Below are 144,179 nucleotides of genomic sequence, written 5' to 3'. Positions count from 1 at the left end.
CAAGGCAACTATAATAAAATGAAAAAGGTTAAAAAGAAACTAGAAGGATCGGCTGCTAAAGTTAGGACACTAACCAGCTTATTTTTGAAGGAGATCGCTGGCCATCTTCCGACACAAATTGGGAGATGGCCGACGATCTCCTGAACCCGGCCAAATCGGTATAATCGAAAGACGATTTTGGCCGGCGCCAACTGCTTTCCGTTGTAGAACCGGCCAAAGTTGAAGGGGGCGTGTCAGTAGGGTAGCGAAGGCGGGACGGGGGCGGGATGAGGATGTGGTCACGAGATGGATGGCTTCACCCGATAATGGAAAAAAGAAAGCCGGCCCTGACAAGCATTTCGCCGGCTTCACTTGGTCCCTTTTTTTTCAGGACCAAGCTTCAAAAAGGTGCCCAACTGACCAAATGAATCGGGGATGACCTCCCCTTACTCCCCCAGTGGTCACCAACCCCCTCCCACCCAAAAAAAATATATATATATTTTTTTGCCAGCTTCTATGCCAGCCTCAAATGTCATACCCAGCTCCCTGACAGCAATATGCAGGTCCCTGGAGCAGTGTTTAATGGGTGCAGTGCACTTCAGGCAGGTGGACCTAGGACCATCCCCCCTACCTGTTACACTTGTGGTGGTAAATGTTAAGTCCTCCAAACCCCCCCCAAACCCACTGTACCCACATGTAGGTGCCCCCCTTCATCCATAAGGGCTATGATAGTGGTGTACAGTTGTGGGGAATGGGTTTTGAGGGGGATTTGGCGGGCTCAGCACCCAAGATAAGCTATGCACCTGGGAGCTATTTTTGAAGTCCACTGCAGTGCCCCCTAGGGTGCCCAGTTGGTGTCCTGGCATGCCAGGGGGACCAGTGCACTACAAATGCTGGCTCCTCCCATGACCAAATGCCTTGGATTTGGCCGGGTTTGAGATCACCGCCATTAGTTTCCATTATCGGCGAAAACCAATGCCGGCCATCTCAAACCCGGCTATCTCTGACATTTGCCCGGCCCCAACCGTATTATCAAAACGAAAGATGGACGGCCATCTTTTTCGATAATACGGTTCAGGACTGCTCTTTGCGGCACTGGCCATATAGATGGCCGGCGTCATTTGATTATGCCTCTCTAAATCAGGCATGCACGTTCTTCAAAAATACCATCTCTGAAGCTCAGACCAGATGCATTCCACATATTTGCAAAGGTGAAAAGAAGAGAAAACAACAGCCAGCATGGTTAAAAGGTAAAGTAAAAGAGGCTATTACATCCAAAAGATTGTCCTTCAAAGAATGAAAAAAGGACCAAAATGAAGAAAATAAGAAGCAACATAAGCATTGGCAAGTCAGATCCATGGGGCCGTTAGATCATGAAGGAGCAAAAGGGGAACTCAGGGAGGACAAGGTCATAGTGGAGAAACTGAATGAATTCTTTGCTTCTTTATTGAAGAAGATGTAAGAGAGCTGCCTGTACCGGAAGTGGTTTTCAAGAGTGATGATACGGAGGAACTGAAAAACTCTCAGAGAATCTGGAAGATGTACTGAGCCAATTTGACAAATTAAAGAGTAATAAATCACCTGGACTGGATAGCATACATCCAAGGGTACTCAAAGAACTCAAGCATGAAACTGCTGATCTGCTGTTAGTGATCTGCTGTTAGTGATATGTAACCTGCCGTTAAAATTGTCCGTAGTACCTGGAGGGTGGCCAATATGACACTGATTTTTTAAAAGGATTCTAGGGGTGATCCAGGAAATTACAGACTGGTATGCCTAGAATCAGTTCTGGGCAAAATAATAGAAAATATTTTAAAAATTACAGAACACATATACAAACATGGTTTAATGGGACAGAGTCAATATAGGTAAAGCTGAGGGAAGTATTGCCTCACCAATTTGCTTCATTTCTTTGAATATGTGGATAAAGGTGAGCTGGTTGATGCAGTATGTCTTGATTTTCAAAAAGCTTTTGATTACGTTCCTCATGAGAGACTCCTGAAAAAATTAAAGAGTCATGGAATAGGAGGTAAGGTTCTAGTATGGATTAGGAACTGGTTATTGGACTGAAAACAGAGGGTAGGTTTAAATGGTAATTTCTCTCAGTGGAAGAGGGTCAACAGTGGAGTGCCACAGGGATAATAATGGGATCGGTGCTGTTTAAAGTATTTATAAATGATATGGCAATAGGAACAATGAGTGAGGTGATTAAATTTACAGATGACATGTTTTGCAGGAAGACCTTAGGAAACTGAAAGACTGGGCATCCAAATGGCAGATTAAATTTAATATGGACAAATGCAAGGTGATGCACATTGGAAAGAATAATCTAAATCATAGTTACCTGAAGCTAGAGTCCACCTTGGTGGTCAGAAATCAAGAAAAAAATCTAGGTGTCGTTGTAGATAATACGCTAAAATCTTCTGCTAAGTGTATGGTGGCGGCCACAAAAGCAAACAGGATGCTAGGAATTATTAGAAAAGAGATGGTGAATAAGACTGAAAATACTATAATGCTTCTGTATCTCTCCATGGTGCTAACAAACCTTGAGTATTGTGTTTAGTTTGGGTTGCCGCATCTCAAAAAGATAAAGCAGAAAAGGTTCAAAGAAGAGCAACCAAAATGATAAAGGGGATGGAACTCCTCTCATATGAGGAAAGGCTAAAGAGGTTTGGGCTCTTCAGCTCAGAAAAGAGAACGATGAGGGAAGATACGATTGAGGTCTACAAAATCCCGAGTGCTGTAGAATGAGTAAAGTAAATTGATTTTTTACTCATTCCAAAAGTACAAAGACTAGGAGACACTCAAGGAAGCTACGTGGAAATACTTTTAAAATAAATAGGAGGAAATATTTTTTCACTCAACAAATACTTGAGCTCTGAAACTCTTTGCCGGAGGATGTAGTAACAGTGGTTAGCATAACTGGGTTTAAAAAAGGTTTGGACAAGTTTCTGGAGGAAAAGGTCCATAATCTGCTATTGAGACAGACATGGGGAAGCAGCTTCTTGCCCTGTGATTTGTAGCATGGAATGTTGCCACAATTTGGGTTTCTGCCAAGTACTTGAAACCTTGCTTGGCCACTGTTTGGAAAGAGGAGACTGGGCTAGATGGATTGGTCTGACCCAGTATGGCAACTCTTATGTTCTTATGGCAAGTGGCCTGCATTTTTGATTTGAATTACTATTTTCTTGTTGTTTGAGATGATTGTGTGCAAGACCTCCACAAGTGGAGGTGAGGCCTTGTCAACACCGCAGGTCTCACCGGAACACATATGATGAATAACTAAATATATTTGATGAAATTTGGGCAGCTAGTTTCCACTGACTAGCAACAAAGATGGTAAGGTCATTTGAAGTTTGCTTGTTAACTAACAGTTTGTTATTATTTTATGATTGCTTGATATTAAAATAAAAGTGCAGCAAAATTTTCTTCCATGAAAGATGGTAGCTGTGTGGTTTAATTTGCAAGTGAGTATGGAAGAGGATGCGAGCACCAATGTAAAAAAGAATAATATGATCAAACTTTCTTACTTTACCTAACACCCTCAGTATGACATTTTGCATAATCTGTAATCATCTATTATTACCTTTTGATGAGCCTCCATAGGGTATATTACAGTAATCTAATCAAGAGACAAAAATCAGATGAATGAAAGCTTGAAAAGTTTTTCCAATGTATTTTTGATGGATCATATTTGCCTCAGAGAATAGAATCCTTTCTGAATAACTGCAGAGATTTGCTCATCAAACTCCAAGTGAGAATTAGTTACCACCCTCAAATATTTAAAATTGTCATTGTAAGAACTGGCTTATCCCAATAAGTGAGAACCAATACAGGTTGAGCAATATAACCTGTTATCCAACAAGTCAATGTTTTACCAATATTTAATACTAAATGATGTTCCTCTAACCAACTGGAAATCTTTAATAAACAAGCTCTGTTCAAATTCAATCCCTAAGTATGGGCTATATGTGTGTAGTGTAAACGTAGGTACTTTCTTATCACTGAATGTAGTTTTAAACGTGTAACCCCTGAGATAATTTTATAGAAGCCCTTTTAGAAGTGTAAAATGGCTGTTATGCATTAAAAGTCCATTATAAAATTACCTCCTATCTATCTATCTATCTATCTATCTATCTATCTATCTATCTATCTATCTATCTATCTATCTATCTATCTATCTATTAAGAAAAATCTGGTGAGAAACTAAAACATGGATTTGAATTGTGGTCATGATGTCAGTACCTAATCCGTTTAAGAGAAGCATGACTGAAGTGAAAGAAAAATAGTTGTCTATAAGCTTTCTTTTTTCTGAAATATGTCCTCTGAATAGCCAACTTGAAAACTCAAATCTAGCTGCCTTTCTTATTTCCTTTCGCTTCTTTTTTTGTTCAAAAACAGATTTATTTATCCTTGTAATGAATAGAAAAATAAGGTGGTATTCGCAGTGACTGATCAGTAGAGTAATAATAATCTTTCTTGCTCTCTGTCACTCCCACAGAGGTGTTCTGCTAAAACTCTGTGACTTCATTCTGACAACCTTGTGAGAATCTAATGCCATGTTCTATATTTTGTGACTGACATTTCAAATGTTACTTTTGTTATTAGCAGAAAAGCAGATGAACAAACTTAAATTTTCTGATTTCTATTTGCAAACTTCTTCTTTACATTATTTTTGACCTGTTTCTAGTAAAAAGTAAAACTGCATGGAACATCCTAGTTAAAAATTATGCACTTACCCCCTCACTCTATAATACTGCACATTTTCATGCTGAGTGGTCAAAATTGCATGCACAAGTAATAGAATAGTGCCAGTTACATACATAAGTTAATTGGTAAATTAGCTACTAATTGGCATTAATAACCAATAATCACTGATAAATGGAGTAAAATGGCACAAATTAGTCCTGATTTGCATTTGAAAAATGTAAATGCACTTAGGTGCTATTCTATAATATTAGCACTTAAATTCTATAGTTCGTAACTACAAGAGGGGCATGGATTTGGAAAGAGCATGTGTGGAGTATGAGGGGCCCTTTTACTAAGCCACATAGGCACCTATGTGCATCCTATCCATTAATTTTGAACTACTGCCCAGCTACCATGTGGCTCGGGTGGTAATTTTGTTTTTTATGCGCAGCCACTAAGAGCCAGAAATCTTCCAGGCGTTAATCGGCATTGTATGCACATAGACCATTACCACCCAGTTAACGCGTGAGACCTTATCATTTGGTCAATGGGTGGCGGTAAGGTCTCAGCCCCAAAATGGATGCACGTCAATTTTTATTTTGCCGCACATCCATTTTCAGCCAAAAAGGCCTTTTTTTGCAGGTGTGCTGAAAAATGGACCTACGCGCATCCAATATATGCTTCTATACAAGTGCAGGCCATTTTTCGGTGCACCTTAGTAAAAGGACCCCTTAATGCACTAAGGGTTCATTTTACTAAGCTGTGGTAGGGCTAACGCACAGTTAGTGCACACCAAATCAACACTACAGCCATAGTAGCATGGCCATCCAGTGATAATTTCAAACTTGGCGCACGCTGTTTCCCACAGTATAAATATTTTTCTGTTTTCTACCACAAGGGGCATTCCCAGTGGTAATCGGCAGTGCAGCCACATTAGCGTGTGATGCATGATTACCGCATGAGCAGCGCGTGAGCCCTCACTACTAGGTCAGTGGGTGGTGGTAAGGGCTCAGACAGTAAATAGCTGCACACTACTTTTAATTTCAGAGCATGGCCATTTAATGCCCCAATAAAAAAAGCTTTTTTCCTCAGCCGCAGTAAAACAAAATGGCCCAGTGTGTGCCAATTTCATGCATCCCCTAACCTTTTAGAATATTGTCAGTTATGCATGTAGCTGCTGCATTTAAGCGTGAGCAATTACGTCTGCTATAGAGCTAGCATGTTGTTTGAGATGATTCCATCTACTGTTACACACATAACTGTAGCCTTTTGATAGTATTCTATAAAAGCAATTACCCCCATAAGCTTTACATACAGTTTATATATATGCTGGTAATATTCAGTAGATATGTTCTCTGGGAGGGTGACAAGAGTGGCGTGTAGATTAAACTACAGTCTTGATTTTTAACAATATCTTTTTTTTAAATACAATTTCAAAGCAAACTTTGAAAAGAAACATGCAGAACATCAAAGAAATAGAACATTATTTATTAGGGGAAAATTCCCAACACAAATTACATATGCAGTAGTCCATAAAATGGAGGACAGGGGGGCTGATACATATTCCTTAGCAGAGGATAAGGTTAAGCCAGAGATTAAATCATAGATAGGATGGCATCGAATAAATTACATATTAAACATAAGGTCCAAATAACTAAAGCCAGAAAATTCCCTATGGTTAGTTCGGAGTCCTTGCGTTAAGAAATGAACGAAGTTGTATTGGATCAAAAAAATGATGTCTGATTTGTAAAGTAAATCACACATTTACAAGGAAATCTTAACTGAAATTTAGCCCCAAGGTTCAAAGTCTCTTGTCTCATAAGTAGAAACTTTTTCCTTCTCTCCTGAGTTGTTCTGGAGACATCTGGAAATATTTGAATTCTTTCTCCCATAAAAGAAACTGGAGTAGTTTGCCTCAAATAGAGTCTTATTAATGCCTCTTTATCCGAAAGAAAAACAAATGAGACCAATAAGGTGGATCTAAAGTCTATTTCTTCTCTAGATTGTTCAAGAAGTGCAGATACATTCAAACTTTCAGAAGGTGCAGGCAAAAGCAATTTTTCTCTTGTTCTTACATCTCGGACTGGCAAATAATAAAGTTTTTGGACTGGAGGAAAATTGTTTTCCGGATATTGGAAATTTTCTTTTAAAAATCTATGGAATAAGTCTCTCACAGGAATATATTTAGTTGAGGGAAAATTTAAAATTCTCAAATTCAAAGACTTAGCCCCGTTCTCCAAATTTTCCAATTTATGGTGTACCATATCAGCATTTGAAAGTAATTTACTCTCCAGTTCTTTAGTTTGCCTTAATGATGACTCATATTACATTTAGTCTCTTGAAACATAACTTGAGCTTGAAGAGACTCAATCTTGGTAGTATTAGAGTTTGTAGCAGTCATAAAAGTCAGACATACCTTATGTAAAGACTCCATTGCGCCCCAGAGGGAGTCTAGCGTACCTTAGATGGTTTCTCTAAAGGCAATAAAGGCGGTTCTGGGACTGACCACGTTTCTGTTTCCAGCTGCATAGTAGATCTTTGCTCCAGAAAAACATCCCCGCTTCTACCGTTGATAGGAGTTGATGTCACGTTCTGATTTTCCTGGGTTTCCCCCGATTGAGGCGTCGCCATGTCCTGGAAGGATTTCTCCTTCTCTCCACTCTCCGCCGCTTCTTCTGACAGATGAGTGGGACTACCTCCCAGTCTGTTTTCCACCTCAAGAACGTGGTGATTTGGACTTTGCGGACTGAGTGAAAGTTCACTCTCCAGGCCAGGACTTCTCTCAAATCCCGGCAGCAGAACGTCTGACTGTGTAATCGGCGTCGCATAAGCTGTTATCGGTATTTGCCGCGAGGTAGGGCTAGTGGAGGGTAAGGAGATACCTCCTCTCACTTTTCCCTTCCTCTTTGGCATAGTGATAATAAGAAACAAGAACTAAGGAAAAAAAATCTCTCCAGAGCACAGCTTAGAACGTCTGGTCCGACTCCATCTTGGTCAGCCTGACTTGTTCAAAATCACAAGGAGCATCAGTGAGAAGCAGTATTTAAATCGTATCAGCTTTGATTTTCTGCAAGCTGTCCTAACCACTAGACTATTGCTCTGCATAAATATTGTATTCCTTTTAGTTCATCCTTTCCAACACTCCCAAAGTCTCTCTCTTTTTTTTTAGCACTTAAAGGTGCCACATTTTTGAAAATGTGGACCTAGCTCTTCACCTGTATTTAAGCAGTTGAGGGGTCCTTTTACTAAGCTATGGTAAAATGTGGTTTATGATAGTGTAGGCACATGTTTTGGGTGTGCGCCGGGCCGGTTTTTTACCGTGTGTGCTAAAAAGGGCTGTTTTTAATGGGATAAGCAAAGGGCATGTGGTAAAACTGGAACCAGGGCATGCCTAAAACCATCCTGAGCCTGTAATACCACCCACTGATCTTGCCGTAAGGGCTCATGCGCTACACGTGAGGTGACTGGTCAGCGCATGCCAACTGCTGATTACTGCCAGAAACACCATGCATAGAAGGAAATAAATAAATAAATCATTCAGGTGTTAAGGGTGCATGACAAATCTGAAATTACTGCCGGGGGTGCGGTAGCCTGGCGGTAGTCTCATTTTGGCGTGCACTGCATGTGCATAGAACCTAACGCGCCTTTGTAAAAGGGTCTCTGAATTCCTTTGAAAATTGACCTTCCCCACACCTGATTTAGGTTCAGAGTTTAATAACATTTGGATTACTTGCAAAATAATATTACATGACTGCATTTTGAATATTAGTTGCTTAACAATAAGATGCATGCTTCATCTGCTGACAAAATTATTTTAATCATGCAATCAATACTTAAAGGCTAATCTGACATTTTGTTTGATAAAGCCAGCAATAAAGAAAATAATCTATTATATGAATGCATGAGAAATGACAATTAAAAATAATGGGCTCTGTATTTAAAAGCATTTATACAGTTAGCAGTAGATGCCAACCACATAAATGCTTTATTCCAAAAATGCTAGCATGGAAAACACTTAAATTGTGATGATAGAAGTTGTTATAGGGTGAAAATATAACTATTTAAACAAGGATATACCATTTAACTTCAACCACAGAATTAACATGGATAAAGTTATACGGATAAACTACTCCATGTATTTCCAGTGATTTGATTTAAATGGATTGGATAATTGAAAATCCATATAAACCTTATGCATTTTGCACTTGGTAAAACATTGACCCCCCATTCAGGGCATATCAATACAAAGTATGTCTGTTGTATACACACCTTCTCTCCCCTCAGTATAGATGCCACTGTATGGCTTGGAATGCACTGTAAGCACTAGAATGAGGTTTGGAATACACCAATAAAGGCTATTGGAACACCAGAATGAGATCTGAAGTTCCCTGAGAGAGGCTATTGGAGCACCAGAATGAGGCTTGCAATGCACAGAGAGGAAGCCGACGGTCTCGTGGATAGAATATCTCATTGTCTCACCCCTCTGACAAAACTTCCTGCCTATGCCACTGACCACATTATTTGTAGAGGAATAGGCAGACATATAATCTAGACCATGGGTTCTCAACCCAGTCCTCGGGACACACCTAGCCAGTTGGATTTTCAGGATACCCTCAATGAATATGCATGAGCTAAATTTGCATACAATGGAGGTAATGTTATTTGGAAGAATTGGGACATTATTCATTCCCACCCTTTGTTTGAGAAGTAGAATTTAAGGGTGGCTTTTTCAAGGGGAAAAAACGTGAAAGAGATTGTAAGTCCGTCATATCCATTTCTTAAACAAATAGGAATGTCATCTTCTGATTTACTGTAGGTCATTGGAAGTGTGGTTCATGTAACATTTGTGATATAATGAGAGAATGCCAACAGTTTGAAAATCTCCTTAATGGTGAATGTTTCCAACTTAGACAACATACGGATTGCCAATCCAATTTTGTTATATACGCTTTGCAATGCCCATTAGGAAATTATACATTGGCAAAGCTGTCAGAAAATTAAGTACAAGATTGAGTGAGCTTCGCTCCTGGATTTTCAATCAGCATACAACAGCCCCGATGGTAACACACTGTATACATTTTAAACACACTTTTGAGGATTTTCAGTGTTGGGTGATTGAGCAGATGTTACCATCAATATGTGGGGGTGATAGAGGGCAGCCCTTAAAATGGAGCAAACAAAGCTGGATCCATAGACTGAGATCAGTGGAAACCTTGGGTTTGAATTCTACAATAGAATGGGATATTTTTCTTTGATTTATTTTCTGTTTTTTCATCCCATGAGCCGATTCAGTGAAATATTTAGCATAAAGTGACATCATGTCTTGTGCAGATATATGGTGCCACCAGAGACGTGCTGAGGTCGGCAGGGAATGAAAATGGCGACAGTCAGTTAAAGGTCCATAAGGAGCTTGCCGGTATTTGATATCAAACCATAATCAAGTTTAGAATAAAGAAATAGGACTATATAAGTTGTACTTGTCTTTTTGTAGCACTGCAACCCTGAAGAAGTCTGAGGGTGAAACAGGTCCCATTGGGAATAGATAAGTGTGCTACAAGCTACACACAGAGTTTATGTTGATTATTTTGTTGTATGTTTATAAAAATAAATAATAAAAGTTTTTGAAAGGGTTTTTGGCTGATGATCAACTGTGTTCAGTGTGGTGGCAATTAACACAGATTCACTCACCACCTCCTAGTTAAGTGCATCAATGCTACTGAATACGCTCAAATATAAACATAGTAACATAGTAAATGATGGCAGAAAAAGACCTGCATGGTCCATCCAGTCTGCCCAACAAGACAAACTCATATGTGCTACTTTTTGTGTATACCCTACTTTGATTTGTATCTGTCCTCTTCAGGGCACAGACCGTATAAGTCTGTCCAGCACTATCCCCGCCTCCTACCACTGGCTCTGGCACAGACTGTATAAGTCTGCCCAGCACTATCCTCGCCTCCCACCACCGGCTGGCTCTGCCACCCAATCTCGGCTAAGCTCCTTAGGATCCATTCCTTCTGAATAGGATTCCTTTATGTTTATCCCACTGTGTTTGAATTCTGTTACCGTTTTGATTTCCACCACCTCCCGTGGGAGGGCATTCCAAGCATCCACTACTCTCTCCGTGAAAAAATAGTTCCTGACATTTTTCTTGAGTCTGCCCCCCTTCAATCTCATTTCATGTCCTCTCGTTCTACCGCCTTCGCACTTCCGGAAAAGGTTCGTTTGCGGATTAATACTTTTCAAATATTTGAACGTCTTTATCATATCACCCCTGTTTCTCCTTTCTTCCAGAGTATACATGTTCAGGTCATCAAGTCTCTCCTCAAGTCTCTTAATATAAACCAAGATAACATTCTCTCCCCCCTCTTTTCTTAGGGGAAGAATGTTAACTTAAATATAAACCAAGGGTTTATATTCAAATATTTCTCTCCTTTCTCCCTCCTTTCCATCCTTCTTCTTGCTCTCCCTCCTACCCCTCTCCGACAGACAAACAAACCCACTTGTATGATTCCCCTCCCTTATGATTCCCCTCCCTTGCCTACCATACTATCCCGGTGTCATGGAAGGATTTTAAAGATTGCTTTTCCACTCTATTTAAGTGACCGGCAGTGCACTCGCTTATTAAAATGATTGTTTAACTTTGATTGTGTGAAATGTGGAAGAAGATAAGACACAGCTCTAATTAATTTGGTATGTGAAGTGAAAGGTGGAGCCTGTTTCGAGTTCAGACTGGCCACCTGGACCGAGAAACATGTGACCACCTTCCTACAGTATGGCTTGTTTACCAAAACAGAGAAATTCTCAAGCATTCTGTAATTTTCCTTTGCATTGAGTTCTAAGCCTAATAAAAAAGGGGAGCCTCTTACAGTGAAATCAGAAGCTCATCTATGGATGGACGCATTGCATAGAACCAGATTCCTGGTCATGAGACTCCGGCTTCGATGAAAAAGGGGCTTCTCTCAGCTGATGTAAAAAGCCTGGATGATGTAAGGACCAGTGGTGTATGTGTAGGTATTATTTATGTACAATGTATTATTGCTTCTTTTCCTGGTCTAGAAACTCCTAGCATTACTTGGATGTAGGGACCAGTGATGTAATGATTGTTTCTTTTTAACTATAGATAGGCATTATTGTTTCTTTTCAGTTATATAGCTTAATCATTGTGTATATAGCTTAATCATTGTATATCTTAGAACCTCTAATAAAAGTCTCATTTACCTAATATGAATCCAAAAGAATCCACAGTAATTATTGAGTAGTCTGTGCCAGTGAGGCAGGCTGTAAAACCAGGTCAGAACACCCGGTGGTCCACTGGTGATCTGGGGCAGGAGCAATCCCCACACGCTCCTGCCCATGCTGGATGTTTTTAAATGTATGCAGAGAAGCTATTGATGCCATCAATACTTTAAGCCAAAAGAAATATCATTGTAATCAAACCAGCAGGTAAAGTAGGTGCTATAGTGAAAAGGGTCATTTTACTAAACTGCAATAAAAATCGGCCTTAGCGCAACCTTATACCAGTCTTTTTCCCTGCGCTAAGGCCATTTTTACTGCAGCCATTTTCTACTTGTTTAATGTTGCCACTTTTTAAAATTACTGTAGGAACACTTACCACCACCTATTTTGTAGGCAGTAAGGGCTTCTGCATTATCCATATACTTACCAGTTAATGCACCATAATGTAGATGCAATAACTGGTTAGTCCAGGAATGTCCTCTCTCAGCCCTTGACACGCTTCCTCATAAAAATTAAAAAATGTATATTTAGCAGATGCATACTTCAAAACTAACACAGAACACATTACCACATTCTGTGTTAGGCTTTTCTTGGTCAGCATAGAGTGATTTATATTTCATGGATACAATTTGGCTCATAAAATATAAATGAAGAAGGTATAGTGAAGTAAAATTCACAATAGAGATGTCTGTCAAAAAAACTTCACTTCTACTATAAGATCCTATCAACTAATCAAAAATGAAAGGAAAAAGATCCTCAGAAAAACTTATTCCAGCACTCAGTAGCATTTTTTGTCATGGGCTCATAAAAACTTTCACTTTCAAATCTCTGCTGTTTCATGTAATCTTAAAAAAGGGAAAGCAATAGGTTCTGTAAAATCACACAACACCCTCAATATCACACATAAATAAATAAATATGTATGTGTGTGTGTGTAATGAGAAAGTGAGGGGCTCTCAGACTTTTAAGGTTGACCATCCTATTATGCAAATTCTTTAAAATACCATGGGGCCCTTTTACTAAGCTGCATAAGCATCTAAGTGTGCCCAACATGCACTAAAATGGAGTTACCGCACAGCTACCGCGTGGCCCTTGTGGTAATTTCATTTTTGGCTTTCGTCAGCTATGCGCGCCAGAAAACTGTTTTTATTTTTTGGCGCATGTAGGTCATTACCACCTGGTTACTGCATGAGACTTTACTGCTAGGTCAATAGCTGGCGGTAAGGTCTCAGATCCAAAATGGACGCATGGCAATTTTCGGGAAAAATTTTAAAAAGGCATTTTTTGAAGGTGCGCTGAAAAATGATCCTGCATGCACCAAAAACACACGTCCACACTACCACAGGCCATTTTTCAGTGCATCTTAGTATAAGGACCCCCATGTAATGTCGCTTTATTGAGCTAACATTTGGAATCATGCAGTCCTCCACAACAATAAATGTGTTCAAAGCAGGAAAAAATATGCATGCATATAATAAAACATACCTTTCACTGTCAATAAAATTGTCCACAAAATAATGCAACAGCTGTCTTAAGAAAGGTAATCAAGAAAAGCTTTTAAATTTACTTTCAGAACTATCACTGCTCTTATAGGAACCTTTTACTAAGCTGGGAAATCGGCCATTTTACTGCTATGGTAAAAGGGACATGGGACATGGATGTGCTAAGGACACTTCTCCTGCACCTTTGTAAAAGGATCCCATAACCTACCACTGCTATTTCACCATTGAAGCAGCATACCAGTGTACTACATCAGGGGCAATGTTACTTTAAAGCTCCAAGTGGCATATCAGGCAAAGGTGGCTTAACCTTTTAACTGATAATAATTTTGACAGAGTGTTATTCTTCCCCCTTTTTTGCCTTATACATGGATTATAGCCAGGAATAGTGATCTCCCATTCATAAGATTCATTAAACTGTGTCTCTGTAATAGCCAGTATGTCCAAATAAATTTCTACCATCATGGCTTCCAGATCGGGAATTTTGTTGCCTAGACTGTGACCATCTGTGCTCATAGCCTTTCAGTAATTTTTGGATGGCTTGTTTGTGTTTTATGTTCAAATATATAGGGTTCATCTTGTGCTATCTCATACCTTGCATGTGCAATAGACAAAACACTAATATTTAAGAATACATGGTGAGAGTTTTTCCTCTCTGTCCATCTAGGTAATGATGCTTATAGCTCTGTATGAATGTTCTCTACTGCTCTTGTGAGCTGGTAGCAGATGTGAGAATCTGGCAGGATTAAATCTTTTGACAAACTGCCCACTGAATTTGACATTTCCAGAGATATGTTCATAATGTCCTGTGGTTTTAGTCTAGTTTAGCTTGCAGTCATCAATTGAATTTGCTTTTAAGGTCTCTTAACATCCACTGAGAAACTGCTAAGTATGCAAAGTCCAACCCCTAGATGAATTACCCTACTGTACAGGAATTTAATCAGCTGCAATGATTCCTGTTCTGAATCAGATAAACTTATTTCAAAATGACATGAGGATTTGTAAACTCGGACGACAGTGACAGACTTAGGATTCATATGCAGGCACACACAAACTTTATTTGTCACGTTCCCTTACCAGGTGGGTGAAGAGAGCAAGGGTCCATTCCTGCCTGCGTCAGGATGCTGCTTCCCGTGCTTCCTTCCTGTATTGGGACAATACAGGATCCACTAGAATGTGCACCAACCCTCTCCAATTTGCTCTTGATGCTCCGAGTGATGCTGGGGCAGGGATCTGACATCAGAGCACAGCTCCATATATCTTCTGGGTACGTGCATTCCTCAGAGTCATAGCAACTTGTTTGGTCGTGCTTCTTCTTGGAAGCTGTCACTCTATTTCTTGCTTCCTGCTTTGCACCTGTTGCCTATACCTATGCCTGGATTTTGATACTGACCTGACTGCCACCTGCCTGGATTTAGTCTTCGACCTGATCGCTGCCTGCCTCAACCTGTGCCTGGAATCTGACACTAACCTGACCACTGCCCAACTTGACCTGAACCTGAATTTTGACACCATTCTGAACACTGCCAGTCCTGATCATTGTCTAGGCTCCTGACATGACCTTCTTGTGGAATATTCAGACCTTGCTGGAGGTCTGACATAGCCACCTCTGTGCTTGACTGCCTTGTCTCCTTATTCTCCATCCCTAGAACTAGGGGGCACACAATGAAGCTGCAAAATAGTAAATGTAAAACAAATCCAAGAAAATATTTCTTCACTCAACGTGTAATTAAATTCTGGAATTTGTTGCCAAAGAATGTGGAAAAAGCAGTTAGCTTAGTGGGATTTTAAAAAGATTTGGATAGCTTCCTAAAGGAAAAGTACATAAGCCATTAATAAGATGGACTTAGGGAAAATCTGCTGCTTATTTCTAGGCTAAGCAGCATTAAATGCATTGTACTGTTTGAGGATCTTGCCAGATACTTGTGACCTGCATTGACAACTGTTAGAAACAGGATAATGGGCTTGATGAACTTTCAGTTTGTCTCAGTATGGCAATTCTTATGTTCTTAGTGAATGCTAATCTAATTTTTTTTCAAGGAAACTAGAAGTAAAGAAAAATGTTTACCTTGCCCTGCATATTCTTTTAGTTTGGATGATTGTTTAATGGAAATCAATAGATAGATTTGAAAACACAGTCCACACATTATTTTACTTCCCTGACCCAAGTATACCTGCAGGAAGAATGTATTTTAATGTACATACAATGCAGAGATGGGCTTGTTACTTTTTAAAAGTACTTAAATAAAAAGTAAAAGTACTGACTTCAAAAGTAGTGAAAGTAAAAGTAGAAAGTTTTATATAAAAAATATTCAAGTAAAAGTAATAAAGTACAGATCTTAAAACTACTTTTTTTTACTACAAAGTAAAACGTATTTTTAACAAGTTGGACCACAGAATCTAGTGTGTTTATAAGCTAACTTCCAGGGAGTTACACAAGGCTCTTCTTTGAAAAAAAAAAATAAAACACCACCCTGGGCAGTGCAGTGGGCAGAAGAACATTAATACATCTATTGGAAAACAAAACAAGCTGAATTAGTACAGACACTTGATGCTAACAGAATACCCAGGCTTTTTCACACATGAGCAGAGGTATCCCATCATGAAATATAGAATAAAGTAACCACAAACTAAAAATAAAAATATGTAGACAAAAATTAAACTGATTTCTAAGAAGCCATACTCTGCATACAGTACAAAAAAAAAAAAACAGAAACAATGATAGATGTAAAATTTAAAAACGTACATATTCCAATTGCTTTAGCACCCCCAATATTGAGCAAACTCTTTGACTGTGTCAGACATGTCCTGCCATGGCTGGTTATGCCCCCAGCCCTCCCCCAACTAGAAACTTCAACTCACTCACTCACTCACTCACACTTGTTGGAACAGAAATGCATTTTCTTCCATATTCCCCTCCATGGACAATATGTCCCTGTTACCAATCTTTTTTTCCAGTCCCATCCAGCCACCTTTTTTGGAGCCCCCCTATCTGAATTCACAGCCATGATCCACTTTTTTTACAGCCCTCCCTTCATCCTTCCTCACCTCCACAGCCATGATTCACATAAGTACATAAGTATTGCCATACTGGGACAGACTGAAGGTCCATTAAGCCCAGCATCTTGTTTCCAACAGTGGCCAATCCAGTTCACAAGTACCTGGCAAGATCCCAAAACAGTATATTTTATGCTGCTTATCCTAGAAATACGCAGTGGATTTTTCCTAAGTTATTTTAGTAATGACTTATGGTTTGTCAAACTTGGGAGTCATTTTGGACCACCTTGACACCAGTAGCATGTAGTTGAATACTGAATTTTTGACCCTTCTATTACTAGGATCAACACGGTGACTATGAGTGGCTGAGCAGTTAGTCTAGTATTATTATTTTTCTTAATTTCTAGGGGGGTAGGGTTTAAGTAACTGGAATAGAACATGTAGGAGAGTCACAGAGAAATGTATACCATACCTTGGGCAATAACTGCTGTGGTATCTTCCTAGAATGTATTGTTCATTTGCATTTGCATTTTGGTGAAATTTAATCAAAAGAATTAAAAAAAAATAATGGGTTATGGACTTTTCTTTTAGAAAGCTAGCCAAACCTTTTTTAAACCCCGGTAAGCTAACTGCTTTTACCACATTCTCTGACAATACATTGAAGGAAATCATTTTCTATGATTTGTTTTAAATTTACTACTTTGTAGCTTCATTCGGTGCCCCCTAGTCCTAGTTTTTTTGGAAAGAGTAAACATTTGATTCACATTTACCCGTTCCACTCAATTGATTATTTTATAGTCCTCTATCATATCTCTCCTCAGCCATCTTTTCTCCAAGCTGAAGAGCCCTAGCCACTTTAGCCTTTCCTCATACATAAGGAAGTTGTCCCATCCCCTTTATCATTTTCGTCGCCCTTCTCTGCACCTTTTCTAATTCCACTATATCTTTTTTCAGATGTAGTGACCAGAATTGCACACAATATTTGAGGTGCGGATGCACCATGCAGCGATACAAAGGCATTATAATGTCCTCATTTTTGTTTTCCATTCCTTTCCTAATAATACCTAACTTTCTATTTGTGTTCTTAGCTGCCACCGCACACTGAGCAAAGGGTTTCAAAGTATCATCAACAATGACTCCTAGATCCTTTTCCTGGTTGGTGACTCCTAATACAGAACCTCTTTGCACTTTGCTCCTAATACATCACTTTGCACTTTCTCACATTAAATGTCATCTACCATTTTAATGCCCAATCTCCCAGTCTCTTTAAGTCCTCTTGTAATTTTTCACAATCTTCTTGTGATTTAACAACTTTGAATACCTTTGTGTCATCAGCAAATTTAATTACCTCACTAGTTACTCCCATCTCTAGATAATTTATGTTGAAAAACAATGGTCCCAGCACAGATCCGTGGGGAAACCCCACTATCTACATTTCTCTATTGAGAATACTGACAATTTAACCCAACTCTGTTTTCTTTTAACCAGTTTTTAATCCATAATAGTACACTACCAACCAGTTTTTAATCCACAATAGTACCCTACCTCATTTAATCCCTCTGCTATGGTTTTGTCTTCCCTGATTGCAGAGGCATAGCCAGGTTTTGATCCCAGGGGGAGCAGACTTTTATAAAATAGGCACCGGTTGGGGTCAGCTAGACAGCAGTGTCTGTGTTGTTGCTCAAGGGCTGTTACGGGCACTGATTAATACAGGCTGTCTCTGTTGCGTCCTGCCTACAAGGAAACAGTAAGTTACATCAGGAGGCAGGATGCAGAAGAGGTCCCTGGACTGTCCAGAGCAGGCAACCTGTCTTCTTAACTACCTAGCACACACATTTATTCCACTGCTAGACACCTTGTTAACATTAGAGTAGCCATACTGGGTCAGACCAATAGCCCATTATCCTGTTTCCAAAAATGGCCAACCCAGGTCACAAGCACCTAGCAGAAACCCAAATGGTGACAACATTCCACGATAACAATCTAATACAAAATATGGAGCCACAAAAGAAAAAAAACAACAAAAATTGAAATACAGACCCCCCCCCCCCCCTCCTCCTCTCTGCCCAAGGAAGCCAGACTCTATAAATAGTGCAATACTGGTAAAAAAAAGAAACAGAAATGCATTTTCTCCTGTACTTTGCAAAATAAAAATTGAAAAAAATGTACCTTTTACAAAACAGGTATTTGTATTTTCAAATGTAAGCCACATTTAATCCGACTTTGCTTGGGATAATGTGTGATATAAATGTGTAAAAAAAATATTTTCTCCTCCACTTTTTAAGACACTGCCTATCCTGCTGGATAGTGATGGCGCAACGAAAGCAAGTTTGGTCCAGTGAAGACTAACTCAAAATAACCTGCTCCTTAGATGGGCCCTAGTATTACCATTATTAAAAACGCAACCATATCATGCCTCTGTGGCAATGTTCCACTAATGTTAAATGATTAACTGGATTTCTTGAAAGGATTATATAAACATAGGATGCAAGGCTAGGGACACAAATATACATTTATTTATTCAATATCACAATTCCTTATGCACAGCCACAAAACAACTTTTTAGGGTGGATAGTGCTCCTTTTATTATCGACCAGATAGAGATAAGAGTTTTCAGTTTTGTCACAGTCATCACAAGCAAAAAATGTAAGAAAACCAATGGACAGCATTAGGGGTTTATAGCCCATTTATGTTTAAACAAAAGAGATCTGTTGAAACAAAATATTTCTTTTTATTTTGCTTATAAAACCACTTGCCCCTGAAACACATTCAAAACAGAATAATCCATTTGTGTATCTAAAAGAAAGTTCTACAAAATAGATGATGTGATTCCATGTGCCCCAATAAAAGGAGAGTTTAATTCTACTTCCATTTAATTTCAATATATTCTATCACCTTTAAAACACCAGGCTTCCCAAGGCAGATTACAACAACAGTTTGAACCCATCAGGAAACAGGATATCCTCACTGAAATCTGGACATCTGTATTGTATAGAAGAAGAACAGTGAAGAAAAATGAGCTCAACCTATAGAGTTTATAATTGCGGTTTCTACCAGCTACAATATTTTTGAAGCTGTTTTATTGATATTCAATTGTTATTTCTTTTCTCCTCCCACTTTTAAGGCACTGCCTATCTAACTGAAACAGCTTTAGACTTGCTACAGATGGACCAACAATAAAGAAAATGACAAGGTGGAGGCAGCAGCTCATAAGTGTGCTTGCTTTGTTTCGAGTGAACGGGAATGACGGCTGCATGGGGTAGTGGAAACAGATTAACCAAATCGGTTTCCTTGCTTACAATGGACTAGATAGGCTCACTTCCACTCCTATTAAAACCACTTTGGGCAGCTCTTTCTCCCCCCCCCCCCCCCCCCCCCCCCCCCCCCGAGTCTTACATCTTTCGCGTTTCACCCGCAGCCTCTCTACAGTCCGTGTGGTCCTTTTCAGTGCCCTAAAGCGTTCTCCGTCCAGTACCAGCGATTCAGATAGTCAGCCTTGTTGCCAGCATCATGGCCTCTCAGGCGCGTCCAGCCTACTCTAATGCAACTTCCTGTTTTCCACAGAGGTGGGACATGCCTGAGGAGAGGCCCCAACGCTGTGCTTTTGCCTCCAATGCAATCTCTTTTTCAGTGTGCCTCTTTGCCTTCCTTATCAGCGTTTTGCATTTGACTTGCCACTCCTGATGCTGTTTCTTATTATTTTCAGTCAAATCTTTCTTCCATTTTTTGAAGGATCTTCTTTCAACTCTAATAGCTTCCTTCACCTTACTTTTTAACCATGCCGGCTGTCATTTGGTCTTCCTTCCTCCATTTTTTAATACATGGAATATATTTGACCTGGGTTTCCAGGATGGTATTCTTGAACAGCATCCACATCTTTTTTTGAACAGCATTCACACCTGATGTAAATTTTTGACCTTCACAGCTGCTTCTCTAAGGTTTTTTTTCACTGTTCCTCTCATTTTATCACATTCTCCTTTTTGAAAGTTAAATGCTAACATATTGGATTTCCTGTGTGTATTTACTCCAAAGCTGATATCAAATCTGATCATATTATGATCACTGTTATCAAGCAGCCCCATCACCATTACCTCCTATACCAGGTCATGCACTCCACTAAGGATTAGGTCTAGAATTTTTCTTTCTTTTGTTGGTTCCTGTACCAGCTGCTCCATAAAACAATCCTTGATTTCCTCAAGGAATTTTACTTCCCTCACATGCCCCTTTTTTATAGTCCTCCCTCCTTGTATCCATGGCCATGATCCACCTTTTTTACAGCCCTCCCTCCCTCCACAGCCAGAATCCAACTTTTTTACAGCCCTCCCTCCCTGCATCCACAATCATGATCCACCTTTTTTACAGCCCTTCCTCCACCCCTCCACAGCTATGATCCATCTCTTTTTACAGCTCTCCCTCCCTCTACAGTTACAATCCACCTCTTTTACAGTCCTCCACAGTCAAGATCCACCTTTTGTACAGCCCTCCTTCCACAGCCACAGTCCACTTGTTTTTACAGCCCTCCCTCCCTCCACAGCCACAATTCACCTTAATTAGAGCCCTCCCTCTAATAACAGCTGCTAACAGGTAAACACGCTGTGATTGGCTGAGAGAGACCTGGAGGGAAGGACGTCCAAAAAGTTGTGATTTGTGTCCTCGCACGTCCCGATCCGGGGGGGGGGGGGGGGCGCAAGCTGAAAACAGCCTTAAGCTCCATGTCACTCTCCTGCTTCTCGCTGCTCAGCCAAAGGGATTCCCGGGAAGTTAGTGAAGGACGTCCATAAAGGATGTCCTTGGCTGCTCGTCAAAGACATCTTTTTTTTTTAATAGTGAAGGACATCCATAAAGGACGTCCTTGGCATGCGCAGAGCAGCCAGCTTAACGCTTGGCTGCTTTGCGCATGCTCGACCGGCCGACTGGCCGACTGGTTTCCGATGGAATAGAGAATGCAAGTGAGCTACAATGAGCAGCTCATTTGCATTCCCTTTCCTTGATGCATGCCCGTTCCTTACCGATTCGCTAAGGGAATCGGTAAGGGAAGGGCTTTAACAATTTTTTAGTGCCCTTCAGTTTCTAAATTTCAATGACTAAAGCCTGGATGCACTTTGGGGGGAATCACTACACCTATTACAGTCCAAACTTATTATTCACATTTTCAGCATTCCCTATTTCACTTATTTGCAGAGGTGCAAATAGTAGCAGTCATTTACCATTCATGGTACTGTGTTCACGTATTCATGGACATATACCTTTTACATTCACTTTTGCATTCTTGGCGTTTGCTTGTTTGCTTCTGAAAACTGCCACCTTGCAAGTATCCTAGAGCAGCCAAGAGGGATACATATGGCTTTTAATCATTGCTTCCAAAAACTACAGGTACTTGCAAAATAGAATAAATCTGATGATCAGATTAAGACAAGAACTATTTCCATCTGAATGATACAGTACACTTTGCTTCTGGAAATGGCCACCAACAGGCTTATTTTCGAAAGAGAAGGGCGCCCATCTTCCGACACAAATCGGGAGATGGGCGTCCTTCTCTCAGGGTCACCCAAATCGGCATAATCGAAAGCCGATTTTGGGCATTCTCAACTGCTTCCCATTGCAGGGGCGATCAAAGTTCACAGGGGCGTATCGGCACCATAGCGAAGGTGGGACTGGGGTGTGATTAAGAGATGGGTGTCATCGGCAGATAATGGAAAAAAGAAGGGTGTCCCTGACGAGCATTTTGCCGACTTTACTTGGTCCATTTCTTCTTGCGACCAAGCCATGAAAAGGTGCCCGAACTGACCAGATGACCTCCGGAGGGAATCGGGGATGACCTCCCCTTACTCCCCCAGTGGTCACCAACCCCTTCCCACCCTAAAATAAAAATTTTTGTGCCAGCCTCTATGCCAGCCTCAAATGTCATACCCAGCTCCATGACAACAGTATGCAGGTCCCTGGAGCAGTTTTATTGGGTGCAGTGCACTTCAGCCAGGCGGACCCAGGCCCATCCCCCCACTACAGGTTAAACTTGTGGTGATAAATGTGAGCCCTCCAAAACCCACCCGAAACCACATGTAGGTGCCCCCCTTCACCCCTTAGGGCTATGGCAGTGGTGTACAGTTGTGTGGAGTGGGTTTGGGGGGGCTCAGCACCCAAGGTAAGGGAGCTATGTACCTGGGAGCAATTTGTAAAGTCCACTGCAGTGCCCCCTAGGGTGCCCAGTTGGTGACCTGGCATATCAGGGGGACCAGTGCACTACAAAATCTGGCTCCTCCCATGACCAAAGGGCTTGGATTTGGTCGTTTTTGAGATGGGCGTCCTTAGTTTCCATTATGGCCGAAAACCGGGAACAACCATCTCTAAGGTCGACCATCTCAACATTTAGGTCGACCATCTCTAAGGTTGACCTAAATGTTGAGATTTGGGCATCCCCAACCGTATTTTCGAAACGAAAGATGGACGCCCATCTTGTTTCGATAATACGGGTTTCCCCGCCCCTTTACAGGGGCCATCCTAAGAGGACGCCCTTATAAAAACTTGGGTGCCCCATTTGATTATGCCCCTCCATGTGTCCAGGAGGAAAGTTACAATCTACATGTACCAATTGTAAGAGAAAGAAACATGTGATGTGTCTTAGTCACAAAATAGGTGTGTTAGATAGGTTTTGGTCTGGCATGTCTGTTTCTACTGTTGGCTGTGAGTTAAAGGTTAATGAAATCAACAATCTGATTCAGCCGGTAAAAAGAGGAAGAGATTTGACAGTCTGTTCAAGAAACAGCACCAGAAAGTTCCAAAACAATATCTGTGGTTCATAATGAATCAGTGAAAAAGATGGAAAAGTGGTTAAATTTGTGAATGAAAAAAATAAACATTGTGAACAGAATTGCATGTCACCCAGGGTCAGGAATATATGAAACCCTTTTTGATAGTTCTGGCTGGCTTGCACATTTCAAAAGATGATATGCAAGGCAGGCTCAACTGACAACAAAGCTGCAGAAGAATTTAAAACATTTTTGCCAGAGCAGGTCTTCAGTGTTAATGAGACTGGCTTGTTTTACAAACAGGCTGGCAAACGGACATATACAATGAAAATGGCAGCCAAAGCCCCTGGTTTTAAGCCATTTAAAGATCATGCCACCCTGTTGTTGTGCACCAATGCCAAGAGTGATTTCAAATGCAAGTCTCCTATGGTGTACAGAGCCCAAAATCCTTGTGCTCTTAAAGGAAAGAACCTGAACTGTATGCCAGTCCATTGGAGATGGAACCATAAAGCTTGGATGACATCCAAATTATTCTAGGATTGGTTCAACAACTGTTCCAGTCCAGAAGTTGAATGATATTGTCACCATAAGAACCTTGCCTTTAATGTACTTCTGATTTTGGATAATGCACCAGTACACTGTTGTGCAGATCTAGAAAATGCACACCCCAATTTTGAGGTTCTGTTCATTCCGCCAACACATAATATCTATCATCTAACCACTTGATCAGAGAACAATAAAGGCTATCAAGTGCCATTACATGTGGGAGCTTTACAGCAAGGCCTATGAAGCTCTAGATATCAACAAGGAAACCACCACTTGAAGACAGTGACAATACGCAGTATAATCGACTATGTTGGGATAGCCTGGGATGGTGTCACACAGGCTACTACAAACAAAAAAAACTTGTCCAGACTGTGCAATGAACACATGAGTAGAAATGTGGAAAACAAAATGCGCTTTGCATGAAACATCCTTGGAGAAGGCTTTGAGGATATTACACAAGAAGATATTAAGGAAATGTTGGCAGAGTTTGCAATAGAGCCCAGCAATGAAGACTTGGACAAGATGGCACAACAAAATCTCAGGGGCAGTGATAATGAAGAAGAGATGGCTGAAACTCCAAAACTCATGCCTCTCATGTCTGCTAATATAGCAGAGTGGATGTCAACACTGGAAAAAATGTTCAGTGACACGGAGGAATGTGATCCTGTGCTGGAGTGCAGTCTAAAATTCAAGCATCTCGCAGGCTCTGCATTTGACTCTTACAATGAAATACTTAAGGATTTGAGAAAGAAAGCCAAGCAGACAAGGCTGACACAGTTTTTTCAGTCAACGAGACATAAGACCCAGGAACCTGAGGTAGACCAGGCAGAAGCTGACCTCTCAGGGTTGCTGTCTTCATCATCTACTATCATTCTGCAAGGCTGTCATTCTCCAGAGTTCGACCTGCCTGATTTGACACCCTCATCATCTCTTTCTGTGCAAGAGGAGCAAACTTCTGTCCCTGCCCCACTTGCAAGCAGATCTGTAGTTTTCAAATACTGTTTTCATACTGTTGGTGGTATAATGTTGACAAAACCAGTGCAGTATAGCACTTTATTAATGTTGTGTAAAGCTGTTTTTCTTTTCAAACAATGTTTTCACATGGTACAGTACCATTTCTGTAGCCTTCTGGATGTACAGCAATGTTTCATATGGTACAGTACAGTACCATTTCTATAGCCTTCTGGTTACAGTATGCAGCAATGATTATCAAGCACTTTTTTTCTTAAAGTGTTACCAATTGCAAGAACTGTAAAATATGGTGGCAAAAACCTTGGTACAGTGTGTGTTTTCCAGTACTGTTATTCAATACTGTACAGTATTTAGGAGTCCTTTTACTAAGGTGCGCCGAAAAATGGCCAGCGCTGGTATAGACACATATATTAGACATGTGCAGGTCCATTTTTCAGCGCACCTGCAAAAAAGGGCCTTTTTTTGGTCGAAAATGGACGTGAGGCAAAATAAAAATGGGTGCACGTCCATTTTGGGCCTGAGACTTTTACCGCCACCCATTGACCTAGCAGTAAGGTCTCAGACATTAACCGGATGGTAATAGTCTACGTGCATAACATGCCGATTACAGCCCGGTTAGTGCCACGCACCGGAAAATTTCTGGTGAGTCTAGTGGGCACGTGTAAAAAATGAAATTACTGACCGGGCCAGTAGTTCAAAATTGATGTGCATAGGACACACGTGGAGGGGCATAATTGAAAAGGACGCCCAAGTTTTCCTGAGGATGTCCTAGCAAAACGTCCAGTGAAGGGGTGGGGAAACCCATAATATCGAAACAAGATGGGCATCCATCTTTCGTTTCAATAATACGGTTGGGGACACCCAAATCTTGGCATTTAGGTCATCCCTAGAGATGGTCGTCCCTAGACTTGGTCATTTCTGATTTTCGGTGATAATGAAAACTAAGGAAGCCCATCTCAGAAATGACCAAATGCAAGCCCTTTGGTCATGGGAGAAGCCATTCGTAGTGTACTGGTCCCCCTGACATGCCAGGACACCAACCGGGCACCCTAGTGGTACATAGCTCCTTTACCGTGTGTGCTGAGCCCCCCAAACCCCACTACCCACAACTGTACACCACTACTATAGCCCTTACAGGTGAAGGTGGCACCAAGATGTGGGTACAGTGGGTTTCTGGTGGGTTTTGGAGGGCTCACATTTACCACCACAAGTGTAACAGGTAGGGGGGGATGGGCCTGGGTCCGCCTGGCTGAAGTGCACTGCACCCACTAAAACTGCTCCAGGGACCTGCATACTGCTGCAATGGACCTGAGTATGACATTTGAGGCTGGCATAGAGGCTGGCACAAAATATTTTTAAAGTTGTTTTTTTGAGGGTGGGAGGGGTTTAGTGACCACTGGGGGAGTAAAGGGAGGTGACCCCCGATTCTCTCTGGTGGTCATCTGGTCAGTTTGGGCACCTTTTTGTGCCTTTGTCGTAAGAAAAACAGGACCAAGTCGTCCAAATGCTCCTCAGTGATGCCCTTTTTTTTTTTGCAATATGGGTTGAAGACGCCCATGTGTTAAGCATGCCCAAGTCCCACCTTCGCTATGCCTCCGACACCTCCCCATGAACTTTGGTCATCCCTGCGACGGAAAGCAAGTTAGGGACACCCATAATCAGCTTTCGATTATTCCGATTTGGGCAACCCTATGAGAAGGATGCCCATCTTCCGATTTGTGTCAAAAGATGGGCGTCCTTCTCTTTCGAAAATAAGCCTGATAGTCATCTATGCAGCTTAGTAAAAGGGCCCCTCATTTTCTTCAAGGTTTACTAGAGTACTGTTAGTGGTTCAGTAAATAAAAATATATATTTGTTGCAACACACTATGTGTTTCTGGTTTTTGTTATGTGTTGTCCAATGCAGGAGCCAAACTCTGTATTTCCTATAGGAATACATATTCACTATTTGCAGTTTTGAGAAAAAATTGGTATAGCTGGAACCTTGCCCCTATTTCCCATTAGTACATTTTTTAGTATCTGCGAACTCATGGTTTGCGATGTTTTTGAGGAATCATACCATCGTGAATAACAAGAACGGACTAAATATATATTATAAACTAAGCATTTTTGCCATTGAGATAGAATGGGAATAAACATGTAATAAATAGGCCCTTGAGTGTGTAAATTGATGCTGTGCTTATGTGTTCTGAGTTAAAGGAGAGAGAATGTGTGTGATGAATCCTTTTCTTGTGGTTGAGGAATGAATGAAAAGTGTAGTATTACTAGCATTGTGGTTAGTGGTGATTCTACTTTAGCTGAAGTGGCATATTTACAGCTTTTAGGGATAAAGGTCATGAGTTTAGTCTGAGATAGGGTACCACTTACTCATGAATGTAAAAATGTGACATTAGGTAGAATGTTAAGAATTGTTTATTCAGAACAGGTAGGAGTTGTGGGCTTTATTCACCTATGGAAGAAAGACCATGGCAAACAGCAATTTGAGAGGATTGACTAAATTGTGAAATACGTTTATAGGTTTAAAAATTTCAGCTTCAGAAGGGCACTTTGCAGCAAATAGGCTTATGATAAGCATATAGGATCTGATTTTTTTTTAAAGATGTCTGTAAAGGTGCCTATTTTAAAGAGGCCTCAACAGAATGCAAATTCAAAAACAAACATTTAATCCTGCTCCAACAGGTACATATGTGGAGGAGTAGTCTAATGGTTAATGCAATGGACTTTTGACCCTGGTGACCTGGGTTCAATTCCCACTGTAGCTCCTTGTGACCTTGGGCAAGTCACTTAACCCTCCATTGCCCCAGGTACAAAAGCTTAGATTGTGAGGCCTCTAGGGACAGAGAAAAGTATCTGCATATAATATACAGCACTGCATACATCTAGTAGTGCTATAGAAATGATTATTAGTGGTAATGTTTACATATGATTTACAAAGTACGATGACTGTATGTTCCAGCTGGAGTCAGGCAAATGATGCATGGCTAAATTGTGTGCACAACTTAATTGATTAACAAGCCAATCAGTGCCAATAATTGGTACTTAACAACAACTAGAGGCACTAATTGACTTTAATCAGAATTTACATACTTTCTAGGAGTATTTAAATAATGCAGTGTGTGTAAATTCTCATGTGTGCAGTCAAAAAGGGGGTGTGGAATATACTTTTATATGATTTGTGGGTGTTTCAAAAAACTATGCGCACTGTTATGGAGTACACCCCATCTGATCCTAACTTAGTGTAACATGGGGTTAGGGAAAGAAGAAAAAAACAAAGTGGTAAAATGGGGCTTTACTTGTGCTGGTGAACATTCCACCAGTCAGCAATGTAGCTTAGAATTTTGAGAAGGGTTTTGGAATGGGAAGCTAAGGAGGGGTTACCTGGGAGATGGGGCTGGCTGGCAGTTGCTGAGAGGTTCTGGCAACTGAAGAGAGTGGATGTGCTGTTTGATGTGGGACAGGCAGTGTGGAATTGAAGGAAATTAAAAGTTTTAGGAAGTGAGTTTGGCTGGTAGTGAAAGTCTTGAGGTGAGAGTGATAGTAAAAGTGAGATTGAGAAAGTGAGATTTGGGAATTTTATGTAAATGTGGAGTGAATGGTGAAGGGAGTGAGTTGGACAGCCAGAGAGAGAGGAAGTGCTGGGATGTGGCAGAGTGTTTTTGATTGCCAAGGTGAGAGTAGCTGCTGTGCTGTGTGTGAGCAGGTAAAGGGTGATTTTGATGAAAGAGAGGGGAAAGCAAGATTTTAAAGGAATTTTGGTGATTGAAGGTACTAAAGCAGCTGTAAGACAAGGGTGTTTGTTTGTAGAGGAGAGCGTCTGACAGTGAAAGCGTGAGGCGGTGCTGCTGTGAGTGGGAAAGTCAGAGGGGAAATTTGTGGAAAAGAAAAGTGTTGGAGAGAGTTTGGGTGGTAATAATAGTGTTGTGGTGAAAGTGGAAGTGAAAGTGTGATTGGGGTAGAGTTTGAAATTAATTTTCTCTTATTTGAAGAATTTTGAGAAATGTTTGGATGAATTGCAATGAGACAAGAGCTGTAGTGATTGAATGAAAGCTAATTGATAGCAGGGTGAATGGGATAGGTGGAAACAAGGAAGAAAAATAGGAAGGGTGTGGATGATTTAGGTATCTGTTTGAGATGTAAAGGGGATATGCATGGAATGTTGAGTGTGATACATAGTGGCTGTCTGTCACTCTTGCACAGTATAGGGAAATAAAAAAAAAAAAAACAAATTAGCTAGGCTTGGAAATGTTAGGGATTGTTATAGTTAATTTTATTTTGTTAGATTGTAACTGGCCACAGTATTTGTTAATATGCCCCACCAGTGAAAAGGATGTTCCAGAAAGTAGGAAAGACAGGGTTTTGCCCACTTTGAGTTGCTTAAGTGTGAGGTTTAGGTGGAACGTTCAACCAGACGGGACCGGCTGGTGATCAGAAGACGACAAGGGCCCCGACGCAAGAAAGACTTCTGTGAACTGCGGCAATACCTGACAGCTAAGTGAACTGGGTTAAATAGTGCAAGAAAAAAAAATACAAACTTACCTGAAAAGTCTCCCGGGAGTGAAAACTCTAGATGAACCTGTAAGAGGAAAACACAAAGAATCAAATTCTTTATAATAATAGCCACACACACATAGAAATGAGAGAAAGAGAATAGAGGGGGAAAAACTGGTTATTTTGAAGTCATTGGGTGAAAAACATTAAGCATTTGGACTCCTGTGGTTATTTAAAGGGTTATTTTAAAAAGTAAGGGATAATTGAACATATGTACTATCTGAATTTCTTTCATTGTGTTGACATTGGAAGAGAGTTCTGAAACAGAAAGAATGACAAAATGTTAAAAGGATATTTATTTGTGGAAACGTTTAAAAAGTGAAGGGAATTATTCCAAAGGATGAAAGTTTAATTGTCAATCTTATTTGATAACCTTTGTTTTAATATATTCTTATAGACAAATAAATTCAAACTTTATTAATTTCATCAGTAAGTTTGGTTATTTCCCTAACCAGGGTAAATCCAATTTTAGTTTTTTTCCCCTTTCATTTCACGGGAGTGGAAGGCGAGGTTAGTGACCTGTAAGTCCCTCAAGTTTCAGCGGGGTGAGTTTAGATGTTGGTCATGACTACTAACAACAGATATTCTGAGCACACCCATGTTTGCTGAAATTCAGGGGGTCCATTACAGTTTTGGCGTAGTCATGGACTCCGCCCCCCAGAAGCAGACCACGCCCACTTCCCAAATAAGATTTCTCTCGAACTGTAGTCGGTGGCCTGTATCCGGGCTGTCTGACTCCCAAAGGACGGTGTCCACACCAAAATATAGGAAAGGTTATAGGAAAGGAGGTAATTTAGGGAAATAAGGATAGAACAAGGGAAAATATAAGGTACAACAATTTCTAAACCAAATAATCAATCCTCAATAAACTTTAAAATTTAACAATTTATTTGTCAGATAAACAAGCATATATATATATACTCCTAAAATAACTACTTTAATTTCTATTTTCTAGGTTATCGTCTCTTCTATTCGTTAACAAAACATCATTTTATAAACATCAGATAAGTATTCAAACGTTTGTTTCTCCTTTGTCTCTTATCTATTTGCAATTCTATTTCACTTTCTCTTTTCTCAAAGAATTGATACTTTTCTTCACTTTTGTTTTTCAGGTCCTGGACTCCACTCTATACAACCTAACGGTAAGTATGTTTAAGTTTATTTTCTTTTTATCTCTTTTCCTTTAATTTCTTTACCACACTCTGTTGTCTTCTTTGTTCTTGGCTGGCTCTTTGACTTTTCTTGAAACGTTGGGGCCCTTAATATGATCAGTATTCTTATGGTTAAGTATTTTCTTGTAGGATTTTCTTCTTTCACCTACACCTGTTCTTAACAAAATAACTGAAGAGAAAACCCTTACTCCTTAACTTTTTCTCTGGATGCCTAATAGAAGGGTTTAAGTTATACACTGGACATTCTAGATAATAAAAATAAATTAATCAAATACCCTAGACTAAATTTCCTATGCTAATTGACTTTTTCTCTATTCTCACAGAGAGCTCCACTCTTCTTTACAGCTTTTCTCACTTTCCCATATACACTCTACAGTCACTCAAGACTTAACCCCTATCTCAACTTTCATTAAATTTTTCATACATAAAATATTTATTGTTTTCCTCTCAATCACTTTCATTTCACCATACAACTCACTTTTTCACTAAACTTTGTCATTTAAACAATTTCCATACTTTGTAGGCCTTCACTTCGCACAGCTATTTCACACACACCCTTCTCCCTCTGTGTTCAGAAGCTCTCTCCCCAACTGCCCACTCGGCCGTTGCCTAGACAACGGAGCTTCCCTGGACATTCCGCCGTCCAAGCAACCAATCAGGTGCTCTACTTGATTTGGAATTCCTCCACCTGTCCATCATGGAACCCCTAACCAAAATTCCATTCTCCATTTTAATCAACTGTTTACCCATTAAAAATCATTAAAAACATATATTTTCCCCAATTTTTACCCCTAAACTCTTCCCAATTAACTTCAAAATTTCCATGCCGCCTAATATAAATTTCCCCATTATCCCTATATTTTTAGAATTCAAATTAACCCTTTCCTTACCCCACAATCAAACATTACCCCATAACACTCCTCCGAAAACCCAAAACTCCCCAAAAACCTATCCAAAAATTAGAAGACCCCTTCCCGGACATAATACGTCGAAATTATTAAAATCGGACCATTTAAACCCCCCAAAGCACCCCAAAATGTCCCCCTATTAAATTAACCCCTTAAACCTCAATTTTGAAATTACACTCCCCCCTAATTTACCTAAACTAACCCCCCTGAACACAAATCTGCAAACAGAATTTAAATCCGTTAAACCGTTCAGAATCTACGCCCCTCTACACCTATTACCACAATTTAAACAATATAAAAAATAAAATTTGGGGCTAAATACCCCCTTACCTGTATCCTTAAGTCCCCCACACATGACGACCACCAAAATTCCAGGTCCCGGTGATCTCTCCTCAAAAACGGAGGAAAAACAAAAAAACCTCCGTGGCCGGGCCCAAAATTTAGGCCCCGGCTTCGGCCTACACGGGAAGACGCGATCCCAATTCGCATGTAGCGCGCCCCCACCGGGAGCGCGCCAGCACGTTTCTTTTCTTCCCCTGCCGCTCCTCTTCACTTTCGCGCCTAGCGCCAAAGCCAACACCGGCCCCATTCGGCCCCGAAACGGGGCGAAGCATTCCTTTCACACCGGGGACGTGCCCAACCGTCCCCCGGTTACAAACCACCGGAAGCATCTTCACTCCCGGGGACTTGCCGAATCGTCCCCGGGAGTCAGGAAATGAAAATGCTGCCTCAAGCAGCGTTCCCCTCGGCCCCAAATCCAAGGATAAAAAAACAACCGCCGCTCCTGGCAGCCCCACCGTGGCCCCAAAGCTGCCACAGTTCACTCACCCTGGAGCAGCTCCCGGACCCTCCAGAGCCTCCCAGGTAAGTATTTAATTTATATTTTATTTAACCCCTAACCCCCTGTTACATTAGGCACAGGTATTTAGACCTGGTTTTAGATAGCCTAAATAGGTGCACCTAAATTTTATTCTCAAGAACGGCACAAGTACATATTCTATAAACTACGCATAACTTTAGGTGTACTTTATAGAATCAACCTATCCACGTGTTTTTGGCGCTGATTTTTAAGGCGCCATTTATAGAATTTGACTTTTAATGCATAGTAAAGAGTTTTTCTGTGTGGTGATTATATGGGAACATGCTGGGAATTCTTCCAACAGTTAACACACAGACTTTGCAGTTACAATGCAATGTTATTATCAGGCTTAATATACCACCAAGTACATACATAAATGACCAAAATATTGGCATTTATACAAATATGTGCACATATACATTTGTAAATGCCAATATTCCAGCTACCTGCAATTCTCTAAAATGGCGCCTAAATATGATGGCGTATACTTTGGAGGTAGGTGCTCACATGGGCAGAGTTTTGGGCAGAACATGAGCAGGATGTATATTTATACATACAAATTACAAAATTCTATAATCTATGCATGTTCTTTGCCAATCTAGGCATGAGCACTTTCAGTAGCTCTATGGCTCGTGTAAGTGGTCATGCCTAAATTATAGACCTGTCTATTACCAGTTACGCTGGTATTCTATGAAGGAAAGTAGGCACATACTTTTTCTTATAGAATATGTTCAAAATATTAATCTTCTTGGTGTCTAACTATAGTCACCCTTTATTGAATTACCCTCTTACAGTGCAATAAATGTAATACTTTACAGTACTTTAGTAAAAAGGTTCAATTTAACTTGTAAATTAATTCACATAAAGTTGATCTACATGTGTTAAAAACTTTGAAAGTGTGTTATAAGTTTTATTAACACAAATGTGTGAAATGAATAGAAAAATACCCGCTTTACTTGTATCGCCTTTAATTGCTTTTTTAAAATTATTATTATTATTTCCTCTTTTATGATGTGGAATGGTTTTAATGGACTATTTATGACATTTAGGGGTATGTTTACTAAGGTGCGTTAGCATTTTTAACACACCTGTAAATTTAAGGCACGTTAAACACTAACACGCCTATACATTTCTATGGGCACGTTAGCGTTTAACATGCATAAACCATTTACATGCGTTAAAAACGCTAATGCGCCAATAGCACCACTTAGTAAACACAGGCGTTATTGTGTTATTAATTTTATGTTACTTTGAACCCTTCTTAGTCACCTCTGATGTCAGGTCCTCGAGGCAGAACCGGAATACGTGAGCCCTTGGGCCACTGCCAAGGAGCGGCAGCGGCAGGCAAAACCACCCCGGAACTGGATACATAGAAGAGCAGGACTGGAACTCTGGACTGGAGTAGTACTGAGGCAGGCTAACAGAGTCTTTGGGCAGGCAGCAGACAATAGAATAAACTAGGAGCAAACAGAGTCTTTGGGCAGGCAGCGGGCAGAGGAAAATAACAGGAGCTAACAGAGTCAGGGCTGAAGCTTCAGCAGCTCCAACCACAGACAGAGAGAAAATGGCTGAAGCTTCAGACTCCAAACGCAGAGCAAGGCAAAGGAAGGACTAGCAGTCTACAGACACAAAACAGAAGAGCAAAAGCCCACACGGAAGGACTAGCAGTCCACAGACACAAAGCAGAAGGGTAGCGCCCACACAGAAGGACTGGCAGTCCACAGACACAAATAGCAGATGGGCAAGAGCCCCAGAGAAAGGCTAAGTAGCAGCTCAACAGTGCTCTCACTGACCTCACGGCCTATGGCATAACACTCTTACTAACTATGCAAAGGCCCTGAATGCAAGCACAGCACTTCCTTATGAAGGCTCTCACTGATGATGTCACCTACTACAGGACAGGAGCAGGGAACACACTCACACCAAGGAGAGGCTTGGAACACATAGGAAGAACAGGCAGAAGCCATCTTGGAAGCTGGCACAAAACAAGTGGGAGCCATTTTAGATGCTGGCTCCTCAGAGATGCATAGCCCACACAGGTGAGGTCTAGTGAAGCAATCAGCACACAGAGACAGAGACAAGACTAACACAGAAACAGACAAAAGCCAGCATAGATGCTGACCCCCAGAAATAAGGTAAGTCTGAGGGTGGTCACGACCACAGACGTGACATCTGACATGCATATTTATGTTATTAAATAATTTGGAATAATATCCAGCTTATAATCGAAAGTGATCGCCGGCCATTTCCTGACATAAATCAGGAGATGGCCGGCGATCTCAGGAAATCGGCGAAATCGGTATAATTGAAAGCTGCGTTTTTGACAGCATCGCTGCTTTCCCATTGCCTCGCCAGCGAAAGTTCAAAGGGGCGTGTCGCCGGCAAAGCGAAGGTGGGACATGGGTGGGTATGGGCGTGGCTACCAGATAGCTGGCTTTCGCTGATAATGGAAATCAAAATACGGCGTTAAGCAGTATTTCGCCGGGTTTACTTGGTCCTTTTATTTTTACGACCAAGCCTCAAAAAGGTGCCCAAACTGACCACATGACCACCGGAAGGAAGCGGAGATGACCTCCCTGTACTCCCCCAGTGGTCACTAACCCCCTCCCACCAAAAAAACCCCCACTTTAAACACTTTTTTTCCAGCCTGTATGCCAGCCTTAAATGCCGTACCCACCTCTATGACAGCAGAATGTGTTCTGTCCTCCGACAGCCTTTTCCTCCTTGTGATGTGGCTCTGGGGTGAGTGTGACACCTTTTCTGTTATTTGCACTGCAGAGTCAAATCAGCAATGCATTGTGGTGGGTGTAGGTATTGGTAGTTGGTAGGCTCTACTCCCCTGGTGCTTTCCCCCTGCTTACTGGGTCAGAGTGTGCCCTGATTTGTTTCCTGTTGTAGTCCATGCGGTAGTGGCCATTTTTGTAAGCCAGTTTTAGTTCCCTTTCCTGTGTTACCCACGTTAGAGAACGTAGTTCTTACCTTGAATGGTGCTAAAAGAGGGCATTGTACACCATTGTGCCAGCTCTGACCTACTGCTAATCTTAGTATCAGGGGACTCTTTGCCAGTGGGGCCCAACCTCTGATCTGCAGTTAACTGTGAGTAAACGTGCTTATTCAAATAAAGGACTTTTTCAAAGAGATTAGTCTTCAGGTGTCAACTGGTGTGCCAAAGTTATACAGCAGCAATAAGTCCTAGAGGCTGTATGCGGGTCCCTGGAGCAGTTTTAGTGGGTGCAGTACATTTGTGGGTAGTGGGTTTTGGGGGGGGGGGGGGGGGGGGGGGCTCAGCTCCCAAAGTAAGGGAGCTATGCACGTGGGAGCTTCTCTGAAGTCCACCGCACTGACCCCTAGGGAGCCTGGTTGGTGTCCTGCCATGTCAGGGGGGCCAGTGCACTAAAAATGCTGGCTCCTCCCACGGCCAAATGCCTTGGATTTGGTCAGGGTTTGAGATGGCCGACATAACTTTCCATTATCGCTAAAAAATGAAGCCGCCCATCTCAAACCCCGGCCAAATCCAAGGCATTTGGCTGGCCGGAACCGTATTATCGAAACAAAAGATGGCCGGACATCTTTTCTGAAAATACGGGTCTGGCCAGGTGTTTGCGGCACCGCCAAAATACATCGCCGGCCATGTATTTTGCCAATGCCGTTCGATTATTCCCCGCCACATGATGTTTTTAATTGATTATTTAATATGTTCAATCGGTTTTATGGAATTCTGAGCTTTCCTTAGCAATCTCTGTCTCTTTCCTATGGTTAGAATGCAAATGGCATCATTGGAACACATAGAATAGAACACATATGAGCTGATATTCAGACCACAGGAGGTAGCTGGGCTGCCCCCTGTGGTCAGCACTAAGCCTGGATATTCAATGCCAGACCATTTCCGGTGACCAGCACTGAATAGCTCCTTTATTTTTGGCCAGTTTCAGCCTCACTGACTAAGCTGATATTCAACGCAGGCCAGTTAAGTTGGAACTGGCCAAAGATATACCCGCTATAGACACAGCCACATTTGGCAATCTTAGTAGGTAATGTGTTGAAAATCAGCAGATATCCAGTTACATTGCACGATATAACTGGCTATCTGCTAAGTGCTAATTGGCAATATTCAGCGGGAGACAGCCAGCTATCTCCCAATGAATATCACTGGATAGCCGGCTAAGTGCCATTTAACGTTCTTGGCTGGTTAAATGGTTTTGAATATTGGGTGGAAAGTATTTTTAGTGGGTATTTTAATCAATTTGGGGATTTGTTTTTACAAAAGCTTAGCTCAAGTTATCTGCAGCAGGGCCCATAGGAATAAAATGGGCCCTGCTGCAGGTAACTCGAGCTAAGCTTTAGTAAACAGGGGTGTTACGGAGTTAAAATTGTAAAAATTATGTGATTCATCTAACTGAGTATTCCTCTGCTAATTCTATTAATTAGCTCCTCTATTCTATTCATTAATCAATTTTAGTAAATTTTGAGACTCTTGAAGCTTTTCAGCATTCCAATTAACCACGGATCGTTTTTAAGTTGTTATTTTCTTAATTTGAAGTCAGCAATGGCTTTATTTTTGTTTTATATGGTATATGGCTTGAGCATTTTGGTTTTTATGCCTCTAAAAAGATTTGTAAAGTGTTTTCTTAGTGGAGAATTGCTGCTGACCTTTGAACCTCTTAGTGAAGAAAGGTTTATATTGCTCAAACTCACTGCACATGCTCTTTATGCAGTGCATTGTCAGAGTAGGCAAATACTCACTTGGAAGTTGGTAATTTGTTTCTTATTATATTTAAAATCTGGTTCATGGAGAATTTCAGGCTTTGAGATATGTGTAAATTTCAATCAAGTTGCTGCCTTCCCGGGCCCGCTGCCTCTCCAACTTATAGAAACCATGTGTGGGGCCATAATCCACTGTGCATTGCAACCTGCTCCACTTGACCTGCCCCCTATGTTGTAACTTCTTCTTTCAGAGACAGGCCATGTAGAGCTGGCAATGACACACAGAGGATTATGGCCCCATACCTGGTTTTTGTAAGTCAGGTAGGCAGTAGGTCCAGGAAGGTGGCCTGTTTGAGGTTCTGGGGAGAGAGGAAGGGAATAAATAACTGGGGGCAGGAAAGAGAGAGAGAGATGGGTGATACAGGATGTTGGTGGGAGGAAAAAGAGAGATGGGAAGGTGGTGGGAAACAAGGAGGTTTAATAGACAGGAGATGAAGTGACATCAAAATGCTGAAACCAATTAGGTCAGTCTGAGTTTTCCCTTCCTCGCATAGCCGTCATCCCTGTGTACTCAAAACAAAGCAAGCAAACCTATGACCTGCTGCATCTACATTGTCGTTCTTTATTGTTGGTAGCGTTTTTATTTAATCTCACTTATATTTTCAAACATGGCAGCTTGTGCATCATACGGATGTACACAGAGGAAGCATAAGAACGGGATAACTTTTCATAGGTAGAGTAGTAATTTGTTATAAATCTTAATCAGTGGTCAGTTGGAGGGGCTGCTTACAGAGATACCCTAGCATGTGTTATATTCGTGCAGAGATTTTGTTTTCTCCCAGCAATGGGCCACTAAAACAGACATCATGTTATGAAAATCAGGTGCTTAACATTCAGAGTTTCTATTTATTTATTTATTTATTTATGACATTCATATCTCACATTTAACATGTATTAGGTTGAAACCTAGGAGCATTTGAAAGCTTTTTTTTACCTGTGCCTAGATGGTTTCTGGGAACTTGCTCCTTCTGTTTTGAATAATTCAGTGGTATATTATAAAAATGCACTTAATATTGTTTATTGCTATTATTTACTACTGGTTGATATATAGCAGAAGTTAACCAAGTCAACTTCATGCTTTGTAATATAATTTTTAACAGCATTTTTCTCAGTCATTACCCAAATACAAATCAAATTATAATGTTAATTATACGACCATCTCTGCCTCTTATGGTAGCTTTTGTTAATAAAAGCTGTGTCAGAAGATATTTACAAGTGCGATTTTATTATGCAGGCAGACAATACACCACTAAAATACAAAATAGCAAGCAGCACAATATTAGTCACCAAGTTTATACAAAGTTGATTATTTTAAGTGGAAAATAAATCTGTTGGCTGCCTGCTATGTGAATATTCCATCACTGTTTAATTATTGCTACCAAGTATTACATATTTAGGGCATGTGCCTTAAACATAGATTGTTTACATTTGTTTATCTAGACCTTACATGCACATGGTATTGCTTATTAAACCCAAAGGCAAAACCAAAGTGTGGTTAAACAATTTGGTATAAACTGTGTTGTTTATGACTTTACTTGTTATGAAATGCTTTGAGTTCTACTGATTTGTACATCTGTTGTGTTATTTTGGCGGGTGAAAACAGTCAGGTGGGCTTATAGGGAGGGCGGGGAGTACGGGAAGGGAAGGGTTCTTGGAGTAAAAGTAAAAGTTTTTATTGCGCCATGTTGGATGGTTTACTGTTTTTTTCTTGTTCTGTATGAAGCTTAAATTTTTGGATGTTACTGAATTCTATTATTCTGTCTCACTGTATTTCCAGTTTTGGCACAGTATGAGCCATCACAAGAACAAAATATAAGAAAACCAATGGGCTACATTAGGGGCTTATAGCCCATTTAATTATTGTAGATAATAAACACAGTCATGCACCCTGGAGTAGAGTCAAAGGGCAAAGGCCATAAATCGTGAGGCCCAGGAACTTATGATATGATATGATATCCTTACGGGCAAACAGGCCTGGGAAAGGAGGAAACATAAACAAACATGGGAATGTGGTTTAGCAGGTGAGAAAAACCAGATGACTTTGAAAGAAGGCAGGATGATCCTGGGTAAGATAGCTTGTTGAGGCATTGTAAATCATTGTTAAACACAAGTGTATAAAAATAGCTGTTTCAGTCCAGTATGTTGGAACGATAGATACAGCCAGCATATTTATGCAGTAGTTCTATTCTCCCATGAGAAAATTAATTGTATCAATACTTGGTAAGTGAATAAAATTACCTTTCTCATAGACGCGCAACCTTGGTCTTTTATCTCTGCAAATTGTGGGTAACTGATATATGAAGATTTGTAGAGGTGGTAAAAAGACCTAAACATTTTAGAGGGGTGAAATTCATTATGTTTCCACAAATGAGAGATCTGTTTAACAGAAAATATTTTGATTATTTTGACTTATAAACCACTTCTCCCTGAAACATGCTCAAACAATAGAATAATCCATTTATGTATCTAAAAGGTAAAGTTCTACAAAACAGATGAAGATGTGATTACATGTGCCCCAATGAAAGGAGAGTTTAATTCTACTTTCATTTAATTTCAATATATTCCATGATCTTTATAACACCATGCTTCCCAAGGCAGATTACAACAACATTTAAGATGAACCCATCAGGAAACAGGATATCCTCACTGACATTTGGCTATCTGTATTGTATACAGTGTATTTATTTAGTTTTTAGTGTAGAAAAATGAGCACAAAAATACAGAGTTTAAATTTGCTGTTTCTAGCAGCTATGATAAATTTTAAGCCATTTTAGTGATAATTCAATAGTTATTTCATGATATTTATATCTACATATGGGAAGCTTTTAAATAAATTACAAAGCTGTCCAATAAGTAAAAAAAAAAAAAATTTTGTCCCCCACATTTTAAGGCATTGCCTATCCAATTGAAACAGCTTTAGACTTGTTACAGATGGACCAACAATAAAAATAAAAAAAAACCTGACAATGTGAAGCTCATAGGTTTGCTTGCTTTGTTTTAAGTAAACAGGGATTACGGCTGCACTGGGAAGGGGAAACTCAGACTGTCCTAATTGGCTTCCTTGCTTACAATGGACTAGATAGGCTCACTTCCACACCTGTCTATTAAACCTCCTTGGTGGGAAAGGAACAGGAGAACAGCAGGGGGTGGAAGTGGCCAAAAATACAGGATGTTCCAAGATGACAAACACACTTTTATTCACAATTTTATATGTACAAAGTCCAAAGTACAAATGAATCCAGATGAAGAGTGCCAAACAAATCTAGACTCAATACAGGCCGTATTTCGGCTTTTAAGCCTTCCTCAAGAGTCCTGACATGTGGACCATGAACCAAAAACATAAAACATGAGATACAAACAATTGAGCAGTTCAAAGTGTACTACCATCCAAGTGCAAGGGTGACATCTGCGGTGAGTGGGAAAGAAAAATGCTGTGGTGCTCTAATGGCATCTATAATAATAAAGTATGAAAGGAACAGCAAGAGAAATGGGACAATGCTGGGTGGTGAGGATGGAACAGAGGGGAGAGAGAGAGAGAGAGAGAGAGAGATGGGCAATGTTGGATAGTAGGGGATGGGAGGAAAGAGAAAAATGAGACAATGGTGAGAAGAGAGAGGCAGAGCGGTGATGATAAATGGTGTGAGGAGGAAAGATAAAGAGGCAATATTGGATGATGGGGTAAAGAGAGACACAGGAGCAATGTTAGTTGAGGGAAGGAAGAGAAAGAGAAATAGTCGGAGTCAGGCTGGAGTTGGGTCAGGTCGGGGGTGGGGGATGAGAGAGAAAGAAAAGAGATGCTGCATGGCAGGGAAGAGGGAAAGAGAGGCAGAGGTGATTTTTGATGGTGAGGACAAGGGAGGGAGGAGACAGAGAGGAGATGCTGCATGGCAGAGGAAGGAGGGAGGGAGGGAGAGAGAGAGAGAGGAGATCCTGGATGACTGGGTGGGGGGGGGGGGGGGGGAGATACATACCTGAACACAGATACACAAAATGCTGCATGGCTGGTAGAATCAGAAACAGAAGATCCTGGATGGGAGTGGGAGAAACTCACACACACACAGGATATACTGTATGGCAGTGGGGACAAAGAAACAAGAGAGGAGATGCTGCATGGCAGGGAGCAAGAGGGAAGTGTTAGTGAAAGATGGGAATAAGAGAAGCAAAATGGGAGGACCTAAGTGAAAGAAAGAAATGAAAAAGCATAGGTAGATGCAATAAAAAAATAAAAGGAGAAACTGGATAATAAGAATGCATAAAATATGAATGGACAGCAATAGAAAAATGGAAGAAAGAAGAAAAAAAGAAATACCAAAGAAATGAAATATCAATGTCAGAAATGGATGTACTAGAAGAAATGAAGCAGATATGAGGAAACAGAAAAATGTCAAATGGACAGGAGTCCCTGGAAAGAGTAAGATAGGAAAGCAGTAACTGGAGACTGTGACCTACATGATTAACGAAATTAAATGGGAAGACAACAAAAGTAGAAAAAAGATTTGTATTTTTAATTGAGCGTGAAGTAGTGTGGTAGCAGTGCTAGTCTAGCTTAAAGGTTAATGAATACAAATAAAACAACAAAAAAAGGAAACTATCCTAACTTGAAGAATGAGGTTTTGGCCTCTGAAAACTAGTCAAAAAATTTATTAAGGGGCCCTTTTACTAAAGTGTGCCTAAAAGTGGCCTGCACTTGAGTAGGCACATGTTTTGGACCTGTGCTGTCATTTCCTCAGTGTGCCTGGAAAAAAGCCATTTTATGCCAGAAAATGGACAATCAGCAAAATTAAAACCAGAACGTCCATTTTTGGCCTGAGACCTTACCGCCACCCATTGACTTAGAGGTAAGGTCTCATGCTCTGTGTGGTAAGCATTCAATGTGCATCAACTGTTGATTACCGCTGGGTAAGCACCACACTGTAGAAAAGAGAAAATATTTTCTACCGTGTGTTTTGGATGCGCACCAAAAATGAAATTACCACCCGGGGCACGTGGTAGCTGAGCGGTAGTGCCAATTTGATGCACATTGGACGCATGTAGGCATGTTCATAAAAGGGCCCCAAAATTAGTCCAATAAAAAAAAGCATCAGAATATTTTCTATTTTTGTTTTATTTTTATTTATTAACTTAATTTGGGGCTTCTTTTACTGAACCAAGGACCTTGTTTACTAAGCCGCACTGTAGGTGCACAAACATTTTAGCGCATGCTAAAAATTAGTGTGTGCTAACTCTAGAGACACCCATATGAATATAATGGTTGTCTCTATCGTCAGCTTGCACTAAAACGTTAGCGTGCCTACAGTGTGACAGTAAACAGGTCCCCAAGCTTGCAATTCCTGGCGCAGCAAATGTGCCACAGCCCATTAAATTTGAATGAACTGTGTTGCATTTGCCGCATGAGAATCGCTAGCATGGTTTAGTAAAAAAGGCCCTTAGTGAATGGAATTTACATATGCTATCTCACTACATTTTGCACAGTACAGAGGGCATTAATGTTTTTCTCTGGTATTGTACTCTATGCAGAGTCAAACTTCTTGGAGGTTCAGTTAAATTTTGACTATAGATTTCTATTTTTTGTTTATGGTTTCTTATTCTGTACTTAGTGAGGGTCTGTGTATTTGTATTTGGAAAGAAAACAGGTATTCTATTAGCATTAAGGACTAGATTCTATATATGATGCCTAAAAAAGTAGAGTATGCTCCTAATTTAGATTTAGGAGTGTAAATTATGCTCATAAATTAGGAGTATAAATTTTAGGAGCATAAATTTAGGAGCATAACCTTAATAGAATAAGACCCTAAAGGGCTTATAATCAAAGTATAGACCTCAACAATGAAGGGTTAAGGGGCCCTTTTAAAAAGGCATGCTGAAAAATGGCCTGTGGTAGTATAGACGCATGCTTTAGTTGCACAAAGAATCATTTTTTAGCACACCTGTAAAAAATGCCTTTTTAAAATTTTTGTTGAAAGTGGACGTGCAGCACAATGAAAATTATCACACATCCATTTTGGGTCTGAGACCTTACCACCAGCCATTGACCTAGCGGTAAGGTCTCACACGGTAACCAGGCGGTAATGGCCTACGCATGTAAAATGCCAATTACCACCCACATGCCAGAAAATAAAAATATTTTTCACCGCGCGTAACGGACACGTGCCAAAAATGAAATTACTGCAAGGGAAATTGACATGCTTTGGGTGTGCATAGGTGCCTACACGGCTTAGTAAAAGGGTCCCTAAGTGACTTGTCCAAGATCTCAAGAAGCAGCATTTGGATTTGAACTCTAGCTTCCTTGGTTCTCAGTCCACTGTTCTTTTAGGTACAGCTAATATAGATAATATATAATCCAAACATGTTGTTTGGTAACTCAACCATAGGAGCCAACTTTTCAAAATTATTGGGGGTGCTAAGCCCAATGGAAATAACCCCTCCCTGGACACATACAGACAATTTTCTCAATATTGGGGGTGCTCAAGCACCCAGAGCACCCACAGAGTCGGCTCCTATGAACTCAACAATAAACTAAAGGACATCAGATTTGAAACCAAAAGCACTGATTGATAGGTAATCCATTTTTACGGTAGCCTGTAACTACAGGATTTCTGTCACAGCACTGCGAACATCACTAGTCACATGGCCAAGTGGATTATGCTAGAATGGGAAGCTAGGGCTGACTGGAAGCCAAGTGTTAAAAGTACCTGCATATATTTACAGAAAGCTGCAAATATTGTTCAGTTTAATATGATTTATTATTTTGATTTAGATTCTGTTTTTTGCAAATAATTCCCTTGAATGTGTTTAGTGTGCATATTAACATCAGTAATAGAGGTACTAGGGGGGAAGTAATGGGTGCAGCTGCACCAGAGGAACACACAGAAGGTATCCATCTTTGCTATGTTCAAAAGTACCCTCACTGTCCCTTTAATGCTGACACAGTTGTCACCACCCCAAGGATTTAAACTTGCTCCACCTTAGCTCCACCCACCCACCCTAGCTCCACCCTGGCCCCACCCACTTCAGCCTCCCCAAATATCCGAGTCACCGACTGCCTATAAGCGCAATCCCCTGCAAAACTCAGTGGTAGCAGAAGCAGAATCAATGTGTGACTTTCTATGGCTAATTTACTTCTAACATCATGTAACATATTCAGACCCTCTCATGCCAGATAAATAGTCTCAACTACTTATTTTATTATAACTCACAGCAGCAACAGGAAACAATGTATTCAACCCAAATGCACCCTGCACTTCCTATAGAGACCATAGAGACTTACACAACAGCCATAATTCTCTAAAATGGTACATAAATCAAGGTGGTACATGAGTATTGTAGGATACAGAGGTGTAGATAAAACTGGGTTGTCCATTGGGGATATAACTTCATCAGAAACATCATGGAAAGGGCAATGCAAGGGGACGGATTGGGATGTAGGCTGTGATTCCTTTGTGTTAGTGTTTTGGAAAGGTGACGTTTCAGAAATGGCATATTTGTATGTTAGAAGATGGACTCCATGGACAAATTAGGAAGTGTGAAAGCACAGTCAGTAGTCTTGACAGTGGGTAGAGATGTTGGCATACTTATCTGGAAACAATTCCTTACTTTGAAATCTCTTTCTTTTATCTATTGAGCCAGGTCATAAGTACTAGCTCTGTGGGTGCTGTGGGTGTTAGTACACCCAGCATTAAGTAGATGACTTCATTTTATCCAGGGGAGGGTAATTTGTGTTAGGTTTAGCACCCCCAGTGATTCTCAAAAGTTATCTCTTATGATCCAAGTTAAGTACATAAGTAATGCCATACTGGGAAAAGACCAAAGGTCCATCGAGCCCAGCATCCTGTCCCCGACAGCGGCCAATCCAGGTCAAGGGCACCTGGCAAGCTACCCAAACGTACAAACATTTTATACAACTTATTCCCGAAATTGTGGATTTTTCCCGTCCATTTAGTAGCAGTCTATGGACTTGTCCTTTAGGAAACCGTCCAACCACTTTTTAAACTCTGCCAAGCTAACCGCCTTCACTACGTTATCCAGCAACAAATTCCAGAGTTTAATTACGCGTTGGGTGAAGAAAAGTTTTCTCCTATTTGTTTTAAATTTACTACACTGTAGTTTCAGCACATGCCCCCTAGTCCTAGTATTTTTGGAAAGCGTGAACAAACGCTTCACATCCACCTGTTCCACTCCACTCATTATTTTATATACCTCTATCATGTCTCCCCTCAGCCGTCTCTTCTCCAAGCTGAAAAGCCCTAGCCTCCTTAATCTTTCTTCATAGGGAAGTTGTCCCATCCCCGCTATCATTTTAGTCGCCTTTTGCTGCACCTTTTCGCTGCACCTTTTCGCTGCGACCAGAATTGAACATAATACTCAAGGTGCGGTCGCACCATGGAGTGATACAACATCATTATAACATCCTCACACCTGTTTTCTATACCTTTCCTAATAATACCCAACATTCTATTCGCTTTCCTCCTTAGTTTAGAAATGGGCCCTTTTGTTTCATGTTATATATCTATATCTATATACAGTAGAACTCTGGTTATTCAGATTATCCTCTACAGGAAGTGGTCCGAATAATCATAAATCTGGATAATTAGATGTTCCTTTTTGAAAAGAGAATATACTGTGAGAATTACATGTTGACTATTATTTTTTGTTTTCAGTTATACATGGGAGACATATCAAGCTATTTGTGATGTTATAACATGTTTTACTGTATATCAGGCATAAAATGTGATAACTATGATACAGAGATTATGATTAAAAAATGGAAAAGATAAGGAGCAGAAGCAATCCAGATAATTGGACATCTGGATAATCGGTGTGTGAGAGAGAGAGAGCTAAGTAATGATTTTTTAAATAAAAAAAGCACACACACACACACACACATATATATATATATATATATATATATACTAGCAGTACAGGACTTTTGTTAGTAATAAAAAAAAACAGACATAAATAGCAACCAGTGGATGATAGAGCTTTAGATTTTACCAATATTGTTTTGGGAACACATCATTTAGCACTAGAAATGATGTACAAAATTCATTAGCTGTCTGCAGAAAGAAAAAAAAAAGAAATCTCATACTTTGCAATGTTAGCACAATCCTCAAAATCATTTAGCAATACACTGCATAGTCTGTCTTTTTTTTCAAACTTATTTTTGGTATTTCAGGGCTATGTTTCAGGGCTGTATCGATTTCCATTCTGACTGTGGTTGATTAATGTTGCAGGAAGGCGTCAGGTGAATTAGTTCAGAGCTCAATAGAAATATCTGTGTATTTTCTCAATACAAAACAACCCCTCTGATTTTATCTTGTTATATACTTACACAGTAGACTACACCACTAAAAAATAACTGTTATTGAGCAATAAAACTATGCTTTTCTTCATAAGACAATTAATAGCCTCTTATTTTTTAAAAGATTACATCTCCAGGTTAAGTGTTTTCACCTTGTAAATTTGCCTTCACAGAATGTGCATTCTGTAGTAATTGGTTTTTAGTTGATGGGAATTCCTCAGTCATTATGTGTAACCTGAGAACTTAGCAGTTATTTGGGAGATGGTTTCACAAGCATGTCATTTTTCATTCTGACCCTATTCCCAAGGTTGAGAGAAAGCCAGACAGTTGAATACTTGCTAGTCAGTCCCTTAGCAGCTGTGTTTTTCTATTTTAATAGCTCATTTTCTACTTGTTCCTATTTCCCTCCCCCATATGGCCTTCTGGCTTACTACTTCTGTAAGTAACATGGTACTTACTGAAGGAACTGAAAGTTCCACATGCCTAGTGATTTTATATACAGAAATCAACTCTAACATGTCATAAATCCAAACGCATGAAATATTTTATATAAAGAAACTTCTTTAGCAGCCTTTTAAATTGACAATAATCATCTGTTCATCTAAAAAAACAGAGAAAGAGAATGCTAGCATAATGTTGCCTGATATGAAAGGGAGGTTTGGAATATTTACATTGCTTTAACTTTTCAAACTGAGGGTTAACTAGTAGATCTAAAAAATACTCTTATTTAAAAAAGAGAAGTGGATAATTAGGTGAGCAAGGATTTGACCATACATTGCCATAAAGGCTAAAACAGCCTTCTTAAATTGGAATCTTGCTTCTAAAGGTAACCAATATAAACGTGATAGAATATTAACCGGTCGATTGATTGTCTGAATATAAGTTCTATTGAGTTGCTCTATAGCAGAGAATTTGGGGTCAATATTCAGTGGCAACATCCAGGTAGCTGCTACTCACTGGGGCTAATCAATAATTTTCACTGACATTATCCAGATAATGCCACTGAAATTTATCACTGACTGTCCCACCACTATCTGGATAATGCTGGGGTGGTCTGGGGGCACAGCTAAGGAGGAACTGAGAATTACTCAATTAGCAACAATATTCAGGGGTCTTTTTACTAAGGTGCGCTGAAAAATGGCCTGCACTGTTGTAGGTGCGTGTATTGGACGCGCACAGGTCCATTTTTCAGCATGCCTTTTTTGGGGGCCGAAAATGGATGTGATAGGACAAAAGTGATAGGTTTACCTTCTAAACCTTTGGCAATGTTACTCACAAATATATTGAACAGAATTGGCACAAGGATCAATGCTGGGGCTGATTGATGTGGTATTGTAGTGTATGTTTTGTGCATCAGACAGCTGTTTCTGTGGTATGTGTATATTAGTTTGTGAAACTGAGTCAAGAAGCAATTAAAAAAGAAATTCTCAGAGCTATTTGATTATATTTTAGAAGTTATTTTTAAGGGGAAATAGATTAATGCAGTGGTTCCAAAACCTGGTCCTAGAGGCAGCCCAGCCAGTCAGGTTTTCAGGATATCCACAATGAATATTCATAAGAGAGGTTGCCTCCACTGCATGCAATCTCTCTCCTGTATATTCATTGTGAATATCCTGACAACCTGATTGGCTGGGCTACCTCCAGATCCAGGTTTGCGAACCACTGGGTTAATGGATTCATTCATCCTTTTTCTAATTTTATCTCTTGTATAGTGTAGTACATAAGTGCGTGAGATAATGATAGGTGAGGTGAAAGTCATGATTAAAGCCATATAACTGTGAAATCAGACATGAGTTGGCTGTGAATTAGATGGTTCTATTTGACTTACATTATGAGGCTGAAGTACTAAAGTGCAATAATTTTTGTATAGTACCAAAAGCAACTTACACCTGTTATCATGTAATACAATTTATTTTGTATTTCACTATGCACTAATTGAACACAAAAATATTCTGCAGAGCTTTTTTATGTATTAATCTGTCATATTTCACTTATGAAATGAAAAGACTGTTTTGTCATTTTAAAAAAAACATGCAGTAATATGAGTGAAAAAGGTAAGATAACCAGAAATACATCCATCTTCAAGGTCTGGCCATTAAAGTCAATTGTAGACAGTGCTGATAGAAACATATTGTAGAACACAGCGCTTCGTATAGGTCTTTGATGAGATCTTATTTGGAATACTGTGTACAATTTTGGCGGCAGCCCCTTCAAAAGTAGAGTGGAGTGGAGGAGTCGGCTAATAAGTACATAAGTACATAAGTAGTGCCATACTGGGAAAGACCAAAGGTCCATCTAGCCCAGCATCCTGTCACCGACAGTGGCCAATCCAGGTCAAGGGCACCTGGCACGCTCCCCAAACGTAAAAACATTCCAGACAAGTTATACCTAAAAATGAGGAATTTTTCCAGTCCATTTAATAGCGGTCTATGGACTTGTCCTTTAGGAATCTATCTAACCCCTTTTTAAACTCCGTCAAGCTAACCGCCCGTACCACGTTCTCCGGCAATGAATTCCAGAGTCTAATTACACGTTGGGTGAAGAAAAATTTTCTCCGATTCGTTTTAAATTTACCACACTGTAGCTTCAACTCATGCCCTCTAGTCCTAGTATTTTTGGATAGCGTGAACAGTCGCTTCACATCCACCCGATCCATTCCACTCATTATTTTATACACTTCTATCATATCTCCCCTCAGCCGTCTCTTCTCCAAGCTGAAAAGCCCTAGCCTTCTCAGCCTCTCTTCATAGGAAAGTCGTCCCATCCCCACTATCATTTTCGTCGCCCTTCGCTGTACCTTTTCCAATTCTACTATATCTTTTTTGAGATACGGAGACCAGTACTGAACACAATACTCCAGGTGCGGTCGCACCATGGAGCGATACAACGGCATTATAACATCCGCACACCTGGACTCCATACCCTTCTTAATAACACCCAACATTCTATTCGCTTTCCTAGCCGCAGCAGCACACTGAGCAGAAGGTTTCAGCGTATCATCGACGACGACACCCAGATCCCTTTCTTGATCCGTAACTCCTAACGCGGAACCTTGCAAGACGTAGCTATAATTCGGGTTCCTCTTACCCACATGCATCACTTTGCACTTGTCAACATTGAACTTCATCTGCCACTTGCACGCCCATTCTCCCAGTCTCGCAAGGTCCTCCTGTAATCGTTCACATTCCTCCTGCGACTTGACGACCCTGAATAATTTTGTGTCATCGGCGAATTTAATTACCTCACTAGTTATTCCCATCTCTAGGTCATTTATAAATACATTAAAAAGCAACGGACCCAGCACAGACCCCTGCGGGACCCCACTAACTACCCTCCTCCACTGAGAATACTGGCCACGCAATCCTACTCTCTGCTTCCTATCTTTCAACCAGTTCTTAATCCATAATAATACCCTACCTCCGATTCCATGACTCTGCAATTTCTTCAGGAGTCTTTCGTGCGGCACTTTGTCAAACGCCTTCTGAAAATCCAGATATACAATATCAACCGGCTCCCCATTGTCCACATGTTTGCTTACCCCCTCAAAAAAAATGCATTAGATTGGTGAGGCAAGACTTCCCTTCACTAAATCCGTGCTGACTTTGTCTCATCAGTCCATGTTTTTGTATATGCTCTGCAATTTTATTCTTAATAATAGCCTCCACCATCTTGCCCGGCACCGACGTCAGACTCACCGGTCTATAATTTCCCGGATCTCCTCTGGAACCTTTCTTAAAAATCGGAGTAACATTGGCTACCCTCCAGTCTTCCGGTATTACACTCGATTTTAGGGACAGATTGTATATTTCTAACAGTAGCTCCGCAAGTTCATTTTTTAGTTCTATTAATACTCTGGGATGAATACCATCAGGTCCCGGTGATTTACTACTCTTCAGCTTGCTGAACTGACCCATTACATCCTCCAAGGTTACAGAGAATTTGTTTAGTTTCTCCGACTCCCCCGCTTCAAATATTCTTTCCGGCACCGGTGTCCCCCCCAAATCCTCCTCGGTGAAGACCGAAGCAAAGAATTCATTTAATTTCTCCGCTACGGCTTTGTCCTCCTTGATCGCCCCTTTAACACCATTTTCGTCCAGCGGCCCAACCGACTCTTTGGCCGGTTTCCTGCTTTTAATGTATCTAAAAAAGTTTTTACTATGTATTTTGCTTCCAACGCTAATTTCTTCTCAAAGTCCTTTTTTGCCCTCCTTATCTCCGCTTTGCATTTGGCTTGGCATTCCTTATGATCTATCCTGTTACTTTCAGTTGGTTCTCTTCTCCACTTTCTGAAGGATTGTTTTTTGGCTCTAATGATTTCCTTTATCTTACTGTTTAGCCACGCCGGCTGACGTTTAGTCTTTTTTCCCTTTTTCTAATACGTGGAATATATTTGTCCTGAACCTCCAGGATGGTGTTTTTAAACAGCATCCACGCCTGATGCAAGTTTTTTACTCTGCGAGCTGCTCCTTTCAGTCTTTTTTTCACCATTTTTCTCATTTTGTCGTAATCACCCTTTCTATAGTTAAACGCTAGCGTACTTGATTTCCTAGTTTCACTTCCTTCAATGCCAATATCAAAACCGATCATATTATGATCACTGTTATCAAGCGGCTCTCGTATCGTTACCCCCTGCACTAGATCATGAGCACCACTAAGGACTAAGTCTAGTATTTTTCCTTCTCTTGTCGGCTCCTGAACTAGCTGTTCCATGAAGCTGTCCTTGATTTCATCAAGAAATCTTATGTCCCTTGCGTGTACAGATGTTACATTACCCCAGTCTATATGCGGGTAATTGAAATCCCCCATTATTATTGTGTTGCCCAGTTTGTTTGCGTCCCTGATTTCCTTTAACATTTCCGCATCCGTCTGTTCGTCTTGGCCAGGCGGACGGTAGTACACTCCTATCACTATCCTTTCCCCTTTGCACATGGAATTTCAATCCACAGTGATTCCAAGGAGTGTTTTGCTTCCTGCAGAATTTTCAATCTATTTGATTCAAGGCTCTCGTTAATATACAATGCTACCCCTCCACCAATCCGATTCACCCTATCACTACGATATAATTTGTACCCCGGTATGACAGTGTCCCACTGGTTATCCTCCTTCCACCAGGTCTCAGAGATGCCTATTATATCTAATTTTTCATTTAGTGCAATATATTCTAACTCCCCCATCTTATTTCTTAGGCTCCTGGCATTCGCATATAGACATTTCAAACTATGTTTGTTGTTCCTAAGTACATCATGCTTAGTACTTGACAGTATTAATTGGCAATCTTTTGTCTGATTTTTATTGTTATTTAAAGATACCCGATCTACTACAATCTCTTTTGCAACCTCACTATCAGGATACTCTATCTTCCCTGTTATGGTGATATCTTTGAAAGATACCTTATCCCGAACCATGCTCTTTTGAGCGACTGTCGGCCTTCCCCCCATTTCTAGTTTAAAAGCTGCTCTATCTCCTTCTTAAACGCCGATGCCAGCAGCCTGGTCCCACTCTGGTTAAGATGGAGCCCATCCTTTCGGAATAGGCTCCCCCTTCCCCAGAATGTTGCCCAGTGACCTGGGGACCTGGGGACCTTGGATTCAATTCCCACTGTAGCTCCTTGTGACCCTGAGCCAGACCTGACATTTTGGCTGGGCCCAGAGCTAATATGGGTGGGCACTATATACATATATATATATATATATATATATATATATATATAGGCATGAGTAGTAGAGACGTACAGTTGTCCTAAAATAAAATTCCATATTTTCACTGCCATGCACGTGCGGCTGGATATTAAACCTGATCAAAAGATCGAATCCCATTGTCCAAGAATACCCAGGAAACAGAAACCATTCTTGAGCAGGAACAGGAAAAACTCACCCCTCCCCCCCCCCCGCTTTTATTCCTCGGGATCACTGCGCTCTCGTTGGCCACAAGAAATCTTAAATCCTTGCTCATTTTTCGTTACTTACACGACTAAACGCATTCATGTCTCTTCTCTATTCAAACCATCTCCTTAGTCCATGATATCCGTTCATGGATTTAACTTCTGATAGAACCGCATCCAAATGCATCTCAGCATAGAAAAGGGACAGGACAAATTAGCTTAGCAAATTTTAAATTAGGAGGACAAGAAATGTTAGATCGGAAGAAAAAAAAATCACCTTTTTGCCCCAAGCTTACCTCTCTTGCGGTTAATGGGCTCAGCAGACAAGTGTTTTCACTCCGGAATATGGCGCTGTCTTCGCACTGCTCCGGAAGCCTTCTCTTAAGACGCCCGCCCGCGAGGTCCAGCATCACGCGATTCCATCTACCCCTCTCTTCCTCCCTCCCTCCAGTGCTGCAGTAATCTACCTGGGATCCCGGAAGCATTAGCGATGAATCCACGCTGCCTTCGCACTGCCCTGGAAGCCTTCCGGGGCAGTGTCAAGGCAGCATGGATACATCACTAATGCTGCCGGGATCCCAGGTAGATTAAAGACTGCAGCGCCAGAGGAAGGAAGGAAGAGAGGGGGGTAGACGGAATCGCGATCGGCGGTGGCAAGCTGTTTGGGGGGGGCTGGGCTGCTGTCGGGGTCGGGAGGCGGAAGCTGACGGACTCTGCTTCTGGGTGGGGTGGGCCTGAGGCTAAACTGGGTGGGCCTGGGCCCATCCAGGCCCACCCGTAGCTACGCCCCTGCCCTGAGCAAGTCACTTAACCCGTCATTGCCCCCAGGTACCAAATAAGTATTTGTATATAAAATGCAAACTGCTTCAATTGTAACTATATATATATATATATATATATATATATATATATATATATTGTGAGGAATGGGTTGATAAGCAGAAGCGGAAGGGGAGAAAAGGGGCCCTGCTTCCATGTAGAGGGGAAGAGGGGAAAGAGGGTGACTACAGAAACTACCGATCCCAGAAGGCCGCGCAAAGTAAAGGGGGGGAAGAGAGGGGAAACTACAAGTCCCAGAAGCCTGAGTTGAGCAGGAAACAGGAGGTGGAGGACTTGCCTTCTCAGAGAAGCAAGGGGGAGGAGGCTGGTTGGGAAATGAAGTCTGAGGAAGGGAATGAGGAACACCTGCTGGGGGAGGGAGGGGCTGAGCATATGGACTGGCAAGAGGGAGAAGGAGGGGGGGAACAAGAGGAGATGGATATCTCAGCTTTTGCTCGGGGCCAGGAGGGGACCAAAGGAAAGTAAGTCCTGGAAAACAGACTGTATGAGTGCTAACCCTGTGTGGGTGGTTGTCAGGAGTGAGTGCTGACAAATGAGGGAGGTGGGTCTCTAGGTTTAGCTGACAAGGAACTGCTAGAACCTAGGGGAACTCATACAGCAGCGGGAAAGTTTGCAACAAGATAGCATTTGAACTTGAGAACTGAACTTTGGATTAGAACCAGGGGTGTGCTGGTAAATTTTTAACAACAGGCTCTTTCTCCGGACATAGCCAGCTCTGCAGTTGGAAGGGCCAGGGGTAGCCGGGGGGGGGGGGGGGGGGGGGGGGGGGGGGGGGGGGGGGGTGACACAACACTTGCCTCTCTCTCCTCCCTCCCTTTGTGCGGGCACGCTAGGCATACCTTTGCTGGCAGCCAATAAATGGACTGCCACCACTCCCAACGTCTTGCTCTGAGCAGCATGCTGGAACTTCTCTCACATGCTCGAGAAGTCCCAGCCTGCTGCCCAGAGCTGGAAACAAGGAGCGGGGAGCAGCAGTAGTCTATTTACTTGGCTGGAAGGGCTCAGCATCCCCACCAGCAAAGTAAAAGAGAATTCAGCAGGGGGCCCAAGCCCACATTTTGGGAGCCAGTTGTTAAAGTAGCCATGGAGGGCCCTACTTTAACAACCGGCTCCCAAAATTCTTAAAAACTTAACAACCGGCTCTTGCGAGCCTGTGAGAGCCTGCTCCAGCACACCACTGATTAGAACTCTATAAGGGGGAGAGAAATGAACTGAAGGGGCCTGTGCCAGGAACAGGACCCGTATAGAAGCATTGTTCACTTGGGAGCCTGGCTGGAGAGAAGCTAGGGAGCCGATAGACCTGGTTGCTGGCCTAAAACAACTTTGCAGGCGTGATCTGCTAAAAGTAGATGACGGCCTCCACCTGAGGAAAAGAACTACTGTCCCGCAGGACAAAGGGGGAGGAAGGGGAGAACGGACACAGGGGGTCCCAGTAGACGGAACTGTTTTCTTTTGGCTACCCAAAGAGGAGTATCTTTTTCAGTAGCCCGCCAGTCCTGGAACTGATTGACGGACTTCAGGCGGGAGTGAACTCAGCAGAGGAAGCATGATCTGTGTTTGAATACCAGCAAGGAGGATTACTAGCAGTGCGGAGGTGATTCCCGGATCAGGGCAAGGAGGAGGCAACACCTCGAGCGGTGAACCAGTGCGAGGTGACAAGTGGTGGCAGTGGTGGGATCGATCGAGCCCAGGTTCCAGTGAGCCGAAAGCGGACGCGGAGGAGGGATTCGAGCAGGAGAGCTGGGGAGCTTAAACCCGAAAGCGGACAAACCTCCAGCTTCTGGTGAGCATATCGGGAGCTGGGAGGGGTTGGAGTGAAAAGTTGGAGTATTGTGAAAAGGCCACACTTGGTGTTTTTCTGTTGTTTTTTTTTGTAGGTGGAGGGTCAAGGTGGTCAGGATGGATCCGAAGGAGATGTTTGCCTTTATGACGCACCAATTCCAAAAACAACAGGAGATGGCACATAAACTTATGGAGGAGTCGTTGGCGGCTTCCAGAGCTCAGCAGCAACCCCTTTTGGACCTATTTCAGGAATTCCTCCGAGGCGGAGGAAGAGGGCCGCTGCTGGGTGAGAGTGGTGCAACTTTACGGGGCGAAGGGCCAGCTGGACTGGTAGGGCATACGGGGGTGAACTGGCTACCGTGGGGAAAGTTGACTGATGCTGATAATATTAAAGATTATCTGGGGGCTTTTGAGAGGGTGGCGGTGGCAGCGGGATGGCCACAGGAGCAGTGGACAATAAGGCTAGCTCCTGCGCTGTCGGGGGAGGCTTTAGCGGCTTTTCGGGCCCTACCTACTGGACATATAACAGATTACCCCAGTCTGAAAGCAGCTATTTTGGACAGGTTTGGGCTAAGCAAACATGCGTACAGGAGGAGGTTTCGGGAATTCAAGTGGGTGGAAGGGGAGACTCCAAGGGTGCTGGCTCAGAAATTAAGAGATTTGGCGGGGAAATGGTTAGAGCCAGAACGACGGTCAATGCAGCAAATAATGGAAGAGCTAGTTCTGGAACAGTTCTTGGAGTCCTTGCCCAGAGGTCTGCAAGTAGATTTAATAAAAAGGGGCTGCGGGACCCTGGAGGAAGCCATTCAGAGTATGGAGTGCTTCCTCGAGTCGCAGCATTGTGCTTGCAAAGGGCCCCAGCAAGGGGGGGGGGGGTGGGTAGTCCTAAGGGTAGCAAGGTTCCTGAAGTAAAGGCCATGAGGAGTTGGGAGGGAAGTAAGGTGGACGAGAGAATGTGTTATCGTTGTGGGAGGAAGGGCCATGTGAAGAGAGACTGTTTTGTTAAATTGCAATTGGTGACCGGAGGGAGGAGGGGTGGCAGGCCGGAATTCTGCCAGCAGGTGGAAGTGATGGGGGTGGAGGTGGAAGGACTGTTGGACTCCGGAGCAGATCAAACTATGCTGGCTCAGTCCTTGTGGGAACAGATCATGGTGAAAGGAGCAGGGAGAGTTGGGAGGAAGGGACAGGAGGTCACGATACAGTGTGTGCATGGGGCCGCTAGTAGATACCCGCTGCGGCATGTTAGGATAGTGGGTCCTTTGGGAGTGCATTGGGTCTGGGTGGCGGTTCTGCCTAGGTTGCCGCGAGCCCTTATTCTGTGAAGGGATTGGCCCCCATTTTCGCAGTATTTAAGAGAGAAAGAAGGTTTAGTGGTTACCCGGGCCCAGCAGAGGGGGGAGGGGGAGCAGGAGCAGGCTTTATCTCGAATATTTCCGTTTCAGATGGAGATACTGGGTACCCCGGGGAAAACCAGAGATACGGGGGGGCATAAGAAGACAGTTCAACGTCAAAGAGCTCTTTCTATGAAAGAACTGGAGCAGGAGACTGATTTCCCTGAGGCGGCAGGGGAGTTAAAAGAGCAATTCCCTTCTTTTGAGAGGGAGCAGCGGGCAGACCCCACTCTGCAATATGCCTGGGAGCGAGTAAGGGAGGGGGGCAGAAGGGCTCAGGGCCCTGGTTTTGTGGGGGATCAGGGACTTCTTTTCCGGGAAATTTCGGGAGAGGGGTTGGGGGAGGTACGGAGACAGTTAGTAGTGCCGCAGGGGTTTCGGAACCTACTGTTACGGTTGGCTCACGATCACCCTTTGGGGGGGCATAAAGGAGCCCAGAATACTGTCTCCCAGTTGTTAAGACGCTTTTATTGGCCAGGTATATATAAAGAGGTTGAAAGATATTGTGAGTCTTGTCCTTTATGTCAGAAGGTATCAGAACAGGGTCCGGGGAGGGTACCTTTACATCCCTTGCCCCGAATAGGGGTCCCTCTGGGGCGGATTGCGATGGATATAATTGGTCCTATTCAAAAATCTACATGGGGGTTCTCTTATATTTTAGTGATTATGGATATGGCCACGCGTTTCCCTTGGGCAATTCCTTTACGTAGCATTTCTGCCAAAATCATTGCTGCGGAACTGATTCGCATTTTTTGCGAAGTAGGGTTTCCGCGGGAGGTGCTCACTGATAGGGGGTCCAATTTTAGATCACAGACACTGGCCCAGGTATGGGAGGCCTTCGGTATTGTCCACATTTGTACGGCTGCCTATTATCCGCAGACCAATGGACTTGTAGAAAGATTTAATAAGACCTTGAAGACACTGCTTAGGAAGGGATTGGGCTCTCGTTTGGAGCAATGGGATCAGTTACTACCGTTTGTCCTGTATGTAACGAGGGAGTGTGTCCAGGCCTCCCTAGGGGTGTCCCCATTCGAGTTGTTCTTTGGTCGAGCTCCAAGGGGAGTCTTGGATATAGTGAAGGAGCGTTGGGTACCCCCGGAGCTAGAGGATAATACAGTGGTATCTTACCTGCATGATTTAAAGGGGCGCTTGAGGCGGTTGGGGGTCTACTCTAGAGACAAATTGCAGGCTGCCCAGCAATATCAGAAGGCTTCATATGATAAAAAAGCCCGGGAAAGGGAAGTTGGGATAGGGGATAAAGTGCTGATTATGGTCTCGGATAATCCGCACAAATTTAGTGGTAACTGGAGAGGACCTATGACGGTAACCAGGCGGTTGGGGCCCGTCACTTATGAGGTGAAGAATGAGCGGGGAAGAAAGCAGACGTATCATGTCAATTTGATCAAACCTTGGCATGCCAGAGAGGTATGTTGGGCCACTGCAGAGGACTTAGCAGAGGAGGATCTAGGTCCCCAGATATCTGAGATGGATTCCCAGGGGGAGTGGCAGGTAGGGGAGGCGTTAGAGGGGCACCAAAAGAAGCAAATAAGGGCTCTTTTGGGGGAATTTGAGGATGTGCTGACACACAGCCCCTGGGCAAGCCCTGTCATGCTAGTGCCCAAGTCTGACGGAACATGGCATTTTTGTATTGATTTCCGTCAAGTAAATGCCCTCTCTACTCCGGATGCGTATCCGATGCCGAGGATAGAGGAATTACTGGATAGGCTAGGGTCAGCCCGGTTTTTGTCAACGTTGGACTTGACAAAGGGCTATTGGCAGATTCCGCTCTCTGCTGAAGCCAGGCCGAAAACAGCATTTTGTACTCCTCTCGGCCTGTTTCAGTTCAAGCGGATGTCATTTGGCTTGAATTCCGCTGCGGCGTCCTGCCAACGCCTGTTGGATCAGGTATTGAGACCGCATCAAGCTTATGCAGCAGCATATCTAGATGATGTCATTATTCATAGCCAGGGCTGGAGGTCCCATCTACTTCAGGTGGGGAAGGTATTGATGGCTTTTAGGGAAGCAGGGCTTACTCTTAACCCCCAGAAATGTTATTTTGCTCAGAGGGAGGTGAAATATTTGGGCTATAAAGTGGGGAATGGACAGATAAGGCCATTACAGGGCAAGGTCGAAAGTATTCAACTGTTCCCCCGCCCTGAGTCCAAGAAACAAATGAGGGGATTTTTGGGGCTAGTGGGGTATTATCGAAGGTTCATTCCTCACTTTGCTACTTTGGCAGCTCCCCTGACTGAAATGTTAAAGAAAGATAAGCCCAATCGGTTAAGGTGGGGAGAAGCAGAGCAGGGGGCATTTGTGGCCCTTCGGCAAGCACTGTGTGAGGAACCAGTACTTAGGGCTGTAGATTTTGACAGGGAATTTATCCTGCACACGGATGCTTCTGGCACCGGGTTGGGGGCAGTGCTATCGCAGGTCTACGGGGAGGAGGAACACCCGGTGTTGTATTTGAGCAGAAAGTTGCTTCCTCATGAAACTAAGTATGCTACCATTGAGAGGGAATGTCTGGCAGTAAAATGGGCCATACAGAAATGCCAGTTTTATCTGGAGGGGCGGCCATTCAAGCTGTTTACAGATCATGCCCCTTTAAAGTGGTTAGCGCAGATGAAGGATAGCAATGCTAGGCTGACGAGGTGGTATCTGGCATTGCAACCCTTCCAATATCACATTGAACATAGGGCAGGAAAGTTGCTACCACATGTGGATGTTTTGAGTAGGGTTGCTAGCCCTGAAGGAGAAGGTAGGAGGAAGATGCGGGCTAGCAATCACTTAAGGGGGGGGGGTATGTGAGGAATGGGTTGATAAGCAGAAGCGGAAGGGGAGAAAAGGGGCCCTGCTTCCATGTAGAGGGGAAGAGGGGAAAGAGGGTGACTACAGAAACTACCGATCCCAGAAGGCCGCGCAAAGTAAAGGGGGGGAAGAGAGGGGAAACTACAAGTCCCAGAAGCCTGAGTTGAGCAGGAAACAGGAGGTGGAGGACTTGCCTTCTCAGAGAAGCAAGGGGGAGGAGGCTGATTGGGAAATGAAGTCTGAGGAAGGGAATGAGGAACACCTGCTGGGGGAGGGAGGGGCTGAGCATATGGACTGGCAAGAGGGAGAAGGAGGGGGGGAACAAGAGGAGATGGATATCTCAGCTTTTGCTCGGGGCCAGGAGGGGACCAAAGGAAAGTAAGTCCTGGAAAACAGACTGTATGAGTGCTAACCCTGTGTGGGTGGTTGTCAGGAGTGAGTGCTGACAAATGAGGGAGGTGGGTCTCTAGGTTTAGCTGACAAGGAACTGCTAGAACCTAGGGGAACTCATACAGCAGCGGGAAAGTTTGCAACAAGATAGCATTTGAACTTGAGAACTGAACTTTGGATTAGAACTCTATAAGGGGGAGAGAAATGAACTGAAGGGGGCCTGTGCCAGGAACAGGACCCGTATAGAAGCATTGTTCACTTGGGAGCCTGGCTGGAGAGAAGCCAGGGAGCCGATAGACCTGGTTGCTGGCCTAAAACAACTTTGCAGGCGTGATCTGCTAAAAGTAGATGACGGCCTCCACCTGAGGAAAAGAACTACTGTCCCGCAGGACAAAGGGGGAGGAAGGGGAGAACGGACACAGGGGGTCCCAGTAGACGGAACTGTTTTCTTTTGGCTACCCAAAGAGGAGTATCTTTTTCAGTAGCCCGCCAGTCCTGGAACTGATTGACGGACTTCAGGCGGGAGTGAACTCAGCAGAGCAGAGGAAGCATGATCTGTGTTTGAATACCAGCAAGGAGGATTACTAGCAGTGCGGAGGTGATTCCCGGATCAGGGCAAGGAGGAGGCAACACCTCGAGCGGTGGACCAGTGCGAGGTGACAATATATATATATATATATGTGTGTATGTGTGTGTGTGTTACATCCCAACTCTTGGTTCAAAAGGTGGATACTACTAATGAAAAGGTCAGTGGTCATAAAGCATATGAGGAAGAATTAAAAATCTCATTATGTATACTTTGGGGAAAAGGCAGAACAAGGGAGATATGATAGAGACATTTAAATATCTCCATGGCATGACTGAGCCTGACTTTCTAACAAGCCAATTATTATGCATTATGGAACCTGCAAAATAGATTTCAATGGGTAGAATCAAGGTCTATAAATCCCATACTTCTTAGGGATATAAATTCAAAAAGAGGAGTGACCAAAAAAAACCTCCTTCCTGGAATTGGATAAATTTGCAAACTCTGCATTAGAGAGGTTCCTCATGAACTGTTTCCAGTGGTCCTCACAGGAGGCTTTTTTTTTTGCCTCTTCCTCAACCCCCCCCCCCCCCCCCCCCCCCCCCCCCCCGTAAACCAACCTTGTGCTATGCTAGTTCCCCTGTTGGATTAGAACAGCCCACTTCTTTGCAATCTGAAAGCCTTTGCAACTGCCATGACCACCAGGTAGATGTTTTCACCTGTAACTTTAAGCTGTGTTTCAAAGCCACCTGTTTCCAAGATTCCCAGCTCATGGGCTTTACTTTAATGGTTCCTACTTCTAAGATACCAGGTCCTGTTATTCCTTTCCAGGGGCAACAACTACCTTTGCTTTAGTGCAGTAAGACTATTACTCATGCCCCAAAACTATACCACCAGGGGATTTTAGCTTGGAGTTCCCCTCCACATCTATTGATGCAAAGATAGGTTGGTAGTTTTTAACTTGGAGCTTCAGTCCCTTTTAAGAATTCACAAGTATAGGGCTCAAGAACAGTACTGACAAGCATGTTAGTATGAGATGTTTGGCCAAAATAGTTAAGTACAGTTCTTGAGCTGTAGTTAACTATTACTCATGGGCAGAATTAAAAAATGCCTATGTGCTCACTTCATAATTTTGAAGGATAATGAACTCATTTGTGTTAGTATAGAAAGTGCTTTTTAAAATATGTTAATGCAAAACTAAATTTACTGGGCCATGCTAGTGCTTTTAATGCATGCTAATGCAATTTTCATATGTATAATAACTTACAATAGAACTAATGTATTTTAATGACAATATTCTTATTTTGGCATATTCTAAACAACTTTTACATACCAGGTAACCTTCGGTACATGTTCCAATGGTATAGAAAGTGTTCTTTGAGGCTGAAAATAGGTTGGTTTTCAGAATAACCCTAATACATATGCATGTGATAGATTTGCATGTATACTATATCCCTATAGCTGTGAAAAGGGAAGTATTGCTAATCGGTGATTTTAATATGATAGATATTGATTGGGGTATCCCTTTTGTGGGGTCATCTAGAAGTAGGATAATCCTGTATTGTCTATAGGGAGAACTGCTTCAGCAGTTGGTATTGGAACCCACATAGAATAGGGCCATACTGGACTTAGTGCTTACGAATGGGGAGAGTGTTTCTGGTGTTTTAGTGGGTGATCATGTGGCATCCAGGGATCACTGAATGGTGTGGTTCAAAATTACGACAGGTATTGAGAGAATTCATTCAAAAGTTAAGGTACTAGACATCCAAAAAATTAACTTTGTTGAGATGGGGGATTACCTCGAGGAGTTGTTATTTGGATGGAAACATCGGGAAGAAGTAGGAAAGCTGTGGGCAAAATTGAAATGAGCTATTTCCTTTTTGTAAGGAAAGTACATAAAAGTAACTGCTCATTTTTCAAACTCTCCATCCGCTCCATTAAAACTCTTCTACATCCCCTGGTAATCAATATACACTCCCGAGTAATCAGTTAACGTGCAATGCTTTGTACAAAGGACTTTGTGTTAAGGATCTCCAATGCTTACAGCTAGTCAAAATACAGCTATCAAGTTAATCACTGGCCATAATAAATTCACTCATGCTACCCCATTATTAAAAGCAGTGCACGGGCTCCCATTGACCCATCGTATAACCTAATTATTATTACAATGTGAACAACATTGGATTTTTAAACTGAGAGCATATGAACCTTTTGGGCTAAACTCCACATTGGAGAAGGGCAGCCTTTCTATGAATGAATTTTTATGAGCACACTTTTTTTTGTGACATCTTTTTTGTTGATTAGCTGCAGTGTAAATGGAGCTTGCTCATTGGTTACCTCGAAGGTTGTGTCCTATTTATTCACCAGAGCCATCTTTTGAGTATGCTTCACAGTTTATGAATTGACAAATGAGGATGAATAGTAAGTTTCCATGAATAGACTTGTTTTTTGGATTGTTTCACATGCCTTCATAATATTACAGTCTCATATTCTCTTACAGACTCTAATACAGCGGAGTCTCCAGAAGAAGCAGGATGTGAAACGAGTCCCTGTCGGGACTGCACTGCTGAACTGTGATTGTTGCTTGGGACTGCACTGTAAAGTTTTCAGAGTTAAGTGCTTGGTTTCATTGCATTTAATGGACAAAGTGTCACATATACATTTTTGTGGTACACAAGTATTAGAAGACGTTTTCTGCACTACAATATAATTGTTTGCTTTGGGGGTTGAGCACGGAGGTCAAAAGAAATCATAGATTCCATCACAGATTTCTGAGGTCTTTTTCTCCTAATTTTTGTATATTCTTCATCCCCAATCATATTAATTGAGATACTCCATACATGTTACATTCATTGTGCATGTGTTGTACTGGTAACCTGTATTTTAGTGAATGTGATCTAGATTGGGTGTTTAAAAAAAATGAGGGGACAAGACATTTGAAGGAAGTGCAAAAGTGGCATTGTGAGACTCAAAGATGAAAGGGAAGAATACATTGTAGCCGATAAGGATGAACAGGAATTGCTTAACAAATATTTCTGTTCTGTGTTCACAGATGAAGGGCTGGGAGCAGGACTGCAGAAGACAAACACAAAAAGGAATGGAAGTGTGTAGACCCTGAATGATTTTCAGAGGACAGTGTACATGAGGAACTAGCTAAACTAAATGTAACCCAATGGGTTAATATGTTTACCAGGGGTCCGGGGGGTGACATTGGTGGTCAATGGCCAGTGAGGTGTCCTGTCTGACTGAAGAGGCAGATTGGACCTTCTGGACGGGAGCTGTGCTTTCCTGCTCCTCCCCCAATGATGCCCGGTTGAGGAGTGCTGCTTCCCAAATGGGCACTAGAACAGATTGGCCGGATTTAGCCTGTGCAGGGAAAGCTCTGAGCATGTGTGCCTTTTTGGACATGCAGAGTAGCACTTCCAGGCCAGCACTAGGCCCAAATTGAAGCATGGGCCTAGATTTTGAGGTACACTGGCTGGAGTACCACAGTTACTGCAGTATATTATGGTGCTTTACCGTGGCCGTAAATGGATGTCCTGGACCCAGATTGGAGATGGAGGTTGAGTGAGGACCCTTCTGAGGACCAAGTAAGGGGTCTGGTGGCCTGGAATAAGAGTTTGTTTTTTTATGTGATTTTTATGTCAGGTGTGGTGGCATGAAAGAGGTACATTTTTTGAGTTTTACATGTATTTATGGGTTCCTTTTTATTGAGGTGGTTGGTTTTAAAAATATTTTTATTGAAAAAAAAACTGAGGTTGGAGTTTAGGGTGATTTTAAGGTCTAGGATGGGTGTTTTTGGAAAGTCCTTAATGGAGGACGTATAGGGGAATTATTGTTAACTTTCTTGAGTGGTTTCAGTGGAATTTGTGAAATTAAAATTTATTTTATTAAGAAAATTTGAGAGGCATCCTTAAATAAAGGGTTCTTCTAAAAACTAAGGGGGGCTTTTACTAAAACTTAGTTTCAGTTATCTGCAGATAACTCGAGCTAAGCTTTAATAAAAGACCACGTAAAAGCATTGGTCAGTGAGTAAAGATGTGCTTGGGTGGCACAGTAAATTTGAACTTGTTTGACTTAGATTTACCTGTAAAATTTTGCAAAAATGTTATTTTCTCAATATTTTCTATGGGAAGTTTTAAAACCAACACGGAGGTTGGAAGATTTCAGCAGGGTTCCATGAGGAATAGGAGAAAAAAAAACACTTTTAGCTCTATAAGCTATCTGATTGGTTAATGTTGGTCAGGTGGTGCAGCCAGGCCAGGGCTTCCATAGCAACGTTATTTGTGTATGATTCTGAAAAACACACCTTCAAAAAGATATAAACAGGATGGACTTGTTCCAGAGGGCGACTATTAACATGGTCAGTTGCTTTCATTATAAAACTTATAGAAACCTTTCTTTCAAAGGCAGGAGAGGGGAAATATGATAGAGATATTTAAATACCTAGGTGGTATAAATGCAGAGGACTTCACTGCATGAGAATCTCTCTCATGAATATTAATTGTGGATATCCTGAAAGCCTGACTGGCTGAGGAACCTTCAGGACGGGGTTTAGAACCACTCATTTAAAGACAACATAACTATAGAAAATAAAACAATAGAATCAATCAGCAATATTTGTGTGATGAATCACAAGAAATCTATGGAGGCTGCATGTCTTCAGGATGTGCTAAATGAGTGGATTCAATTTCTACGCTATACCAATGCACCAGTTATTCTGTAGATTGTATGATAATACATAGGGAAACTACTGTGTATGTAGTGAGCAAAGGCATCCTGAATGATCCTGCTAGAGCAGTTCGACTTATCCAGTGCATTTGACATGGTAGACCATAATATTCTCACAAAATTACTGGACAAACTAGGGATCGGCGGAAACATCATTAAGTGGATAAAAAGTTTTATCACCACCAGATCATATCAGGTCAGATCAACCTCATCAATATTGCCTACGTGGTCATGCGGAGTCCCCAAAGGCTCACCTCTATCCCTGATCCTCTTCAACCTTATGATGATTCCTCTGGCCAAATCCCTATCCAAATCCAGCCTTAACCCCATCATCTACGCTGATGACGTCACAATATTCATCCCATTCCAATCCAACCTTACAGAAGTCTCGGAGAAAATAATCACTGCCATGAACACCCTAGCATCCTGAGCCAACGCTTTCAAAATGAAAATGAACAAAGAAAAAACTCAATGTCTAATCCTTTCATCACAACATGCCACTCTGCTCCCAACCACTCTGATCACCCCCGACATTACAATTCCAATATCTGACAATCTAAAAGTCCTAGGAGTAACATTAGACAACCACCTAACTTTAGAAACTCATGCAAAAGCCACGATGAAGAAGATATTAAACATGATGTGGGTACTGAAAAGAGTAAAACCATTCCTCCCACAGAAAACTTTCCGCAATCTAGTACAGTCCACAGTACTCACCCATGCCGACTACTGCAACAGCATCTTCATCGGTTGAAAAGCCCATATCATGAAAAAACTCCAAACCACCCAAAACACAGCAGCCAGACTCATTTTTGGCAAATCACGATTCGAAAGTCCAACACCACTACGTGAAAAACTTCACTGGCTCCCTGTCAAGGAACGCATAAACTCCAAAGCCCACACAATGATCCACAAGATCCTCCATGGCGAATCTCCAAGCTACATGACCGACTTGATTGATCTACCAGCCAGGAACGGGTCCAAATCTTCTCGAACATATCTCAATCTCCATCTTCCCAATTGCAAAGGCCTCAAATACAAAACCTACTACGCATCCAACTTCTCCGTTATAGGCAGCAAACTCTGGAACACAATACCTCGACACATCCGAACAACCAATGAACATCTACCCTTTCGAAAGCTGCTGAAAACTTACCTCTTCAAACAAGCATACCCAAACAACCCAACTTAATCCTCGAACCTGATCCACACCACTAACACTACCCATACTCCAATCCTCTCCCCCACATCTCTTCCTATTGTCCTACTCTCTACAACTGGGTTATCTCCGTGATACTTTGTACCACACTTTGTATTATCTCTGTGATACTTTGTACCATACCTTGTAAGCCGCACTGAACCTGCTATTGAGCGGTAAAGAGCGGGGTATAAATGCTATAAATAAATTAAATAAATAAACAGGATTTACACTAACTCTGGTGGAATCACAATTATCTTCCTGCTTTACTTATCTGGTCATCATACACATTATGGTGGTTATCTTAGAATCTCTATTCTTGTTTTTGGATGTCTGAAAACTGGCAATTAGACATCCATTTTGCATGGACATCCAAATCTCAATTTTACAAAGGCAGGATATGGATGTCTAACACTGCAGTACATTCATATGGCAAGGGGACATGGTGTCTGTGTTTGTTTTCGGGCAGGAATATGGAGGGCCCAAAATATGGATGTCCAACTGCAAACACAGAGAGGAAAAGAACATCGAAGTGTAAAAACATGGGGCATCTGTATTTAGATCTGGTACTTGTCTCCAGGGCCGACAAGAGACAGAGCCGGGCCCAGGGCAGGGCTTTCCCTCTCCCTACTCAGGCTGCTGCTGCACTCACCCCCTTACCTTCCTTCATCTGCTTCTCCCTCAGTATTTCTCTCTTCTGTTCCTGTGTGCCCGGTCCTGGGTTATCGGGTTAATGCAATCGCCCTGGTCCCGACACACAGCAACAGGAGAAAGAAAGACTGAGGGAGCAAAGCCTTTTGCCTGCCTCTGGAAACCTTGTGGGCCCTCCTTGGAGGCCGAGCCTGGGGAATCTTACCCCCCATGCCCCCCTCTTGGGAAGCACTGCTTGTCTCATCTAGGTTATAGAAAGGTGATCTAATTGAGTGGTCCTCCACTGAATGGAGATAAAGGAAGTCACAGTAAGTATTTTTCTATTTGTGGATTGCTCACAATTAAAATAAATAAATAAAAAGAAACAAAAATTGCAAGAAGCTACAGTGGGACTTGAACCTGGCCAAGTGTGGATCTCTATGCTAGCTCTCAGCTGGCTGCTTAAACCTTAAGGCTATTCCTTTATATTTTAAAATATGGACATTCCTATGTTTGTCTGAATTGACATGCTTTTGCTGCTTGGCACAATTGTTAGATGATTCTTTCGATGCTGTTGTATAGGATTATTCAACTCCAGTGTATGTGTCTTACCGTTGTTGAATGAATTATTATAATTGACTCCTGAGGCAGGTGCATTGCGTGCTGAAACACAGACTGTGTCGAGTCCTTTTTTGACTACTTTTAATAAACCACTGGTTTAGAACTTCATTGGTCTACCCCGTTATTTTGTTTTTATTTCTGTGTTGTGACTGTTGTTTGGGGGTTTCTTCTCCTTTTTTCCTGTGTTCCTATGCTGCCACACAGACGCCCATGTCCCTCATTTTGTCCGTTCATAATCTGGACATTTTGTTTGTAAAATGGATGTTCATGCTAGAGGTTTCCAGCACATGGACATCCATTTCACATGTAGTTTAGAACAGGCCATATCTTGTTCTAAAATACACATGAGATGGACGTCCATTTGTGATATACTAACTGGGATGTCCACATTCTGAGTTGGGTGTCTTTTCTAAAATGCCCCTCCACATAACTTGATTTCGGTTTTGTAATCTCATTTCTAAGATGAACAGTTGTAGAATCGGGCACTAATTGTTCAAATATACAGGGCCCAATATTCAGTGCAATTTAACCTGCCAGGAATGGCTCCCGGCCAGTTAAATAGTGCTTAGCTGACTTAAGAGCTAATATTCAGCATGAGATAGCTGGTTATCTCCACTGAATTATTAGCACTTAGTGAATAGCAGCTAAGTGGCTATATCACAAGATATAGCCAGCTATCCGCAAATATTCAAGTACCAGCTGGCTAAGTTTAGCGGGTAAATCGGGCCACCTAAATAGCAGTCCTATCTTTATCAGCTATTAACTTAACTGACCAGTGCTGAATATCCACATAGCCAGTTAAGTTAAAGCCAGCCAAAAACTCCTTGGATGTTTAATGCTGGTCACCGGAAACAGCCCTGCATTGAATATCCAGGGTCAACACCGGTAGTGGCAGCTAACCGCACTGCCTACCTACCGCTGGCTGACTATCGAGGGGCAGTGTTCATCTTTTTAAGGCCCAAACAAATAAAAACAATCTAAAATTCGTATAGTCTTGGAAAACAAATTTAAATAGAAATATTGTGATACCTACACAGCTATTCCTTAATGATAGATAGTGGATTTTGATATTTCATCAGTATTTGGAATTCCCAAAATATATTTTTGATACTGCACCATCAATAAAAAAGCATGAATAATTGAGAATAAAAAACAATAAGAGGAAGAAATAATTGTCAGCCAGTTCCTGACAGATCTGGAACAAAGCATGTGCTTGAGGGCCTAAGGGCAGTAAAACTATGCATCATGACTGGCAGCAAATGACAAGGAAGCATTTGGAACAGCAATAAAAGAATGATGTGCCACTGTCAAAAACAATGAGAAGAAGCTGGCAGCGCTAGTAGTGACACTATAACATTATTACTAGAAAAGTTGTACCCATTTATGGAAAAAGGTATAGAATATATGGCAGGACTGAGAATGATATGGAATAATGACAATGATAAATAAAAGAAGAAAGGTACTCATGTCTGCTGACAAGTGGCAATCAGAAATTTCGACATTGAAAAGACATTGAAGAAAAGAATAAAAGTTGGGTTGGACTGTCAAAGTTAGGGCTACTGCTGTACTAGCCTTATAGTAAATGTTTCAAAACTTATTTCCATGTATTTTAAAATAGGAATGAGGACATTTTTAAATGTGAAAATAGTGAATAAAGGTGCAGTGGCCAGTAGCAAATGACATGGTTACAGTGACGAAGAACAAAACTTTCTTAAACTGCCAAAGTTGTGAGTTGCAGCCAGCAGCACCGATAACGCCATAGAACTTCTTTTCAAGTTTCTCCCATTTATGCAACTGCAATTAAGAAAGGTTTTCAATGATGAAAAGACTTTCAGAGAGGCACAGAGTTGAACAATTAGAGGTCCTTATACAAAGCTGTGGTAAGAAATGGCCTTAGCATGCCTTTATGTGGATCCTTCCCATGTGCTAAGGCCATTTTTACTATAGCCATGAAAAAGAGCTATTTCTATTTTTTTCAATATATGGATGTGCTATTAGCATTAGCATGCGACCATTTTAAAAAATTACCCTGGGAGTACCTACTGCCATCTATTTAGGAGGCAGTAAGGGCTCCCATGTTAATTGTGCACTAACCAGTTAGAATGTGGTAATATAGATGCACTAACTGGTTAGTGCAGGAATGCTCCCTCTCCACCCTGACATGCCCTCTTCAAAATAAATAAATAAATAACACTGCCTGCTTAGCATGCACACATGCCAAAACTAACATGGAATGCTTTAGTATGTCCCATGTATTGTTGCTGCATTAAGTGAGCGTTAGCTTTTAACACAGTTTAGTAAAAGGGCCTCTTAAACAGTAAATGATCACTGGTCAACTCTGCAAACCTGCAGTTTACTAGTCAAAGCTGCAGTTTACTAGTTAAAGTTGTGGCTCAATATATGGGAAATCTGAAGGATATGAATGGGTATTTTATACCAGGGGTGGGCAGTCTGAAGTTCGTGGGCCAAGTGCAGCCCACCATTGAATTATATGTGGCCAGCAAGACCATAGGAAGTATGCACAGAAAACGTCATTAACCAGAGTTTTGGCAATTTAAATACTGGCAGATTTCTATGGTCTGTGTCCCACAAAAGGCAAAAGACAGATGAAGATTCATTAACTCAGTAGCTGGGAACTGAGGCCGGTGCCAGGCAGAATTCTATGGGGCTAATTCTTTAGGTGGTAGCTGCCAAACGATGTGCGGGAGTCTTAAGAGACCCTCCCTCTTTCCTTTAGTTACTATTAGTAGTGGCATACATTTGCGTGCACCCATTTCACATCTCATACTAACTTGCTGTTTACTGAATAGGCTGTGTGCACCTGCCTTCCAGTCATGCTCTGCTCACATCCAGTCTTCGTCACAGACACTCCCCATTAACTGCTTCGTATATATGCATGCCAATGGTACATATATGCACCCATGAGGCACCTTTATAGAATGCCTTGAAGTGCATTCCCTTCATTTTGCATGCTTATCTTCTAATTTTACATTCCCATGTGGTGCCTAGGGTTTATAGAATTGAATCCTAATTTTTTAATGCACTCTAATAAACAGAATGTGCACTAACACATGTACATCCCTACTTTGCCCAGGTTGATTAAATTTGTATTTATACAAGATTTGTCTCCATATATTTAGGTGCAATTAAACCTAAAATGGCATGCTGTTCAAATTCATTCACAAAAGTGTTTGATAAAGACTTCACTGTTCCTCTCACAACCTTGTATTCTATGGTAGATTAGAAGCCATTGACATAAGAGCAACCAACTTTTTGCTCTTTTTCTCTTCCTCTATTTTAGGACCCAGTTCAACAAGATGTTCACTTAGATATCAAAGCTGAGAGTTGCCCAGTGACTATAGCACCAGCCTGACAACCAGGGAAGCTCAATTTAAATCCCACTACTGTTCCTTGTGATCATTGTCAAGATATTTAACCCTCTATTCTTTCAGATACAAACTTAACTTGTTAGCACTCTGGGGACAGGAAACTACTTAATGTACTTACATAGTAACATAGTAGATGACGGCAGGAAAAAGGCCTGCACGGTCCATCCAGTCTGCCCAACAAGACTACTCGTGTGCTACGTTTTGTGTATACCCTACTTTGATTTGTACCTGTGCTCTTCAGGGCACAGACCGTATAAGTCTGCCCAGCACTATCCTGCCTCCCACCACCAGCTCTGGCACAGACCGTATAAGTCTGCCTAGCACTATCCCTGCCTCCCACCACCGGCTCTGGCATAGACCGTATAAGTCTGCCCAGCACTATCCCCGCCTCCTAACCTCTAGCCCCGCCTCCCACTACCGGCTCTGCTATCCAATCTCGGTTAAGCTCCTGAGGATCCATTCCTTCTGAATAGGATTCCCTTATGTTTATCCCACGCATGTTTGAAATCTGTTACCGTTTTCATCTCCACCACCTCCTGTGGGAGGGCATTCCAAGCATCCACCACTCTCTCTGTGAAGAAATACTTCCTGACATTTTTCTTGAGTCTGCCCCCCTTCAATCTCATTTCATGTCCTCTCGTTCTACCGCCTTCGCATCTCCAGAAAAGGTTTGTTTGCAGATTAATACCTTTCAAATATTTGAACGTCTGTACCATATCACCCCTGTTTCTCCTTTCCTCCAGGGTATACATGTTCAGGTCAGCAAGTCTCTCCTCATACGTCTTGTAACTCAAATCCCATACCATTCTCATAGCTTTTCTTTGCACCGCTTCGATTCTTTTTACATCCTTAGCAAGATACGGCCTCCAAAACTGAACACAATACTCCAGATGGGGCCTCACCAACGACTTATACAGGGGCATCAACACTCCCTTTCTTCTGCTGGTCACTCCTCTCTCTATACAGCCCAACAACCTTCTAGATACAGTCACCACCTTGTCACACTGTTTTGTCGCCTTCAAATCCTCAGATACTATCACCCCAAGATCCCTCTCCCCGTCAGTACCTATCAGACTCTGGCCGCCTAACACATACGTCTCCCGTGGATTTCTATTCCCTAAGTGCATCACTTTGCATTTCTTGGCATTGAATTTTAATTGCCAAACCTTAGACCATTCTTCTAGCTTCTTCAGATCCTTTTTCATGTTTTCCACTCCCTCCGGGGTGTCCACTCTGTTATAGATCTTAGTATCATCCGCAAATAGGCAAACTTTACCTTCTAACCCTTTGGCAAGGTCACTCACAAATATATTGAACAGAATCAGCCCCAGCACCGATCCTTGAGGCACTCTACTACTCACCTTTCCCTCCTCCGAGCTAACTCCATTTACCACCACCCTCTGGCATCTGTCCGTCAACCAGTTCCTAATCCAGTTCACCACTTTGGGTCCTATCTTCAGCCCATTCAGTTTATTTAAAAGCCTTCTGTGGGGAACCGTGTCAAAAGCTTTGCTGAAATCTAAGTAGATTACGTCCATAGCTCGTCCCTGATTCAGTTCTCCTGTCACCCAATCAAAGAACTCAATGAGATTCGTTTGGCATGATTTCCCTTTGGTAAAACCATGTTGTCTGGGATCTTGCAACTTATTGGCTTCCAGGAAATTCACTATCCTTTCCTTCAGCATCGCTTCCATTACTTTTCCAATAACCGAAGTGAGGCTTACCGGCCTGTAGTTTCCAGCTACTTCCCTATCACCACTTTTGTGAAGAGGGACCACCTCCGCCGTTCTCCAATCCCTCGGAACCTCTCCCGTCTCCAAGGATTTATTAAACAAATCTTTAAGAGGACCCGCCAGAACCTCTCTGAGCTCCCTCAATATCCTGGGGTGGATCCCGTCCAGTCCCATGGCTTTGTCCACCTTTAGCTTTACAAGTTGTTCATACACACTCTCTTCTGTAAATGATGCTGTATCCACTCCATTTTCATTTGTACTTTTTCCAGTCCATCGCGGTCCTGCTCCAGGATTTTCTTCTGTGAAAACAGAACAAAAGTATCTATTTAGCAAATTTGCTTTTTCTTCATCACTATCTACATAGCGGTTCGCAGTATCTTTTAGTCTCACAATTCCTTTTTTATTCATTCTCCTTTCACTAATATACCTGAAGAAAGTTTTGTCACCCCTCCTTACATTTCTAGCCATTTGTTCTTCCGCTTGCGCTTTCGCCAGACGTATCTCTCTCTTGGCGTCTTTCAGTTTCCTCCGTTATTCCTTCCCGTGTTCCTGTTCTTGAGTTTTTGTGTATTTCTGGAATGCCAACTCTTTAGCCTTTATTTTCTCAGCCACTTGTTTGGAGAACCATATCGGTTTCCTTTTTCTCTTGCTTTTATTTACTTTCCTTACAGGTTTGTGGCCCTATTTATAGCTTCTTTCAGCCTGGACCACTGTCCTTCCACTTCTTGTACTTCCTCCCAGCCCATCAGTTCCTTCCTCAGGTATTCCCCCATTTTAGTAAAGTCAGAACGCTTGAAATCCAGGACTTTGAGTTTTGAGTGGCTGCCCTCCACTACAGCAGTCATATCAAACCAAACCGTTTGATGGTCACTGCTGCCCAGGTGGGCACCCACTCGGACATTTTTTTTTTATTATTTTTTCTTTATTCATATATTTCCATATATCATCACAATACGTGAATATGCAATCGGCATTTATACAAAAGGCAAAAATAAAAAATAAAGAGAAATATCATTAGCAGCCTTTCTGTCCACAAGTTTAGGGAATTTTGGAATCCAAGAATTTAGAATTTAAAGTAAAACATATAGCAATAATTAAGAACTAATGGTTGCAACACCCACTCGGACATTTGACATGCTATCCCCATTTGTGAGCACCAGATCCAGCATCGCTCCCTCCCTCGTGGGTTCCTTCACCATTTGTCTGGGCAAAACACTTTGGAAAGCATTCACGATCTGTCTACTTCTCTCCGATTCCACCGATGGAACCTTCCAATCTACATCCGGCAGATTGAAAACTCCAAGCAACAGCACCTCCCTCTTCTTTCCTAACTTTTGAATATCTGCGATCAGATCCCTGTCTAGTTCTTCCAGTTGTGTCAGGGGTCTGTAGACAACACCCATGTGGACTGAGGTTCTATCATCTCTTTTTAAGGTGATCCATATCGCTTCTTCTTTTCCCCAGGTCCCTGTCATTTCAGTCTCTGTGATATCATTTCTCACATACAGAGCTACTCCTCCACCTTTACGACCCTCTCTATCCTTTCTAAATAGATTATCGCCTGGTATGTTTGCATTCCATTCAATGGAACCATTTAGCCAGGTCTCTGTGATAGCAACAACGTCTAAGTCTGCCTCCACCATCAGGGCTTGAAGGTCATGAACTTTATTGCTTAGATTGCGAGCATTTGTGGTCATCGCATTCCATCTACATTTCCTGGTATGTGTTTCAACATTAGTGATTTGGGGGTGTCTTAACCCTTTGGGTACCTTCCTATCTTTTTGTTCCACCTTCATTTCTTTTTCTTCTGCATCCGTTCTATTTTCAGGAATATCACAGTGCTGTAATGGTGCAAACAAATTCTTTAGGGGCAACACTTGTGAGGGCGGATGCTTGTGTGTCACATAACGAAGTCTGCCTGAGCCTACTGTGAACCATCTATTTTTAGGTGGTTTTATCCTTTGAGGCAGTGGTGTGAATTTGGTTTGATTCTGTGCAGTATGATTTGTGGAGTCTTTGAAGCTGCTTTAAGTGCATCTAATTCCTCCTTTAGTTTACTGAGCTCCTGTTTTAAACTAGCGAGCTGATGACATATAGGACAAGCTTTTAGTGTCCAGATGATTGGCCTTGAAACTAAAGCACCACAATTATTACAGAGAATAAGACTTGGATTTAAAGAACTTAGAGCTACTACTGAAAAAGGTGTGAGCTAAATCCCATTAAATAAAAATAAATGTTTTACATGTTGGGAATTGACTCTGATAAAATCGTGGGACCAAATAGTCTGAGTGCCTATGTTACGTTTAAAAAAAATTAAAAACAGAAAAATTTCACAAGTTGTTTTCTTTGACATTTCTCTGCTATATTTTGGGGTACAAACTAACCATGGACTCAGCGCCTAGGTGGGCTACTAAAAATTGCACCCTGTGACAATTTGGTTATATGTATTTATTATTTCTTATATACCACTTGCAAGCCTGAAGGCTATCAAAGCAGTGTACGTTCAGATATTGTAGGTAAATTTCTATCATTGGAGGGCTCACATTCAAAGGTTGCACCTAGATGCAGACTGGGAAACAACTTGACAATTCTCAAGCAGGGTTACTGTCAGTTTGCTCATTCTATACAGCCAATATGTTTTGTAAAATTGTGACATTTCCACTTCAAACAACTACGGGTTTCAGGAAGCTCCTACTTCCCCTTAGAAAAATAAATAAATAAACAAACAAACAGATTGGGTATTACATTCAGGGCATTATTAATGGAAGCATTACTGCTGCTGAACAATTTGTTTAATAATGGCTCTCCTAAATGATAGAGAAATGAGCAAAGTTTGTTACTTATTTATTATATCGTCCTGTTCAGCCTTTAAAAGCTTGGGAAATGGACCATAAATCAGCTGCTCCAGTCTTTCCTGCAGTTTAATTTCACTCTTTATGAGATTGCTGTGTGGTGTAGAGACTTCATCATGCATAATGATCGATCATCTGAAAGGCATAATGCTTCTTCAACCATGTAAGTTCAAATTAAGCTGAAGATGCTCAAGTTGCACCGAAGAGCTCAAAAATATATCTCAAGGATATATTCTTTAAAAAGTACTTAAGTCAAGCTATTGGTCAGCATTCTTATATGGTTGGTTATAGCTCATTAAGGGTCCCTTTTACTAAGGCACAGTAGGCCTAACACAGGCCTACCATGTACTAAAAGGGCACTACCATGGGATGCGCTTTGGTGTGCTGCAGTAGTTTCCTGCTCAGTGTGTGCTAATCCCGCACTGGAAAATATTTTTTATTTTCAAGCATGAGAGGCATGCCCATGGGTGAAGAGTAAGTGTGCCTGCACTAATCGAGTAGCACGGGCACATTACCGCACACTACTCGGTTACCATGGGAGTAGCACAGGAGCCCTTACCGCCTCCTAAATAGGTGGAAGTAAGGGTTCCCGTGGTAATGGCCATGCACTAATGGGAAAATTAGCAAATGGTCATTACAATAAAATATAACATGGTGGCCATTTTACCACCTTGCTCAAAGCGCGCAGAAAACCCACTCTTTTTAAGTGAAAGCCATTTTTATTGAACAAGCAAAGAAAACAAGAATCAAGACAACAGCAACCAACAAGTTGTTCAACAGTTTTACAATAACAATAGCCCCACAAACCCTCACCTCTCACCAAAATCAACACAATACAGTAAGGAGAAAAGAAAGAAGGATGGAACTACAAACAAGCAAAGAAAATATGCAAGTACTGGGCAAGAACAGATCATGTCCCAAATCCCCCTCCTCCCATCACTGTACCATGAAGAAACAGTTGATATGAAGTCAGGAAAAAGAAAACAAAGAGAAGGAACAAAATCAACCCCCTTCAGAAAAAGCCTCAAGCAGATAGAGCAGACATCAAAGAGAAAACAACAGGAGGTAAAATCGCCCCTAAGAGGACCCAAGGAGTAAACTCTGATCTCCCTAGGTACACCAACCTGCGATAAAATAATCTAAAGACCCCCCCCCCCCCCACACACACACACACAAACAACAACAAAACCCCATACACACTCCCAAGCACACACACTCAGATATCCAACAGGGCATGTGGCAAAGGACTCCCAACACAGCAGGGTTAGGTGGGTTCATAGAGTTAAGAATCCAACTCCCACAAAGCCATAAAACGTTTCTTCCGCTTCATCAAATATTTAGCTTGTCACTGTTCCAGCATCATAAGGGCATGATGCCATGCCCAACTTGAGGGAACTACATCACCAACCCACACCCCAAAGATGACCTTCTTACCAAGGAGCCCGCCTTCCGGAGTAGAAGAAGATTTTTAGATCGGTATTGTAAAAAGACCCTTAAAAGAACAGCAAGTGGACAGAAGAAAATAGTTTCATGACACATATAGGAGTGATGTACATTGAAAAGAGTTGCATTGTGTTGCAATATCTCTCTCCCTTTTATAAATAAATAGGATAAGCCAAATTAATATATTTGATTTATATATTTTTACATTATATCAGTACAACCTTTGATTTAGGGTTTTATGATCTTTGTGATACACCCCCCCCCCCCCCCAAAAAAAAAAAAAAAAAAGAAAGAATCAGAAGGGAGAGTGCACTGGAAATTGGATGTTTCAATACTGTATGGATCATTTCAGTTTCAGGTTACGCAGAAAAAACAAACGATAATTTAGGACTCAGCACTTCTGAAGAAAAGACTAATTAGTAGCATCTTATATGACCAGAATTCTTGAAACTTAAGGATTGCCAAACCCCAAACTTCATATTTGGTGATAGTCAATTAAAAGCTACGTATCCTCAGACTAAGAGTAGAGAAGAAGCCCATTGGTTAAAGCAGCAGGCTGAAAACCAAGGAAACCAGGCTCCAAATTCTACTGTGCCAACCAAACTTCCTTGAGATATTGGGAAAGTCACTTAACTCTCTACTGTGTTAGGAACAAACTTCAAGCTAAAGTACCTAAATTTAGGCGCAACTAGGGCAGATATAGGTTGAGTAAAAAAAAGGAATTTAGTACTGATTTTTATCACTAAGGGCCAAATTCTATAAATGGTGCCATGTGGAAATTAAAAAGAGTAAGACCTTTCTTCCCAAGGACCGTCTTCCGTAACCTGGTACAATCAATGGTACTTAGCCATCTAGACTATTGCAATGCACTCTATGCTGGCTGCAAAGAGCAAATAATCAAAAAACTTCAAACAGCCCAGAACACTACAGCTAGACTCATATTCGGTAAAACAAAATATGAAAGTGCTAAACCCCTACGAGAAAAGCTACACTGGCTCCCACTCAAAGAACGCAACATGTTCAAAATATGTACCTTAGTCCACAAAATCATTCATGGAGATGCCCCAGCCTACATGTCAGACCTGATAGACTTACCACCCAGGAACGCTAAAAAAACATCCCGCACATTCCTTAATCTTCACTTCCCCAACTGCAAAGGTCTAAAATATAAACTAATGCATGCATCAACCTTTTCCTACTTGAGCACACAATTCTGGAACACGCTGCCGTGTAACTTAAAAATGATCTATGAACTAACTAACTTCCGCAAACTATTGAAGACCCATCTCTTTAACAAGGCATACCACAAAGATCAACAAATGTGAACTCCTACACATATATCCAGAACTACCTACGATATTTGCTTGTTATGCTATTATCATGGTTTATCATTATCATGTTTACCCAAGATCTTTTTGCAATACTAAATGTCTATTTTCTTACATATTTCCACTATTCATGATGTATTGTAAGCCACATTGAGCCTGCAAAGAGGTGGGAAAATGTGGGATACAAATGCAATAAATAAATAAATAAATAAAAATAAAAATTGATGTCAAAAACCTTGCACTAAGTGTGATTCTATAAACTACACCTAAAGTTAGGCGTAGTTTATAGAATATGCCCACATGCCGTTTTTATGACTAATATTTCGGCGCACCTATTTAGGTTGCCTAAAACCAGGCCTAAATACCTGCGCCTAACTTTGGCGCAGATCAGGTGTATTCCATAATAGTGCACGTGGAGGGGCATAATGGAGCGCGAACGCCCATCTCCATAGACGTCTATGTCCAAAAACGGGTATGTGAAGAAGCGGGACAGCCCGTATTTTCGAAAAAAATGGGCATCCATCTTTTGTTTCAAAAATACGGTTTAGACGGACCAAATGCCATGGATTTGGTCCTTTCTGAGCTGGGCGGGTTTTTTGGGGTTTTTTTTTTAGATAATGGAAAATAAAAACGTCCAGCTCAGAAATGTCCTAATCCAAGCCATTTGGTCATGGGAGGGACAAATGTACAACACTGCCATAGCTCTTAGGGGTGAAGGGGGCAACTACATATGGGTACAGTGGGTTTCAGAGGCCTCCCATTTACCACCACAAGTGTTACAGGTGTGGGGGGGATGGGCCTGGGTCTGCCTGCCTGAAGTGCACTGCAGTACCCACTAAAAGTGCTCCAGGGACAGGGCTTGTTGCTGCTGTATAACCTTGGCACACCAGTTGACACCTGAAGACTAATCTCGCTGAAAACGTCCTTTATTTGAATAAGCACGCTTACTCACAGTTAACTGCAGATTAGAGGTTGTGCCCCACTGGCAACGAGTCTCGCAGTAGGTCCGAGCTGACAGAATGGTGTACAATGCCCTCTTTCAGCAACATTCAAGGTAAGAACTAAGTGCTATAACGTGGCTAACACATGAACAGGATCTAAAATGGACTTACAAAAATGGCCACTATCTCATGGACTACCGGAAACAAAACAGGGCACACTCTGACCCAGTAAGCAGAGGGAAAAAAGCACCATGGGAGTATAGCCTACCAACTACCAACATCGTGAGCATTTAACACAAGCTAGTGGAATCACGGAGCCCAATACCCTACACCCACCACAATGCATTGCTGATGTGACTCTGCAGTGCCCTTAGCAGAAAAGGTGTCACACTCACCCGAGACCCACATCAGAAGCAGGGAAAGGCTGTCAGAGGATAGAGCACATTCTGCTTTCATGGAGGTGGGTACGGAATTTAAGGCTGGCATACAGGCTGGCAAAAAAAGTTTGTAAAGTGGGTTTTTTTTTTTGGTGGGAGTGGGTTAGTGACCACTGGGGGAGTCAAGGCAGGTGATCCCCGATTCCCTCCAGTGGTCATCTGGTCAGTTGGGGCACTTTTTTGGGACTTGTTCGTGAAAAAAAGGGTAAAAAAAAAGTGATCCAAAATCGCGTTAAAAACGCCTTTTTTTTGATTATCAGCTAAAGACGTCCATCTCTCCTCAGCCGATAACCACGCCCCAGTTCCACCTTCGCCACACCTCTGACACGCCCCCATCAACTTTATTTGTTCCTGCAATGGAGTGCAGTTGAAGACGCCCAAAATCGGCTTTTGATTATACCGATTTGGCCGCCCGCAAGAGAAAGACGTCCATCTCCCGATTTAGGTCGGAATATGGGCGTTTTTCTCTTTCGATTATAAGGTGGATAGTATTTTGAAACACTCAAAACTTGTCCATTCCATGCCCAAGGCCATGCCCCATTTTCAGTTGTGCACACTAGAATTTACATGCATCACATTATAGAATATGCCTGGAAAGTTGTGTCTATAAATTCTAATTATAGCCAATTAGTGCCACTAATTGGTTGTTAAGTACCAGTTATCAGCATTGATTGCCTTGTTAATTAAGTTCTGCGTGCAGTTTGGCCATGTAGCCAAATTAGCGTGCACAACTTAAGGCGCCATTTATAGAGTTTGGGGGTAAGCACATAAGTTAGGTGTCCTTTTACTAAGCTGTGGTAAAAAGTGGCCTTAATGTGCCTTTATATGGGTTTTTCCTGTGTTGCCATTACTGTGTATCAATTAAAAATAATTACCATTTGAGCACTTACAGACTCCTATTTTGTATGTGGTAACGGCTCACATGATAATCCTGCGCTAAACATTTACCCCCCTATTTACTAAGCCACGCGGCAATGCTGACACAGTGTGACATTCAGAGTGAAAGGGCTGTGTCGGCATTAGCGTGACTTAGTAAACAAAGGGTTAGTGTGCGCTAATGTAGCTGTGTTGAGTAGCGTGGGAATATCCACCCTCCACTCCCAGATATATGTCCTCCAACAAAAATGTAAAAATATTTTTTAGTGCACAGTTACCATGAACACATCCAAGGTAAGCCATTTTAAGTTGCAGTAAGTGCACCTAAATTTAGGGACTTAACTTTTTGACTCCTAAAATAAGGACAAATTTTAGCTGAAAATGTGGGGAAGGGAAATGGGACTTGATATACTGCCTTTCTAAGGTTTTTTGCAACTACATTCAAAGTGGTTTACATATATTCAGGTACTTATTTTGTACCAGGGGCAATGGAGGGATAGGTGACTTGCCCAGAGTCACAAGGATCTGCAGTGGGAATTGAACTCAGTTCTCCAGGATCAAAGTCAACTGCACTAACCACTAGGCCCCTAAGACTGACTTCAAACAGTGGACAAATTAGGGACCTAATTTAGGTGCCTACATTTTGGAGCTCAGCTCTTTTTAAACATTAGCCTTCCCACGTTTAAATTTCAGTAGAAGATGCAATCTAGCTACAACAGAGTAACTGCACAAAATGAGACAAGAAAGAGAAGATGTCTGTATACGCAGACGACGTAACGATCTACATCCCATTTAAACAAGATCCCATTTAAACAAGATCTAAAGGAAATTTCCAATGACATCAACCAAAGTCTACATATCATGCATTCATGGGCGGATGCATTTCAGCTGAAACTCAATGCAGAAAAAACCCAATGCCTAATACTCACCTCTCAACATAACACGAACAAATTCACCACCATTAACACACCAAAACTGAATCTTCCAATTTCGGACACCCTAAAAATGCTTGGAGTTACCATTGATCGACACCTAACACTTGAGAGTCACGTGAAAAATACAACCAAGAAGATGTTCCACTCAATGTGGAAATTAAAAAGAGTAAGCCCTTTCTTCCCAAGGACCGTCTTCCGTTACCTAGCACAATCAATGGTATTCAGCCATCTAGACTACTGCAACTCACTCTATGCTGGCTGCAAAAAGCAAATAATCAAGAAACTTCAGACAGCCCAGAACACTGCAGCTAGACTCATATTTGGTAAAACAAAATATGAAAGTGTTAAACCCCTATGAGAAAAGCTACATTGGCTCCCACTTAAAGAATGCATCACGTTCAAAATATGTACCCTAGTTCACAAAATCATTCACGGAGACGCCCCAGCCTACATGTCAGACCTGATAGACTTACCACCCAGGAATGCTAAACAATCATCCCGCACATTTCTGAATCTTCACTTCCCCAACTGTAAAGGTCTAAAATACAAACTAGTGCATGCGTCAACCTTTTCCTACTTGAGCACACAATTCTGGAACGCGCTGCCATGCAACTTAAAAACGATCCATGAACTAACTAACTTCCGCAAACTACTGGAGACCCATCTCTTTAACAAGGCATACCACAAACATCAACAAATGTGAACTCCTACACATATATCCAGAATTGCCTTACAATATTCGCTTGTTATACTACTATCATGCTCTATCATGATACTACTATCATGCTCTATCATGTTACTCAAGTTCCTTCTGTAATACTAAATGTCTATCTTCTTATATATTTCCACTATTCTTGATGTATTGTAAGCCACATTGAGCCTGCAAAGAGGTGGGAAAATGTGGGATACAAATGCAATAAATAAATAAATAAATATTTAGACAATTAAGGCTCTCTAAAATCAGTACACATTTAAAGAAAATAAAGCAGTATAACCAGCAACAAGAATACAAAAGATATAATTAGACTTCAGGTCTTCCTCAAAGCCCATCTCCTCACTGGCCTTCTCCAGGGCCCTACCCAGCATTTTATACCCCTCAGACCTTAGCTACCACTCTCCTCCTCTCCTCTCCATGACTCCATAAAGTAGTCTTCCCCTTGTATCTTCACTACATCTTGGGAAGCATCCCCCACACTTCTTTCCCTTCCAGGTCCAAGCAGGAATAGTCCCCTTGCCATTCTCTCCTCCTACCCAAGGAAACACTCCTCTCATACAAAGGACATCATGTGGCTGCTGATGATGCTAGACCCTTCCTCTATATTGCATGGATGGCTGATGATGGCTTTTCAACCCTTTCTCTCTGTACACACCTCTCCTTCAGCCAGGAAAAGTCACAAAGGCCCTGAGCCAATCACCCCCAATTCTTCCTCTCCTGATTTACCCTCCTCTCCCCCCCTCATAAACACACACAGTAGGTTGTACTCACCAAGGTGGTTTTATGACAGGAGATGACATGACGTCAAAATGTTGACTAGGCCCTGAGACTCAGGCAGAGCTGGGGCCTTTCTTAAAACTGCTCCCTACAAAAAGCAAGATTCCCATGGCCCCAAAAATAAGTCTGCCATTCCGGAGCACCCTTATCCACGGACCATGGCTCATGCCTCAGGACTCCCGGAGGTTAAAAAAAAAACAAAACTCAGGTTATATATTGGAAGCTTTCAAATTTAAAAAAAAAGTGCACATGGGTCAAACCTCACAAGTTTGCTATTGTTTTCAATAGCATCTGCGAATGTTTGGGGTCATACAATATGGCGGCAAACTCTGCCCACTGGCTACAGCCCACAGAATGGGCTAGATAGGCTCATGCTGCCTCCTGCCATAAAACCTCCTTGGTGTTCACTCAGAAAATGTTGTCATTTATAGGAAAATGTCCTGCCTGCAAGCTGCATCACCCTGAATACCAGACTCTACTTGCTCTTTATGAGTGGTACAGTCAGTAGCAGCCTTTGTGACATCATCACGTACATCACTGGCTCAGGGGTTTTTCATGCAGTTGATTAAATTATGGCTAACCCTTTCATTGCCAAAAGGGGTTAGGAACTGTTGGGCAAAGTAATTATTTGGGATTTTGCAATAATACTTTCACAACACAATTTATTTTAAAAAGTTGTAGGCCAGTTAACACCTAATTGTTTCACAACAAATACATTCGCATTAAAGAAAAATCATATACAATAAAAACATATCAAAGAAAATCAATGGTGCTACTAAAACATTATCCTTTACTAGTCTGCTTTCTACCATTCAAAATGCTGATACTCAGGAGCAGGTGTAATAACTCCTCAAATAGAGATCTTTTCCCACATAAATGGAGTTGCCTTCTCTCTAAAATTACTCCCTTCAAGAAAAGACCAGTACAAAGAAATAAGTTTTTAACAGCTTTTTTTAAACTGAGGCCTACTTGCTCATAAGTACAACTGTCATGACAGCATGTTTCATAAGAACAGTCCAGCTACTGCAAAGGCTGAGGCTGTTATACTGGCATAATATATCATAGCCACTGTCTCTACATTTAACTGCATTGTGGTTTCTGATGTTAAAGTCCTCTTGGGAAAATAAACATGCACATTTGTAAAATACTAAGGTGATTCTGTATACAGAGTTTAATAAATGATGGACAATATCTTATGTTATATCCTATATTTTACTGGTAACCAGTGGAATTATTTCAAATTTGGAGTTATGTGATCAAATTTAGAAGTGCCAGAAATCAACCAAGCAGCAGAATTTTGCACAACTTGCAGGGTTTTCACTTGTGAGCTTGCAATTCCTAAACATAAAACATTACAATAATCTACTTTTGAAAGTACCAAACTCTATGCTACACTTGGAAAATCAAAGTTAACATGGATTTCAGCCTATATAATAAATAAAGTTGCTGAAAAGATGCCTGTACTACCCTAGCAACTTGATCCCTTATAATCAACTCACATCCAATACAACACCCAACAATTTCACTTCCTTTTTCACTGGCAACACAACCTCATCCATATGAAAAGAATTAGGCCGTAATTCTTCCATATCATTGCCCAAAATCATACTCTCAGTTTTAGCAACATTTAATGCAAGTCCATTTACATTCATCCATCTCCCATCTTCTCTCATATATTCCTTCACCTGAACTACCAACCCATCTCCCCAATCGTGAAGAACTGGACATTGTCAGCATATAAACTGTAAAAGACCCCTAATGATTCAATTTCCCCATGATGCCAAATAAATATTAAAAAGAAAAGCTGACAATGCCGAGCTTTGTGCTACCCCTCTATAAACAGATACCACTAAAGACGTGGTATCTCCACTCTGCACTCACACTTACAGACTTAGCCTCCTATACCTAACATTTGTAACTTTCTCAATAATAAAACAATGTCTACAGAATCAAAAGTCAAGGATACATCTAAGGATACCAGACAAAATCATTGGTCAGTATCCATACCTCTTCTCATTATATCAACAGTGGAGATAATAAAGTCTTAACCGTATGTACTGTTTTAACCCCATATTGATTCTGATCCAAAACACGTTAGACTCAATAAACTCCTCCAATTGATTCAAAACTACTTTTTCAATAACATTTTCTAGAAACAGAAGTATAGAGATTGGTCTTTACTTCTCCAGCACTAATGGATCACGTATATCCTGTTTCAATGGTAGATGATGTTTAACGTGAGCAAGTGCAAAGTGATTCATGTGTGAAAGAGGAACCCAAACTATAGCTACATGATGCAAGGTTCCACATTAAGAGCTACCACCCAGGAAAAAGATCTAGGTGTCATCATTGATGATACATTGAAACCATCTGTTCAGTGTGTAGCAGTGGCTAAAAAACACAAATGTTTTTGTGGAATTATTAGGAAAGGAACAGAAAACAAAGATGAGAATTTTGTAATGCCTTTGTATTGCTCTATGGTGCAACTGCACCTCAAATACTGTGTGCAATTCTGGTCACTGCACCTCAAAAAAGATATAGCAGAATTAGGAAAGGTACAAAGAAGGGTGTTGGAAATGATAAAGGAGATAAGATGAATTTCCTGTGAGGAAAAGCTAAAGTGACTAGGGGTCTTCAGCTTGTAGAAGAGATGGATGAGGGGAGATATGATAGATGTCTATAAAATAATGAGTGGAGTGGAATGGGTGGACATGAATCACTTGTTTACTCTTTCCAAATTTACATGGACTAGGAGGCACATCCTGAAGCTACTAAGTAGTAAACACATAGGGAGACTTTGCTTCAAGGTATCTAATTCAGCTCTAAGCCACAGGACACTTATCAGCTGTGAGTCCTTACTGCCCAGAGAAGCTTCTTTCCTGCCAGCATACAGACTGTTATCATTTGAATCGTGCTGCTAGCACTGATGTCAGTACTTTCTAACAACATAGGGAGACCTTGGCACGTCCCTTCTTGTAGATCTTCTGGTGGCATCTGGCGCAGAATAGGGCAGCTGCACTGACCTTCATCTGCCCTGGACAATATGGAAGTCTGACTTTTACCATGCTGTGGAGTGAACTTTCTTCCTTCGCTCTGCTGCTTATTGATTTGTTTTCTGTTACTTTTCCCTCATGCTGCTACTTTTGGAGAGGTGAAGTGTGAGTCTATGAATAAAAATCCCAAGGAGAGTGGGATAGGGAAAGAGTGAATATGACTCTGAGGGGGGGGGATAAGGAAGAAATATTAAGAAGTAAATGGGGTCCATGAAAGAGGCTCATATATGTATGTTTGCATATGGCCCAATATAGTGTTAATTCAGCCCTGTACACTGTTTGTATTTATGAACTAAGCTCTGTAAACTGTTATTATTGACAGCTACAATGAATGCTTGAGCATTTAAAGCTGATGATTCCACTAACATTAACATTGCTCATTCCCTATACCCACTCTAGGTGTCTAAGCTCTTCCTCAGATAATCTTATTTGTGTTCCTTTTTTATCTGCTTTGCACTTATTTCTCTCGCACAACACTGCATTTAGCTATCTAGGCCCCCAAATCTGGAATAGTGTCCCTTCTGCACTTAAAGCGCCACTTCCTTTTCAGTCTTTCAAGACTTTTTGAAAGACTCGGCTCTTCTTTAATTCTTTTGACTCTATTCCAACATAAATCTTGTCTTTCTCCTTTTTGCTTTCCTCCACCCTTTTCTTGCCACCATATTCCCAATTATCCCCTCCCTCCCTTCTTTTCCCTTCTATTCTACTCCCTCCCTCCCTTACCCTCCTCTTTCTTCCCCTTCATCAGCAGTGCCAAAATTTTTTTTTTTTACATTTATTGTTCTAAACAACCTACAGGCTCATTTTCAAAAGAGAAGGACATCCATCTTTTGACATAAATCAGAAGATGGATTTCCTTCTCCCAGAGATGTTCAAATCGGTATAATCGAAACCCGATTTTGGACGTCTCCAACTGCAGTCCGTCACAAGGATGTCCAAATTTCAAGGGGGTGTGTCGGAGGCATAGCGTAGGCAGGACTTGGACATGCCTAACACTTGGACGTCTTTGACCAATAATCAAAAAAAAAACAAGGACGTCCTTGACGAACTCTTGGACGTTTTCACCCGGACGTGTTTTTATTATGAATAAGGGAAAGGGAAATGGGACTTGATATATCGCCTTTCTGAGGATTTTACAACTACATTCAAAGTGGTTTACATATATGCAGGTATTTATTTTGTACTAGGGGCAATGGAGGGTTAAGTGACTTGCCCAGAGTCACAAGGAGCTGCAGTGGGAATTGAACTCAGTTCCCCAGGATCAAAGTCCACTGCACTAACCACTAGGCTACTCCTCCACAAAAAGGTGCCGAAATGACCAGATGACCACCAGAGAGAATCGGGGTTGACCTCCCGTGGTCACTAACACCCTCCCATCCTCAAAAAACATCTTTAAAAATATTTTGTGCCAGACTCAGACGTCATACTCAGGTCCATGACAATGCATGCAGGTTCCAGAAGCAGTTTTAGTGGGTACTGCAGTGCACTTCAGACAGGTGGACCCAGGCCCATACCGCCCTACCTGTTACATTTCTGGAGGAAACAGCGAGCTCTCCAAAACCCAACACAAACCCACTGTACCCATATATAGGTGCCCCCCTTCACCCATAAGGGCTATGGTAGTGGTGTACAGTTGTGGGTAGTGGGTTTTGGGAGGGGGGTTGGGGGAGTTGGGGGGTTTGGGGGGCTCAGCACACAAGGTAAGGAAGCTATTTTCCTGGGAGCATTTTATGAAGTCCATTTAAGTGCCCCCTAGGGTGCCCAGTTGGTGTCCTGGCAAGTCAGGGGGATCAGTGCACTACAAATGCTGGCTCTTCCCACGTCCAAATGGCTTGCATTTGGACGTTTTTGACATGGACGTCTTTGGTTTTGAAAATCGTCGAAAGTCAGAAACATCCATGTCTAGGGATGTCCAAATCTAGGGAAGTCCAAATTTAAGGATTTGGATGTCTCTGATGGTATTTTCAAAATGAAAGATGGATGTCCATCTTGTTTTGAAAATACAGGTTTCCCCACCCCTGGATTTCGCCGTTTTGCAAGATCGTCCAAATCGCAACTTGGACATTTCTTTTGAAAATGACCCTCTTAGTCACCTGTCAAGGATCATTTTACGGTATATCAAAAGTTTAAACAAATAAACAAACAAGCAAACAAATAAATAAATAATGTTAAGTGCAATATTCAGCACTTGACTAGCTAAGGTGAACCACATAAAGATAGGACTTACTTTTATGTGGTCCTAATTATGCATGTACCTTGGCTGGTTAAGCGCTGAATATTGGCACTTAATAGGCCAAGTACTGACTCTGCCTCTAGGACGCCCCCAAAATAGCTAGTTTTGCATTAGATGCTAATTGGACATTTTCAGCAGCACTGTCTTGTTAAGCACCACTGAATATGACTAGTTAGTAATGAGCAAGTGATTTACCCGCCAGTTAAATTACTTTCAATATTGACCCCTAAATTCTTATCCAAACTGTTTAAACATGTATGGAACCTGTTTAAATTTGCTTCTGTTCCTTGCCAAATCATGAAAACATCAACTATGTGGCATCTCCAAAGGATCATTTGATTTTCAAAATCATACAGTACTAAATCTGTTTTTCAAATTTGGCTGCATGTAGATTTGCTATAGATGGTGCCATAGCGGCACTCATTGCACTCCCCTTTTTTCTGTTGGTAGAATGTCTTTTGAAAACAAAAGAATATTTTTATTGAGAGATATAGCTGCAAGTTCTAAAATTAATGTGTAGAAATTCAAAGTGAAAAATCCCTATGGGCAAGTGTTTCTTCAATAACCTTCAATGCTTCTTACTATGGTATGTTGATATATATTGATTCTGTGTCAAAGGTTACCAACAGAATTTCTCCAAAACACCATATCTTGTATAATGTGTTGATTATAAAGGTCACTTGCTAGTCAAACATGCTAGAATGCTGTTTCAACAGAGATCTCCTGGAGTGTCACGTTTGTTTTTTCATTTCCATTTTTTTCCCTCATGTATAATTAAGATCACATATAACCAAATCAACTGCACTAGAATGATTTGCATTACAATAACTTCTCTTCCTTAACTTTATTAATAAAGGTGCTAATACTGTTTCTATACTAAATAGAAATGGAAACCAGATTGAAATTGATCTAAAATATAAAATCAACAAATGCTGTTGCATTTGAACAGCTACCACTCACTTAATTACTTTGGTCAATACTGATAACTTTTCCACTGACTGGAATTGTTATCTAGACCATCTTCCCTTTAATATAGTTCTCAAAATGATTTGTCTTATCAGCTCTGGAAACTTGTCTTATTGTAAAGATTGATTAACTAAAGCACTAATCCAAAGATAATGAGATTCTGGCATTTCCTTCAATAATCTTGCTGGGCAAGGGTCCAAAAAACATGGTCCTTCTGTACAAATCATGCACTTGGCACTCAGAGCTCACCCATGCTCATTCATCAAGGCAATAAAGACAGATGATCTTTCAAAAGTATGTGGTTTATTAAGGCCACAGCCCTCAACGCAAAGTACAAACTTCCAATAAACATTTACAAACTCAAATTCTTCAACATATTTGAACATTATTTACTCCCTTATATTAAGTTCCATTAACTTAATTGGACCTCCTCTGGATACACACCCTTGCCTCATGCTTTGTTATGTTGGTTATGCACCCTGCTACCAATCTCCCCTTTTCATTTTTCTGTTGATGTTGACCTCTATTGGGTTGCCATCTTAGCTCCAAGGCTCTCAATGTTGCTCGTCTCTCCACTGATATATCCATTGTCCTTCATCCCATTGTCCTTCATCCCATCCTGTAAAAGGATGGGCCTGCCCAACTGACAATACTGACCATGTCACGTGGCTTCCTGTCTGTCCAAGTTGGGAGGTATCCTACTATTGGTCTTTGCAAGCATGCAAACAATGACAGGTGGAAATATTATCTTTTATTCATTCTCAAACATTCCTACCAAACCATGCTAGGTGATGACAAGGTACCTGACCCTAACAAAGAACCGTGCCCTTGGCTGCGACATTGCTCACTCCTGGGGTGGGGAGAGAGAGAGAAACGCTACCATGCACACTTGCATCTGGCTGGCATTGTGCCTATGATCTTGGGTGTTTCCCCTTTCTCTATCTCTCATCCTCCATCCCACTTCCCCCTCTGTTTCTTTCTATCTCCTGTCCTTAATGCTTTCTTTCTCTAACCCCTTTTGCTAACCGCTCTTGTGTTTCTCCTGTCTGTCTAATGGTTAGTGCAATGGACTGAGAACTTGGTGAACTGGGTTCAATTTCCACTGCAGCTCCTTGTGACCCTGGGCAAGTCACTTAACATTCCATTGCCCCAGGTATAATAGATTATGAGCCCACTAGAGACAGGAAAAGTGCCTTCAACATATGGAAGCACAGCAGAACTATAGCTTGAATATAAAAGAGATAGAAATAATAATTATCCAGTCAAAATTTAAGAAATATAGTCCCAAATAATTTTTTCACATGTGTCTCCATAGTAAGAGCAATGTTTAAAATAACCCTTAGAATGTCTAAAGATTCTAAGGGTTATTTTAAACATTGCTCTTACTATGGAAACACAAGTGAAAAAATTATTTGGGACTATATTTCTTAAATTTTGACTGGATAAAAGCAACTTTCTGTCTCTCTGCACTCTACAAGCAAGCAACCTCTCTCTTTTCCTATGATTGAGTTGGATCTACAACAACAAAAGAAAAATCCTCAAGTGAATCTGCATCTGCATAAATTGGATCATCAAACAACACCAGGATTCAAGAACTTCATAATGATGAAACCATAACTGCAATTCCATGTGTTGAAGTTCATATCTTTAACACAAATTATCTCTATATTTCTGATATCTGCTGAAGTTCCCCCTCGATTAAACTACCAATAATCTCACAGATCTGAAATACAGTCTTTAGATCGATGTCTCTAATGAACAGAAGTGCTTACTAGATATGAGATAATGGACTTTAAAACTATTTTACCTTGTTTCAAGATATAAATATAAAAAATATAAATAAGCAGTTCTACTGAATGACTGCAAATCTATCAGAGAATCTCAACTTTTCTTACTTCAATGCGACTCAGACCCTTATGAAGCGCTGTCTGTGAAATTAACATTCCCCTGTTAATCGCAGCAAAGCTGCTCTGCCCAAATAAATCAAAGATCTTTATATACCCTAGTAATATGGGAGAGAAGATACAACAGCCTCAAGAAAAACAATGTTTCTGACTTAAATAAAGAAGATTTAAAACAAGCATTGTGTAAGTTTTTTTCCTAGCTGCATTCCAAGAAGTGCTTAAAGTCAATCACTCTCCTGTCTCAAAATACCTGTCCTATTCAGCTCATCTCCCCCTCTCCCCTCTCAATTGATTGCAATAATTCCAAACTGGCAACTTGAAAAAGAGAACAGAGCATTTGTAACCTTCTTTCAAACAGCATACCAAGGAAATTGTCAAATCAGACTACGAGTGATGCTACAACCTGTCTGGAGGAACTTAGGACAGGTATATGCAGATTTGCAGTGCAATCAAACATTGGTACACCACAGCACACTCCTGTCCAGAAGAACAATGTAGTCTCACCCTCACCACCCTCAGCGACGACCAGCTGAAGAGTCAGCACAGTTGTGTGCCCTGAGACTGCGGGAACACTGGATTCAGATGAATTGTGAAAGGTGAGCTGCTAATCAGGGTCGGAGTCTGTGCCCTGTAAGAGCCCAGTTCTGGATGGCCCACCACCAGGCACCCTACATGAAGTTGCAGGCACCCTATTCGGAGCTGCAAGACCCATCATTGAAGAATGGTAGCCTAGAACCAAGACCTCATCTGGTGGTGATACGGCAAGTATGTGCGCTCTACATTGCTCCACTTGGCTGCCACAATTAGCCACAGCGTCCTCCACTCTCTGAGCAAGAACTTGTACTGCTAATTTATCTTTTAGATGTGACTGTTACTGAAGGACATTTTTCACTACCTCTATTCTATCTGATCATTCTCACAGATGAAGGCAAAGCCAAAGTAAAAGAAAAATAAAACAGCCTCATGTAACACACAAACATGAGCACCTCAAAGCCCAAACACATACATAGTCACACACAAACACCCCCAAGTTAGAAGTAACCCCCCTAAATGACCAAACTAAGGGCATGGACCTTCTACTATACAATAACAATGTGGATAATGGGGATACTAGCAACAACTCCAACCAAATGGAATAAAATACAGTATGCATCACAGGAAGAAGACACCCATTCCAACAACTGGAAGAACCCAATCGCCACCTAAACAACAATGCAGTGGCCAAACAATGAGCAACATGAAACCAAACATGAACAACACCCAATAAAACAACAAGAGTAAAACAGGCAGACCACATAGACAACTACAAAATGTTAAAAACACCAACATTAAACACGACACTTATGTCCCAATACAAATAGGTTACATAAATGCGAGATCAGCAATAAATAAGACAACACTACTAAGAGACTGGATAGAAATGGAACAACTCGGACTACTACTCATAACTGAAACTTGGCTGCACCTTGAAGATGACCTTCACTACTAGACCTATGCCCAACAGGATACAAAATAATACATATTAACAGAACAAAAAGAAGATGAGGAGGTGTTGCAATAATATCCAACTCCTCCTTCAAAGCAGAACCTGTCGCTAAACACGCATTCTCAACAGTCGAAATCTTGGCATGCAAAACTACCTACAAAACACTAACTGACCAAATATGCATCACATTATTCTACCACCCTCCAGGAAGCTGGACAAATGCCCAAGATGATTTCATGACTTTGTATCAAACATCTGCACCAATCACCAAATGTCCTACTAATAGGTGATATAAACCTGCACCTAGAAAAACAAAATGACACAAACACCAGAACACTGCTGAACTTCATAAACTAATGGAACTTCACAACATCACAAGGAGTCTCATCACACACAAAAGGACACCAATTAGACATACTAGCCCACAGATTCTCAATCAGTAACCACCATGTATTCACAGACCACACATGGGAAGAGGTACCATGGTCAGATCACAGCAAGCTCACTTTCACACTACAATAGAAAGAAAATGGCAAGAAAAGAGAGCCAAGTACCCAACACACATTCACAACCAGAGCAAAAGTAGACAACCACACATTCTGGACAACAACAATAAATGAACTCAACAACATACCACCTGAGGATAAACAGTTCCTGAGAAACTGGAATGAAACAAGTGAAAACACAATGAACAAAATAGCACCACTCAAAGCAAAAACAAAAATCACAAAACAACCACATCCCTGTTTTTTTTTTTTTTTTTAATCATTTATTTATAATTTTTTCATTTTACAAGGATCACTTGCAAAACAGTAAAACAGAGATGATTGTACATTAAAACAATATTAGAAGAAAAAAACAATCTCAACAAGATAAATGGATTTTATACAGTCTTTCTCTTTCTTAGACCACAAAATAAATAGGGAGAGTGAAACAAGACAAGGAGATCAATTTAAGCAACAGCAAACAAAGAAAACGTGGTATTAACCCGATTATCCCCAGTTATTATTTATCTAAATCATTATTCCACATTGATCATCTGGTTGGTTTCTTCAAGACCACAACGGTGCATAGTCCATCAATTTCATTGGAAACATACTTATTGTCCAATATTAGTGAAAGTAATACACCTGATTTCATTTTTTTTCCCTTTTAAAACCAGAAATTGTTTAACAATACAAACCCTTGAATTTCCAATCCAATTCCCGCTGATTAAAGTAATCCCAGTTTCACAGGCTTCACTCCTTTTGAATTAATATATTAAGAGGAATCATTTCAGAGGAAAAAAAACATTAGGAGTCATACCCGGAACTCTGGGAAAACAACAATCTCGATATTAATCATCTATAACAATATTCATTTTGTTCAAATTTTTCTGGTCTTTTATCATTTTCAAATCTTAACCGTTTCCTACTTCAGTAGAACTTCATTTGCTGTATATTCTCAAAGGATTCGATTAGATTATCCATGTGGCTCATTAACAAGACTATATCTGAAGCAAAGTCATTCTCTACCACCGTCAGGTCCTGGAGCACCCTCCAGATGACATTCAATGCAACCTCCACGGGAGCCAAAAACTCCAAGCTGATAACTCTTAAGGGTTTAGGAGTAGCACCGCCGACACGGGTTCAGCTGCAAACGACTTCCGTTTCAGCATACACTCCTGACTCACTCCTCCACTCCTTTGGGCATGGTGGTTAAATGATTTATGAGCGATGAAGTTGTTTCTAGGTCCAAGAGCATCGACGCTCCTTCGTCGGCGCTAATCAAAGGACTCATCAACCCAGTCATCTATGGGCAGCTCGTCACACAGCGGTCCCACACTTGCTGCACAGGGGACAAAACGCTGGTCATCGGCGGCTGACCCCCCATTGTCCCCTTCCTCTGTTAAGGCAACTGCAATGCAGAGAGGAAATTTCAAGTGAACAAAAACTGAACTTCAGAGGACAGCTGGGCCGTTGAGTGTACGAGCTTCAGGTCACCATCTTTCCTCTCTCCCTAATTTGGGACACTCTTTGTCTGGTTTCTCCTCAGAGGCCTGTCTGATATGGGTAACCCTTCAGCATAGCCCTCTGAGTCATTGAAACACGGAAGCCCCTCCACCACTTACAAGGTGGTGTCCCTTCGGAGGGGCCACATCCCTGGTTTAATGACAACTACTACACATGAAGAAACTCTGTAGGAAACTTGAAAGAGCATGGGCCAAAAACAAAACAGATGCAAACAAAACCATATGGAGAAAAGCCATAAGAACATACATAAACAGCATAAAGAAAGTGAAAGCAGAACACTATGGTGCATATATGAACCTCGACCAGACCAATACGAAAAAATATTCAAACTCATGAACAAACTACTGAAAACCCAGAACATATTGGTGACAATTGAAACACCAGCAACTGCAGATGAGCTTGCACAATACTTCAAAAACAAAATAACAAACACAAGATCAAACCTTGCAAAAGCACAAATAAACATCACAGACTACATACAGGACTGTGAAACACATGACAACCACACCGCAGCAGACAGAATATGGACCATGTTCAAATCACCCCAACTAGACACAGTAAAGATACTATTTACAAAATATGTGCATGCATACTGCCTACTTGACAAATGCCCCAGCTACATGATGAAAAACACACCAGACTATTTTGAGTACCTCACCAAACACATCACATACATGTTTGAAAGAGGTCAATTTCCAACAGACAAAGATGATATAGTACTCACACTTATTCCCCAAAACACTACCAGCAAGAGCAGTGATATCACAAATTACAGACCAGTAGCCTCAATACAACTACTGACCAAAATGATGAAAGGTCTAGTAACAAACAGAATACTTAACAAAATTCTCAATTCTTCATAAATCCCAATCAAGTTTCAGACCACAACACAGCACTGAAACAGTTATAACCACCCTGATAACAAAATTCAGAAGCATAATATGCCAAGGATATAACATATTACTACTACACTTTGACATATCAAGTGTGTTTGACCTAGTAGACCACACCACACTAATGACACTGCTCGACAACATAGGAATCAGCGGTTCAGTGGCAACATGGTTCAATGGCTTCCTAAAGACCAGATCCTATATTGTAAAGACGTCCAACAAACATCAGTCTCATGGATCTCTGAGTGCGGGATTGCCAATATCACCAATACTGTTCAATGTAATGATGGCATCACTTGGAAAAAAACTGGAATTAATGTATTTCAACCCATTTATATATGCAAATGATGACACCATCTTCATACCTTTCCAAAACAATATCACAAACATACAGGACAAAATTTTAAAAAGGATTGGACATCATGGAAGAATGGGCAACAACTTTCAAACTCAAACTAAACAGAGGCAAAACCAAACTCCTAGTACTGTCCAGCTCACACAACCCCACATCCTACCAAAAATTCACAATCAACCAACAAACATACCACATCAAAACACAACTTAAAATACTAGGAATCATTCTCGACAAACACCTAACACTGGACAAATATTAGCAGTCACATGAAAATGCTTCAGAGCACTATAGAAACTGAGAAGAATAAGAGACTAGTCAATCTTTCCAAATACTGGTCCAATCAATGATACTATCACAACTAGACTACTGCAATGCAGCATATGTAGGGTGCAAGGAAAACACGCTAAAATGCAAACAGTCCAAAACACGGCAGCAAGACTGATTTTCAAGAAATCAAAATATGAAAGAGCAACCCAACTGCTTGAAACACTACACTGACTACCAGTCAAGGTAAGAATATTTTTCAAAGAGAGCACCATAATTTTCAAGATACTATTTGGAATGGCACCAAATATATGTTTAACATGATTGAATTATCCTCAAGAAATGCCAGCCTAGAAAACAGAAACTACCTACTCCTCCTACATCTACCCAACTGCAAAAACACCATCTACAAAATTATCTACACAGCAGGATTTAGCTATCTGGGTTCCATATGGTGGAACTCGATATTGAAAATCATAGGAAGCATCACAAATCTCCTCCAGTTCTGAAAAGAAATGAAAACCTACCTCTTCAAAAAATTCTACAGCTAATCACAAATATCTTCACCTTCATTTCAAATCTACCTCTGCAAAAACTATGTGAAGAAATATAACCAAAATTCCACAACTGAACACAAAAGCAACCACTACCTTTTCCATTTCAAATCTATCTCTTCAAAAACTCTATGAAAAAACAAACTATAGATGCCCTCTCAACGTTGCACAACACTATTCTAACTGCACCAAAATGTAAATTATAAGCCACTTTGAACCAAAATTTGTTTTTGCATAATAGTGGGATACAAGAATGTATAAATTATATATATATATATATATATATATATATATATATATATATATATATATCACATTGGCTGTGTCCACAGAAACACAGTATTTCAAATCCATGAACCTGACCCTCCTGCCGTTGCTCTGTCCTCTTCTTTCCTTCTTACCTCTCCTCCCTCTCCCCCCTCTTGGCTGCCCTGATGCCTTGGCCCAATTGTGTGCAGCCACTGCTTAATGCAGTTGCCTTGCTCTAACTTCTTTATTAGAGTCCTAACCATCCTTTTGGAAGCAAACATGAATACATTCCAATACAATCAACCACACAACCAAAGTTTCCTCTAAGCCATGAAAGAGTCATCCACCTATGTTCTTGACAGTGGGGGGTGCTGTTTTAGGATCACATTTTCAATAGCAAGGGACAGGCAGGTTCCCTGGAGCCCTGCAGAACTTGCTTGTGCCTTGCTATTGAAATGCAATCCTGAAACAGCGCCTCCTACTGGCAGGAACATAGGTAAGATTTGGAAAGATTGTCTAGAGAAATAGTCTCTTATTCCTCTGTTTCTATAGTGTTCTGAAGCATTTTGTTGTTGCTCAGAGGGAACACTTCACACAGTCTTTCTCCATAAAATCAGATTTTTGCAAAAATGTTATTTGAAACACTGTACCCTGAATACTATATTGAATCTTTTACATTTTCTTCAGCAAAATCATTAGCATTTAATCCTATATCACTAATCATTTCACAAGGTTGAACAAAATCCTTAACTACTGTTAACAATGTATTAAGCTTGTTGGGTTTAAACAAAATTGAAAAGATAACGGGCAATCTCAGTTTGAAAATACAAACATCAGTATAACATCTTTTCATTTATGTCTCAATTCCAATTTGGTAAGAAACTAGATAATAAACTGTGACCATTAGATATCTCTGCAAAGTAGCTTGTAATAGAATCACAAAAAAGTTCTATTAAGCTTGCCATAATTCTTGGTTCTTACTAAGTGATATTTTTTTGTAATTACTGAACATCCTAAGTATTGGGAGGTAAATTGACTATTTTAAGGAATGAAAGTGTTTCAATTTTAGAGTTAACCTCGGTGCCTTCAAGCATTCTTTTTGCAGATCAGATATGTTCTGTAGAATATAATTAATATTTCATGACAGCCTGAAAACTGTATACATACATTATGAATATGAGAAAGACCTGTGTTATAATTATATGACACATGCATCAAGGTTTTATATCTGATCGTTAAAATGAAGTATATACAATTCACTTTGTAAATGTCACACTCATTAATATAACATGGCCCTCTATGTTTCACCTTTTGTACTGATTGATAATAATGTTTGCTAATTGTTGTTGTTTTTAAGTGAATATTGAGATTGCACTGTTTGTTCCTTGTTCACTAGCTGTTATTTCTTTGTTTCTTTATTTAAATACTTATTTATGATATTTATATCCCACATTATCCAAAAACAAGCTCGAGTTCAATGTGGCTTATAGTTTAGATTAAAAATATAGAGTCTGAATGTGAACAAAAGTAGTATGATTAAGTATTTCTGTATCTGCATCCAGGTTCTATAGAACTATTTTAGCAGGACCTTAAAAGGGCTTCATAAGTAAGAAATGAAACAAGATAGAAATGTAAATATGGACTGCTTGATTTAATTGAGAAATATCTTGTCACGTGGTATATTTGTGGCATCGTCACTAGAACAAATAATGTTTTTCAAATCTTTAGCTACCACTCGTACCTATCTAGAGAAGCAAATATATGTGAATTATATTTATGAGCACTCTTCAGTTTACTGGTTTCTGACAAAATTAAATGGTTTGAGAGCCATCTTACTTTGATCAACATAAAAAACTGTATGTGAGGAGAATAAGCTGAAAATTAGAGGCTGGTGAATCTGACCTTGATGGTGAGTAAACAAATGGAATTGCTGATGTTTCTAGAATCCAACGTATGTCAGGATCTGAAAAGTATGGAGTGATGCACTTGGAAAACAGAAATCCAAGAGAGCCATATGTGGTAGGAGGTAAGAAGCTGATATGCACAGACAGGGAGAGGGACCATGCTATGATAGTGTCTGTGGATCTCAAAGTGACAAAACAGCATGACAAGGCAATGGCAGTAGCCAGAAGGATGCTAGACTGTATAGACTGGCATAACCAGCAAAAGTAAGGAGGTGTTAATGGTCCTGTACAAGTCATTGGTGACACCCCACTTGGAGTATCGTGTTCAGTTTTGTAGGCTGTGTCTTGCTAATGTTGTAAAAAGACTTGAAGAGATCCAGAAGAAGGTGACCAAAATGGTATAGGGTTTACACCAAAAGATACATGAGAAGAGACTGGAAGACTGAGATAGGGGAGTATGAGGGAGTCTATAGAATGTTGCCCATCTCCTGTAAGAACAGTCCCCCTAATAGTTGGAACCACCTTAAGAGTGTTAGTCCCACTCCGGGAGGAAGTGAGCCGGGAGGGGCGGAGTCCATTCCAGGGAGTACAAAGGACAGGGCCAGGCCAAGGTTATGGAACCCCAGGGAGGAAGAAGCAGATGCCTAGCCTATGCCGATACCAAGTGAAGTTAACTGCTGTAATCTGGCAGAGGTAAGCCCGTTGCCATTACTAAAATAAACACTGCACGTTTTGCCATTTTGAGGTCTGGCTAGAGCCAGATTTGTACTTTTTGAGAAGAGTAAAACTGTGCCCCTGCAGCCAGAACTCGGTTTGCCCTGTTGCCAGACGCCTGTATAGGACTTTATTTTTTGAACTGCAGAAGCACTCACACTACTGTGAAGGAACAGGCCTGAGAACTCTTATCTTTGAACCCTACCCTGTGTCCAGCTGTCTTATTCCACCAGCCACGCCTAAACCCTGCTCAGAAGTCTTACAGGGAGATACGATAAAGATGTTTTACTACTTGAAAGGTATTAATAGAGAAACAAATCTTTTCCAGAGACTCATGAATTGAGGTTGCGAAGTGGTAGAAGTAATATCAGAAAATTCTTTTTGTAAACCCGCACTATGATGTCATAAGTGCGCTCACTTGAAGGAACAGGCTCTGTAAGATGTCACAGTGTTTTCCCCGCAAAATGATCAGAGCCTTTGCCAAACCAAGGAAATTGTTACAAATCAAAATTTATTTAAACTAATTTCAAATTATTTCAGCATTTCAATTTCTTTCAGGTGTTAACAGAAATTCTATTTCTTTTCTTTAATAGCAATCAATAACAGCTTGGAACTACTTTCAAACAATACATCAGATAAGTATTCACCTTTTTTTAACCTTAAATATTGAACAATAATGTTAAAATTATTTTTTCTATGTAAAGGACTGATTCTTTGTGTTGTTTGTGTTGTTTTCCCAGGTCTCACAGTCCAGAACCCAAAGGTAAGTATGCATGTAATCTTTTAATTGAATTAAATCTTTTGTCCAAAGCTCGTGCTGGTAAGTACTTAGCTGCAAGACAGCTGCAAACCTTCCTCAGCCTTCTTCTCTTTCTTGCGTTGGAGCTCGTTGTTCTGGTCCAGGTTATTATGGAGTGGATGATACCTGATCTTTAATTAAATAAAAAGGAACAAAAACCCTGGCTCCCTGATGAATATAAGCCGAATTTCTGGGAATTTAAGTCAAAACTGGTGGCCAATTCACTAACTTCAAAGTAACAGGTAAGTATTATTCCCTTTCTCTACTCTGATCTCACTGTGTTTCCCTCACTAATAATGAGAAGGCTATTGATGACTTTAATTGCTCTCTCATAGCCAGATCCACTCACTCTCAAAACCATACACCTTTCTCTCCCTTACACAACCCACGTCTGCAGATTCTCTCACCCTTTAGCACTCAAATCTTCCACACCCCTGCAGCACACCTGCCATACAGTAACCCCTCTCACTCACTATCACCCAAGTTCCACTCACCTGCAGCACCACTGACATACAGGTCTGACTTCCTCAGTAACACAAGCACTTCTCCCACTCTAAACTCCCAATTCTCCACACACCTGCAGCACCCCTAGCACACAGATCTGACCCACTCAGTGACACAGGCTCTTCTCCACACACCTGCAGCACCACTATCATACAGGTCTGACTCCCTCAGACAAGCACTTCTCACTCATTAAATCTCAAACCTCTCACACACCTGCAGCACCCCTCGCATACAGGTCTATCTCTCTCAGTGACACAAGCTCTTCTCACTGTCTTACAGACTCGTCTCCCCTAGCAACAGCATCCCAGCTTGGCCATCTGACCCAAACGGACCAATCAGCTGCTGACTTTCAGAATGTCAGCTAACTTTTTCAGTTGAGAATCTAGGCACATTCTCCATCTTGAAATACATTTTTCCCATTAAAGTATATGGGAAAAATGAATTTCTATACAAAATACATAATAAATCACATTATACTTTAACAAAAATTGTACCACCATCCCAGTCACATTTTTCTGAATCCAGTCCACGTTTTCTTTTTGTTAAACCATTAATATACACCATTTTAACATATTTTCACCCAAAAACCCCATAAAAGTTTTACCAAAAATTACCAAAATTTCCACATGTATAAAGTCACACGTGCGCTCTCAAACCCCGTCGTCTGAATTTTAAAAAACACTTCCAGAGCAGCACACGACGCTCCGCACTGGAAAAACCTCAAAAATCCCTTTAAAATTACTTTTAAAAATTTTAAAGTACACAACTTATCTAAACAGATCCCCCAGACCCCCCCAACCATTAAAATAATAATTTTTAAAAATTTAGGGAAGGCCCGACAACAAAACACCTCAAAAAGCTAAAAATTAAACAATTTTAACTCAAAACAAGGCCATGGGACCTCTTACCTGACCCCTCTAACATCCATCCTGGGGTCCTTTGAACTTTCCGGTGCCCCGACGGTCCTCCGACGCCTCCTCTGCTTTTCTTCGGGCCACAATTCAAAATCGAGGCCCAGGCTTCATTTTGCGGCCTACTGGCGTTTCCTTGCATTCGCGCATGCGCCGAACCAGTGCACATGCAGGGAAACAAGCTCGAGGCCAGCCAGTCTCATCTCCTCCCGGCTCCGATCGCGGTCGCGGCATCGCGGTGGCGCGCCAATCGCGCCAGCCGCGATTTCAGCTGCTCCCTCTGCCTCCTCAGCCCCAGGACTTGCTCCGGTCCCGAAATGGGACTCCAGAACATCGGAGCAAGCCTGGGGCAGCTCAAAATGCCTGCCACCATCCCCGACGGGCCCAAAACAGCCCGAATTACAATCGGACCCCAGAACAGCCCAGGTAAGCCCCTTAAAGGGGACACACATCAATTTTATATTTTTTTAACCCTTTACATTTTCATGGAGAGGATGGTCAGTGCCTGGAATACCCTCCCAAGGGAAGTGATGGAGACAAAAAAAATGGTGACAAATGCAAAAAGGCACAGGATGAACACAGAGGAACCCTGTAGAAAATGGGTGCTATAAAAAAACAAAACTTAAATAAATGCATGTGTGTTGATGTGTTGGGTGGTGCTTAGACAGCAACTCCAGCTGTGTAAATTAAGGCCAGTGTCTGACAGTTTCTACGGTCTGTATCCCATATATGGCAAAACAGATTTGGATGGGCTGGAGAAGACTTCAAAGGCAACTATAGCAGTTGTAGCATAAAGACGGTGCCAAGCAGCATTCTATGCCCTGTGTCCCGTATATGACAAGACAGATTTGGATAGGCTACAGTGGACTGTTCACTTGTCTTTTAGATTGTAAACTCCTTGAGCAGGGACTGTCCCTCTATGTTAAATTGTACAGCGCTGCGTAACCCTAGTAGCGCTTTAGAAATGTTAAGTAGTAGTAGTAGTGACATTGATAACTTCAGTAGTTGGAATGTAAGGACAGTGCTGTGCAGACTTCTAAGCTCTATGTCACAAAAATGGAAAAAAAAGACCAGGATCAAGTATTTTTATATCACATTCATTGTTAGTTAAATCATGAATTGATAATGAGTGTGACTGTTGGGCAGACTGGATTGACCGTTCAGGTCCTTATCTGCTGTCATGTACTGTATTACTATGTTATCATGTTACCGCAACTCCTTGTAACTTTGGGCAAGTCACTTAACCCTTCATTGCCTCAGGTACAAAATAAGTACCTGTATATAATATATAAACCACATTGATTGTAACCACAGAGTTAGGTCTTCTTAAAATTAATTGAAATATTCTTTTGACCAGATGAACAGAAAGTTCAATTAGGGAAAATTTTAGATGTAATGTGTACTTGGATTTCTTCAAGGTCTTTTACAGGGTTCTGCAAACACAACTGAGCACCCTTGGTGTGGGCCCTAAAATTACTGACTGAGTAAGAAATAAAATTGCATTTACTCCAAGGAAAGGATTGGTACCAGTGGTGTGCTGCTGCAGCAGTAGCATAGCCAGGAATGTTTTGTTACAAGGGTTGCATCTCCCATCCTGTCCCCTGTACCATCCTTCCATGCCACTGCCATCCCGTGCTACCACCCCGTACCTTAAAATCCTCTCTGCTGTAATCTTCACCCGTGCAGCAGTAGCAGCAGTCATAGGCTACCTACAACCTACAACAGGACTTCCTCCTTGAACCATCCTACACTCCACAAAAGAGGAAGTTGTGTCAGAAGGGGTGAGATAGTTCAGAGAGGAAATCCCAGTGCAGGCTGCAGGCAGCCTATGAGTGCTGTTGCCACTGCCCAGGTGAAGACTGCCACAGAAATTACTTTAAGGTGGGGGCTGGGTCTGACAGGGGTTGCATACGCCACTGACACCCCTAGATTAAATATACCACCATGCTGCAGGAATTGGTTTTTAGTCTGGTTCTTTTCAAAATTTTAGTAAGCAATATTGCAGAACAGCTCCCAGGAAACGTTTCCTTATATGCATGATTCTGAAATCTACAATAGGTTAAGAAATCTGGTTGGTGTAGTGAACACGAAGAGGGATCTAGTGAACTTGAGGAATGCTCTAGAGTTTGACAGTTAATGCTATAAAGTGTAGGATCATGTATTACAAAAACCTGAGAGAGTGGCACAATCTGAGGGTTAAATTCTTCTGTGCACAAAACAATAATCTATAAATGATCATAAATAGTAAACTTAAGATGGAAAAACAAACAGATAAGGTGACAGCAAAAGTCAGAAGGATGCATAACTGCTCAAAGAGAGGAATGGACAGCAGAAAAAGCGAGGTGATATTGACCCTATATAAATCTGTAAAGGCAACACCATCAAAAGGAACAAAATCACAGAGTTGGTTCAGAAGTTGGCTATTAAAATAGACCATATGGAGACAAGCTTAAAGATCTAAAAATGTATAACTGGAGAAAAGCAGGAAAGGGAAGATATAAAGGAGGCATTTAAATACCTCCAAGTTATAAATGCACATGGGGCAGGCTTCTCTCACTGGAAAAGCGACTAGAATTGAAGTGCCATGGGATGAAGATAAAATCAGGTGGACTCAAGAGTAATCAAAGGAAGTATTTATTTGAAGAAAAGGTGGATTCATGGAACATTCTATCCATCCACACTAGAAGGATAATTCTATAGGACTGCACATTTAAGTGGGCTTTTTACAAAGGTGCGCTAGCGTTTTTAGCACACTCTAAAAATAAGCGTGCGCTAAATACTAGTGATGTCTGTGTCAGTAACTTCTCTCAATGGAGGGGGTTCCTTATATCCACCAGTATCAATACCCAGCTCCAAACAATTTATCAGTTCAACTTATACATAACATTTATGTTAGTAGTACTAGATCTATCAGATGCTCATGTCAACACTATTCTGGCTCAAAGAATCAAGCCAAGCACTGCTTTATAGTGGGCACATATTTGTCATCGTTCCACTTTTCATCCTTTTTTTAGTACATTTTTTACAATAAGTCTTTCAAGTATTAAACTTCAATATTCCAGTTTCAAAAATCACACTATATCTTTTTTGAGATGCGGTGAGCAGAATTGAACACAATATTCGAGGTGCGGTCACACCATGGAACATTACAAAGGCATTAGAACGTCCTCATTTTTTGTTTTCCATTCCTTTCCTAATAATACCTAACATTCCCTTTGCATTCTTAGCCACCATAGCACACTGAGAAGAGGGTTTCAATATTACATCAACGACGACGCCTAGATCCTTTTATTGGCTGGCGAACCTTAACATAGAACCTTGCATTATGTAGCTATAATTCAGATTCCTCTTTCCCACATGCATCACTTTGCACTTGCTCACATTAAACGTCATCTGCCATTTAGACACCCAGTCTCCCAGTCTTCTAAGGTCCTCTTGTAATTTTTCACAATCTTCTCACGATTTAAAAACTTTGAATAACTTTGTGTCGACAGCAAATTTAATTACCTCACTAGTTACTTCCATCTCTAGATCATTTATAAATATGTTCAAAAGCAGCAGTCCCAGCACAGTCCCCTGGAGAACCCACTGTCTACCCTTCTCCATTGAGAATACTGACCATTTAACCCTACTCTCTGTTTTTTATCTTTTAATCAGTTTTTAATCCACAATAGGACACTACCTCCTATCCCATGACTCTCCAATTTCCTCAGGAGAATTTCATGAGGTACTTTGAGAAGTGTCTTTTGAAAATCCAGATACACCATCCTGCTTATTTTCGAAGGAGAAGACCGGCCATCTTCCGACACAAATCGGGAGATGGCCGGCCTTCTCTTAAACCAGGCCAAATCGTATAATCAAAAGCCGATTTTGGCCGGCTTCAACTGCATTCCATCGCAGGGCCGGCCAAAGTTCAAGGGGGTATGTTGGCAGGGTACCGAAGGCGGGATGGGGGCGTGTTTATGAGATGGCCGGCTTCAGCCAATAATGGAAAAAAGAAGGCCGGCTCTGACGAGCACTTGGCCGGCTTTACTTGGTCCTTTTATTTTTAGGACCAAGCCTCAAAAAAGTGCCCCAACTGAGCAGATGACCACCGGAGGGAATCGGAGATCACCTCCCCTTACTCTCCCAGTGGTCACCAACCACCTCCCACCCAAAAAAAGTTTTAAACATTTTTTTGTCAGCCTCTATGCCAGCCTCAAATGTCATACCCAGCTCCATCACAGCACTATGCAGGTCCCTGAAGCAGTTTTTAGTGGGCTCTGCAGTGCACTTCAGGCAGGCGGACCCAGGCCCATCCCCCCTACCTGTTACATTTGTGGTGGTAAATGAGAGCCCTCCAAAACCCACCACAAACCCACTGTACCCACATCTAGGTGCCCCCCCCCCCCCCGTTACCCTTTAAGGGCTATGGTAGTGTTGTACAGTTGTGGGTAGTGGGTTTCTGGGTTTTTGGGGAGCTCAGCACCCAAGGTAACGGAGCTATGAACTTGGAACCAATTTGTGAAGTCCACTGCAGTGCCCCCTAGGGTGCCCGGTTGGTGTCCTTGCATGTGAGGGGGACCACTGCACTATAAATGCTGGCTCCTCCCACGACCAAAGGGCTTGGATTTGGCCGGGTTTGAGATGGCCGCCATTAGTTTCCTTTATTGGCAAAAACCAATGGTGGCCATCTCTAATGCCGATGATCTCTAAGGCCAGCCCAAATGTTGAGATTTGTCGGCGCCGACCGTATTATCGAAACGAAAGATGGCCGTCCATCTTGTTTTGATAATACGGTTGGGTATGCCGCTTTACGGGGCAGGCCTTAGAGATGGCCACCCATATAGATGGCCGGCCTCATTCGATTATGCCCCTCCATATCAACCAGCTCATCTTTATCCACATGTTTGTTCACCCCTTCAAAGAAATGTATTAGATTTGTGAGGCAAGATTTCCCTTCACTAAATTTATGTTGGCTTTGTCTCATTAATCCATGCTTTTGAATATGCTCTGTAATTTTGTTCTTAATAATAGTCTCTACCATTTTGCCTGGCATCGATGTCAGGCTCACCAGTCTATAATTTTCCGGATCTTCTCTGGAACCTTTTTTAAAAAATCGGTGTTACATTGGCCACCCTCCAATCTTCTGGTACCACACTTGATTTTAAAGATAAATTACATATTACTAACAATAGTTCCGCAAGTTCATTTTTCAATTCTATCAGTACTCTGGGATGAATGCCATCTGGTACAGGAGACTTGCTATTCTTCAGTTTGTCAAATTCCCCCATTACATCCTCCAGGTTTACAGAGATTTCAATCAGTTTCTCTGACTCATCAACTTTGAATACCGTTTCTGGCACTGGTACCACTCCCAAATCTTCCTCGGTGAAGATTGAAGCAAAGAATTAATTTAATTTCTCCGCTGTCACTTTGTCTTTCCCGATTGCCCCTTTTACCCCTTGGTCATCTAGTGGTCCAACAGATTCTTTTGCCGGCTTCTTGCTTTTAATATACCTAAAAAAAAAAAATTACTTTGTGTTTTTGCCTCCAACACCATCTTTTTTTCAAAGTCCCTCTTTCCTTCCTTATCAGCACTTTGCATTTGACTTGACATTCCATATACTGTTTGTTATTATTTTCAGTTGGGTCCTTCTTCCATTTTCTGAAAGATTTTCTTTTAGCTCTAATAGCTTCCTTCACCTCACTGTTTAACCATGCTGGCTGTCGTTTGGTCTTACATAAGTACATAAGTATTGCCATACTGGGGCAGACCAAAGGTCCATCAAGCCCAGCATCCTGTTTCCAACAGTGGCCAATCCAGGTCACAAATACCTGGCAAGATCGTAAAAAAGTACAAAACATTTTATACTGCTTATCCCAGAAATAGTGGGTCTTCCTCTCTCTTTTTTTAATACACGGAATATATTTGGCCTGGGTTTCCAGGATGGTATTTTTGAACAGCATCCATGCCTGGTATAAATTTTTGATCCTCACAGCTGCTCCTCTAAGTTATTTTTTCACCTTTCTTCTCATTTTATCATAGTCTCCTTTTTGAAAGTTAAACACTAACATATAAGATTTTCTGTGTATACTTACTCCAATGCTAATATCAAAACTGATCATATTATGATCACTGCTATCTAGTGGCCCCATCACCATTCTCCTGCACCAGATCATGCGCTCCACTAAGAACTAGGTCTAGAATTGTTCCTTCTCTTGTTGGCTCCTGTACCAGCTGCTCCATAAAGTAGTCCTTGATTTCGTCAAGGAATTTTACCTCCCTAGCATGCCCCGATATTATATTTACCCAGTCAATAGCGGGGTACATAAGTATTGCCATACTGGGAAAGACGAAAGGTCCATCAAGCCAAGCATCCTGTTTCCAACAGTGGCTAATCCAGGTCACAAATACCTGGCAAGATCCCAAAAAAGTACAAAATATTTTATACTGCTTATCCAAGAAATAGTGGATTTTCCCCAAGTCCATTTAATAATGGTCTATGGACTTTTCCTTTAGGAAGCAATCCAAACCTTTTTTAAACTCCGCTAAGCTAACCACCTTTACCACATTCTCTGGTAACAAATACCACAGTTTAATTATACGTTGAATGAAGAAACATTTCTCCGATTCATTTTAAATTTACTACATTGTAGCTTCATCACATTCCCCCTAGTCCTAGTATTTTTGGAAAGCGCAAACAGGCGCTTCACATCTACCCATTCAACTCCACTCATTATTTTATAGACCTCTATCACATCTCCCCTCAGTCGCCTTTTCTCCAAGCTGAAGAGCCCTTGCCGCTTTAGCCTTTCCTCATAGGGAAGTCTTCCCATCTCCTTTATCATTTTCATCGCCCTTCTCTGCACCTTTTCTAATTCCACTATCAGGGGCATTTTCGAAAGAGAAGGGCGGCCATCTTCTGACACAAATCGAGAGATGGGCGACCTTCTCTCAGGGTCGCCCAAATCAGCAGAATCGAAAGCCGATTTTGGGCGTCCTCAACTGCACTCTGTCGTGGGGATGACCAAAGTTCAGGGGGGTGCATCAGAGGTGTAATGAAGGCGGGACTGGGGAGTGCTTAAGAGATGGGCGTCCTCGGACGATAATGTAAAAAAGAAGGGTGTCCCTGACGAGCAGTCAGTCAACTTTACTTGGTCCATTTATTTTCACGACCAAGCCTCAAAAAGGTGCCCAAACTGACCAAATGACCACCAGAGGGAATCGGGGATGACCTCCCCTTATTCCCCCCCCCCCCCGGTCACCAACCCCTTCCCATCCTCTATGCCAGGCTCAAATGTCATACCCAGCTCCATGACTGCACTATGCAGGTCCCTGGAGCAGTTTTAGTGGGTGCAGTGCACTTCAGGCAGGCAGACCCAGGCCCATCCCCCCCCACCTGTTAAACTTGTACTGGTAAATGTGAGTCCTCCAAAACCCACCTGAAACCCGCTGTACCCACATGTAGGTGCCCCCCTTCACCCCTTAGGGCTATGGTAGTTGTGTACAGTTGTGGGGAGTGGGGTTTGGGGGGCTCAGCACCGAAGGTAAGGGAGCTATGCACCTGGGAGCAATTTGTGAAGTCCACTGCAGTGACCCCTAGGGTACCCGGTTGGGGGACCAGTGCACTACGAATGCTGGCTCCTCCCATGACCAAATGCCTTGGATTTGGTCGTTTTTGGATGGGCATCCTCGGTTTCCATTATCGCTGAAAACTGGGGACGACCATCTCTAAGGTCCACCAAAATGTTGAGATTTGGGCGTCCCCGACCATATTATCGAAATGAAAGATGGACACCCATCTTGTTTCGATAATATGGGTTTCCCCGCCCCTTTCCCTGGACGTCCTTAGAGATGGGCGCCCTTAGAGATGGTCGTCCCCTTTCGATTATGCCATATCTTTTTTGAGATGCGGAGACCAGAATTGAAGACAATATTCGACGTGCGGTCGCACCATGGAGCGATAAAAAGGCATTATAACATCCTCATTTTTGTTTTCCATTCCTTTCCTAATAATACCTTTCTATTTGCTTTCTTAGCTGCAGCAGCACACTGAGCAAAAGATTTCAACGTATCATCAATGACGACACCTAGATCCCTTTCTTTGTCAGTGTGGAACCTTGCATGACGTAGCTATAGTTTGGGTTCCTCTTTCCCAAATGCATCACTTTGCACTTGCTCACATTAAACGTCATCTGCCATTTAGATGCCCAGTCTCCCTGTCTCGTAAGGTTCTCTTGTAATTTTTCAGAATCCTCCCGCGATTTAACGACTTTGAATAACTTTTGTGTCAGCAACAAATTTAATTACCTCACTAGTTACTCCCATCTCAAGAACATTTATAAATATGTTAAAAAGCAGCGGTCCCAGCACAGACCCCTGGGGAACCCCACTTACTACCCTTCTTCATTGAGAATACTGACCATTTAACCCTACTCTCTGTTTTCTACCTTTTAACCAGTTTTTAATCCACAATAGAACACTACCTCCTATTCCATGACTCTCCAATTTCCTCTGGAGTCTTTCATGAGGTACCACTGTCAAACGCCTTCTGAAAATCCAGATACACAATATCAACTGGCTCATCTTTATCCACATGTTTATTCACCTCTTCAAAGAAATGTAGTAGATTGGTGAGGCAAGATTTCCCTTTATTAATCCATGCTTTTGAATATGCTCTGTAATTTTGTTCTTAATAATAGTCTCTACCATTTTGTCTGGCACCGACATCAGACTCATCAGTCTATAATTTCCCGGATCTCCTCTGGAAATTTTTAAAAAATCGGCGTTACATTGGCCACCCTCCAATCTTCCGGTACCACGCTCGATTTTAAGGATAAATTACATATTACTAACAATAACTCCGCAAGCTCATTTTTCAGTTCTATCAGTACTCTGGGATGAATTCCATCCAGTCCAGAAGATTTGCTACTCTTCAGTTTGTAGAACTGCCCCATTACATCCTCCAGGTTTACAGAGAATTCATTAAGTTTTTCCGACTCGTCAGCTTCGGATACCATTTCCGGCACTAGTATCCCACCCAAATCTTCCTTGGTGAAGACCAAAGCAAAGAATTCATTTAATCTCTCCACTACAGCATTGTCTTCCCTGATCGCCCCTTTTACTCCTCGGTCATCTAGCAGGCCAACTGATTCTTTTGCTGGCTTCCTGCTTTTAATACACCTAAAAAAAAACTTGTACTATGTGTTTTTGCCTCCAACTCAATCGAAGTCCATCTTAGCCTTCCTTATCAGCGCTTTGCATTTGACTTGACATTCCTTATGCTGTTTCTTATTATTTTCAGTCGGTTCCCTCTTCCATTTTCTGAAGGATTTTCATTTAGCTCTAATAGCTTCCTTCACCTCACTTTTTAGCCACGCCGATTGTCGTTTGGTCTTCCGTCCTCCTTTTTTAATACGTGGAATATATTTGGCCTGAGCATCCAGGATGGTGTTTTTGAACAGAATCCATGCATGATGTAAATTTTTTACCCTCGCAGCTGCTCCTCTAAGTTTTTTTTTCACCGTTCTTTTCATTTTATCATTGAAATCAGTTATTATTATTGTGTTGCCAAGTTTGTTAGCCTCCCTGATTTCTGATAATGTTTCTACATCTGTCTGTCTGTTTATCTTGGCTAAGCAGATGGTAGTACACTCCAATCACTATCCTTTTACCCTTTATACATGGTATTTCAATCCATAGGGATTCCAAGATGTGTTTTGTTTTCTGCAGAATTTTCAGTCTATTTGAGTCAAGGCCCTCCTTAACATACAATGCTACCCCTCCACCAAGTCGATCCACCCTATCACTATGATATAATTTCTATCCCAGTAAGACAGTATCCCACTGGTTATCCTCCTTCCATCAGGTCTCAAAGATGCCTATTATATCTAATTTTTTTATTTAGTGCAATATATTCTAATTCTTATTTCTTAGGTTTCTGGCATTCGCGTATATACATTTCAAACTATGTTTGTTGTTCCTATTTACATCATGCTCAGTACTTGACAGTATCAATTTACAGTCTTTTGTCTATTTTTTATTTTTATTTAAGGACACCTGCAGGCTTATTTTCGAAAGAGAAGGGCGCCCATCTTTCGACACAAATCGCAAGATGGGCGTCCTTCTCCCAGGGTCACCCAAATCAGCATACTCGAAAGCCAATTTTGGGCGTCCTCAACTGCTTTCCGTCACGGGGACGACAATAGTTCATGGGGGCATGTTGGAGGCGTAGCAAGGGTGGGGCTGAGGCATGCCTAACACATGGGTGTCCTTGACTGATAATGGAAAAAAGAAGGGTGTCCCTGACGAGCACTTGGACACCTTTACCTGGTCCTTTTTTGTCTTACGACCAAGCCACAAAAATGTGCCCTAAGTGACCAGATGACCACCGGAGGGAATCAGGGATGACCTCCCCTTACTCCCCCAGTGGCCACTAACCCCCTCCCACCCAATATTTTTTCCAGCCTCTATACCAGCCTGAAATATCATACCCAGCTCCATGACAGCAGTATGCAGGTCCCTGGAGCAGTTTTAGTGGGTGCAGTGCACTTCAGGCAGGCGGACCCAGGCCCACCCCCCCTACCTGTTACAGTTGTGGTGGTAAATGTGAGCCCTTCAAAACCCACCACATACCCACTGTACCCTCATGTAGGTGGTGTACAGTTGTGAGGAGTGGGTTTTGTGGGGCTCAGCACACAAGGTAAGGGAGCTATGCACCTGGGAGCAATTTCTGAAGTCCACTGCAGTGCCCCATAGGGTGCCCGGTTGGTTTCTTGGCATGTGAGGGGGACCAGTGGACTATGAATGCTGGCTTCTCCTACGACCAAAGGGCTTGGATTTGGTCATTTCTGAGATGGGCGTCCTCAGTTTCCATTATTGCTGAAATTTGAGGATGACCATCTCTAAGGACGACCATCTCTAAGGTCAACCTAAATTTCGCGACTGTATTATTGAAACGAATGATGAACGCCCATCTTATTTCGATAATGTAGGTTTCCCTGTCCCTTCGCCGGGACATCCTGAGAGGATGTCCTCAGGAAAACTTGGGCACCCCTTTCAATTTTGCCCCTTCTGATCTACTATGGTATCTTTTGCAATCTCACTATTGGGATACCTATCTTCCCTGTTTTGATAATATCTTTGAAAGATACCTTATTCTGATCCATGCGCTTTTGAGCAACTGTCAGCCTTCCCCCAGTTTCTAGGTTAAAAGCTGCTCTATCTCTTTTTTATAAATGCCGATGCCAGCAGCCTGGTCCCACCCTGGTTAAGGTGGAGCCCATCCTTCGGAATAGGCTCTCCCTTCCCCAGAATGTTGCCTCGTTCCTAACAAATCTAAAACTCTCCTCCCTGCGCCATCGTCTCATCCATGCAATGAGACTCCAGAGCTCTGCCTGTCTCTTGGGCTCTGCGCATGGAACGGGTAGCACTTCAGAAAATGCAACCTTTTAGGTTCTGGATTTGAGCTTTCTACCTAAGAGCCTAAATTTGGCTTTTAGAACCTCTCTCTCACATTTTCTCTGTCATTAGTACCCACAAATACCAAGACAGGCGGATCCTCCCAGCACTATCTAAAATCCTATCTAGGTGATACGTGAAGTCTGCCACCTTCTCACTAGGCAGGCAAGTGAACAGGCAGTCCTCATATCCACCAGCCACCCAAATGGGCCCTTCTGTGCCTTCTAGAGAGTTAATTCTGTGGCAGAAACTTCAAGTTTTAAAACTATGGAGAAAAGAGTATGGAGACTAGCTAATAAAGTTTGTTTGTCTTTTTATATTATAAATTCTAACTGTGTATATCAATATCTTACAATTCCTCTTTTAAACCCTAATCTTTAAGTTACCAAGCTCAGAATAAAATAATGTCACTTACCCACAGAGATGTCCTCTTCTCTCAGAACTTCTCTTTTTTTGGGGTGCTCCAGGGTTCTACCCTTCTGTTTAATATAATGATGGTCCCACTAGGTAGATTATTGGAATTAAATGGCTTTAATACCTTTATTTACACAGATGATGTCACTATTTACATACCATTTAAAGAAAACTTTGATGAAAACTTACCTAGAATTAAGTCCGCCTTGGATCTGATAGAGTCTTGGACTGCTAATTTTAACCAATTCTGCCCTCCCAATGACTAATAAAAACTTCACTATTGATAATGTGTCCTACACTTTTTGTACCACCATGAAAATCTTGGGAATAAATATCAACCGATACCTATCATTTGAACCTCAGAATTCTGTGGTGATTTCTAGTGTCTTTAATTCTCTGTGGAGATTGAAAAGACTGAGGCATTTCTTTTCTAACTCACTTTTTCACTCTTTAGTTCAATCTTTGATTACTGCAATATTGTTTAATCAGGCCTAAAAGAAACTTCAAACAGCTCAGAATTTCAGCTCATCTCATATGTAAAGCCCATCAATTCACCATGTAAGCTCCTCTTTTAATCAAACTTTATTGGCTTCCAATAAATGCAAGAGTTACCTTTAAACTATGTGTACTTGTTTATCAAATTTTATTTGTTCTGTAACCTGCAATACTGGTTAGAATTGCCATCTGATGTTGAGAGACTATCTTCTCCTCCATTTACCGTGTTCTAAAAATCTTCTTTACAGATCTATTCATGATGCAAGCTTCACATTCCATGCTACTAGGAAATGGAATTTCCTACCAAAGTCACTCAGATGTGTTACTGACTACTTGCAATTTCATAAATTGAGGAAAGCATTCTTATTGTTGGGGTCTTTTACTAAGCTGCTGTAGCATTTTTAACTCATGGTAGAAATCAGCAGGCAGCAAATGCGAAGACGCCCATTATATTCCTATGGGCATTATATTCCTATGGACATCTCGGCATTTACTACCACCTGATTTCTACTGCAGGCTAAAAATGCTACCGTGGCTTAGTAAAAGGATCCCCCGGTGAATTTCTCACCACTGTTGGTCATTGTTATTCTTTTAGTTAATTTATTTCAAAATGATTCATCTTACTATTTGGATATTTTTACCTATTAATGCTTTGTATTTTCATTATAGATCTCTTATTGTAATTTGCTTTATAAGTTTGATGTAAGCCACATTAAACCTGAACTCTTTTGGAATAATCTGAGGTACAAATGCCATAAATAAATAAAATAAAATAAATAAATAAATAATATTTGTGTAATAAATTTTCCAAAAGCTCAGTTCACCACTGCTAGAGGTATGTTTAAACGGTATGTGAAAGAAATACTGCAAGTCCCTGAAGTGAGATTTCCTCCAATACAGAGAATTTATTATTTGCCTTCATCTAAAAAAGAAACTCTGATAGCTCAAAGGGACTTGAGGGACTGATGTTGATCCTTTAAATTTCTGGGTTTATAGAGTCTGCAAAAAAAATAACAGGGCAAATGTAGGTATTCAGCACTTAACTGGCTATGAAGAATCGCATGAAGATCGGACTATGTGCTCCCTTTTTATGTGGTTATCTTAACTGGTAAAGTGCTGAATATCGACACTTAACTGGTTAATGGACTCATTTTCGAAAGAGATGGACGCCAATTTTTGACATAAATCGGAAGATGGACGTCCTTCTCCCAGAGACGTCCAAATTGGTATAATCAAAAGCCGATTTTGGATGTCCCCAACTGCTTTCTATTTTAGGGATGGCCAAAGTTCAAGGGGGTGTGTCGGAGGTGTAGTGAAGGCGGGACTTGGGCATGCCTAACACTTGGACGTCTTTGACCCATAATGAAAAGAAACAAGGATGTCCCTGACGAACACTTGGACGACTTTACCTGGTCGTGTTTTACTTACGACCAAGGCACAAAAAGGTGCCCAACATGACCAGATGACCACCGGAGAGAATCGGAGATAACCTCCTCTTACTCCCCCAGTGGTCACTAACCCCCTCCCACCCTCAAAAAATATCTTTCAAAATATTGATTGCCAGCCTCAGATGTCATACTCAGTTCCATGACAGCAGTATGCAGGTCCCTGGAGCAGTTTTAGTGGGTGCACGCGGACCCAGGCCCATCCCTCCCTACCTGATACGTTTGTGGAGGAAACAGCGAGCCCTCCAAAACACACCACAAACTCACTGTACCCACATCTAGGTGCCCCCCTTCACCCGTAAGGTCTATAGTAGTGGTGTACAGTTGTGGGTAGTGGAAATTTTTTGGGGTGGGGGTTGGGGTGCTTAGCACACAAGGTAAGGGAGCTATGTACCTGGGAGGAATTTATGAAGTCCATTGCAGTGCTCCCTATGGTGCCTGGTTGGTATCCTGGCATGTCAGGGGGACCAATGCAGTACAAATACTGGCTCCTCACACATCCAAATGACTTGCATTTGGTCGTTTCTGAGATGAACATCCTTGGTTTCGATTATTGCCGAAAATCAGAAACATCAATGTCTAGGGATGACCAAATCTAGGGACCACCAAATTTAAGGATTTGGACATCCCTGACGGTATTCTCAAAATGAAAGATGGACGTCCATCTTGTTTCGAAAATACGGGTTTCCCCGCCCCTGGATTGGGACGTTGTGCGAGGACGTCCAAATCAAAACTTGGACATCCCTTTCGAAAATGCCCCTCCACGTGTCTACTCCACTCCCAGAACACCCCCGAAACAGCTGGTTTCAGGCTGGGTGCTAACTAGGCATTTTCAGCAGCACTATCTGGTTAGGTACCACTGAAAATGCCTGATTAGCCCAGGAGAGGTGATTTAAATGGCCAGGAGCCTCTCCTAGCTATTTAAATCATTCTGAATATTGGACCCTTAGTATTGCACACAAAGGCAAAAATTTCATATATGGTGCCGAAAAATTGATGCCAATAAAGTTTTGTGCTAAGAGCTATTCTATAAATGGCATTCTGAGTTGGGTGCTGTTTATAGAATAGTGTTTGACACTGGGATCCGCACCCAATTTTAGGTGTGAGGATTTACATCAAGTAAAACCTGGTGCAAATTCTTACGCCTAAATTACATGCAGAGATCTCCCTTATTCTATAAAACTGCACGTAAATTCCAGGAATATCTCTGATCTACCCATGCCACTCTGATGGCCATGCCATCTTTTCCGATGCACATGTAAAATTTATGTGTGGCTCCTGGTGCCTAAAAATGTGCATACACATTTTAATTAATGCCAATTAGTGTTGACAATTGATTATTAACACGCAAATATTGGCACTAATTATTATTATTATTACATTTGTATCCCACATTATCCCACCTTTTTGCTTGTTATTCAGTTAAATTGCACATGGAAATTGAGATTATGACCAAATTTCCACACGCAATTTTGAGCACCACATACAGTATAGAAATAGAACGAAAGTATACTATGAACCACAGCTGGTCTTTTTCAGTTACAGTGACCATTCTATATGTTCCTGCTAGGACGCTTAGATCATTGCAGGATCATAGAATGGTGATGCCTCATTTTTCTAGAGTGCACTGGGTATCTACTAGAAATAAAGTACTCTTTTGGTTAGCACCTACATTATGGAATGGTATTCCACAAATGATGTATGCTGAAACTAATCCTAACAAAACATTAATATCCATCTGCCTACAAAGTAGCTTGCTCTTCATGATTTGCCTAATCACTTCCAGGACAAGGGGTGGCTCTGATTCATCATCTGAATATGCAGTGCTCAGCTGTCCCACTGTTATGCATCAACTAAAGTTGGAGACTTTCTGTGCTCCATCCAGATGCTACTAATCTACTGTCAAAAACAGTAAATGTATAAGTGACTTCTGGTTTGTGTTTTCTCACCTGCAACAGCTACTATCAGTGAAGTATGTGGGGGGGGGGGGGGGGGGGGGGGGGGGGGGCAAAAGTGCTGGAAATATTGTTTGAAAGTCTTATTGACTGGAAGTGCTTCCATACCTGCACTTTTATACTTGATTCTCTCTCCCATTTGGTAATAGACTGTGGTTGAGGAAGGATGAGAATATAAAGGGATAGGTACATAGTTGCCTGCTGGGAGGTGATATTGGCTCCTGAACTCTGTTATCCTGTTTATTGGACATCATCACATTAGGAACCTGGATCTCCAAACCCTCCTCAGTTACCATACAAGTGATATAATAAATCTTCCAATCCCAAATCTATTTCATCTGAATAAGAAGACTTAAATATGTATTTCTAGCAAAGACTGGTCTAAGTGAAAGAGGGAGCACTGTACTGGCTTTCACTGCTCCCCTCATAGGCAGTGAAATGGGGTGGACTACAGAAGCCATGGCTATATCAACTTTTTATCCACATAGCATTAGCAACTAGGAAACTAAGGACATAGATTGGTTTGTCTGCCCTCATTCAAAGGGGTTTCGTTGCCTCTGACCCCTACCCCACTCACAGCTGCAGCCTGTTGATTTCTTTCTGCCATTGAACTGTTCATACAGTGGAATGTAAAGGGGTTAGCTGTGTACCTCTATTTTTGCCAGGCTTCTCCATATTATCTCTGCTGAAAAAAATCATGCTTGATCTACACTTGATATTGAGTGATTAACCTATTCCATAGCATATGTTATAAGCAAGTAGCAATAGCATTTAGGAATGGTCCATAATGTTTGATTAGGGCATGCTCAAAAGCAGCCAGGTTGTTTCTTTCACCAACTGTTATGGTTGCTAGAAACTGTCAACAAGTAGAAGAACAGGGAAGGAAGAACTGATGACCCAGCATACACCTTTACTGAACACTTCTAGCTGCTGTGATCTGGCTGAGGTAAGCCAATCTTTTATATGGAGAAATGTGAGCATTGTTCTGAGGTCTGGCTGAAGCCAGACCTGGAAATACAAAGAGAGAATCTACAAACCGTGTTTGTGGCATGGCTGTCACAGGCTTATGTAAAATCTTTTCCTCCTCTGAAGATAAGACTTTACCTTTATTCTAGGTCTGTGAAGGAACAGGCCTCAAATTTAAGTTAATAAAGCACTTATTTCATGCTTTCAATCTTGTTTGGCTATGTTATTGACAGGGCTACCCTGTAACCCTCGCACGGAGTCTCACAATCTATATATATAAAACTCACCCTCAACATTCTATTTGCACTGACGTCACTGAAACCAGGTTCGTAAGTTCGAAGCTCTGAAGCCACACAAAATCACAGTCTGTGGGCCCCGCCCTCGCGTCAAACGTTATGACGTTCAGGGCGGAGCACATTCTCAGCTCCAACGTTGTACTGCACTGTAGCTCTCGCACGGAGGCTGCAGGGGGGCCGGCGACACACGGAGGTACAAAGGGACGGAGGGGAGCCTTGCTAGCGCCCGTTTCATTGCGATTTGAAATGGGCCTTCCTTACTAGTAATATAATAATGCTTCAAAACATAGACATACACAATCCACACAAAACAGAAAGGAACATCTACAAGATTTTTATGTTCTTTATGCCTGCTTTTCTCTCTCTCTCTCTCTCTCTCTCTCTCTCTCTCCTTCTCTCTCTCATAATTCTTTCATCTAGTGATTAATAAAGCTCATAAACATTTCTTGTTGACAAATCATTTTTTAACATTTGATAAATCTGCAGTCAAATTCTATAATTCAGGTTGAATTAAATCTAAAGCCCTATGGATTAGTAAACATAGCTTATGTATGATGGATTTTGCCAGACATTTTGAAAAATGTGATACATTTCCATCAAACAATTCATTAATAAATTTATACAGTAGCAAATGAATATTTTCAAGAGTGAATCTTATAAGGTTCACTTGCCAATAAGAAGGAGCAGAATGCATGCAGATTTGTAGTGAAAAAAAAACCCTCATCTGCTTTCACATTTTAAAAGAATGTTCAACCTTAGGGGCCCTTTTACTAAAGGGTTGGCGCACACCAATCTGGAGCTACTGCCAGCCTAACACAGGTGCCAACAGTTGTTCTGCCCCCAGTGTGCACCATTTCCAGTACTAGCAGTAATTATGGAAAAATATTACTGCAGGGGGTTACCCAGCGGTAATCAGGTAGTGCCACACACTTCCCGGTTAGCGCCAGGTTAAAGCAGGAGCCTTTACTGCCATCTTAATGGATGGTGGTAAGTGCTCCCTCCAAAATGGCTATGCGGCAAGTGCAAACTTACCACACAACCATTTCATTTTACCAATTTTCACCCACTGCGGTAAAAGGGGCCCTGGCGTATAGCAAAAATGGCCACTGCTGCTAGCGTAGTGCCCCCTTTACCACAGCTTAGTAAAAGAGCTCCTTAGAGAACAGGTTAAAAAAAAGTAAAGAAATGCCTCATTTTTTTTCTTGTGAATAATGCTGAGAATTAAATGCATCCTATTGCTAATGATAAATGGCCTGTGGGGGGAAAAGTAACTCGTTCAGTGTCTATGTGAAAAAAAAAAGCACTTCCCAATTACAAATTGTGGCAGTTTATCAGAGAAGTGCCATTACACTTACTTATAGAAACGGTTCTGAATTAGTTTTTCATCTAGTTAACAGTACAGCTAATTTTTTATCACTGAGAATATTATAGATCTAGAATCAACTCGTACAATGATGACAGTATGAATAAATGATAATGCTTCTTGCTTAAACAAAATCTTTTGTAAATATAAGTTTCTCTAGGAATTAGGCAATGTGAGTCATTCTTACATCTATATCCTTTCATAAATTAAAATAAGTTTGAATGTAGAATCAGGAAATTTATGTTTGGTTCAATGATTAAGGACCTGTTTCAATAAAACTTTTCTGCTATTCTGTTTCTGTAAAAAAAATATCTTGGTAAGTCAGGACCTAAATATTACCTTTTATTAAAATAAAAGCATGGAACAAGTACAAAGGATTAGTGAGGACAGGGTTCTAGAGCTGAGGATTTTGTGTGTGTCATGAAATGCCTAGCCACCTGCCTAGGGTGGGTTACCCCATGGCCACTTAGAGAGTTTAGCCCCAGCACAGCTCAGGTCTGCCTGCACCTGCTACTTGTGCTTTACACTAGCACCCTCCTCCCACAGACTGCATCACAACCGCCTCTGGGTGAGTCTCCAACTCTCAAATTATCCCCCATGATTTCTAGGTTACTTGGGTCCACACTCCCAGTGGTCCCATAGTTCCTAGTGTTAATATGTGATCTAGCTTGAGGCCTATCTACTGGAATAGTGGTGGGCCAAGCTACATAGCTTTAAACAGTTGATAAGTACTGACTAGGCCTGAAAATCAGATGATGGCATGCAAGAGCAGGACTGCTTGGTGAGTCTTAATGAAACCTGGTGCAACTTTCAAATTGAGTGTAACACCTATGATGAAGAAATTAAAGACAGAAATGATAGAAGTTTGGTTCATAAAAGAAAAAAAGTTGTTGACAAAAAGGGAAATTGCACAATAACTTGCAATAGCTGAAACGGAAAGGAGAGATGGGCACCTGACCGGCAGTTGAGTATGATTCAGAGGTTATGCAAGATTAGGAAAAAAAAGTCCCTTTCCATAGACTTGTATTGAGACCAGCTCCTATAAAAGAGTTGAGAATTAGACAGATTTTTGGAACTTTCCCCAACGTCTTTCCGAGGGCGAAGCTCTGTCCAATTGAGTCTCGAAGCTGTCTGATGAATGTACCAGATTGATGTCTTAATTTTGGTAAGAATAAATACCTTATTTCGGTAAACTATCTCTGTCTTTATTTCTATTTATTCTATACCTGTCATTTGTTCTACAAAATACTCCATACACAAGTAAGATTCCACACTGAATTAATCAGGGGTGATTTCTAATAAGCATATATGTGGGAACACAAATGGCCAAAGATTCATTTAGACCCAAAAAGACAGAAAGCTGTGGTCATGGGAATTAGACTTGAACTGCGCCTTCTGATGCCTCCCCAACAGCGATACCCATGGGAAGGGGTCTCACAAGAATTCAGGGAGGCGGTTAGAAAGATATTCGAAGACCAAACCCTCTATACACCTCCATGTGGAAGGATCCCACGGGGGTCTATAGAGGGGTAGCAGAAAGACAGTGGTGACCACCGTCCGTTTTAGTCTTATTCCCTGTTCCCTGCTTTCCTGTCCTTTTTCCTTCCTTTTGTGTTTCCTCTTGGCCGCAAGAGGGGAGATTCTATGCGTCCAAGATCTCCGTCCAAGATCTCCTTGGGATGCTGCTCATGACTTCCCTTTCACCTTATGCTTTTCCCCTTTTTCCTTTCCCTCCCCGTCCCATGTCTACATGCCCACTTTGTCCGTTCGTCTCTTCGCCTTTGGCCTCTTTGTTCATCTTCTGTTCTGAGTATTCTCCTTTTCTGTCTTCTACTCTGTCCATTTTTGATTTGCGTGATGCGTGTAAGTGTGTGATTGTTGCGTGATTGGTGCATTACTACGAGACGAGGAGACTCTGATCTCGTGTTTGCTGGCTGTTTCTTTCGCGTTCAATTCTTCGGATCGGTCTTTATGCGAGCTTCTGGCTCTACGATCCCTAGAGGTTGTGCGTTTTCTACTTTCTCGCTGTCTTCTCTGGCTGCGTTTTTGTCCACGTCCTATTCCCTGTTTTCCTTCCCACGTCTCTATCTGACTCTTGCAGTTCTTACCTCTCCTACTTGCCCTCTCCGTCTTCTCCTGTTCTTTTCTTGCCTGTAAGGGTTCTATGATGCCCCATCTCTGTCTTTCTTTATTCTCTGTCCTCCTCTCACTGCACCTGTATTAGGGCTGTGCAGTGCTTACTCTCTGTGACGCCTTCCCCATGTTTATCTGTCTGAAGATCTTGGGGAACACTAAGATCAAGATTTTCCTCCCCGTTGTCTCATGTCCCTTATAATAGCATTCTGCTCTTCTCTCTCTAAGTTTTCACTCTTTCCTGTGGTTAAGCCACTGTCACTTTCCCTTCCGTTATTCTTTCCTATCGCAGTCAGTGAACTCTGTCCTGTGCCCTCATTTAGGGTATTTGTACTCCCTGCCCCGGTTGTCCGTTCTTTTCTCCCTGTTCTCCCGTCCACCTTTATCTGTTGCTCTTGTGACTGGGTCTTTCTTCCTACTTATCTGTTTTTATGTCACCTGCGTGTACTTTCTCCGTGTGCTTATTTGTTCTATTCTTGGTGCACTTCTGTGCGGCATCATTATGGTTTGTGTGTTTTCTGAACTATTCCTCAAAACTGACAGCCCACAGAACCCCCACCTCCTTTCCTGCCTATACACTTCTGCTTCTAGATCTCGGACGGAGGGAGTGTCCCTTCCCTGCCCTCCAAGAGATCTGTGCTTATTTCCCCCGTGCTGAACTTAAACCTCCGAGAGGTACTTAACCTCTACCTTTCATGCTCTCTGATTCTGTTTCTGGCCAATGTTGATTTCTCCCCATCCTTGTTAGAAACTTTCCTGATGTGTCTTTGTGAAAGATTTATAGTTTAAACCTAACAATTCTTTGCCAGCTTCTTAGCTGCACGTTACCATTTCCTGCTTCCTTATTTTGCTGTTATTGCCAGGCTCTATGGGCAGCATTAGAACTAAGTTTCAACACTGACAGGCTTGCCCCCACCTCTGTTCCTGCTCCCTCAGATGCTCGCTCTCGCCTATACGCTTTTGTTACCTCTATCTGACCTTCAACTGCTTATAGTCCACATCTGACTAAATCTGTTGTCTGAAAGCTCCGGTTTTCGGCGCTCAGCATTCTAGCCACTTACGGGCATAATACTTCTGCCTGTTTCCTATCTACGGCTGTGGTTTTTCTCTGCACTATTTTGTTTTTTTTCCCTGCTCTTTTCAGTGTCATTCTCCCAATTCCCCCCCCCCCCCCCTTCCTCTGTCTAGATTTCTTTTTCCTATCTTTGCATGCATTCGCGGTCCCATTTCTTCCGATTCTGTAAGGCTTTCACTGACTCTCTCAATTTACAAGTGCGTAGCTGCTTAACTTCCTCTTTTCTTCTGTAAGTGCCTGGCTCCTTGGGCGGTGCCCACTTCCTTCCTCTTCTCTGCATTTTCTCCCTCTCGTATCTGCTAATCTCTAACTTTGGAATCTATCATTAAATCCTTTTCTAATAGTCTTCTTTAATAATGTCATGCTTTGTACTTTGTGTCAGCCTCTGTTGGTTATTACCACGGCGCCTTTCTTTCTTATTGGCTATGTTCCCCGTTCAAGCCTGTCACTCCATTATGTCTGCACGTTTTCTTCTCTGTTAGTTATTTCTCTGCCATACCATTTTGTCAGTTATTTCTTTGACTATAAATATTCCCTGTGACAGGTCTGTTGCCAATTCTAAGCATTGTCAACCCATGTCTCTATTTTGCAAGTACATCTCATGCCTTGAGAGCTTGCTGTCCGTCCGTGCGCTGTAAATGTTTTGTGCCATTACTTTTGACAGACTGCCACCATCTTCCGCTCTGATAACTCTTTTTCTTTTCCTACTAACCCTCCCATTGTGGGCGTAGCCCACAGCGTGCCCATTGGTGTCACTTCACACTCTGGGTTACACCTAGTGCCTCTCCCTCTGGCAACTTTACCTTGCCCGTTGGAAACGCCACAGTACTCGCAACTACTCCAGTAGTCCTTGCCACCACTCCTGTACTGGCAACGACTCCACCAGCCTACACAACGCCCCAACACAATACCACCTTCACGCGCTTATTTGGACACACCTCCCTCCACACAATCAGAAGGACTAGTCCCATTGCCACCAGTGATACCACCCCCTTGGCAGATATATCTGCCACGACAGACTTTTCAACTGGCAATCTTACAGTGCCTATTGAAAACCCTGCGACTACTCCTGTCCTCACTGATTCTCCTATTTTGCTTTCTACAAATATTCCCAATAATATCAGTAGCTCGGACAATATTGTCCCCATTACAACAACTACTTTTGAGGATAATATTACCGTGCTTGAATTGCGACCCACCCCTCCTCCTTATCCTTTGGTGCCTAATACTGACGTTCCTCCTCCCACGAATACTACCTTAACCACTCCAGGTACCAAAGTCCCAGCTACACGCCCTCCCAGATAGTCCAACACCCCCATTAACTGTTACACCCGTGACATAATATATGTCCCATGACAGACTAAACAACCAGCCTTCACCGCCACAAACCGTTCCTTCCCTTGAATCTCCACCACTGTCACCTTTTAATTTAGGTGATCACGTAATCCCCGAACCCCAAAATTTCCTTTTAGATCCTCGAGTGTTAGGTCATCCCCATTGGGACCCAGCTCCAGAAGACGATCCCACTTGGGATCCTCTTACCCGGTACCAGATATTGTGTGAACCCTTACTTGAGAGTTGGACACTGGGCCCCAGTCGAATCGTTACACATACCCTGGCATTGTTTGGAGGAAGTTTAGGTTTACAAGTTGAACAGACTGAAGTGCTCTTAGTAAGACCAGAAAGTGGTGAAGTTGTGGATTTTTGGTTAATCACATACGCCGTACTTGGTACCGACTGGATACCGTTTCTGTTCATTAGAGAAGTTGGATGGGGATCTTTGGAAGTATTTAGCCTTTTTGAAGTACCTAATCCCACCGAAAAAGGAGCTATTAGAATTTTTCCCCCTTACTCAAGTAATTCCTAATGATATATCAAGCCTTGGTATATTTCGGAATAGTGATTGTTGTGATAGCAGCTCTTGCTAAGACCCTAGGGATAATTTTGTTACTCACCTTAATCATTAGCCCTTCGTACAGTCTTGATACAGTGTTTAATCATGAAAACTACCAACATGATGTGCCTGGCCCTCTTCTTATGTGTGCTCACTATGCCCATTGTACATGGAGCACAGGACTTAGAAAATTTTCTGCAGAAATTTACAACCACCTACAAAATAACATTACCCACTACTGAACAGACGACTACAATAACCCTTGACGTGTGTGCCTACACTATGTGTGGTGAGCACCCGGTGCAGCAATATCTGTCAGCTTCTGAGATATACCTGTGTCCCTTTTCCAACTGCGGAAGTTGGGCACAAGTATGGTGGTACACAGGTTCATGGGTTCCCTATTCAGGTAGCGAAATTCCTGATCTTAAAAAGAGTATTTCCATTATGAAAATACGAGTGTCTAACCTTTGTCCGATGACCAAATGTAATCAAGTGGCTATCACTTTCAGAGGAGTAACTGCTGTCACGTACAGAACTTATTCCTTAGGAATTGATACCACAGGCAGAGATCCAATTGGAAAATTTCAGATTATTCCCCCTCCCCAACCAGACAAGAACCCCTTGATGCCAACAAAGATCCCTGAAGTAGAGATACCTTATCAGATTGTACCAATTAATAATTCCAAAGATTTAATGGCATTAGAAACAGGATTTGGGGATACTAATCTGTGGCTCGAATGGGCCCATTATACTACAAAGAGTTTGAATGTTTCTAACTGTTATTTCTGTGCCCATGCAAGGGCAGAACCAACTGTAGTTCCCTTTCCGCTAGATCTCTACAATGATCCAGATGGGTTTTGGTGTATGTTAGAGCTACTGCAGGTAACAACTGAAATTAATCAGTCTTGTCAGCATCTTGACAAACACCACCCCTACTTACCCCCTCGGCTGAGGGTACCACCTGCATTCAGGATTCTAGACCCTGCCACTAGATATCATACATGTCTGGAACGATATGGAGTGAAAAATTCACGGTTTTTGGGAAATTTGACCAATTGCAATAGTTCCCTAGCAAAAGGAGCTCTGAGGGGTCTGAACCTCACGGACTTCTCACAGGCTAGAGCAGATGTATGGTGGTATTGTGGAACCCATACTATCCACCATACACTTCACAGAAGTTGGACAGGCCTTGGTCAAATTGGTAATTCCAATCATTATAGCATCCTTGCTCCCTTCTCATAGCAGCTCTTCCTCACGAGTGAAGAGACATGCAATGCCTGGATCCTTTGATGATCGGGTATATATAGATGCAATTGGAGTTCCAAGAGGGGTCCCTGATGAGTTCAAAGCCCGAAACCAGATAGCTGCAGGGTTCGAATCTGCCTTCTTTTGGTGGGCTACTATTAACAAAAATGTAGACTGGATCAACTATATATATTACAACCAGCAGAGATTTGTAAATTACACGAGAGATGCGGTTCAAGGAATTGCAGCACAGTTAGACGCCACTAGCAGAATGACGTTAGAAAATCGATTAGTGCTTGACCAGATTTTGGCAGCAGATGGCGGAGTGTGCCACAAAATAGGTACACAGTGTTGTACTTTTATCCCCAACAATACTGCTCCAGATGGATCGATCACCAGAGCTTTGAAAGGTCTTACCTCACTGTCACAAGAATTGGCAGAGAACTCTGGTGTTGACACATCTTGGACTGGTTGGATGGATAAAGCCTTTGGTAAATGGAAGACATTTATCATTTCTGCAGCTACCACCATAATCATAGTAGTTGCAATTTTTGTATTAGTAGGATGTTGCATAATCCCTTGTGCTAGAGGCTTAGTAGAACGCTTAATTGAAACCGCAATAACAAAAAAGACAACCGCAGGACAATATGCCCTGTACGAAAATCTCCTTCCCAACACCACAAGAGACAACACATTGGACTATCTCCCTATGAGATGGACCAATCACTATGCAAATGCTAGAGACACTGTAGAAATGTCTGCAACTGTATAACCAGGTAGTAGCACACAGGGATACAATATAATAACGTAAAGCTTTATGAAACGATGTAATTAATAATCAATATGACTATGTAATCTATGCAAATGTATACTCAGGATATAATCAGTATATAACCAAAGAATGAATGATTGTTAGTAATATATATACACATAGGTAAGAATAAGATAGAACCTGCATATTAATAGGTTGAAAAATATTGTTGTTAAAACTATGGTATGTCACTCAACTGCAGATAAGAGTAAGTCCCAAAAAGGATTGAAATAACAGAAGTAGTGCTTGCGTGGTAATCTCAATTCAAACAAGTTGGACTATACAAGTTTTCAATTAGACTCTCCAAATGCAATAAACCTATAGGATACCTTCTGGAATGGATGGTACCATGGTATGTTAACCCTGGTATCACCCTATGAGATAGGGTGAAGAGGGGAATGTTAATATGTGATCTAGCTTGAGGCCTATCTACTGGAATAGTGGTGGGCCAAGCTACATAGCTTTAAACAGTTGATAAGTACTGACTAGGCCTGAAAATCAGATGATGGCATGCAAGAGCAGGACTGCTTGGTGAGTCTTAATGAAACCTGGTGCAACTTTCAAATTGAGTGTAACACCTATGATGAAGAAATTAAAGACAGAAATGATAGAAGTTTGGTTCATAACATGGAGTCTGTCTTTAGAAGATGGCACCCAGATCACAAGATGATATGAAATTAATATATCCATATTTAGATATCTTCATAAAAAAAAAAGAAAAAAAAGTTGTTGACAAAAAGGGAAATTGCACAATAACTTGCAATAGCTGAAACGGAAAGGAGAGATGGGCACCTGACCGGCAGTTGAGTATGATTCAGAGGTTATGCAAGATTAGGAAAAAAAAGTCCCTTTCCATAGACTTGTATTGAGACCAGCTCCTATAAAAGAGATGAGAATTAGACAGATTTTTGGAACTTTCCCCAACGTCTTTCCGAGGGCGAAGCTCTGTCCAATTGAGTCTCGAAGCTGTCTGATGAATGTACCAGATTGATGTCTTAATTTTGGTAAGAATAAATACCTTATTTCGGTAAACTATCTCTGTCTTTATTTCTATTTATTCTATACCTGTCATTTGTTCTACAAAATACTCCATACACAAGTAAGATTCCACACTGAATTAATCAGGGGTGATTTCTAATAAGCATATATGTGGGAACACAAATGGCCAAAGATTCATTTAGACCCAAAAAGACAGAAAGCTGTGGTCATGGGAATTAGACTTGAACTGCACCTTCTGATGCCTCCCCAACAGCGATACCCATGGGAAGGGGTCTCACAAAAATTCAGGGAGGATCCCACGGGGGTCTATAGAGGGGTAGCAGAAAGACACTAGAAAGCACTAACATACCCAAAACACAAACTACCAGGATACTTAGTTAGTCCAGACAAGCAGAGGCAATAAACTAAAAATGTTTATTGTCATGAAAAATTAGAACACGAACAGAAAAGGTGCAATCAGCAAAACAATAACAAGTACCTGAAATATGGATCAATTATAATACTATCTAAACATTGTTTACTATCTAAATAGTACCTGGGGAGATCAGGACATATAGCTGCTCACAGGTTATCAAACATAACGGTTCACAATGCCTTAGCAAAGAGATCCTTGTTTCTTTTCTCCCTGGCTAAGACTGGAGAAAAAGCCAGTACATCCTAGCTAAATTTTGAGTTCCTGGGCCAATCAGAACCCAGAACAACAAGCTTTAAAAATAGCTGGCCACATCACTGCAGGTTACCTCTTAGCTGTGTTAACTAAAGAGGGAACAGTCATTTCTTGGTAATAGCTTTAAACATAAACAAGCACCACCTACTGACTAAACTAGAGAACTACACTTCAAGAAATAATACAATTTACAGGTTTAAAAACCACTGTTTGTCACAGTGTGTATGGGCATACTGGATAGTCTGTATAGTAGATCTGCTATCATTTTCTATGATCCTGTGTAAAATATAAAAGATTCACTTAAACTGATTAATCTGTGGTGTCAATTTCTAAAAGTTTTACCTGGCAAACTTTAGAAAATGACTCATCAAACCTCTGATTCAAAAGATATTTTCCTACTGACTTATTAAATATGTCTACCTAAATTCAAAAGCTGGACAAGTTTAAGGGCCCTATTACTAAAGGTTGTTAAGCCCTAAAATGAACTTATCCCCAGATTCTATAAATAGAAACTAAAGTTGTATGCGCAAATCAACGCACATAGCAGATTTGTGCATGCAGATTAATTGCTTAACAAGCCAATCAGTGTCAATAATGGGCTGCTAACAACTAATTACTGGTGTTAATTAGGATTTATGTGCAGATTGTATTTTATAATGATCCACATGTAAATCCTAATGCACGTAAATTTTAGGGGGCATGGCTAGGGATGTTTCCGGGCATTCCAAAATTTTATGCATGTAAATATAGAATTCAGCCAAACTGTGCCTAATTTAGGCACCACCATTAACAGATGTTTTAGCAGGTGTAATTTCCGATGCCTAAAGTTAGGCGCGGTTTATATCCTAAACGCTGTTCCATAAAGGATGTGTACCCTTTATAGCAGGGGTTCACCAAGCCAGCCTAATGTACAAGATATCTACAAAGAATATACATGAAATAAATGTGCATGCAATGCCACCATTGTATGCAAATCTATCTCATGCATATTTATTATAGGTATGTTGAAAACCTACCTGGGTGGGTGTATTCCAAGGACTGGGTTGAGAACCCTGCTTTACAGAATAGTGCCTAGCGCAAGCAATTTTCGACGCTGATTTTTAGGCACCATTTATAGAATTTACCCCTTAATGCAAAAAGAAATGCTTTAAAGGATTTTATGGTATTTCCCCTTTTTTCACGATATCTGCATGGTTTATTTTTTAATAAATATTTTTGGGGTGAGGAATGGGTTACAGGGTAGCCCTGTCAATAACATAGCCAAACAAGATTGAAAGCATGAAATAAGTGCTTTATTAACTTAAAGCATTAGCTAGGCAGCATATTCTGATTAGCGCAGGCTAACTGGATAACACAGATTTAGGGGTCCTTTTACCAAGGCACGCTAGCGTTTTCAGCATGTGCTAAAAATAAGCATGTGCTAAATGCTAGAGATACCCATATATTCCTATGGGTATCTCTAGTGTTTAGTGCATGCTAACAATGATAGCATATCTTTGTAAAAGACCCCCTTAATGCGGGAGCACTTAGAAGCCCTTTTACTAAGCTGCAGTATGCCATACTATGGGATGCACTCAGGCATCCTGTAGTAAACCAGATTGATTCCGTGATTGAAGGAGTGTGTTTGTTCAATAGAAAATTTCTCTGTTTAACCGTGTGCAAAGGGACCACACTGCATTGCATTACATTGCTCTTTACTACAGCATTGAGTATCACAACACTGCTGCACGTTCCTTTGCAATCTATTGTGACCCCTGACACAGGTGCTGTGCGCCAAAACACGGACCATGTCGGGTCCATTTTAGAATTATTTCATCAACATATATGTTTAAAGGTTCTGATTCCCTTTTTTTGAAGGCCCTTGGTGCTTTTTTTGTTCTTCAGCGGCAGAGAGGAAGAAACTTTTCCATTTTCCAAAGGCACTGTCCAGCCACCCTGTCCAAGACGTGTCAATGCCAGAATTTTCTACAAGGTCATTTGGCAAGGGTGGTGAGTCCTTCTAAAGCCCTGGTAATGCTTCCATCAGGTACTGTATTGTTGGGAATAAAGTACAACAGTGGGGGCCAATCATGGCACAGACCCCCCTTTTTCAGCTAGCATCATATCAAGGACTATCCGATTCTCTCAGGCCATCCGGCTTGTGGCGTCTAGCTGTTCAGCGATCCCTTTGACAGCATCTCGAGTGTAGTTGATGAAGTGCTGCTGGTTATAATAAATATAATTAATCCAATCAACGTTTTTATTAATGGTCACCCACCAGAGTAAGGACTCAAATCCTGCAGCAATTTGGTTGTGGGTCTTATACTCATCAGACACCCCCTTGGCATGCCTATAGCGTCCAGGTACACTTCATCAAATGAACTGTGAACTTCCCTCTTTCTCTTGATCTTTTCACACCTAGGGAAGGATTTATCAATGTGCTGTGATGCAATAGCAATGGGGATTATCAATTGAACTAGGGCACACTGTCCTTGCCACTTACGGGGTAAGGCCGGATAAAGGGTTCTAATCCCCCAATACCACCACACATCTGCTCGAGAGTGTGTGAAATCAGAGACATCCAGATTGTCACTAGATGTGATGGTGGTGTTGCATGATGATAGGTTTCCCACCTAATAGGGGTTGGTAACCTTCTTTCTGCGAATGCAGGTCTGGAATTTGGTTCCTGGTATAGGTGGTTTGAATCTTGGGGGTACTTTCTGGCTGCCATTGGGTGTCTCAGGAAACAAAAAACTGAGGGATAGACAAGATTGATCATTAGTTTTGGTACCTTGGATTAATTTTACTGCACACAGCGCCATTATAATCATTAATAAAATTCAAAGGAAAAGGAACGACATGTCCAGGAATAACATGTATAGAATGTTTGTAAGTTTGGGAAGCTTGCCAGGTGCCCTTGGCCTGGATTGGCCGCTGTCATGGATAGGATGCTGGGCTCGATGGACCCTTGGTTTTTTCCCAGTGTGGCATTACTTATGCACTTATGTAACGACTAACGGTTCTGTACGGGCAGAAGCACATACATAACAGTCGGTGACATTTAAACCTTTAGTAGTATATCGTACCCAATCTAACAACAGATTTAGGTCACTGTAGCCTGTCTCTATGGCAAACGTTTCACTGAGGTCAGTGATATTTAGAATTTTAATTGGGACTTTAGTTTCTTTAGGGGCTTTGGGCACCAAGGGGTTCTTGGGATCTACTCCTAGTATCAGGGGACGGGGATTAGGTTTGACCTTCGTGGGCACGACGACTAAGACCCTGAAGCGGGCCATAGGGTCTCTATTAGTGGCATCTATTCCAAGGACATATGTACGGTTCATTTCTCGGTATACTCCATAAAAGGTAAGGATTACTGGGTACAAACTATATTGCAATGATAGAGTGGATCGAATTGGGGGGGAGGTTGCACTATATGTTAAAGATGGAATTGAATCAAACAAAATAAACATTCTACATAAAACGGATAGCAGCGTGGAATCTTTATGGATAGAAATTCCAGGTGAGAAGGGAAGGAATATACTGGTATGGCTATACTACCATCCACCGAGACAGAACAGACAGATGAAAATATGTTCACAGAAATTAGGAAAGCTGGAAAATTGGGCAACATTATAATAATGAGTGATTTCAAATATCCTTATATTTAGGGGCCCTTTTACTAAGCCACGTAGGCACCTCTGCACGTCCTACATGCATCAATTTTGAACTACCGCCCAACCCGGGTGGTAATTTCCTTTTTTATGTGTGTCCACTAAGCGTGCCGGAAATTTTCCATCGCCCGGCGCTAACCGGGCAGTAATCGGCATTGTATGCATGTAGACCATTACTGCCCAGTTAACATGTGGGATCTGACCACTAGGTCAATGGGTGGTGGTAAGGTCTCAGGCCCAAAATGGACGCGTGCCAATTTTAATTTTGCCGCACATCCATTTTCAGCCAAAAAAAGAGGCCTTTTTTGGAGTTGCATTAAAAAATGGACCTGCGTGCATACAATACACGTGTATATACCAACGCAGGCTATTTTTCGGCACATCTTAGTAAATGGACCCCTTAGGGAATAAATGTTACATCAGGGAGTGCTAGGGAGGTAAAATTTCTAGATGTAATAAATTACTGCTTCTTGGAGCAACTGGTCCAGGAACTGACCAGAGAGGGAACTTTTTTGGATCTAATCCTTAGTGGAATGCAGGGCATAGTACAATAGTTAATGATGTTGGATCCACTGGGAAACAGTGATCATAACATGATCAAATTTGAGCTGATATCGGGAGTGAAGTCACTAAGGAAATCTGCTGTAGCAGCTTTTAATTTTCGAAAGGGCAACTATGACAAAATGAGGAAAATGGTTAAAAAGAAGCTGAAAGGGTCAGCCGAAAAGGTTAGGACTCTGATTCAGGTGTGAACGTTCTTTAAAAATATCATCATAGAGGCCCAGACTAGATATATTCCACGTATTAACAAACGTGGAAAAAAAGAACAAATACACAAAAGAGAGGGTAAAACAGCATACAAAATAATACAGAAACAAAAAAGCAACACTGGGCCTTCAGGATTGAGATGATCAAAGTCTCTTGTTTATTAATTGATGGATAGACCCGACACAGGCCGTGTTTCGACGCACTGGCGCCTGCCTCAGGGGTCAGCCAATCCTGATCAAAAATTTTAAGTGGTACTGTCACAGTAGAGCACCTTTGATATGGTGTTGTTTTTAGACTGACAGCGTTGTCCATGCTGATTACTCTCTCGGAGCAATTGAGACTATTCCATATCAAAGGTGCTGCACTGTGACAGTACAACCTACAATTTTTGATCAGGATTAGCTGACCCCTGAGGCAGGCGCCAGTGCGCCGAAACACAGCCCATGTCGGGTCTCTCCGTCAATTAATAAACAAGAGACTTTGAATATCTCAATCCTGAAGGCCCAGTGTTGCTTTTTTGTTTCTTTCCAAAAAAGAACAAATGACAGCCAGCTTGGTTAAAAGGTAAGGTGAAAGAGTCTATTAGAGCCAAAAGAACATCCTAGAAAAAAATGGAAAAAGGATCCGAATTAAGAAAATAAGAAGCGACATAAGCACTCTCAAGCCAGATTCAAGCACTAATAAAGAAGGCTAAAAGAGAATATGAAGAAAAACTTGCTGTGGAGATGAAAACTCATAGTAACACTTTTTTCAGGTATATCAGAAGCAGAAAGCCTGGGAGGGAATCCGTGGGACCTTTAGATCAGGAAGGAGTAAAAGGAGTGCTTAGGGAGGACAAGGCCATAGCAGAGAGATTGAATGTATTCTTTGCTTTGTTTTTTATGGAAGATGTATGAGATCTACCTATACTGAAAATGTTTTTTAGGGGTCATGATGCAGAGGAACTGAAAAAATCTCAGTGCACTTGGAAGATGTACTGAGCCAAAGCACTTGGAAGATGTACTGAGCCAAATTGACAAGTTAAAGAGTGATAAATCACCTAGACCGGATGGTATACACACCGGGGTATTAAAAGAGCTCAAACCTGAAATTGCTGATCTGCTGCTAGTGATCTGTAACCTGTCATTAAAGTCCCATGTAGTACCTGAGGACTGGAGGGTGGACAATGTGATGCCAATTTTTTAAAAGGGTTCCGGGGTGATCCAAGTAATTACAAAATGGTAAACCTGACTTCAGTGCTGGACAAAATAGTGAAAACTATGATAAAGAATAAATTTACAGAAAACATAGACAAACATGGTTTAATGGGACAGAGTCAGCATGGATTCAGCCATATGAGGTCTTGCCTCACCAACTTACTTCATTTCTTTGAAGGCATGAATAAATATGTGGATAAAGGTGAGCCAATTGATGTAGTGTATATAGATTTTCAGAAAACGTTTGACAAAGTTCCTCATAAGAGAATCCTGAGAAAATTCAAGAATAATGGCATAGGATGTAATGTTCTGTTGTGGATTAGAAATTGGTTATTGGACAGAAAACAGAGGGTAGGATTAAATGGCCATTTTTTTCTAAATGGAGGAGGGTGAATAGTTGAGTGCCACAGGGATCTGTACTGGGACAAGTGCTATTTAACATATTTATAACTGATCTGGGAATTGGAACGACGAATGAGGTGTTTAAATTTGCGGATGACACAAAACTATTCAAAGCTCTCAAAAAGCATACGGATTGTGAAGGATTGCTGAAAGACCTTAGAAAACTGGAAGACTGGGCATCTAAATGACAGATGAAATTTAATGTAGACAAATGCAAAGTGATGCACATTGGGAAGAATAATCCGAATCATAGTTATCTAATGCTACTGTCCACTTTAGGAGTCAGCATTCAAGAAAAAGATCTAGGTATCATAGTAGATGATAAGAAATCTTCTGCCCAGTGTGCGGTGGCAGCCAAAAAAGCAAACAGGATGCTAGGAATTATTAGGTGAGGGACGCACAATAAGATGAAAAATATTATAATGCCTCTGTATCGCTTCGTTGTGTGACCTCACCTTGAGTATTGTGTTCAATTCTGGTCGCCGTATCTCAAAAAAGATATAGCAGAATTAGAAAAGGTTCAAAGAAGAGCAACCAAAATAATAGAAGGGATGGACCTGCTCCTGTATTAGGAAAGGCTAAAGAGGTTAGGGCTCTTCAGCTTGGAAAAGAAACAGCTGAGGGGGAATATGATTGAGGTCTACAAAATCTTGAGTGGAGTGGAACAGGTGGAGATGAATCAGTTTTTCTGTCATTCAAAAAGTACAAAGACCAGGAGACACTCAATAAAATTTCATGGCAATACTTTTAAAAAAATTGGAGGAACATTTTTTAACTCAAATAATAGTTAAGCTCTGGAACTCATTGCCAGAGGATGTGGTAATGGCGATTAGTGTACCTGTGTTTAAAAAAGGTTTGGACAAGATTGTGGAGGAAATGTCCATAGCCTGCTATTGAGATGGACGCTATCAATCCTGCTTGCCCTAGGATTAATAGCATGGAACGGTGCTACTCGCGGAGGGGCATAATCGAACGCGAACGCCTATCTCCATGGGCATCTATATCCCAAAACAGATACGTGAAGAGGCGGGACAGACCGTATTTTCGAAAAAATGGACAATTTTCAGCTGGGCGTTTGTATTTTTTAGCGATAATGGAAACTAAAAACGCCCAGCTCAAAAACGTCCTAATCTGAGCCATTTGGTCATGGGAGGGGCCACGATTTGTAGTACACTCGCCCCCCTGACATACCAGGACACCAACTGGGCACCCTAGAGGTCAGTGCGGTGGACTTCAGACAACGCTCCCACATGAATAGCTCCCTTACCACGGGTGCTGAGCACCCAACCCCCTCCCCTAAAACCCACTACCCACAAATGCACAACACTACCATAGCTCTTAGGGGTGAAGGGGGCACCTACATGTGGGTACAGTGGGTTTTGGAGGCCTCCCATTTACCAGCACAAGTGTTACAGGTAGGGGGGGATGGGCCTGGGTCCACCTGGCTGAAATGCACTGCGGTACCCACTAAAAGTGCTCCAGGGACCTGCATACACGCAGGCCTCTAGGACTTGTTGCTGCTATGTAACATTGGCACAGCAGTTGACACCTGAAGACTAATCTCTCTGAAAACGTCCTTTATTGGAATAAGCACGCTTACTCACAGTTAACTGCAGATCAGAGGTTGTGCCCTACTGGCAACGAGTCTCCCTGGTACTGAGATGAGCAGTAGGTCCGAGCTGGCAGAATGGTGTACAATGCCCTCTTTCAGCCATATTCAAGGTAAGAACTAAGTTCTGTAAAATGGCTAACACGTGAAAGGGATCTAAAACTGGCTTACAAAAATGGCCACTACCTCATGGACAACCGGAAACAAAACAGGGCACACTCTGACCCAGTAAGCAGGGGGAAAAGCACCATGGGAGTAGAGCCTACCAGCTACCAACATCGTGAGCATTTGCCACAAGCTAGTGGAATCACGGAGCCCAATACCCTACACCCACCACAATGCATTGCTGATGTGACTCTGCAGTGCGCATAACAGAAAAGGTGTCACACTCACCCGAGAGCCACATCAGAACCAGGGAAAGGCTGTCACAGGATAGAACACATTCTGCTGTCATGGAGGTGTTTACGGCATTTGAGGCTGGCATACAGGCTGGAAAAAAAGTTTTAAAGTGGGGTCTTTTTGGTGGGAGGGGGTTAGTGACCACTGGGGGAGTCCGGGGAGGTCATCCCCGATTCCCTCCAGTGGTCATCTGGTCAGTTGGGGCACTTTTTTGGGACCTGTTTGTGAAAAAAAGGGTCCAAAAAAAGTGACCCAAAATTGCATTAAAAATGCCTTTTTTTCGATTATCAGCTAAAGACGCCCATCTCTCCTTGGCCGATAAGCACGCCCCAGTTCTGCCTTCATCACGCCTCCAACACGCCCCCATCAACTTTACCCGTTTCCGCAACGGATTGTAGTTGGAAATGCCCAAAATCAGCTTTCGATTATACCGATTTGGGCGCCCACAGGAGAAAGACACCCATCTCCCGATTTGGGTCGCAATATAGGCGTTTTTCTCTTTTGATTATAAGCAGGATTGCATTTCTGCCAGGTACTTGTGATCTGGATTGGCCACTGCTGGAAGCAGGATATTGGGATGGATGAACCATTGGTCTGATCCAGTATGGCTATTCTTATCTTCTTATATTAATTAAAGCCAATTAGTGCTGCTAATTGGTTGTTAAGTACCAATTAGCAGCACTGATTGGCTGTGGTCAAATAAGCGCGCACAACTTAAGGAACCATTTATAGAATTTTGGGAATATTCTATTACTATATTCTACTTCAATGCTAAAAGCCTGTTTTGAAAATAGTGTCTTTAACAGAACCTTAAACTTATTAAAATTTGTTTCTGGCCATATAAAATGTGTAAGAGTGCTGCATTAAGAAAAAAAAAGCTTTAGATTGCATAGATAACCATCTGGCTCTCTTCGGGTTAACATATAAGTACATAAGTACATAAGTAATGCCACACTGGGAAAAGACCAAGGGTCCATCGAGCCCAGCATCCTGTCCATGACAGCGGCCAATCCAGGCCAAGGGCACCTGGCGAGCTTCCCAAACGTACAAACATTCTATACTTGTTATTCCTGGAATTGTGGATTTTTCCCAAGTCCATTTATTAGTGGTTTATGGACTTGTTCTTTAGGAAACTGTCTAACCCCTTTTTAAACTCTGATTACACCAAGATATCAGATTTAATGGATAATGGTTATAACAATGTCACCAATAGTCAGAGGTGGGAACATTGGGCAGAGGGTGGCAAGATAACAAGAGAACCTGAGATTTAGCCATATTCAGTTTTAAACAATTTGCCTTCATCCAAATATGAATCAAATGCAGACACAATTTCAAATAAACAGAAATTTCAATACAAAAAAAGAATATCCTATAGCATATAGCTTGTATTATAGACCTAGACATCCCAATAGCCTACAAAGAGGAGTCATGTACAAATTAAACAACATAGTTGACATCAGATGTCTTAAAGAAAGCAGATTGTTGACAACCATTAACTACATGTGAATACTTATCTACTAAAAAATAAGAAAACTAATTCAAGACCATGTCTCCTTAAAGAGACTCAATCTGTTTAAGTAAAATAGCATGATTTATAGAATCAAATGCAGCAGAGACATCAAGAGTGACTAGTAAATAAGAAAGACATTTGTCTATGCCAGTTTTAACAACATCAAGAACAGAAATTAGTAGAGTTTTGGTATTGTGATGCGCCCAGAAGCCAAACTGATGATTGTCCAAGATGTTATTGGAATCAATAAAATTAAGAAGGTGATCATAAACCAAATTTTCAATAATCTTAGTAAGATTAATAAGAATAGTAAAGAAGCTGTAGCTATCAGTAGACATAGGTTCACGATTATCACCTTTAAACAAAAGATAGACCACTGCTTTTTCAAAACATTAAGTAAAAAAAAAAATAATTCAATGATATATTAACTATTTAACTATGAGGTATGTTCACTAAAGGTTGTTAAGCTCTTAACGTGTGCTAATAGGGGTACCACATGACTGTGTTAAGGTGTCCTGTGGTAATATACCTGTTAACGTGCATGTTAGAGAATTTTTCTCAGAGAAGGCATGGCATGGGTGTGACTGAGGCATGGAAACATTATTCTATTAAGAGTCCTTTTACCAAGCTGCAGTAAAAAGGGCCCTGTGGTAGTGGTGGTGGCCATTTTTGGCACGTGCTAGTGCCCTTTTAACTGTAGCGAGTAAAAAAGGCTGAAAATTGACATGGCAACCCATTGAGGAGGTGGTATGTGTTCCACATTAACCTGGCGGTAACTGGGTAGCACCTCATCGAGTTACAGTATCTTCAGCCAATAGTCACGATTCAGTAAAATAAACAATATGAAAACTACCTTTTGTAGCTAAATCAGCCACTGTGGATGTCTTACTCTTTACTGATCTTGAATTCAGTAAATCTAGAGACAAAGATACTGATTCCTTTATTGTTTTAAGATTACTAAAAGTAAATCAAACAAAAATCTATTTTATCAAAAAATGGGATATGACAGGGCAGCATACCACAATGTCTATTGTCAACTATAACTGGAATTGAATAAAAATACATTTAAACTAAAACAAAGTATTAAAAAGTAACCAATAAACCTACAAAGATTACTAAAAATATACCGAAAGCCCACCTGAAGTTCTACATGACTCCTTTGTCATTCTCCTTTGTCATTGCAATAAGGAGGTGCCCATCCCTCTGATGCTGACCCCCTGACCTTTTACACTCACAGGATGCACTTGTAAAAATGAATTATGTACAGTATAAAAGGACTTATGCATTAAAATGTGCATTAATGTTGATTTGTGTTTGCTAAAGATCACATTGAATTATGCTATTTGCATGCAGTAAGACTAATAATCATGTAAATGGCCAGACTAAAAAAAAAAAAATTTAATTCATTAGGAGTTAAGAAAAGATATACTATCCTGAAGTGATTTCTAAGATGCTTATTGAAGCCTACCAATCCTGCAAAAATTTACTATGCATCATTTGGTCTTGTGACAAGGAGGCTGGAAAGGCAACTTAATATGCATTGTAATGGATGCATGTATTATTGACTACAGTAGTGAGCAGTTGAAAAGTATGGCTTATGTCTATTTTATTTATAGCTTTGAACGAAGTAGGTGACACTTCTAAAAGACACCACTTAGGTATGTTGGCACTTCATTCCACCTTTTGCTCTTATTATAATTTTATGTGAAACTGATTTGCTTTGAATTGTAACTGATTTGGAATGATATATAGAGAGGCATTTTCAATATGATGTCTTAATCCAATTTTGGTACTATCACAATACAATGATTTCCACTGATTGAAGGAATATGAGTATTCCAATATAGCACCATTCAGTGTATACGAGGAAAAAAGGCCTCACAGAGCTCCTAGACTATGAACATCTATCGGAGCTTAAACGCAGGGCCGGTATTAAGGCGAGGCAACCGAGGCGACCGCATAGGGCCTCGTGGTCAAGGGGGCCTCCGCGCGACATGCCTCCTTCCTGCCCTCGCCCGACCGGCAGCCCTCCTCCGCTCTGTCCCCCACCTCCGTTCCATCCCCCCCCCCACGCAAGAGTGTTGAGCCTGCCTGTTCTTTTTCTTTCAGTAGCAAAAGCGACGTGAAGACACTGCTTCAAGTTCTCCCTTTCCTCTTCACACAGTGTCCGTCCTGCCTTTACGATGACGTATTTCCTGTTTCCGCGAAGGCAGGACAGACACTGTGTGAAGACAGGGAAGGGAGAACTTGAAGCTGGCGAGCTTGGTGGCGCAGCTCCCTCGATCAGGTGTTCTCGGCGGCCGTCTGCTGTTGCCTGTGTTGCGGGCTCCTGCTCCTGTTCCTGCCTTGCCCCAGGTTTGCGGGGAGACCCTGCTGGATCCCGAGAGTAGACTCATGGCGAGGACGGAGAGACCCTTCTTCAGGATCGCGTGAGTTCCCACAAGGTGCATCACAGGAGTTCTGGGGAGATCTGGCCTGATACATGGGGAGGGGTCTGCAGGGGGAGAGATGCACACGGAGGAGCGATGCGAGTGGAGATGAGGAGTGTTATTCTCCTAGAGGATGGATGGGAGTTGGGTGCACGCAGAGGACTGATGGGAAGTGGGGTGCACAGGGGTTGGAAGTGGGGTTCACGCACAGGACTGATGTGAGTGGGGTACATACAGAAAACTGATGTTAGTGGGGTGCAAGCAGATGATTGGTATGAATGAATGAGGTACATGGAGGGTGCATGCAGAGGTCTAATGTCAGTGGGGTACATACAGAAAACTGATGTGAGTGGGTGCATGCATATGACTGATATGAATGAATGGGGTGCATGGAGGGTGCATGCAGAGGACTGATGTCAGTGGGGTGCATGAGGGTGGAAGTGGGGTGCATACAGAGGACTGATGTCAGAAGGGTACATTGGAGGGTGGGGAGTAGAGTGCATGCAGAGGACTTGTGTGAATGGAGTGCATGTGGGGTATTGCTGCATGCTGAGTCTGACTTCTTGAGGTAACTTTATCTGTTGTTTTTCATGTGTGATCAAGGTGCAGTATTCTGCTAGCATGTAGTATTTGCAGCCTTTTTTGTTGTGTTTTTTTGTTGTTGTTTCACTAGGTTGTGTACTGGTGTTTTAGAGCCCGGTGTAATTATAGTGCTGCCTTTCCACGCATAAGGTTGTAGCTCGTCCTGTCCTTGGAATTTATGGTTTGGTAAGGTTATGAGTGTGTTTTTGCACAAGTTTGTGTGTTGGTCTTACTGAGGTGGCACCAAAACATCAGAGCCTAAATCATGACACACTACCTCTTGAAGGATCTATATATGGTCGTTAATAAAAGGAGCTCATTGTGAACACTATCCACCCTAAAAAGGTGTTTTGTGGCTCTACATGAGAATTGTGATATGATCCCTTGTTTCATATTGTTGACGGTCTGCATTTTTTGTATGGGCGGTATATTGGTGTATTAGGGTCTGCCCAGTGTAATATTTATGGTACAGTAAGGTTCTGAGTGTGTTTTTGCACAAATTTGTGCATAGTGTTTTGCAGTTCAGTGATTGTGGTTAGTATATGCTTTGAGCAACCACTTTATTCGTTGACATATGATACATATCTAATATCTAAAATTCTTTGACATATGATACATATCTAATATCTAAATTTAATTAAAGGTATTAATTGTCAATGGGGTGGAGCTAGGGTGGGGTGGAGCTAGGTGGGGTGGGGCTAGGATTGGGCCCCACCAAATTGGTCTGCACAGGGCCCCGCACTTGCTAAGACCGGCTCTGCTTAAACGGATCACTGTAGACCCTCTGCATTGGCCAAAAACCTCAAAATATGTGTGATGTTTTAAAGTCCTTCACAACACTAAATATGTCTTGTTATCTTGCTTTACCAAGCTACTTAACAGGGTGATATACAGAATGTATGTAGTTTGAAAGAACACTTATCTTTCAGACTGCTCACGCTAGGACATTCAAACACTTAACGTTTCCTTTCTCTCTCCTCACCCCAAGAGTGTTGTGAAGGACTTTAAAACATCACACATATTTTGAGGTTTTTGGCCAATGATGAACAGAGGGTCTAAAGTGATCCGTTTAAGCTCCGATAGATGTTCATAGTCTAGGAGCTCTGTGAGGCCTTTTTTCCTCTTATACACTGAAGAGTGCTATAGTGGAATACTCATATTCCTTCAATCAGTGGAAATCATTGTATTGTGATAATATCTAAAGATTATATATTTCCACATCCTTAAAATATATTTTTAGTTAATCCAATTTTGGACATTTTGCGGCAGGGGTGGTGGAATGCAGTACAAAGGGTATGCATGGTAGGGGTGGGGCTCCAACATTCAAGGGGCACCAGAAACTTCCAATGCTTTACTTACCCATTGTGCTCCACTGGCCGCTACCACCACACACTACAGCCCTTCCAAGTCTTACCTAGAAGGGCCTGACCACTGCCACTACTCTATCTCTGCTCTGCTCTTCTGTGCTGTCACCATGTTTTTAAAATGGCTGCCAAAGCTTCTGGTGGCAGTCTCGGCAGCCATTTTAAAAACATGAGTAGCACAGGGCACAGTAGTGACAGCGGGAAAGAAAGACTGGGGTTCTTTCCTGCCCCCAAAGAAGCTACTAGACCACCAGGGCCGTTCAAGGTAGGACCAGGGAGGGCTTTAGTGTATGGGAGGGGGCAGCAACTGTGGTGGTGGTGGGGCTGTAGTGTGCGGGAGGGGGCAGTGGGCAGTATAAGTCACACTCATCACAAGGACAAAATATGAGAAAACCAATGGACTGCATTAGGGGCTTACAGCCCATTTAGTTATGTCTAAACAAATGAGAGATCTGCATGAAAGAAAATATTTATTTTTATTATTTTAACTTAAGAAAACCACTTGTCCCTGAAACATGCTCAAAACAGAATAATCCATTTGTACAAAAGAGATGCGGTGTATTATAAGTACATAAGTACATAAGCACTGCCATACTGGGAAAAGACCAAAGGTCCATCAAGCCTAGCACTCTGTCTCCGACAGCGGCCAATCCAGGCCCCAAGAACCTGGCAAAAAAACCAAATTTAATAATGATCAATGGACTTTTCCTTCAGGAATCTGTCTAGACCCCCTTTAAACTCAGCAAGGCCAGTTGCCGTCACTACCTTCTCCGGCTGTGAGTTCCAGAGTCTAACTACGCGCTGAATAAAGAAAAACTTTCTCCGATTTGTTTTAAACCTACCACATTCTAATTTCATCGTGTCCCCTGGTTATATTATTGTTAGAAAGTGTAAACAAACGCTTCACATCTGTCCACTCTACCCCACTCATTGTATACAACAGTGTAGAAAAATGACTATTAGTGCTGTTTTTACCAGCTACAATAATTTTTAAGCAGTTTTAGTGATATTCAATTTTATTTTATGATATTTATATCTACACTAGTAAAAAAGGCCCGTTTTGGTAGGCAATGAAATGGGCGCTAGCAAGGTAATCCCCCACCTTCCCTCGCTGTCTTGCTCTGTCCCCTCCGAGACCCATGCCTCCCTCCCTCCCTTCCTTCCTTCCTTCCTTCCTTCATTCCGAGTTCCAGACCCCCCTCCCTCCCTTCCAGTTCAAGGCCCCCTCACGCCCCTCCCACCGAGTTATAGACTCCCCCTCCCTCCGATTTAAACACCCCCCTCCACATTACTGACCCCTGGACCCCCCTGCCGCGACCCTCTTGACCCCCCCTTTCTGCAGAAAACCCTCCCCCGTCGCGTACCTGTGCTGATGGGGGACCCCAACCCACAACAGCCAAAGTCCTCTTCTCGTCTGTGCTGGCGTTGCTTGCTGAATGGTCGGATCAAGTTTCTGTGCGTGCGTCTGATGTCAGACGCACGCACAGAAACTTGATCAGATTATTCAGCAAGCAACGCTGCAGTAGCCGAGAAGAGGACTTCGGCTGTTGGGGATTGGGGTCCCCCATCAGCACAGGTACGCGACGGAGTTGGCTCGCGCTGCTATGTTGTGATTGGGCACTGTCGCTGCTGACGCACCCGGAACTGGGAGACGTCATCATTTCAGGAGATGGATACAGAAGCATGAATGCCTCAAGGCTTATGTCCACACAGTCAGCTTCAGAACGTTGGAAGTGTATTTTATTATATAGGATATGGGAAGCTTTCAAATAAGTTAAAAAGCTGTCAAATAAGTAAAAGAAAAAAAAACCCTTTTCTTCTCCACTTTTT

This window comes from Microcaecilia unicolor, chromosome 10, assembly GCF_901765095.1.
Source record: "Microcaecilia unicolor chromosome 10, aMicUni1.1, whole genome shotgun sequence".
Taxonomy (NCBI): Eukaryota; Metazoa; Chordata; class Amphibia; order Gymnophiona; family Siphonopidae; genus Microcaecilia; species Microcaecilia unicolor.
This window is presented reverse-complemented; position numbering follows the sequence as displayed.